Source organism: Platichthys flesus, chromosome 7, assembly GCF_949316205.1.
Source record: "Platichthys flesus chromosome 7, fPlaFle2.1, whole genome shotgun sequence".
NCBI classification, from domain to species: Eukaryota; Metazoa; Chordata; class Actinopteri; order Pleuronectiformes; family Pleuronectidae; genus Platichthys; species Platichthys flesus.
The window spans coordinates 22,015,077-22,157,911 of NC_084951.1; the positions used below are offsets into that span (position 1 = coordinate 22,015,077).

At 43.6% G+C, this 142,835-nt stretch overlaps 7 protein-coding genes across 15 annotated transcripts; 3 read left to right on the top strand and 4 right to left on the bottom strand.

The window, feature by feature from the left end:
* Positions 1-421: 421 nt before the first annotated feature.
* On the bottom strand, positions 422-7,253 carry LOC133956746 (uncharacterized). The gene is made up of 4 exons (XM_062392026.1): positions 7,096-7,253; positions 3,881-4,063; positions 2,554-2,716; positions 422-2,460 (listed from the first exon to the last, which is right to left on the bottom strand). The coding sequence occupies exons 2-4, from the start codon at positions 3,983-3,985 to the stop codon at positions 701-703; spliced, it is 2,028 nt and encodes a 675-aa protein (XP_062248010.1). The 5' UTR covers positions 3,986-4,063; positions 7,096-7,253; the 3' UTR covers positions 422-700.
* A 2,272-nt stretch (positions 7,254-9,525) lies between these two features.
* Positions 9,526-71,795, bottom strand: LOC133956319 (ankyrin repeat and SAM domain-containing protein 1A-like). Of its 6 annotated transcripts, XM_062391261.1 has the most exons (29): positions 71,212-71,795; positions 61,099-61,179; positions 60,720-60,876; positions 59,474-59,536; positions 49,250-49,546; positions 47,916-47,991; positions 47,719-47,820; positions 47,540-47,626; positions 47,206-47,375; positions 46,857-46,919; positions 46,254-46,383; positions 45,246-45,289; positions 44,086-44,179; positions 39,227-39,717; positions 29,704-29,760; positions 28,215-28,284; positions 24,720-24,832; positions 17,623-17,721; positions 17,118-17,264; positions 16,736-16,843; positions 16,414-16,584; positions 16,175-16,312; positions 16,004-16,075; positions 15,787-15,873; positions 15,318-15,455; positions 13,756-13,926; positions 13,299-13,397; positions 12,490-12,584; positions 9,526-12,070 (listed from the first exon to the last, which is right to left on the bottom strand). In XM_062391261.1, exons 1-29 carry the CDS (start codon positions 71,388-71,390, stop codon positions 12,055-12,057), a joined length of 3,615 nt encoding a protein of 1,204 aa, XP_062247245.1. In that variant the 5' UTR covers positions 71,391-71,795; the 3' UTR covers positions 9,526-12,054. The 6 variants fall into 6 exon arrangements, with proteins under 6 accessions (XP_062247245.1, XP_062247248.1, XP_062247244.1 ...); XM_062391264.1 differs by lacking the exon at positions 13,299-13,397 and having other exon boundaries at positions 9,530-11,249; positions 71,212-71,790; XM_062391260.1 differs by lacking the exon at positions 9,526-12,070 and having other exon boundaries at positions 12,079-12,584; positions 29,704-29,757.
* Positions 71,796-72,370: 575 nt separating this feature from the next.
* Positions 72,371-75,380, top strand: taf11 (TAF11 RNA polymerase II, TATA box binding protein (TBP)-associated factor). The gene is made up of 6 exons (XM_062391266.1): positions 72,371-72,665; positions 72,868-73,042; positions 73,733-73,863; positions 73,965-74,052; positions 74,292-74,388; positions 74,521-75,380. Exons 2-6 carry the CDS (start codon positions 72,884-72,886, stop codon positions 74,649-74,651), a joined length of 606 nt encoding a protein of 201 aa, XP_062247250.1. The 5' UTR covers positions 72,371-72,665; positions 72,868-72,883; the 3' UTR covers positions 74,652-75,380.
* A 101-nt stretch (positions 75,381-75,481) lies between these two features.
* Positions 75,482-91,528, bottom strand: bltp3a (bridge-like lipid transfer protein family member 3A). 2 transcript variants are annotated; one of them, XM_062391259.1, is made up of 21 exons: positions 91,331-91,528; positions 89,109-89,271; positions 87,256-87,294; positions 86,928-87,019; positions 86,652-86,841; positions 86,251-86,391; positions 85,969-86,139; positions 85,007-85,187; positions 84,744-84,827; positions 83,979-84,149; positions 83,346-83,464; positions 82,172-82,313; positions 81,775-81,968; positions 80,495-81,681; positions 80,199-80,377; positions 79,983-80,122; positions 79,687-79,837; positions 79,026-79,285; positions 78,644-78,752; positions 78,483-78,547; positions 75,482-78,014 (listed from the first exon to the last, which is right to left on the bottom strand). In XM_062391259.1, the coding sequence occupies exons 1-21, from the start codon at positions 91,372-91,374 to the stop codon at positions 77,898-77,900; spliced, it is 3,939 nt and encodes a 1,312-aa protein (XP_062247243.1). In that variant the 5' UTR covers positions 91,375-91,528; the 3' UTR covers positions 75,482-77,897. The 2 variants fall into 2 exon arrangements, with proteins under 2 accessions (XP_062247243.1, XP_062247242.1); XM_062391258.1 differs by having other exon boundaries at positions 83,967-84,149.
* Positions 91,529-92,568: 1,040 nt separating this feature from the next.
* LOC133956594 (protein ILRUN-like) lies at positions 92,569-99,578 on the top strand. Of its 2 annotated transcripts, none has more exons than XM_062391764.1 (5): positions 92,569-92,868; positions 95,102-95,256; positions 95,377-95,574; positions 96,404-96,729; positions 97,344-99,578. In XM_062391764.1, exons 1-5 carry the CDS (start codon positions 92,705-92,707, stop codon positions 97,377-97,379), a joined length of 879 nt encoding a protein of 292 aa, XP_062247748.1. In that variant the 5' UTR covers positions 92,569-92,704; the 3' UTR covers positions 97,380-99,578. The 2 variants fall into 2 exon arrangements, with proteins under 2 accessions (XP_062247748.1, XP_062247749.1); XM_062391765.1 differs by having other exon boundaries at positions 97,353-99,578.
* Positions 99,579-104,601: 5,023 nt separating this feature from the next.
* On the top strand, positions 104,602-108,219 carry LOC133957255 (SAM pointed domain-containing Ets transcription factor-like). The gene is made up of 5 exons (XM_062392744.1): positions 104,602-105,030; positions 105,713-105,910; positions 106,020-106,064; positions 106,153-106,287; positions 107,090-108,219. The coding sequence occupies exons 1-5, from the start codon at positions 104,613-104,615 to the stop codon at positions 107,266-107,268; spliced, it is 975 nt and encodes a 324-aa protein (XP_062248728.1). The 5' UTR covers positions 104,602-104,612; the 3' UTR covers positions 107,269-108,219.
* A 137-nt stretch (positions 108,220-108,356) lies between these two features.
* LOC133957254 (protein kinase C and casein kinase substrate in neurons protein 1-like) lies at positions 108,357-139,587 on the bottom strand. Of its 2 annotated transcripts, XM_062392742.1 has the most exons (11): positions 139,277-139,587; positions 132,826-132,896; positions 120,239-120,368; positions 116,670-116,826; positions 116,315-116,550; positions 115,310-115,465; positions 114,629-114,804; positions 113,162-113,282; positions 112,945-113,051; positions 112,377-112,591; positions 108,357-111,143 (listed from the first exon to the last, which is right to left on the bottom strand). In XM_062392742.1, the coding sequence occupies exons 3-11, from the start codon at positions 120,296-120,298 to the stop codon at positions 111,034-111,036; spliced, it is 1,338 nt and encodes a 445-aa protein (XP_062248726.1). In that variant the 5' UTR covers positions 120,299-120,368; positions 132,826-132,896; positions 139,277-139,587; the 3' UTR covers positions 108,357-111,033. The 2 variants fall into 2 exon arrangements, with proteins under 2 accessions (XP_062248726.1, XP_062248727.1); XM_062392743.1 differs by lacking the exons at positions 132,826-132,896; positions 139,277-139,587 and adding an exon at positions 124,603-124,796.
* Positions 139,588-142,835: the final 3,248 nt, after the last annotated feature.

The window sequence follows — 142,835 nt, forward strand, 5'->3', positions numbered from 1 at the left end:
GAACGACAGACGCACACTGACACTGCTGATCGCTGCTCTGGTGTGTTTTGAAATCCTCGTGTCTCAGATTCATATCACTGGCAGCCTGGGACTATTTGCATTGAGTCTCAGTGAACTATAACCTAGAACACCACAATGTCCTGTTTGCATTCGAATTCATTCAACATCAAAATCTCAATAAATAGATTTGATTAAATTCTAATTAAACTTGAAGATTAGCCCAGGACTCGTTGAAACAAAACCAGACTAAACCTTTCAGAGAAGTGTGGGTAGTAGGTATAAACCAAAGTGACCTTTTAAAAGTTTATGAAAAGCAGAAGTTCGACGGGAACCAGCCTCACACTGGTGCCAGTGAAGAGCCTGTTAAACCAGACAGTGATACCGGCAGAACACGAGACAAAATTAAAATGACAACTTATCATTGCCTCTTTGACAGTAACAGCATTTAATTTACAAAGAAACACCAGAGGGACAGTGAGAGACTCAGGAATATCCAAACAGTTCTTGCCAAATGAAGGAGAAATAAAAACACTGTACAATATCAGTAACAAGGGGACGTAAGAAGATGGAATGACAGTTTTCAGGTCAAGGTTCAAGCATAAATATGTAGTAGAGCTGCTTCCCGAGAGGTTTGCGACGCCTTCGTCACGCGTGTGAAAGAGAGTCTGCAGGGAGACGAGGAGACGACGTGTCCGAGGCTTCAGTCCCTGAGGAGCCCCAGCTTCCTCAGGGCCTGGCGGCGGCTCTCCTCACTTTCTGGATGGGGGCAGATCAGCACACTGATGCCTTGGGATCGAGGCAGCTTCTGAGAGTCTCTGGAGTGCTGATGGGTGGTGGGGGCCGGCAGGGACCTCCGAGGGACCTGCAGGGACCTCCGGTATCCGGGCTCCTGACGGGTGACCGCCTCTCCCAGAGTGCTTGAAAACTCCTTCCCGCTGCCCAGGGACGCTGGGCGGGGCCGATTGTTCCGCAGCTGACTGGGGCTCAGGTCGCCGTCCTCGCTGGAGCCTTCCTCTTTGAAAGAGTTGCTGAGACCCAGGCCGGAGCGCTCCAGGGTGGCCGATTTGACCCCTATGATCCTGGGTGGGGTTGATTTAAGTGGGGTTGGATGAGGCGTTTTCTCCTGTGTGTGAACATCAGCCTCGGAAACACCGACGGCAGCAGAAGGTTGATTACCTGACGTCAGAGGTTCGAGGGAGTCACAGAAAGCATCAGGTGCTGGCAGAACATCTGGAACCTGAACTGATGGTGGCACGAAAGTTGGAGGCAGTTGGGGGGCGGAGACTGGAGGTGGGCTGGTGACATGGGTGTTAGATGGTGTGAAGTGCTGTTTGTGTGGGGCTGCGGGGCTGAGTGGAGAAGGAGGCGCTCCCCAGGAGCTTCTAGATTTGGGAGACAGTCTGGGGCTCAGGGTAGGACCTGGATCCGCCTCGTCACCTTTTAGCAGGCCGAGCTTTCGGAGAGCCTCGTAGCGGACTGGGTCCAACACCCGGTCGCTGCTGGAGGCCACGTAATGTCCCGAGCCACCATCAGACGCTGACGCCTTGTGTGACTTCAGGATAATGTTGGCAGGAAGCTTTTTGGGCTTAGGGGCCACAGCAGGTGGACTTCTGGGCTCAGCAGCATCGGGACGAGGACTCAAGTAGGGACCAGTAGCATCATGAGGAGGACTCATGTGGGGACCAGCAACATCGGGAGGAGGACTCGTGTGGGGACCAGGAACATCAGGAGGAGGACTCATGTGGGGACCAGGAGCATCAGGAGGAGGACTCATGTGGGGACCAGGAGCATCAGTAGGAGGACTCATGTGGGGACCAGGAGCATCAGTAGGAGGACTCATGTGGGGACCAGGAGGATCGGGAGGAGGACTCATGGGGGGACCAGGAGGATCAGGAGGAGGACTAATGTGGGGACCAGGAGCATCCGGAAGAGGACTCATGTGGGGACCAGGAACATTGGGAGGAGGACTCATGTGGGGACCAGGAGCATCGGGAGGAGGACCTATCTGGGGACTAGAGGTGACGTCTGGTTGACTCAACCCCAACCCTTCAGGTTGGGGCATGTCTGGACTTTCCTTGGTCGTAGAGAAGCTTCCTGAAGTTCTCTTTGCAGTTGCCCTCTGACGCAGTTGTTCTAAGTCGATAGATCCTCGCGGCTTGTGAGCGGAAGTCCTTGCAGAAGGAGCAAGGTCCCTGGCTTTGTCCAGGTGCACAACAGGGCGTGGTCTGTCCATGAAGTCTGAGGGGGGTGGGATCAGAACCAGATCTTTGACATTGGCCTGAACTTCGTGAAGCTCTGAACTGGTAACAATCTTAGGATGACCATCTTCATCTGTGGTAACGCACAGAGCCTCAGGCTGTGGAGCCGATGGGGGGATTGGAGAACCAGTGGGTGGAGCCATGACATCCAGAGATGATGTCAGCGACGCTGGTTCATGATCCGGCTTGATACTGAGAATGTCTAAGAAAAAGAAAAACACAATCCCTGCAGTTAGCTCACAGGAAGGAGACTCGACGGAGATGATCCCCTGAGCAGAATGTGAGAGGCTCTCACCATTAACGTTGGTCTGACCCATTTTGTCTGCCTGAAACCCAGCGTCTGGTTCATCGTTGGAGAAGCCGCTGTCCTCCTGCACCTCCAGCGCCTCGATGGTTTGCTCCAGATACATGAGACACGCTCTCTCCTCTGCAGATAAGTGCTCCATGCTGTCTTCACTCTGCACATATAACAAGACCAGTTAGTTCAAAACCAGGGGGATTTAACACCAACATCAAGTACGACAGATTTGAATACATATCCGTATCCAAGAAATATTGCTATACTGATTTTTTAAATTATTTTGACTTTTATGACCCTGTATGTTAAAAAACAAAAGCATTTTCAGAGGTTTTCTCAATTCTTCTGTGACCTCTGTCCTCCATTTAACCCTGAGCACAGCCACGGGAGACGACCCAGCAGGAATAGGTCAAAGTTGTTTAGTGTTCAAACAGCTGCAGAGGAATGAGTAATTACAGCTCTGTCCTGGCCCCTGAGTTTCTTTCACTGCACATTGACTTGTCAGAGGAGTTTCAGGTGACTCCAGCTGCCTGGGAACCGAATGGAGATCTCTAAAAACCACACGACTCTCACTGGAACCAATCACGAGGATTCAAACAGATTCACTTTGTCTCCTCGTCTCTCTAGTGTCTGTCTCGTAATGACCGTCCAGGTGTTTGAGACGCTATTCAGACCCTGGTGCAGACAGGGGAGGGGAGTGTCATGTGAAGAGTTTGCATAAGTTGTGTTTGACAATAAACAGATAAGCTACAGAGCCACTGGGGGCAGATGACTGGAGCACGGCCGGTTGCGTTGGTTGGCTGACAGGAAAACTTATTTCATAACTTATTCTACAGGATATGCAACTTCATTTCAGGAAGAAGTTGTTTATTTACCGTAATTCAAGTTCTACAGGTTTGTGTTTTCCTTCTGCTTGTAGTTATGACCTCGAGCTAGGTGGTTATGTTTTCACCCCTGTGCGTTTGTTTGTTGTTTATTTGTAAGCAAGTTTCCTAATAATGACTGAATGGCTTACCAGGAAACTTAGTAGAAGGATGTGGTGAGAATCGAGGAAAACAAACATTTAAATGTTGGTGCAGATCCAGGATTTTGTTTTTCAACTTTCTTTTACTTTAACAAAAACATAAATCAGGCATATTAAGGAATCTGAAATCGATGAGTGAAACCAGGAGCAGCTTGATTGAATTTAAAGAAGGGGACTGTTGATGGAGGTTATGTGCTCTAGATTATATACAGGATACGTTTATGGTTGAACTGTCAAATATCAAGACCCCCCCCACACCCCCCATCCAATATCCAACAGGCGTTCTACAGCAGCACTCACATAGCCAGAGTTCATGCTGATTACACTCTCGCAGCTCCCAGCACTGTCCATATTGCTCAACGAATCCATGGCAACGCCGCCTGGCCACGTGTCATTCTTCGTCATTGCATGAGGAAGAGGACGAGGGCGGAAACTGGACTTCACAGTCCGATTTGAATTGCGTGACCGTCACCACGAGTCGCTCTGAGGAAGAAGAAAGAAGAACAGGTTTGAGACAGTTTCCCACTGGAGGCTGAGAGGAGAGGGAGCCACGGCGTGAGGTCTGTCACAGAATCAGTCAGCAAACCAAAACAGCCATTAATGTCCACTCGTCCCATTAGTGAGACAAATTAATGCCATAAATGAAAGCTCACAGTTAAATGATCCTCATAATGTAATCACTCTCCCATTAACGTAACAAGAGGCCGTTGAGATGCTGAATGGAGTCACTGGGATCTATTGGATACAAGCAGCTATGCTAATTGAGTCGTTAAACAAACTAATGGATGAGATGGTGAGACGTTTTATTTACAGACGAGACGTGGACGGCTTTAAAACGAATAGATTAAAAACCAAGAGGGATTTTTGAGAGATTGAAGATTGCAGTCCGCCTGTCATACGATGTGTTTATGTCACAGAGCTGAAACAACAAGTCAAACAGAAACGGACGAATCCTTTGTCGTGTCAGTCGCTGTGATTCACCGACGACGAGCAATGCTCATCTTTGTTTGTGAGCATGTGTCACATACTTCCTGTCGTGTTCAGTTTGTGTAACGACAGTTGATACGAGGGGATTGTGTTGCCGCACTACACTGCTCCCAGGCGCCTGCTGCCCGGTCTCCTGTGTCACGTCGGAGTGAGGGAGCGTGCCAGCCACGACCTCAGGGGATTACTACAGGCTCCTCGTCTGCTGAAGGGTCAATGAGGACCAGAGATTTCTTTATTTTTATTTTTAAATCCTCACTTAATAGACGGGGGAAACAAACAGGGTCGAGAAATCAATTCAAACGAGCTGGAATTAAAAAAAAAAGGTTCTTACCTCCTTACAGTGCCCGAAGCAAAGAGCAAAAACAACACTAAAGAGGAAATGCTGTTTGATCAAGTCAAGTTCAAACACTCCGGTGGATTAGAGTGAACTAGGACACACAACTGCAAAATCTGGCGTTGAAAAGACTTTTAAAACTCTTTGTGCATCACGTAGACGCACAATCACGTGCAGGTGTGTTTGAGAAGGCTGAGCTCAGTTCACATTATTGTTTGATTTTAATCTCAGAGAATGTTTGATTAAACCTGAATTAAAGTTTCTCTGTATGAGTCAGTGTCACCGAGTCTCTTACTGCATTAACACTGTGAATTTACATTTTATACTATAGTACTTTTCATGTGTTGTTTTCTGCTCAGGGGAAATTTACTTTCCACACTTGAAATGAGCACATGGTGGATATTTTAGAGGCAGAAAATAAAATATGTTCTGATTAAACTGAACCACCTTTCAGGGCCAAATGTGAATAAATTCATAATTGGTTCAGTGTTTTTCCACCACAGCTGCATTCCTGGCAGCGAAGGGAAGGAAAAGAGACGTTTGGAAATAAGTTCTATGAGTGAAGTAAGAAGGAAAATTCAATTCAACTTCAAGTGATTCATGCATTTAAGAGTTTTTGATCCTGGAGGTCTTATTATAATCTTCTGACTCACAGGCATCTTTTTAGATCATTTCATTTGAAAGATTCTTAGAACAACAAAGAAGGGGAAATTTGGGAAATGTTCCAACTTCAAATAGAGTGAGATGTTTGTCTTTCATATCACTTTGATTATCACAGTTTAAATATGTTCAGTCCACAGCCAAACCCTAAACAAACCCTGGTTTCCCTGAACCAAGGTACAGTGAGATCTTTCAAAGAGATAAGTGTTGAAAGAGTAAGAGGAGGAAGTTGTGGTCGGAGAAAAAAGAAAACCAGACTTTAAAAACACAAGAAACAAACTCAATACGAGTCTATTAATGGATTTAGAAAGATCAAATTCCGTGATGACTATTGCAGGTGTCCTCTGACTCCTTGGGATCTGACCTCTCGGTTGGTTGATCTAGACTCGGCCTGCTGGTAAAGGGCACTGACGTGTCGCCCTGTTGACATGAGGACAGCCGGGAAAAACCTGATCACCAACACCCACATTCCCACATGTTTTTTCTGGCAACACAAGCAGCTACGGGCCTCCCAGAGAAAGCTGCTGGTTAATGTAACCTCCCATTAGGCCTGTGCACATCAACAGATCCACCCGAGTCCAAACCCCCATCGGCCAACACCTCTCCGCGCTGAGCGAGGCACCAAACCTGTAGGGCAGCAGCAGCGGTGGGAGAGCTGGCTCACTGCACCCACAGCTGAGTCAGTGATTTAATACAGACAGGAATGTCACTTTGCTTGCTTCCATCGCGTTTGGAAAAGAACAAGTGTTTAAATTCAGCCCAGTGCTCCGATGGGACTGGGCGTTCCACCTTAGTCACATCTCGAGCTCCAGGTCTTTTGAGTGTGTTTCTTTTTTGCTGTGAGAGAACCAGACTCATTACAAACCCAGGAAGCATCATTTAGAGATGATGGATTACAGTGTGTTCCTGAATCCGGGGTCGCACACAGCTATGTGAAGTATGCGTTCAAGGGCAGCCAGTCAGGGAACTGGTTTAATGATTAACAGTCAACAAAAAAAGCTCATGTGTGAACAGCAGGTTTTGAAACTCTCAACAGAAATATTCCATTAATGTTTAGCTCGTGCCACTAAAACCAACGTTATTGTATTGACACATATGTGCAAATATTTGAACCTTTCCGGACTCATGAGACACTAAATATTAGGTGATAACACATTTCTCACATATTTTGAAAAGAGTAACAGGTTTTAATAGAATGGAAACTTATTATAATGCCAGAAAACCCTGGTGAGAGTCTTTAACTGAGGATTTCTCAAATTTGTTCTCAACTGCCCTCAACACAGACTGATGTTCGACCCAGGAGGATGCTGATATTATGTGCAAATGGAGAAAGTTGTCATTCACACCAATAAAATAAAATTAAAGTTTGGAAAAGTGTCACTTCAGAGCAAAGTTTGTGCAAATCACACACAGAGGCTGGTTCCAATTTCCAGAGAGTAGCAGAACAACTTTTTCCTCAGAGCTTCAAACGCCCTCAACAGGAAAAACCGCAGAAAAACAAACTCCGACTTCAGAACAACTTCCTCAGACTCACCGGAGATGTGACAGAGGTGAAGTCCCGGCTGATCTAGGAGCAGTTCTCAGGTCTCAGTCCATGTTGGAGGTGAATCTCTCTCTCTCTCCTCTAACTCTCTCTCTCTCTTTCTCTCTCTCCTTCCTCCTGCCGCTGCTGCGCTCAAGAGAAACTACAGAAAACCAGCAGAGACCGACAGGTAATAACACTGACAGGTGAACCAATTAGCTTTGGGACAGGTTCGTGTGTGGCCAATCAGCAAGCACCTTAGTCGACGTCATCAAGGACGAACCCAATGGCAGCAGGCTCGAATAAATCTCTATACATTCACGTGTGTGCATTACCAGAATATTTCATATAAACTATATGTACGTGTATTATTATTATATACTCTGTTAAGTAAATATTATTATAATAAATATGTTCAATAAATACATACAAAGTTCTGGTCTATATATGATGTATTTCCAGAATAATGTTCATATTCTTTTAGGCATGTTGTCTCATCTGTGTTGAAGAGTATAGAGCCTTGAGAAAAACATGAGAAGACGATGAGGTTGTTTTTTCATTTGCACAATCGAGAATAAAAAAAATGAAATATTGATAATAAGGTTGAACTTGATCAGAGTACTTGTTTTAATTTATTTTGAATATCGAGAATATGGTCGAATTGTTAGGATTAATTTGGAATTTCGAGATTCACATGTTTAATTTCATTTATTTGTTTCTTTGAAAGGGATGATATTTATTAATCAACAGCAAAATGACCTTAAATAACAAAACAACACAGGAGAGAAAGTATAAAGGAAAAACCAACAAAGGCAAACAGTCTATTCAAAACTCCCCGTGTAAATAAACAGTTTGGCATCAGTATCAGACAGAGCTCGATTGTTCAGGAGGAGAAATCATAAAATCATGAATCATAGTATTGCAAACTGAAATGGATGTTAAATGAGCAAATGCAAGGAAATCGATATTTACACCTTATATTGCAAGGATGTGAGGCTCAGGCAGTTTATTATTTACATTTTTATGTTATCTTTTTAATTGAACTCATCCTTTGGTGGTATTTGGTGGTATTTTCTCGACATCTGTACTTTATTCTGAAAATTACAACATAACAAACAAATCTACCTCCTCTCTTCTTTCTTGAAAACTCATGTCTGGCCCCAATACTCTTCTCTACGTGTGTGAGCCTGTTTTTGTTCAGTGGTGGTTTGAGTTAAATCCCGGTCCCATGCTCACAATGCAGACTTAAGCAGGTCCTTACAGAACACAGCCGGCGGACATGTTGTCATTAGTGTATTAAGTAATAAAAGAATGAACTAAATTAACTTTTGGTCTAATGAGGGTACACAATGTCCAAGGAACACAAGGTTTTGACATTTAACCTGTGGGAAGAAACACTTTAGAGCAACTCCAATTGTATTAATGGTATAATTCTTCTAAATGGTTTGTACCCTGAATAACAACTTATAAAGTATTATAAAGATGGCTAAATTATCTCATTAGGAGTAGGAACAATACTTTTGTGTTGTTTGTTATTGTGTTTCCTAAAAACCAATAGCACATTATTTCCATTGAATACAGGCTGGAGGCTGGGAGGCTTCAGTCAGTTAGTGAATGATGGAGTATTTGAATCTCGCAGTAAGTCCAGGAACAGCATCTTACATCTCTAATGTCTGTTGCACATCTATGAAAGTTTGCAGATTGGGAAATTCATGTTCAGAAAACATCATGTGATCTGATACCTAACTTTACCTGCATCATTTTCTGTGGCCTGAAGCAGGAAAATAACATTTTATGATATTAACTAACTATGATTGTATTAACGATCAAAACACTGAACAAATAATAGAAATCAGATGAAGAATACAACATATAATTATGGACTACTTTTCTTAACTATGTGCTTTAAATGTTTTTTTTTAAAGTTTACTAAAATTGATCAGAAGACAGAAAAATAGAATGTGTTGATATGAGCTGGTCATAAATAATAAACACGATTTTATCATCTCTTCATTTAAAAATCTAAACTGGAGAATTGTCTTGAAGTTAAACGAGTTCTTGTCTCTGTATGACACACATACACAACGACCTGTTGCAGGTGTCACCCGCCTCTCGCCCAGTGTTAACTGGGATTGGCCTGTGACAGATGGATGAGTCATTATTGTTGCCATACTTTAGAGAAGCTGGCATTTAAATTACAGCCGTGGTTATTCTCTCTTGTTGTTTTACTTCCCTTCCAGACAAGGAAGTAAATTACGGGCAATGAGGAGATGACGTCTGAAAGCTTTGCATAATTCCAGACATGAGGGTTTCAACAGTTTTTAAATTTAAAAGCATGAGAAATAAAAGTCTCACATGCAAACATTTGGTCAATTGTTTTTATTTAATTGTGCTTATTGCACTTGTAGCATGAACTTGAATGCAAAAAGTTGAAACTGCAGAAACAGGATTGCTCTGTGCCGTCACTGCAGCTTGTTCCTGCTGCAGTGTCTTGACGTTTGGACTGACAGGAGAAGCCATGGTGAGATTTGACAGTCGTCTTACGTGCATGTTAACACCTGCACTGGTCTCTGAGAAGCTGCTGTCCATCCTCCAGCAGAGAAATGCTTCAGAAAGTAAGGTGGAGGGTGGAGAGGTAATATTTCCTCCTGGCACCGACCTTGTTTACCCTCCGACGTTGGCTGCGATACCTGTAGTGCGACTGTAGCTCATCACAATCTGCTCCATTGTTGCAGTAAACAAGTAGAGTGACTAGACAGAGAGACAAAGAGACAACAGGGACAGGTTTTCTAATTGAGCCATTTATTAGTTGAACAATTATGAAAAATATTCATAAAAAAGACTGGAAGCCCAAGATTATGTACAATCTTTTTTTTTTCTGAAGTGAGGTCCCTCTTCTGAGTCATAGTTTATTCAACCTTTATTTTTTTGAATCACAAGGTATTTATTCACGATATGTTTAACTTTATAAGACATAGTCCTTTTCTCTCTTTTGACAAACGTCAAAAATTACATACATACATACATATACATATATATATATATATCTATAAAAGCAAAAATCATTCAAGTATCAAAATACAGACTGCTAGATTCATGAACAATATCACTCATCATTGTTGTCATCAGGCTAGTCCCAGAAATATCTCTATCTCCTGATCCTCAGCGATGTGCAAAGCAGAACGGGACCAGGCCGATGGCTGAAGGTGCCAACACCAGGGAACACAGCGTACCACAAAGTTAACAGACTGGCCTGACGAGGTACCACACACACAACAGTTAAACCAAAAAACAACCTGACTACCAACCCATATACACATGAGCCGACAAAAGAAGAGAAAGTACCATTAACAGTCAGCGCACTGGGGAGTTAGTTGGGAGCGACTTGCCCTATTGTTCTGTTCCGAGGCTACAAACTAAGAGACCAGCCTGCGTGGCAGGTTTGGTGAAAAATCTTGTCTAGATTAACAAAGACGCAGGGAGGGAGGGAGAGAGAGAGAGAGAGAGAGAACCACGCCTGATCCAGTTCCTGCATTAGGACACGTCACTGTCCTATAAAACAATTAAAACATACAAAAACAAGAAGAGAGACAACTTTCAAATCATAAAAAAAGCCCCCCCCCCCCCGTTACATCACTGTGAAACAGTGTTTGTAGTGTCGCTTCCTCGTCGGTTCGAGAGTTCCTCCCGTTTATCACAGTTAGCTTGTGGATGAGAAGCTCGTGGTCGTTAAGAGACGCTCCAGTGTTTGGATAAGGGACAGATAATCCGGGAGATGGGTGGGTTGGGGGGGGGGCGTACCGACAATGTGAGGTCTCTTACCGACAACTTGTACCTTTGTATCAGAACAACAACACAGAGAAATCAGCCGCTTCCATTTTAATGACAGGTTGAAATTGAAACCTGCAGGAACATCCCCTGACGAGCAGGAAGCTAAATGGTGGCGTGTGTGTGTGTATGTGTGTGTGTGTGTGTGTCTGTGTGTGTGAGGTGACGGGAGCGTGCAGTGTTGAGAGTCTCCGGGCCCGTGCGTTACTGTGGCGGGAACCTGCCGACTGGTGATGGGATCTGCTGCGTGGTTAGTGGGTCACGTTCCCAACGACAAAACAAACCCACCACGACAACAGGGCTCTTTCTTACTGGCTGGGATTGGCCACAGTGTTCAGCTATGGGGAAGGGACAGACACACACACACAGAGACACACACACAAAACAGGGAGGTTAAAACAAAGTAAAAGTAACAACTGAACAAATGGACACAAACAACAGGATGGTGAGGGATGGTCCCCAAGTTCTAATCATTTACTCCCTTCACCGTCGCCAGTGGAATATTCACACGGTGAAGACACAGAAGGCATTTGTTGTGAAAAGAAGAGAAAGAAACAAAACAGTCGAAAGGAAGATGCACTTATTCTCACACACTTTTTGGGGATTTGGTAAAAGTGCTTAGTTTAAAGTTAGTTCAGTCCAGAAGAAGCAGCAGGTTTGAATCCCGCTCCTCTGATAGAAAGAGAAAGGAGGGCATGCCGGTCCCATGACAGACGGGGCTGTCTGGTTTCTGGAGTATCATGGGCCTCATTACATGCGGGTCCCATATCAGCCTTGTACCCCACAAGGAAACCCCCCCACCCCCCAAACGATAACTGTATAAGCTCCTAAAGGACGTTATCACAGTGCTACGATCTCATCCTCCTTTGGCTTCGAGCAGGCCCTCTCCATCAACCTCTACATAACCACCACAACCTGCCCCCCCCCCCCCCCGATTCAGAAACAGTCTGCAAATTCAAACAGATGCGAAGAGCTACAGGAGCAGTTTCTCGGTTCCCTCTGGAAGACACGTCCATCCAGGTATGAGGATGTGTGCTGCCTGCGGGGGTGTGTGGGGGGGGGGGGGGCGCGGTCACTCTCAGGTGAAGTTAATCAAGGTATTCCCAGCACCGGTCAGGAGTTGAAAGATCAGAGTGACATGCCTCAGAGTGGCCGTCGCCTAGCAGAGCAGGAAAAGCACCAAGAAGAGATCATCACCGAGAGTTAGTACCAGGATGTGGACTGGGAAGGAGGGGGGGGCGGGTTCAGGAAGCAGGCAAACAGAAGGAGTGCAAGAGAGAAGGTGGAGTGGCAGAAACTGGAGAGTGAGACCAGCAAGAGGAGGTTTGATTAGGTGGAGGGGTTGCACTAGTAGCCAGTTGTTGTTGTTGTTGTTGTTGTAAAAGCAGGAAACGTGTGACGGCCGAGGGGAGACGGGGGAGGCCAGGGGTCCAGCCCAGAGAGAGAGAGGGGGAGAGGGAGAGTGGGAGAGTGAAAGGCACACAGAAGGAGGGGGTGGAAGGAAGAGGGGTGAGACCAGGCCCAGGTAGAGAGGTCGGGAGGAAGAGGGGGTCCACTCAGAATATGGTGGTCTCATACTTGGTGCTGATAGTGCGCTTGGATTCCTTGGGGTCCACGAGCCACGTGGCGCTGCCCTGGGACTGAGCCTCGCCCTCCTGGTCCACAATGTCCCCCTGTGAAGACAAGCAGCTCTTATCAGCTACACATAACCTTTCAAATAGTTAATACCCTGGAATAATGGAGTTATAAGCAGAAAGAAGGAACAACTTTAACTCCTCCTTGTGGATTAACTGATATACAATAAACATACAATAATATATGTCTGTCTGTCTGCCTGGTATACGTATCTGATCTCAATAAACACAATATGATGATAAAGTGGCCAACCAGCCCTTCCACTTCATTACATACATTTTATGATGTGAAATGCTTGTCATTTAAAACCTAGTTTGACCTTTGCCTTCTTTGTCTTTTCAACTATAATAAAACTGATATCCACATCCAAAGGTTTACTTCTATCACCTCATCAGCAGCTCTGTTCTTATGGAATTGCCAATGTTCAAATTAAGGACTGTTTCCTGTACTGATGCAAAAAACTCAGTTATGTAATAATAACAGCGTGACAGAGTAACACTCTCTCTACACAAGAAGTACTCCAAACTGTCACTAGAGGGCGCCCAAGTTAAACCTGACACACAACATTTATCACTTCACTTAATATAACTTGTTTATATATATATTTATATTAATACGAGGAAAATAAGTTCACAAAGAACAATTGGACATTATGCCGTGTGACATTTTCTGGGAAGTGAGCGTGAAGATGAAGAAATAAAAGCATAAAAAGCAGGAGAGGATGAAGATGTGACAGGATGAGGAGGCAGCACCTGAGCAGCGGGGATGGAAGAGTGCAGCAGTGGGCAGGAGGGACGGTGGGTGGTGCAGGTGTAACAGTAACAGCAACGCCTGATGACAGGAGGAGAGTGCTGGGAGAGATAAACACCGCCAGGAGGAGAGAGGAGAGTCAAGGGAGAGAGAGCGAGGGAGAGAGGAAGAGGAAGTAGAAGAAGAAGGGAAAGAGGAAGAATTAAAGAAATGGAAGTAGAGGAAGGGAAAATGACACAGATATGAGCAGAAAGCATGAGATAGGAGGAGTCTGGTTTGGGTGTGGTTGTACTGAGCAGCTCACACGTCTGTGTGTGTGTGTGTGTGTGTGTGTGTGTGTGTGTGTCAGTTCAGCATGATGGTTCTGGAAAGTGTGTTAATTCTGATTGATCTATTTGCAGATTGGTCCTCAATCAGAGTCGGTGTGTTGCGCTACAACATGTCCGACGTCCAACTCACCTTCCGCACGCTGCCTCGTGGTTTGGGAACCGGTCGGCTGGACATGATCTCTGTGATCTCAGGTCCCACCGGGATGCTCTGGTGCTGTTTGGTCCTCTGGGCCTGCAGAGCCAGCTGATAGGCCACCTCGAACGCCTGACCCAGGGTCAGTATGATCTCATAGGTCAAGTTCTATGCAGAAAAAGAAAAAAGAGAGAAAGAGGAAGAGTTTGAAAATATCCTGGATTTCAAGCCTCAAAGTCAGTTTTATTTTCCGCCAGGACAACGACAGTGTGCTCAGTTTGCAGCGAGGCAGCAAAGATCTGAGAGCAAAGTTTCACTTCAGAACTGAGACGGAGAAGTGGCAGTTCACCAAACAGCTTCTCTCAGCAGATTCAGCTGCTGCATCTTTGTGTTAAATCCGATGCTGTATTCTCCTGTTGTTTCCTGTCAGCTTCCAAATATGAACAAGTAATAAACACAGATGATTTAAACATCCCACCACACGGCTCAGGAATTGAAAAAAACAATTATACGGAGGGAACATTTCAACACTACTCTTCCAAGGTCCACAAGGAGGAAATGTGTCTTCTTCTTTAATCAAAAATGTGACACCGACATGTCGTCTGTCTCTGTGTCACACAGACGACTCAGACCTCAGACTGTATCCGCTCCATGTTCTCACTTTGTGAGGAGAGGATAATGTCTGGTGGTTAAAACAACTAATGTGCAACTAATGTGTGTGGTGGCTTTTTATTTCTGTTTTCTTTTTTTCCAAACCCACAGAAGAAATGTGAGAGCTCAGAGAACTGCAGTGACTGAGACAAAAAGTGTGTCACTGGGCTGTCTGGAGTGACCGCGGCTGCATCATGAGGCAGATTAGCAGGGTAATCATCAGATCTCTGGAGTGGGGGGGCAGAGTAGGTAATGGACGGCTAGTTATCATGGCCAAGAGTCGCACCGTGTCTACAAGGAGGCAATCAACCACTGGTGAGCGTGGCACCTTAGAGAGATAAGGCCGTCTGGAGATAAGGGTTTGATTGTGAAGCCCGTCACATCTGCTCCGAGTGAGGACAGGAAACGATGCTGGCGGAATTCAGATGTGCAAGCGGGGAAAGTTTTGGAGCACTTCCAAGAAGTTACTCTCATTTTTAATCTGGCTTCTGTCAGACATCTTCTGAGCTTCAGACATTTTCCAAAGGGGACGTATGTGAGAACACAAAGGTTTAAGACAGTTGCTTATCACCGGATTTCTGGGAAATTCACAGTGAGTTGATGATTTTTCTTACAAGTGATGGACAACAAGTAGAAAACACAGATGAGGATGTCAACTTGGAAAGAAGACGAGATTTGAGGATTTGAGAGTTTTGGGCGATAATGGCCGACCCCTGTTGTTTTTCCTGATGTTGTGCACATGTCTGACGCCGACAATTTCCTGCTGCATTCTTCATGTGTGAAAGGCAAACTCTGGAAAAAGTCTGGAAGCAATTTTCCAGGGCGATATCTGGACTTCGTGTCTGAAAACCACACAATGATTTTTCCAGCAGAACAAAAGGGGGCGGGGCAGCGAGCGCCATCCTTACCACGTCTACTGTGCTGAACACGTGGCAGTAGTGGTGGCTGGTCTGCAGGTCCTTGGTGATGTAAGCAAACGTGCACAGGTCCTCTGGGTCCTGGGCTGCACACGAAATATTCCGGATCTCGTGCTCTGCGATGATGTTCTGCACCGTGAAGAGAAGGTTTGAATCAGCAACGGACTGAAAATGACACTTTAATACAACACAAAAAGAAAATCAAGCTTTTTCACACACAAATCTAAGGACACGAGTCTGAAGGAAGGAAAGGAAGGAAAATGAAAGGACGGCTGAGCTTTCTTTTTTTTTATTAATGTCAAATAAATGTCAATATGAAGAGACTTTCATCAGTGAGGAAATGGCGTGATGTCCGAGTGTAAGACTTTCAGAAAATAATACAAAAGTACTGAGTTTAAAAGTATGTGGTGCACTGTGGAAATGGAGGGGTTTAAAGTTAACTTCAGTTCGAGCAGTAAACCTTATTGGCTGCATCGATGAACTTCACACCCTTGTAGGTGATGGAGAGGAGGATGGTCGGGACCTTCCCCATTTGTTCCGTCGACCTCTGGGGGACAACAACAACAGAGCAGATCAGAAAGGAGAACACTGGGATTTATCGTTCATTCATACGCACAACGTCATGTTTAAGTTCACCCAGAAACACGTGGGTTTATCAGAGGCAAATTGTAGCATACCCGCATTTTGGCGCAGGCATCCTGCGTGGACTCGGTACCTCGCAGCTCCTTGATGAGCATGGACCCCAGGTACTGAACAGGGGAAGAGCAGAGAAGAAAACTCAGTGATGCTGTGTGTGTGTGTAAAGTGGAAACTGGATCATTGAGGAAAAGAGAAAGGCGTAAATTTACACTGGATTCGTAAGTACAGGATTCGAAGATGAGCTTCTCCGGTGAGTGATGCCAGTTCTGGACGGGGGCGTAGGGCGCAGCCAGACTCGGAGGACGCAGCGTCAGACGAGGCTCTCGATGCCGCTCCTCGTACCGTTCCTGGAATGATCAATGAAAGGGTTGAGCAATCACTGGATCACATGCAGATCCTGGACGTTATGCACTGCTGAAGTGTGAGATGCAGATAAACCTCCACATACATGAGATCTGTGTCGTTCACTGTGATATCTTTGGGTCACGTCGTAGTCGTTATTTGGCACTTTTTTCCTCCCCGGCTCTACTACAGGCAGCAGAGGGTCCATGGATCGACCTGCGTAGGAATCCATCTGACTGAGGGGGGACGAGGTGTGGGATCCAGGCAGGTCTTGGCACTGGAAACAGTCAGACATAGTTAGTTAAATAAAACAGTGATTGTTCTTTAGCTTTTAGCAACAAGTATGCTTTGCAGGTTTAAATCGGAGAGTGAAACCAACATAGCTGAGTCAGACCTAAGGGAAAACCATCAAGTCTTTAGGTTCTCACCCTGATCTGAGACAAGCGAGGAGGTTTGACCGGAGGCTCCTCGTAGGGTCTCTCTGCTAAAGAAGCAATGATGCGTTTCCTGTGACCCAGGAGGGAGATCTTCAGCACCTGAGGGAAAAGAGGAATATATGGAGCCACACGTGAGGAGCTGGTGCTAGAAAGGTGGAGACATACCCAGGAAAAACAGAAACTCCTACAAACATATCCTATCAACAAGTATACAAGCTTTTAACATTAAGCTCGAAAAAATGTGACCAGCTGAAGCACTGAAATCCAACATCATAGTTTGAGCCTCCTCTGGTTTTACTCTCAAACTTTTCTTTATTCCATAAACTTATTTTCTCCTCTGATACTAATCCCAGTCCAGTTCACTGGGACTCACGTTGACGATCTCTAGCTCCCACAGGTTCTTCACACAGTCCAGAGTGCGGTAGCCGCTGGTCAGGAAGTTTTGCAAGTACTCTTGAAGTCCCAGATTGTCCAGCCAGGAGGACAGGGAGCTGCTGCCATCACAGCCCAGAGCTTTCACCTGCAGGAGAGAACGGTCAAGGAAACTTAAAAGGGTTCTTGACACCGGCCGTATATCTGTGTCTGCTGTAGTTTTACCGGTTTTTCCTGCCAAAAAATTACTTATAACCCTGGTAGGAGACAGATTATAGGTTTAAGTTAAACTAATACAGTAGAAGTACTAGAAATAGCAGAGTTTTTGTATTTGTTTTGAAACAGACAGAAGAAGTCCACTTGAGTTAAAGTACAAAGCTGTAGCCACATGAAGATACTTTCCTTAAAGTGAAAATTCTGACAGAAAAATGTTTCCATCGCTGATATTATATGTTATGGAGTTATTAGATTATTAATACTGGAGTAGTAATCAGTTGATTTGTCACCTTAGGTAATGAACGTGCTGCGTGCAGGATCTTCTTTCTGTGACTTGGGTCCTGGATCCCGATCTCTCTCAGGTCCTGGTCCTCCATGACATTACTGCCCTGCAGAACAACATACAGAGAACAACACAGTTTAAGGAAATGGGAATGAACTTGAAAACTGGTGCCTGTGAGAGACGTATGAAGCGAGTCCATGAGAGCAGATATCATTCAGGGCATTCTGGATAAAGTATGACACCACCTGCCAAACGATGAACAACACTGCAAAGGAAATCAAGTCACATTATATGATCGGGATTGTCTGAATGTGTGTTACCCTGACATGATGTGTGAAAATCTAAAACACACAAGGTTAGACGAGCCCACGCTGAAGGGGAAATATTGATCAAGAGCAAACGCTGTCATGGCAGAAAAAAGGTCAATTATTCCAGAGTGAGATGTTTAAACTCCTTCCTGGAGTCCAGCCCAGTGACTGAAGGGCCGGGGCCATGTCGATAAGCCCTTAAATGAGACGCAAGCGTTTGTGGTGGGGAGGGGGTCTGCATGGATGTGTGTGTGAATTAAAGCCAAACTCATCTTTGGTTACACAGAGTACCACCTCTGAGACCATGTGGCAGGCGATTGGATAATGGAGAATGTAGCGATAAATCAATGTCAGGGCTGCAGAGTGGTCAGCGATATGTGATGGATGGGTTAAAAAAAGAGTGCTTCAATATCGGACTGTATCTTCAGGCTGAAAGAAGACAAGTCCCCCCCCCTCCCCCCACCCGACATGTGAAGGGAGAGTATCCCTACAATTAAAGTAATGTAATAACAGATTCCTGTTAGCCGAGCTCACAGTTCGAGATAAAAATAAATGATTACAAAGCGTCCCGGCTCAGATAACGGGTGAATAAGGGGGTGGGGGGGTGGGGGGGGGGCTGAGGCGTCAGCAACCAAACCTCATCTGTCAAAGTATCATGACGCGACATGGGAGCTGCTGCCCTCAGGAACAAAATGTGACGGCCCCGTGCAGCTGACCCATCTATACGAATCTCAAGTGAATCACACACTAACACACACACACACACACACACACACACACACACACACATACACACACGCAGGGCAGTGACGGGACAGAAGCGTCTGTAGGTCAGAGCTGACGACCTGTTCTTCATGCAGGAGCAGTCAATATGAACGAGGGATGAGGAGAAGGGAGGAGTAACGCTAATTTTTTTGCTGAGTAATCCGCCGACATACAGTTTTACACTCATTCTGTATTGTGGTGTGTATGTGTGTAGTATGAGGCCGATTAGCAGCTTGCATTATAAAACCTGTGGGAATCTTGAGAGGGACAGAAAGACGGGATGAAGGAGAGAGCGTCTGCACCGTCTGGGCAAGTAGTCGTTCCTTACTATGACGTTAAGGCTTTGGAGCTCAGATTTGACATTGTGACGCAGCTCTCCCTCCCTCTCTCTCTATCTATCTATCTATCTCTCTCTCTCTCTCTCCTTCTTAAACCCTTCGCACAACTTAAAGCCTGTTATCTCCGAGCGGCGCCGCGCTGATCGCTGCCTCTCCACCTGAGGATTGAATCTATTTGGGGAGCTGGATGGATAATTGAGCTTTCACAGTGCACATGGATCGTTGCATTATTGTCCCCCTGGAGATTTACTGATAAATGGCTGTGTGTGTGTGTGTGTGTGTGTGTCTACTCATCCACTCTGTGGTTGAGTAGACGTGTTTCAATGCAAATATATCATCGGTAATATGTATATGTATTGTATGGATCAAGGGATTTGTTTATTTTTACTTCTTTTGTAATTTTCCCAGACTTCCAACAGAATAAGTGATGGATCTTGTGGATCTTCTTCTTCTTCTGGATCTGATACTGACTTTTGTGCAGCTGGATTGAATCTAAGGAGACTGTTGGGCCTTGGCGGAGGATTGAACTCTCCCGAGTGCCGTTCTACTTTATTTTGTTGCTCCTAAAGTTTCCTGTTTATTGAGATTTACTGTCAATTGAGACAGAAGATATCACAGCTTGTCAAAATGATTGTCGTGAAAATAGACACTTATGTTTTCAGAATCAAATGTCTGTGATAAACAAGGCTGTGTCGGATTGGATGTTTTATTAGTTTACTAAAAGTTGATTCTCTAACAAATCACTGACTAACTAATTAACTGCTTAAGCGTTTAACTACAATTTCTTCTTAAAGATCTTTTAACTATTAAATATTGGAACATTGGTCAGAGAAAAGATTTTAAAGAGATGGCTTTTTTAAGCAATTAATTGAATAATCAACAGAATGAATTAAATTGTCATATCGATTAAACAAATTGTGTAATAACTGATTTCAGACCCTTTAACGTGAGGATTTGCAGCTTGTCTGCATCTTATATAGATCCTGAGCTTCACCGAAAATTCACCTTGGACTTTGGGAAAGCACAATGAAAAATTCATTAAACAACTGAAAAGATAATGGGCAGATCCATTAATAATGGAATAATCCACGTTTCGGTGCCTGAACAAAAGTTGACAAAACACACAGACTTTAAATGTGACAGTCATTTGTCTTTGAAAGTTAAACAAAAAAATAAATATTTCATTGGCGAGAGACACGGACTCCACAGGTTGTAAAAGTGAGGATGCACAACCACTGACATCAGCACAACACGGGGGAACACAATACAGTAGGGTGGTGTAACCTCGGTGGTTCTATGCCTTTGCTTGTGTGCTCCATCCATCTCTGCTGTCCGCCTCGCCCTGTGCTCTCATTTAAACGAGGCTGCTCTCTTCTCGGTGTATCCAGAGGAAACAGCCCCGCTAGTCCCCCCTGGTTTGAAAAGCACTCTGAATCCAGGCCAGGGGCTCGGGGGCACGACTCCCTCACTCTGACCGTCTGAAGGACAGATAACAGCCGCACTAAAAGTCACAGTCTGTCGTCCTGAACAGGCTGTCATCAAAACACATGGGCCTGTAAAATATATACCTGTGACAGATGGCTAAAGACGATAAAAGCAAAAAAAACTACGTATTTGATCCATACCCTGCAAAACTGTTTTTTTAAGTAGTTAAAATGATGAAAAGTATATCACCACCACCAGCACAACAGAAACAAACCTATTAATCATCCCAAATGTTTGGGCTTCTAATGCACGAGGCCATTACCGAGTTTCCCATTTGTCTGCAGGCTTCATTGGCGTCGACTCGTTCCAGCAGAGTTGAGGCAGAGAACAGGAGGTGGAGAACTCTGCTGGATGGAGATATCACGTGTTCTAATGTTTCTCTAACCTTTGTGTAACTTCCCCGATTCAAATCTTTGAGTTACCTTCACCAAGGAGGTTGTGTTTTCATCTGCTGTTTGTTAGTTGGCAGGATTCACTAAAACTACTGGAGGGATTTCCATGAAACTTAGTGGACGGGTGGTTTCAGTCAGGAAAGTGAATTTTAAAGAAATAACACAGATCTTGATTTGAGTGACATTGAGGGGGCTGATATCTTTGAGACATTTGGTGCAGCCTGATTGAATTTAAGGGGACTGTTGGGCCTTGGCAGAGTTATACGCTCTACTTAGTGCGATTCTACTTCTATGCGCCAAATCACCTCCATCAATTCAGCACTTGAAGTAAATGTGTTCCTCTCCGGATCGCTCCATGATTGAACACCACGTCGAAGTGTTGGAGAAACAGTTTCCTCTTGGACTAACTGACTCGGCGCTCCGATGGCCGACCCCGTCACAGCTGAACGACACATTCAAGCATTACTCAAGGACGGCGCGGCTGCACGGGAGCTTGGTTCATCGGGACATTTGCTCTAAGAGTCGATAAAAAGCATCTAATTGGTTTCAGAAGACGCTCGTCTGCTTGGTGCTTGAACACAATACAATCACTGCATCTATCGATCCAGTCCTGGAGCGAGCCTGCTGGGCAGACAGAGGCGGCAGCAGTCCGACCGGCTGAGTAAACACTGTTTAATTAGTGATCTCACTGCAAAGGGGCCTACAGCAGACATGCCATTTCTCAACCCATGTTTTTCAGCAGGGGTTTTTTTTTATACCCATGGGAAGATTAAACGGAGCCTGACGCTGAATCTTTACATTTGATGATGAGGAATAATTTACTATTTAAATGAATTTAGACTCTTTCCGTGTTTGTAAATGATCTGTATTTATAAAAGGTCCTTTACTCAAACCTCTTTTACAGATCAGTTTTTTGCCATTAACCCATTCACAGACACATTCATACAGAGCATCTATGTGCAACACTTTCTCTTTGAAAAGGGGCAGTTTGGGGTTTCGATATCTTGCCTGGGGAATAGGGATGACTGGGATCGAACCGCTTTCACCCCTGAGCCACAGCCATCGTTTTTTTGGACTTTAGCAGCTACAGAGGAGAGGACATGGAATTATTAAAGTCTTAATTAGGATCCAGTCATCCAGGACGCTCCAGGAATTGTGTATACTTGCAATATCGATTTAGATTGTTTAGAGTTGATACCCTAGAGATTATGTGTGAGGCTAAATTGTGATTTTTTTTTTTTTTTTGAAAGGTCAACATTTGCTGTGGAGAAGGACGCGCTGTTTAAAGGTTACGGCTCTTTTCTAAATCCTCAAGCGGTCTCGGGGAGCCAGGTGGTTTTGTAAGCTGTGTTTAAAGATAGAAATATTGCCAGCTCTCCGCTCAGACGAGTCAGGGCTGAGGAGGGAGGGAATGAAAGGCTAAGAAAGACAGAAAGAAGATTAAAAACCCGGGAAGCAACTTCAGAGGCTTCGACGCAGACTTAAACATGGCTGTCGTTGAGGCTGGGAGAGAGAGGGAGAGAGAGATAGGGAGGACTGTGCTAAACGGAGGTTATGTAAAGTAGATTAAAGGTTATTTGTGTCACTGTAGAGTCAGAAATTAGTCAGACATCGCGGGCACGTAGGCCCACAAGAGTGTGAAAGCTTCTCATGTATCTTAATATTCATGGGTTTGAAGTTTCTGGCTTTGTAAGGCTTGTTCACCAACAGCAGCTGAGAGACATGGACATTGTGGTTTACTGCAAAACAACTAAAGCTCAGTGAGACAGTTCTGCTCTCTGGAGGTCAGTTAGTCCCAATTTACAATATCAATACGTCTAAGTTACAACATGTGAATAACACAAACCCAAAGACAGCTCTGATTTTCATTTGAACCAATCACACACTGTACAAGGTGTGTGTGACACTTTACTTTGACTCAACTTCATCATTATGTTAACTACTGAGAGAACGGAGACTCAGATTATTAAGCATGGAGATTAGTGTCGTTTCTCAGCCACTCATCTGCATATACAGCACACTGGGCTCATTTCATTTCACTGTACGTTGGGTTTAGTTTATGGCTGACGTTGTCAGACTTTTTCCAAGTGGCTAATTTTGAATTTTTTATAATTTCACGGCCGGTAAAGTCTGTAGAAAGACTGTGGTTAATCTCACAGCATATCAACTAGATCACAAAAATGTGTTTGTGCTTCAATAATTGAATTAAACTTAATAATAATTTGCAGTTATCTGCAGTTGAACACACTGATTTTTTTTAAAAGATATGTGAAGAGGACAAGCGGGTGATGTGTGACCTCCAGCAGCCCTGGTCATAAAAAATTAAATATAATGACTTTATGATTAAAACGGTCACAATTCAGTGAGATAGAGTGATCAAACTACTCTAGTATTATGTAAAATACAAGGATTGCTGTGTATATCACGTCCAATGTCTGGAATGGGAAAAGAGCTGCAGTGGCCAATGAACACACACTTTTTAAGATCTTAAGCCAATAGCGATTGGTCACGCTATTTTAGATTAGTAATGCACGAATTATGATGATTTAAAGGCTCAACAAAAACCTAATTTATTCTTATTTAAAGATAAGATGATTGCTGGATTTTTAAGTTGTTCTTAGATTTGTCAGTATTACATAGTAAATACATTGACGGTGATGTGATGTATTTTTTTGTATAAGTCATTCAAGTTTGTTTCCTTTAGTTAAGGGGATTTTTACAATTTGTTGTAAAGTGTATCTGCAGATCTGGATCTGTGGTCTATTGTAATCCAATGTGCGGGAACTAGTTGTGAACATAATAGATCATAAAATCTTTAATTCATGTAATTATTAACTCTACTGCACATATGAGGACAGATGGGAAAGGTGTTGGCAGTTGTGTTTTGCCTGCATGTGACCGTTTATTTCTCACCAAACACAAACAGTGAAATCAAATGTGGCTTTTGAAATGAGACGAGGAGCTGATCACATATGTCTCTTCATGAAAAGACGAGGCGCGTGATGCGCCCGATGGAGGAGGAGACCGATTTCTCCCCGACACATAAGGTGGCTGTCTCACTTCCAACGTTCCCGCTGGGTCAGCCCAACCAGCTGGGTCCCTCATCCTCTCCTCCATCAGTCCTCATTAGTGACACAAGCACCAGCGCCAACTCACAGTGGCGTCGCTCTATAAACTTGTCGGCTCCGCAAGGGCATCCCATTGCTCACTGAGACGCTCCTCCATCCGGGGCGGGCAGCAGCCGCCTCTCAGTGACTGTAAGTGAGAGGACGTGACAGCGGCCTCCTGAGCTGAGACAAGGCGCCTGAGAGCCTGACAGGCCAAACCTGACTCACACAGACCAGGCGATAGGATATTCAACCTGATGTAAACAAGACAGCTGACAGATCAGGCTGTGTGATGTGTAGTTGAATGGGCTTGAAAACTTCTAAAAAAAACTTTCAAAAGACTAAGAAAGGTTCTGCTGGGAATCAAATAATGATTATTGAGAAGTGTATAAATGTGATTTTGTTCAATCCCCCCCCAGAAAACAACTGTTCCTATAATTAGGTATCACAGTTACTGAAACACAAGCCCGACTCACGGTGGGAGAGGTTGAGTTTCAACTAATTCAATGTCGGGTGCAGCTCAGGGGATCATCTATCAAGTAATGGAGAGTGATATCGGTTGGATTAATGCACAAAGATGCAAACTGGAGTTAAGTAGCAGGAAGTGGTGCCAAGTAGGAAAAAACATTACAGAAGTGAGACGTCGAAGATGAAGGTCAAAAGAGTTGAGGACAATTTGGACATTGTATAAAAGAAGTGAGCAACTCACCATATAGTGCAGGTCGTCGAAGCCGTTGAGGAGCAGCTTGCTCTCGTACTGCGGGAGCCCCACGTGCTCCAGCCAGTCTCCCACAGGCTGGTCCAGCAGCCGGCCCGCAGCACCTGCCGACAGGGGAAAGCGCTTCAGGAGGGAGAAACCTTTCAGCCGGTAGCAGCGGCACTCTGAGGAGGAGACGTGGCATTGCCACATCATTCTCGGCCAGCAGAGCCGAGCGCACCAGCAGCAGGAAGGCGGAGGAGACAGTGTCCTCTGTGGACAGGGCGTCGGCTCCCGCAGGGCAGCGGGGGCCGACTCAAAGTCACCCAAGATGGATTATAGCACCCCTGATCTCAGGGGCGAGGGGGGTGATAAACGGTTATGAGCTGGTTGACCACCAGCTAACAACAACAACAAAGCGCTGCCTCACCTAAATAAGGAAAATGAGCATAAAACAGTTCATATCCAGCCATCAGAAAAATTCTAAATGTCCCTTGTCAGGAGGTGGAACTTCAGCCTGCAGCTGATTTAAATGAGCTCCAGTTCTGTCATGAGGAGAAACTCAGACGAGTCCGAGGAGAGCCGCTGCTCTTAACCGCTCTTTTCAGGGGCAGTGATTGGTTTCGGCTGAGTGGGAAGTTGTTGGGAAACGTTCGGACAGAAGCGGGAGACAGTTAATTATCGAACTGGCTCATCCCTGAATCACAGACGCAGCTCACTCAGCACATAATCCACGGGACAGGAACTCTGCACACATGAGCGGCAGCAGGACGGGCAGAAAATGCGGAGCGGCTGCAATCAGCAAAGACTGATCACAAGCAAAAGCTGTGGTGACGGCTGTCAGGAGCCTGACCTACAGGAGGAGACATGATCGCCTCTTCTCCTTTTACCATGTTACTGGTTTAACTCACATGGAAAACACAGGAATCAATTATTACTCAATTTGGTGAAGTTGTCTTTAACTACAGATTCAATCACTAAGTTGTGTGTGCATGGCTACATAAGGAAAATCTATCAACTTACATATAACAAACAGACATGAAATAAAACTACAGTAGAATGAATGTGTAAAATGCACATTTTAAAGCTTTGCATTCCCTTGTCGCCGCCCTGATCCTGCTCCAGAGAAGTCACTCCACAAAGTCAGAAATGTGTCAAGGTAAAGAAAATCCACTCAGGGATCCACTCAGCTACTTCAAGGAGCACTTCAGTAATTGCCGGCCCCCGAGACTGAACTCCTCTGCAGACGAAGAGAGTGTGAGAACTGTCTCGCCTCCGTCTGGCACAGTTTGTGAGATGCAGTCAAGTCCAGTAAAAAAAAAAAAAGAAGAAGCTTGTATCTATGTCTCCGGGATGAAGAATGGACAGATTCCGAGGTGGCGTCCTCCTATTGTCCTGACGCTGCTGCCTGCTCTCTCCTCCCTCACTCTCTCTCTCCCCCCTCCTTGTTGCATGCCCTTCCCCACTCCTCCCTCTCTCCCTCACCACCACCACCTCTCTGAAACACTGCAGGTGGCTGCTCTTTGTCAGCGCGAGCTACAGACCCCCCCCCCCCCCCCCCCCCCCACCCCTCATTACCAGCATTGGCTCCAGCTTCCTTCCTTTCATCGCACCACACTCGATGTGTTTTCCCTTCACACCCTCCTCCACTGCATCTTTCACTCTGAAGTCGATCAGCAGAGGGGAGAAAAGTCAAACAGTGGCTGCAGGCACGGAGCCACTCAGCCAGACACATCCCAGCTCTCTAGTCAACGCTGGACTGAATCGGAGAGGGGAGGGTGGGGGGGGGACTGATGGGGATGCAGCTTCTCGCTTGGGCATCAAACAGAGAGCTGCCTCTCCGGAGAGTGCCTCACTGGCCTCGGCGGCCTCCGTCATTGAGATGGAGCGGTGAGCATGGCGGCTGAGGGGCTGAGTGGATGCAAATTCAGAGCAGACAGATGCAGCCCGTGGAGGGAGGCTCACTACGCTGCAGCAGTGGTCTCAGCTTTCCTTAAGTCTACAAAGCAAAATGAGCTCATCCCCCTGACATACAGTACCTAGTGGTTAATATTTAAACAGCTCGCTCCGGCTGGGAATATGGAGACGGCAAAGTTTCAGCTAAGCATCAACGACTCTGCTGCATTACTTAGAGATATTATAACGTGTCTCAAGCAAAGAGTTCGGTGCTGAAGAGAGGGGGTCGATTGTTTGGGATACAGCTACAGTCCCCGGGCTCCATCCATCAACCCTGACGGTGAATAAGAGGTGAACAGGTACAGAATCCTTAACACAAAGACCTGGCCCGGCCCCCTTTGGTTTGAAAGCTTGAAAGCACCACTTGAGAAAATCCTGGACACACACCCTGTGGTTTTTCCTGTCCACTCTCTAACCACAGGGCAAGACAGGCTGCTCAGGAGCATCGATCGGTCGAACGTTTGAGACGACCCCCCATTTCTTGGTCATGTATAGAATGGCCAAAGGTCCAAGTGATTTCAGGGATGGGAATAAGGCTAAAATAAGGCAACAGCTTTCTGCAGCAAAGGAGGCAAATCAACCCCTTTAAGCAAAAACAAAGCCCCCGTCTGTCTGTACAATATTGAGCTGCAGGAAGTTGCACTGTATACTGTTATCAGGAGGGGAAGGCAAGGGAAAGGCAGACCGGTTGTTCATGACTTCATCCTTCAATAAGATAATGAGCCGGACTTAAATCCCACAGCACAGATCAGTGCAACACATTTGTGGGAACTTGTGCAAGAGGATGATCTTTAACGAACAACATAAAAAAGCATAATAAAGGGATCAAAGTGGTCTTTTATCTTCAGTTCATGAGGATTTCTTAATATCTTTGTCTTCAAGGCTTAAACAGATGGGAAAGTTCTTCAAATAGAACTTCTTACAGCAGCGTAACTTTCTCTACAGCCGCAAATACCAATTCCCTTCCTCGCCTGCTCTATAAGAACAGACCAACTGTCTCGGTGCATTATACTTTAGCAACCGATTCTCTGTTGTTAACTGAATCTCAAATTGTTTCCAGGTGCATCCTTCATTGACCTGGTCTCTCTGTTTGATTTCCCCTGAGGGCCCCGATAAGGATAGAATAACTTTGGGAAGGATAAATAAAATTCAGGAAGGTACGGGTAAAGAAAATGTGAGTTATAGGTCCAGAGGACGGTAAGTAAGGGCAGACTTTGTCCTCTGGTAATACAAACGTATATGTCACAAACATAGAAAGGCTGATAAGAGGTTTATAGGAGATGCAGGCGAAGAAATCAAGTCTTAATCTGTAAAATCCCTGCCTACAGCCAAATGGGCAATATGTCGAAACCTAGGGAGTTCTCATGAGATTAATAACACAACAGAGGTGAGATTTATAACAGAGGTCAGTAAAAACAGATCCAATCTGCACAAAGAGCTGGAAACTGGAGCAGCTCATCATTGGAACCAAATTTTTTAACTGTTTCTAGGTGTTGAATACTAATTATTGAACAACTTTAAAAAAAAAGGGGAACAATGATTTTACTTTACCTGGCGTTGCATATTGCTGATCTCTGGAGAAATCGATGCCGGCACCAATCAGCGTCATGATCTTCTCGATCTGAGGACAAGAGTAAAAGAGAGAAAGAAATAAGGAGCCGCAGAAGCCGTCACAGTTTAACCTCCACCTCTCACCAATACAAATGCAGAGAAACATCCCCATGCCTTAAACGATAAACCCCCAAATACAGGCACTCTGCAAAAGCAGTGTTAAACTACCAGCAGGAGAAGAGTCAGTAGTTTTATGAAGACACACAAAGTGTCTTTTGAAGGGCATCCTGAGCAGCTGCACTGTTGCTGCATGGCTGCATTTGTGCCTCGTTTATTGCAAAAGCATTCCAGTGACTTCTACAGTCTCATGTTGGAGGAGTTACTGACACTGGGCTGCAGGTATAAAAGCTGCTCAACCGCTGCCTGGAGCCAAAGCAATGATGATTTACACAGACACTTGCTGGTCTCACCATCTGGCCTCAAAAGTTTTGACAGGGCAATAAAAAAAAAAAGAAGTGGTGTAATAAAATGAAATCAAGTCTTAATCTGTTCAGTAAATAATCAATAATCTAGACACTAGTCACGTTAAACTACTAGTGTTAAGATCATTGCTCAAATCATAATATCTACTGTTTCAAGGTAACTGAGGCTTTTGATAATACAAAGCACAAAAAGAGTTGAATTCATAGAAACTGGAGAGAAAAAGGAGCAATAACTAAAACTGAAAAGACCCAGAGTGCCGTGGTTCCTTGCAAAGGGTTCATGCATTTCCACAGAATGCATGAGAGCATCACTAAGGTGGTGTTGTCTCCCAGCTCAACCCCTGATATCAACATGCCATACACATGCACAATGGAACATAACAGAATATTGTGTTATATATGTGTTCATACGGGCCCTGCAGCAGCATTGGGTCATCGAGCTGTAATATTACACGCGTCAGAGCAGTGAAACATGTCTCACGCTCTTTCAACCGGTCCAGGGGTTGAGTTTTCAGAAAATGAAAAGGTAGAAATTGACAGCGCTGCTATCACACCTGTCAGCTACTGTCACTCAGTTTTTTATATACCTTTTTGGAAATGTTTTCACAGAAAGTAATGTCTGATGACTGAGTTTAAGTCCTGTCTGCTCCTCTTACAGCCCCAGACGGGTTATTGGCCTGAATTAGAGTAGTTATATAAGACAACATGGTGCCATCAGGGCTCCTCTCGTCATCAATCAGTTCTGTCGTGAAATAGAAGAGAAATGTCTGTCAGATTGATGCAGCTTTTTAAAAGTTCTGCTCTCAGACTGGATAGTTAATAGAACATTAAAGCTCCTCGACCTGGATAGAAGAAGAAATGAATAATCACTGAGATTATCTCATTCCACCGGGGTTCATCAAGCCCGAAAGAATCCCATCTACCTCTACCAAGAGCGCCCCAGAAGAGGACAGATCCAAACCCCCAAAAAGGACCAGGAAATTATTTTATGAAGACGGACTTCTTACGCTGTCAACGGAATTAGATCTTCGTTGTTTTGTGGTGGGAGAGGTCGTCGGTGTCTGCTGAGAGAGAATTCAGGGTTTTGTTTTTGTGTGCTTCTGTGTTACTACTGTAAACTGTGCCAGAAATCCACCAGCAGGGTTAGTTCAACCTTCCTGTTTGATATAAAGATGCTTTACACAGTTGATCCTGAAAGACTTTTCTAAAAAAGAAAACCATGTGGTGCATAAGCAATTTGTTTAGTTAAGATTGAATCATTGAGAAATTAGGAGGTTGAAGAACATTTTAACAAAAGAGTAAAGAAATAAACATCAACATCAAGGAACCAGAGGACCACACGCTCTTATTTTAAAAGTTAGTTTCTTTTAAAGATATATTATTTGGGCATTTCGCCTTTATTAATAGGACAGTGCAAGTGTGAAAGGGGTTTTGCTGTGTGTGTGTGTGTGTGTGTGTGTGTGTGTGCGCGCGCTGGCTCAGTCGAAATGTACAAAGATCCATCAGCACTTTTAAAGCTACATTTATCACCATGTTATGTATTTAACCTGCATACTAAGTAAACACAAATAATGATAAAAACACCCTGGTTGAACTGAGGCTAATTAGCTCCATTCTTTCTTGGCTGTGCTGTGAGACAGCGAGAGTCAGCACAAGGAAGTCACTGCCACTGGCCACGGAATCATCAGTCACACACCCCCCTGCGGTTTTTCTAGACATGAGATAAAAATCTGTTAATTAGAGCTTCGCCCCTGAAATAATCCACCGAGGTGTCATATTTACCATTTACCGTTTGAGGGAGGTATTGACCTTCTCGTGTAACTCTCGGCACACAAGTAAATAAGCGATTCCCCAAACTATTGGGTAAACAATATTCCTTCTCAGTATGAACAGCTGAAACAATAGAAATAGCATGAACCCAGTGCGCTATCCCTCGCTGCAGTGAGGGAAATGAGTTGTAAATGAGGCGTAAAAGATAAAGAAACTCCTGCGTGGTCATGGGCTATCGCTGCTTTGCAGCTGGGGAACAATATCGATTTTGCAATAAATACAAATTGGAGAAATCTTAATGTGATGTGTTCATTTTCCGACTGCATTCGAGATTAGCAACATTTTTAGGCCGTCAGCAGAGCCAATTATAAAGCTGCTGATGAACAGAGCTCCGTGAATTCCCACTCACTCATTCACAGCTATTGTAAGTCATGTGATAATAATAATAATAATACATTTTATTTCACAGCGCCTTTCATGTCACTCAAGGACGCTTTACAATTTAAAACAGGAGCAAACAAATAACAAAACAATTAAAATTAAAAGTGCAAGTAAAAACAGCATGGCAACTACAGTGAGAATGCAATCCTGAAAAGGTGGGTTTTGAGAGAGGATTTGAACTGAGGGAAGGAGTCAATGTTTCGGATGTCAGGTGGGAGTTGATACGGAAGTGAATTGGAAGCCAGTGGAGTTGCTGTAGGATGGGGGTGATGTGGTGGAAAGAGGGGGTGAGGGAGATGATACGAGCAGCTGAGTTCTGGACCAGTTGGAGCTTATGGAGGGATTTCTGGGGGAGACCAAAGAGGAGAGAATTACAGTAGTCGATACGGGAGGTGACAAGGCTATGTACAAGAATAGAGGTGGTATGGGGGGTGAGGGAGGGACGGAGGCGATTTATGTTACGGAGATGGAAGTAGGCGGTGCGGGTGGTGATGTTGATATGAGATTTGAAGGAGAGTGAGCCGTCGACGATGACACCCAGACTCTTTACCTGGGGGGAGGGGGAAACTATGGAGCTGTCAATTGAGAGGGAAAAACTGTCAACTTTGAGTAGAGTGGATTTAGTACCGACTAAAAGGATTTCGGTTTTATCACTGTTAAGTTTGAGGAAGTTTGAGGTGAACCAGGTATGAAGTGCAGAAAGGCAATCTGTCAAGGATGAGGGAGGAAGAAGGGAGTTGGGCTTGGTGGAGAGGTAGAGCTGGGTGTCATCCGCGTAGCAATGAAAAAGAATATTGAATTTACGGAAAATAAGGCCAAGGGGAAGGAGGTAAGTAATGAAAAGGAGGGGACCCAGGACAGAGCCCTGGGGGACACCAGAGGAGACAGGGGACGGTTGGGAACGGAAGGATTTGAGTTGGATGAACTGAGTGTGGTCTGAGAGATAGTAGTGGAACCAGTCAAGGGGGATGCCAGTGATGCCGATGGAGGATAATCTTTTGAGGAGGATGGTGTGGGAGATTGTGTCGAAGGCCGCACTCAGGTCAAGGAGGATGAGGATGGATAGTAAACCGGAATCAGCTCTGGGTAATACTGGTGTCTCGTAAAGTGGTGGAGGTCTGTGCTGAAGGGAGGATAGTGCTGCTGTCAGGGACATCACTCCTCTACAATGAGCAGAGTGGCACCAACGGGGGGGGGGGGGGGGGGGGGGGGTCTCGCTCTCCTTTTGCTCCCAGGAGATAAAACAAGTCTGTGTACTTTAAAATAATGAAGCTGGGGTTTGTAATAATCTGTTCTCCGGAATGTCGAGTCGACCTCAGGGGGCCTCGCTGAACGCCTCAAGCTGCCGTGCAGAAGAACAACGAGGTGACTGGTTGCATTTTAAACACGCTCACACTGCAGGTAAGGTCAGTGTATCGAGTTTTGCCATTTAAAACACAATGCAAATGTGTGTGTGTGTGTGTGTGTGTGTGTGTGTGTGTGTGTGTGTGTGTGTGTGTGTGTGTGTGGATCTTAGACTCTTTATAAAGATGGATGATGTGAAAGCTCCAAAAAAAGTGACGCCACTATTGTCCTTCATTGTAGGGGCGGTAGTTTAGGTAATTGAACCCACCTCCTCCATGTTAGTGGATGGGACATCCAACTCAACATTTCTTGTAACTTTGGTTTTAATTATATATTTGATGCCACAAAGAGGTCGTGAAATATCCAAAATCACCCAGTCATTCACTATCCCCTTTACTATATAAGGTCTTCTATGTACAGCACTAGTACATAGTAAACTTATACTAGTACACTCCTACAGACTAGTAGTAGCGTACCGTATCCGAGAAAATGGTAACTTTTGTACGATGCAATTCGAAAAAAAAAACGAGCTTCACTCAGTCTTGGTGTTCGCTTGTCCACTTTAATGAAAAAAGGGAATTTCAGCTGGGCCAGTGAGATTCAGAAGCAGCTACCGTGACAGGCAGGTGTGATCCACAGTCGTGTTGGAGCTGGGTAAACATATCCTATCAGGGGACACAGCCCGGTGATTTCCTCAAGGTAAAACACATCCACAACAAGAGAAAAGCCTCCGAGTGTCATGGCCGAGGAGCAAGAAGCCGTGAGAATGAATAGAGGAGCGAGGGAGAGGAATGTGTTTTTGTGCTGCAGGATGGAATCAATGCAGAGAAGTGAAATGGAGAGGCGTCCATTGTGAGAGGGGCTCACTAGAACAAGGAGACACAATGAGGAGGGTGAGGAGTCAGCAGCAGGGTGGAGGTCAGCAGCTGAAGAGCGAGCCGTGATGAAAGTTGGTCAGGCTGAGATTAAAGACACGCAGACTCATTTATCATGCTTCTCCCAGCGGGCCTTCTGCACTGGGATGACACCGGAGGATAACTCCACTGCTATTTTACTGGTATTTGAAAGCATAGTTGTTTTTTCATTAACAGCCTTGACAATCTGGAACAATACTGAACTGAGGCGCAGACAGGAGGACAGTGGGGGAGCTCAGCTGAAGGACGCCTTGTTAGAGCCTGTGAAGGGAAAAACAAAAGGCGGCTGCAGAGAAAGTGTGCCTGCACCACCGGCCTCAAACTGGCCAGCTGGCACCAAAAGAAGCGTTGGAATTGAAACTGTTGACCAGTGAATGGCATCAAGGGCAACACAAACACGCCATCGACCAAAAAGGAGGTGCCAACAGCTCAGTGCCACATTGGGACAAAGCACCGTCAGCAGTGCCATCAACATTACCTGAAATAGCGCAATGTCACGCTTGTGCTTTTAGGAGCAATGTCCCTGACAAACAACTCCACAATGTTGTCGCCTCATCCTCAAAGGATGACAGGATACAGTTCTTTAGTAAGTGGAAATTCTTCCTTCAACCTAGAGCAGAGAAGGCGTCACTTCTCTCCAGAGACTCGAGGTCTGAGTCTCCCTGTGGCTGTCCTGCGTTGGCAGAACCAGGCCATGACCCACACCCACAGTTAGGCAAGTCAACTGTAGGAGAGTTCCGCACAAAAACAAACTGCAAGACCATGTCTCACCTCACACAGAGTAAAATCTAGCACAATTCCACCACCAGGTTCTGCACATTGCAATACAAAACAAAACAAACAAAGAAATGTTGCATGAACTGTTGCAGAAAAGGTCGGGAGGAGTAACTTTTTAAAGGAAAGACTCAGAAGTAGGATCACAAAGACTTCAATTAGCACATAATCTAACCGTCTTTACGAGAAATATAATATCCACAGAAAGGCTAGAAAGCGTCTCTTCTCATTCAATTGATTCAGTGCAGGTAGACAAGATTAATGAGCCGCCGGTGGAGCTGCTACCTTCAAGGGGATCAATACTCACAAAAGCTGGTTTCATAGTGACTACTGGATCTGTGGAGTGCGATTCGCAAATGAAGTTAGTGGAGCAGCGGGGCTGCGGATGGAGGTCGGCCCTCTCCTTCTGTGTCCGTCTACAGCCGTCTGTTTCCCTTTCTCTCCTCCCATTCGTGGAGCTCAGTTGGCTGGCCCACACAATGTGCCCCCTGGATTGTCATCTCCAGTCTGATTCCAAGGACCAAGACCAACCCACATTAGCATGCGCTTTACACACCAGCACACACCCACATGCACGCGCACACACACACACACACTAACAACCCCCTTAAATGGAGAGATGCATAAGGCCAAGACCTCATGCAAGTCAAATCTCCTTGTCTTGAAACCAAAGGCAGAGTATCCGAGGGTGTAGCTCAAGCGGATAAAATGAGGAGGGGAGGGCGATGGAGTGAGACGGATGTAGAAGAAAAAGAGGAGAAGGAGTGACAAGTGGAATATTTGGAAATCCAGATTAAGAGATGAAAAATATGTTTTTTAAAGCCATGTGTGCCTGCGTCATGGGGGTGGGTGGGTTCGGTAAAGTTCTGGGACTCCCTGGGCCGAATGCTGTCATACAGCCCAGTAGAGTGTTGCAGAGCAGTCAGTCATGACAGGCAAGATGGCTGCCACACAGAAAGCACGGCTGCAGATGGAGTGATATGGGCCGGGGAGAAGTCGGAGGGAGCGAACAGAAGAAGGGAGTTTTCCATTTCCAGTGGACAACCCTCCCAACATCATTAAATTTTACTACTTTGCCCACACACTCCGCTCATTTGCTATGCACTTTGTGTCGCCAGTGTGAATATTTCCATTTCAAGCGAATTCAGGCTTATTCCCTGAAAGGAGAGGAAGACGGATCCGGGGCTCTCGCCTCTCTTGCATTCAGGCATCTGATTCACTATTCAAGTGAGAAGAAATAAGCATCCGAGTTCATTAATATTAACTTCATCCCCTAAATTGCACAAAAGAACGTCAAATCTCATTTGGGGAAATAGGTGTCGCCACGCAGCCAATCATGGAATCATTAGAAAAGGTGGAGTAAACCAAAGCAAACTGCTTCTTCTTAACTTCCTCCCTCAGGCAGCAGCTTAGGTCTGGTACTTTTTAAATTCAGTCGAGCTTTCTTGCATAAGATGTGAGACGTGTTGTTCTGGCTGACGGGCTGGTTCACACACAAATACATTCTGTACCCAGTGTGACAGGGAACATGACAAGGTGCCTGCACAAACTGTTACTGATATCCATCAGAGAACCGGTTCCTGTTTCACATCTTATTCTGCAGATCGTTTCTTTAGACATCAACTATCTGCACTGAGTCGTTTGTTATCATGATCTTAAAGAAGTCTTATTTTGTGGCCAACAGACTGGAGAGTAAATAAGATGCACTCCCAGGGGATGAATTAATAATTAAGGGTGAATTGTGCTGCTCGATGCCAGCAGCCTACTTTAAGATTTCAAACACGCCTTTAAGCATTGTGGTGAACTTCAAGCTGGTCAGTTCACTGGGTAACATACGCTAGGATGGTGCATACAGCAAATGAGGCCACCGCCTGACATGAATCTCCTTTTCCCTGATGAGAGCTTCCTCAGTAAGTAGCCAATAAAACAGCTTGTTCTCAGAGAGGACAGAGACACCTGCTGTTCGGCCTCTTCCTCTTCAGACAATCTGTTAAACAACCAGATCAATTCTCATGCTCATCTGTGCCCAAGCACCAGGGAGAAGAGGTTTTTTTTTTTTTTTACTGGCGGCTGAGGGCAAGAGGGAAGAGCAGCAATCTCCAATAACAAGCAAATGCTGCATTGCTACCGTCACGCCCACCGAGCCCACGTCCCTCGGTCTGAGGAGGTGAGGTGTTTGTTAAGCTGGGTCACTCGACTGCACGGCGCCCTGCCGGTGACCACAGAGTGTGAGAGGGGAAATGAAAGATTCAGACTCTCAAGATGTTCCCTTCACTTGACCTTCTTACTCCACTGGACCAGAATGTTCTGCAGAGGGAGGACGACGTCTGGGATAAAGTCTCTATATCTTCAAACTTCACATCAAGTGAATGAAATAATCAATAACTTATAAATAATCTTAAACTATTCATAATTTTTGATTGAAATATGTCAGTACTCTTGATAGAGCTGGAACGACATAATAAATCAGGAAGATATTAACTCAACGAAGGGAATAGTCAATCGATAAATGATAAGAAATTTGTTTTTTGTCATTCAGATACACACATGCATTATTCTACCACTTGTCCAGTAAAGCACTGACCTGCTGATTTTATTCAATTGTAAAATGTTCTGCTTGATAATTATGTATATTCATTATTTATGTGTATTATGTTATTGCTAAAAAATTGCAAATACTTTTTATGAAAATCTCAAAAATAACACGAACAGTTCTACGTCAAGAATCCAGAAATAGTCAGGCTTTCATTTGTGACATGTGCTGTATAAATAATTAATCACATTATTGAGGATTCATTGATGGATCTGTAAAAACCAACCCTGTTCCTCTAGTTTCCGTTGTAAGAAGAAAAAACTAACAAGGCAGAGAAGCACATTGCAGCAGTATGCAGAAGTCACGATGAGGCTTCTATTGGCTAAAAATGAAAGGCTTAAGAAATCTAGTCAAACTTGGGTAATTCTTAGTGTTTCACAAAACAATGGAGCTGAGGCGTTTACGATGAAAGTCAAATATTCTAAATTCCAGGTTCTCTGAGGGTCTACTTGCCAGACTTTGAGTTAAAGTTATGCTGCTGATGTTTGCAGATGTGCAGCAGGGCTGAGGTAAATCAAAAAGTTCTAAAATCTCAGACAACAACTTTGCACTGACTGAACACAGGAATGGATGAGTCATGCTGTCAAGGTGCTGCGTTCTGCCCTCGGGCCAGAAAAGTGTTCTGAACTTTTGAACTCTTCTGCCTGGCGTCTGAAAGAGGGTTTGTTTATTCGCTCCTCTCCCGTCTCAGCGTTGACGGGCCGATTTCCAAACAGATCAAATATCCGGCTTCAATTTGCTGTTGTGCGTAAATGTGCTTCAAAGAAACTCGTCCAATTACAGCATCCTTGTTGTGGGCTGGGATAGTGCATCACTAAAAAACAGCTGCAGCAGCAACATCCACATCTGGCTCGGTTTATGACACATGCCAACGATAGACATGAGTAAATGAGCAAATCTACGAAGTGCACGTCTACAGTGGAGGCCAGTATTGCAAAAACACTGCAATAATAGTAAGTGCATAATTCAGGTGTGGTTGTGTGGTGTGTCGACCCAAACACAATTTAGAGTGGACGAAAAAACACGTCTTAAAAGCTTGAAGATCCCACATATTACCTCATGTTTGCACAATCGACAGACGCTTAAGTAAAAGCTAGAGTTTCAGTGAAGTAGAACAAAAACACATCGCAATCTAATATTTGGATTAGTGGTACAAGTCAACAACATGAGGTTTCGAAGATCTCTTTCTTAGTTTCATGTCATTCTGATCCACAGACTCCCCCCCCCCAACAGTAAGAGGATTGTTGAAGGAAAATGATGAAAGAGAATGAAGAGGAAACTATAAGTACGCTTATATGACTGTATATACCTCTGCTCACTAGTTGTATATATATATATATGTTCTATTATTCACAGCCCATACAAATTGTTACTACCTCCGCCGAGCAGGTTGTGTTTTCAAACTACTTGCTGGATTTCCATGAGACTCGGGGGAAGGATAGGAGGATTTATTAAATCTAATTTTTTGATTTTATTTTAGATACAGTTTTTTGACTTTTTCATTAATGGACCTTGGTGAAAGCTATCAGGCGTATTAAGGGTGTGTCTATGAGTCTGTGGAGTTTGGTGCAGCTTGATTGAATTTGAGGAAACTGCTGGGCCTCCGCAGAGGTATGCACTCTACTGAGAGCTTCTATTTTAAATCATTAAACTGAGAAGCTAGCAGGCCTTTTTACACTTATAGATATTTCTAAATGATCCCACTTCTGTTTGGCGATGTGGTTTGTGTGATGTTTGAATGGTCGTCCATCTGTACAGAGACTTGAGGTGGAGTCTGAAGCCTGAAGGGAGACGGATCAGCAGCCTGCGCTCTCTCTGAATCTCAATTTCTAAATCTCCGTCTCTCGTCTCAGTCTGTGGTTTTATCTCCATCCCCTCTCACTGCATGTGGCTCTACTGAGCTCTTTATCTGTGTCCCAGACTTCATGGGTAAATGGAAGGGTGGCGCATGCTAAACAAGAAAATATTCAGAACAAAAATACACCATTTTACAGACAAAATATAGAGAGTTATGAAAGGGATTTTTGTGCAAAATTAGCAGCAAATATATTCTTTAAGAAACAAACTCCACCAACTTAAAGCATTTCCTGTGCTAACACATTTTCCAACACAGTCACTGGGCTCGCTGATGGTTTGTGTTCAAGGCGGAGCTCACATTGCACAGCGTCCCCCTCTGGACAACAGGTGGGCTTTGTGTTGACAGAGCGACAACAGTGTGCGATGAAGTTCACTTCAGTCAGCGGAGTTCTCGTTTTCATTCACGCGCGTTTCCGTTGTGAACCAGCGTCAACACAAGCTGAGTCACGACTAACAATTGAGGCTTTGTATGAAAAAAAAAAAATGTACAGGAGGAATCCTCCACAATATTTTGTTTGGACTCTAAACCTACTGTTGAAATGAGAGATTTAACATTGGCCCTTCTGTATAGTCTGTTTATGTAGGCTGTAAGTCTCTTATTGTATCAGGTGAACAATGATGTGGTTTTACACACTTATTATATCTTAGGCTCATTTCTTTGTTTGGTTATTCAAATGGTTTTCTAATTTCAATAGAAAATGTTGTGATTACTGGAGAAACTTGCATTAAAATATGTTTAACTTTCATATTATTGATCTGTAGAGCTGCTTTAAGACCGCAGCATTAAAAAGTACACAAGCACAAAGTCCCTAATAAGGTTAAAGAGCGAACACTTACCTCGTCCCATTCTGAAGTGAAAGACGGAGATTTCTCAAGCCTCTTCTTTCCAGTGCTACAGTTAGAAACAGACTCGCTACGGTTCCCCAGTCCGCCGTCCTCCTCGCTGGGAGGCGACACCAGTAGGTCTGAGTCTGACTTGGAGAGGCTGCGTGCCAGTTTCAGGTCCCCAGGCGGGCGCATCCTTCCGGGAGACACAGCCCCGGCCCCAGAGTCCCTGTGTTCCTTGATCACAGTTGCATAAATCGCTTTTGGGTCACAGTCCGTGAGGATGGCCGCCATACTGGGACGGCTAGGTGGCGGCGTGGCTGCTGCTACTACTTCCTCTTTTACTTTGGCAGTTTTCCGTGATTCTTTCTGGCCCTTGGCGGGGAGCGGAACACCTGGGAGCCTGAAGGGCTCCTCGCCGGAGTCGAAGACAGGTGAGGATCCGTGCAGGAGGCCAGTGAACACCTCCGGGACACCTGGCTCCTGGCTGGCCTGGGAGTTATCTAGAAAGAGTGAGAGACAGGGAATGAACAAAGTTAAGGACGACAGAGAGCAGTTTGTAAAGGCTCGGAGAGTGGACTTCCAACTGAGGGGCAGATCCTTAGAGCAGAGCTAATACAAAACCGCCCACACAAGACCCGAAACAGATCTGTAATTGTTTCCTACGGGGAGTGACGGAGAGAAACAAGGGAGAGAGGAGAGATGGAGCAAAGGGAAGGCGTATGTTGGCTGAAGAAATAACAGAATTCCAAACCCAGCTTGCAGCCGTCTGACGGCGATGTGCTGGTGCCTGACTGCCTGTGTTGTGTAACAGGGAGATGAGGTTAGTCATCTCTGTGACTTGCTTCACCTCACAGGACCACATGTCTTCTAATTCCTGTCCCACAAAATGACACAACACTAAGAATCCCCCCACGAAGCAAACCAGAACAAATGATATAAACACAGCGTACAACAAACAACGAAAATGACTAAAGGCTGTCGGAGATATCAACAAGCAGAGTGAAACTTACATGAGCAGGCTTCTCCAACGAAAACAACTCCTTAACGGGGCCGAGTCGCAAGTGCAATTAAAAAACAATTAGATTCTTCTCCTCCCTCTCCCAGAGGAATTACTGCCTCCTAAGCCTCTTTCCCAAATGCAAACCGACCACGGCTTGACGTAGCCCAGTAGAGGCGACGCTTCACCAACAACACCAGCCCATACCCGGCTCAGCGCTCATCTCCCTCGGCACTGCCGCGCTGCCGGTTGTTGTCTGCCGTGTGACCAGCAGCCTGTGTGATTCCTGGCTTCTAATTCTAGACCCTAATGGTGGTTGAGGAATGGAAATTTGAATCACCCCATCCTCCTGCAGCCAGACTCCTGATAATTAGCCCTGTGACACATGGTGAAGGAGGCTGAGCATGTGTGTGTGTGTGTGTGTGTGTGTGCGGACTGTCTTCGTCAGGGTGGCAGGGTCATGGTGTTTGGTGACAGGGAATCTGGGGCAGTCGCAGCACAAGAAAAGCATCGACCTGTTGCAACACTTTGTTTGTCCTTCACAAAAAACGCTCTGCAGTCTCTCGACCTGCTGTTCATGGAAAGATCGGGCTGTGTACGAGTTAAATCTGCAGTCCATGGGCAGGGCGGGGGGGGGCCATCTTACATCTCAACTGTTTGACACACAAAGTCCCTCTTCACCAAAAATGCCTCATTAGTGTTTCAGGGGCCATTTACGTTGAGGGAGCGTGCCGACGCCCTGAACTCCCTTTTCACAAGTCGCTATAGGCTTGAACATGGAGAAAAAATAAAAAAAGAGTGTGTGGGTGTTTGTTATAAGCAGCAAGTGAGTGAACTGTGCACACATGTCAGGATCACAGCCAAACACCCACCCTCTCCTTGGCAGCGGGGGAGTGTGAACGCCCTATGAGCACATCTCTGTGGCTCCAACAATCTCACACCGAGTTAACCCTTGCCAAGACTGCGGCACCCCCCCTCGCTGAGGCGTTTCTGTTGTGGAGCATACGTCCAGGCAGTCACAATGCATGAGGTCACCGCAGCGGCTGGGACGTGGATTTGATTTGGCTCCGTGAACTCCATATCTCAGTTATGATGTCATGTTGGTTTTACAGACACTGCAGTGCCGGTGCTGGCTGTCGCTCCAGCATCTGCATGGTCCAAAGTCAACTCAAGCTCAGCCTGGGGAGAAGTAAACCTGTTCTTATAGGGAATGAACAGATATTCTTGACTCCAGGTCGCACACTGCAGAAAGTCAATGAGGAACCAAAAACAATCTCGTTGATGTGTAGACAAGTAAACAAACACCTCTATTGACAGGAGCAGTCATTTCAGAACAATAGTTCCTGTCCTGACGACCACTATTCAACTGTACATAAAGGACAAGGACTGGGCAATTAATCCATGTCAAAGTTTGAAATTATCCTGATGATGATTAGAAGTCATACCACCCAGCCCTATATGCACACAACCATGTGCAAAATTATGAAGAAGGAAATCAGATACATGACTAAAACTAGACGATGATCTGTGAGCACAGACCTCCACCGAGGCTGATTGGCCAATTTATCACAACACTGCAGATATATGTATTTCATCAGATATAAAGAGTGTTCTGCAAACTGCCTACATTCAATTGCAAGCAAGATATCTATTCTGTGATATGGTTGAAGGGATATTAGTTACTGTACTGTAAATTAATAAAGATCACCACTCAAAAATACTATTAAATAATAAAATCTGGATCATCTGTACATAATTCCCCTCTATTCATACTGTAGATATTACTACTGTACAGATGTCATATTCTTTTCATCAAGATGTCTGCGCTATTTCTTGAGAATTTCACACAAACCTTAAGCAATGCAATGTTAAAGAAAGTAAAAATTGATTGAGTAGCTTTTGAGTAATCCTGTTTATTTGGCTCTGCACCAAATTGCATCCTATCATAAATATCATTCCCCTCAAACTGCCAGAGTTTTTCATGGGTTCCTCGTCAAATGAGCTCTTCCCTCATCTGCCACATCCACATTCCATCCCTCTGTAGCAATCACTTACTTGAAATGGCATCATGGTGAAAGGAAGGGTTGAGTGTATTTTGATGCTCACTGCTCATCCTGTGTCTAACCTGGTGTTTTCTGTCTTTACATCCATCTGTTGCTGTTTCTCTGATGCACCACATCATCATTACAGCAACACAAACAAATGTCTACCTCAGGAACAACCATTCAAAGCTTAGGTTGGACTTCCGAGTGCCAATCCTAAACTGTAAAAGCTCTCCAGCCAGTAAATGAAACCTAACCCTGGCTATGTAGTGAATGAGCAGCATGCATAAAATAACTACACCCTATGTTTACCCGTTTTATATTACTGCCTTTGGAGAACCATAGGATACTACAACCCGTGAGAAATATCCCCTGGAAACCCAATAAAACATCTACACAGAGATGGAAATCTGCTGGGAGGCAATATGCTCCTGCTGAGAACAGCAATTTGTTTGTGACAGATGATACAACGCCCTGATATCGCTGACCGTGCACGTACAGTATCCTCCACCTGCTGCAGAGCGAGCTGAGGTCTGGGCCCCCGACTTTCCACAAGGGGGAGGAAATCAGACCTGAGATCATCAGGAGAACAGCATTCACACGAGCAGAACTCAGCCTGCATGTCCCCGTTTAATGTAAAACACTAAAGTAGGAAGCCTCAATTCAACTTAGCTGATTCTGCAAAAACAGAATATATATTCACACATCAAGGAAGCTTGGGGCTTTTGTGGTTTTAGAAAAAACGGGAAAGGAGAACTGCTTGAGAGTCACTCAGGCCAATATGCAAGGAAAAGGGACATAGAGGGTTTCACATCTCCCTCCATTGACTCAACACAACTTAACATTCAAACTGACCCTTTAACATTTTCCACAATTACATGAAATGTTCTAAATGGTTTTTAGAAACTCATTAGGGTTAATAATCTGAAAGTCATTCTCACAAACACACAAGTTATATCAAGATGCTTGGGTGTATTTTCCCAAAATCGTATATATCATGTCAGCTCCCGCCTCTAAAACAACTGAAACATTAAAAATTTTAAATCAATCAAAAAAGGCTTTTAATCAACATTAAATGTGCAAGCTGAATCTAAGCTGAAACTGTGTCTGCCTAGTTTTAACCATCATGCTTAGATATTTCCACGAAGCAATGAGGCACGGGTTCAGGGACTTAATGTGCATCACATGTTCGATAGATTTGTAAAGTTAGACTTGACGTAGCTGCAAATTCTTTTGGATCTAAAACTGTCTTTTGACCACAGTAAGAAAATAATTAAACAAGCTTATGAAAAAAGAAGGCCGTTTCTCCTGTGAACAGCACCAACAACTCTTCTTTCTTCACTTCTTTTTGCAAACATGCTCCACAACAATTATTCAATACTAACATATTTGTATGTGTTGGAAAAACAGAGGCCGTCATCCTCACCTCCGCTGCACGCTCGACTGGACAATGTGATATTTCCAGCTTTAAGTGTGGATATGGATACAAATCGGAGTTTCACCGTCTAATCAAGAACTCCGTTTCATATTGGCTCTGAAATGAGCCTTGTCCACTTGTCTGGGAACGTCAATCAGCCGGCTCCTGACAAGCCAAATCCACCCTGTGGCCTGCGGATGCCAATCATGCATTCCCTGGCACGGCTAATCCAAGCCAGGCCCATCTCAGTGTGCACACTCAAACGCATTTCTCCCATTTCACTGACATGCTTCGCCTGTGACTTTCAAGTGTAACGTGTCCACTCTGTCATTTCGTGAACTCACAGCTTTGCCAGCCGCAGTTGTTGTTCTTCATTGCGTTGCTAAAATCTGAGTGCGGTGGTGACACTCACCTCCCGGTAGCCGTGGGCCCAACTGTCCAGGAAGGTGCAGGGAGTCTTTCGTCTTGCTTGGGGCTCTGAGGTCATTTGGGGCAGTGGGTTTACGCTAAAAAGAGGAGAAAGAGTTTACTCAGGCCTGCCAATGAAAACACAACTTCATGCAGAGGCAAACAATCGTATTAGCATCATCCGCTTGGCTAATTAATAATCCAGGATAATGGTGTAGCTGGCCTGACATGAAATAAAGACACTATCCAACTGGTTTCCTGCATTGACCTCATGGTGGCGGGTTTGTCTTTATGAGCCGTGACGTGGCTCTGCTCAGGAGGCTGCACATTAGAGCGCAGAGGACACAGACCTGCTCATTTATTATGATTAGGCGGGTGAGGAGCACAGCTAATCCAATAGGGGCTGGAAATAAAACAGGTGAGAAGATATTGTGGGCAGCAGGTGTGGTTGCAGATGGGTGGCAGCAATAATAAAACCCACTTACCGTGTGATAAATATGAAAAGGCAATAAAATAAGATGTGATGGGCCAATAAAAAGAGAGGGCCGGTTCACGAAAGGACGTTCGGTTATGAGGGGCCAGTTTAAGACGACTTCTGCCAACTGCCTGACATATGACTCAATCTCTGACTGAGAAGAGGCATCCGTCTCTATTATGTAACTCGCTGTGGTCACACGGTCACGCTCCAGATACGAATTTCTAAATTGCAGCTGGGATACTGTTCACTGGCTGTCAAAACTCAATCCATAGGTTTTTTTGTGAAACTCGTGCCCATGGAATTCACAGAAAAGCAGACGGAAAAAATATTAGAGAGACATTTGAGGGTGAGAAAGTAATCGATACCTTTCATCTGATCCAATTTTAAATCTAATCAGTTCAAGTTTGAGTCCAACTGAACAATTCTAGCTGATCTGAGGAAATTGACAACCAGAAAACATTATGTCCCTCCTGTAATACATTTTTTCAATAAAAAAAGTATATAAAAACTAACTAAAGATTAACTTGTAAATGATAAATTCTCAAATAATACTTAGTGTCCAGGATGAGACATGTCCCTCTTTAGCACCATGAATCCAAACCACTGAAAGTCCCACGCTCACAACATAGAGAAACACATAAAAAAATGAAATGCAAACAATATAACACGACATAATAAATAGATACCTGAGGTAGGACACTGTTGGAAGACTGTGCAGTGGTATTCTCATCTGCAGAGACAGAGATTTGAGACAATGACAGATTATCTCCACAGTTCAATTACTCAACAGCACTTCAGACAGTTTGTGATTGTCAGGAGAGAAAACGTGAAAATGATGTAGAATGATATCTTGTATTATTCATGGAGACGTTATCAGGCCACAACTCAGACAGACTTCAGATTCATCTTCCTGCCATTTAAACTTAACTGGGTATGCCGACATGAATAAGCAGTTTAAAGAGAAACGGGCAGAAAACGAGTCGTTCATCTCTTCTATCAAACTCAAAAGGAGACGACGCCTTTTTCCCCCCTAATGGCCTCGTTTATCCACACAGGGGAGGCGTGATGACATCAGCCCATCAAACTCCCCAGGCCTTCAGCTCGGTGACGTTTTCCTACTGGTGCCAGTGAAGCTCAGTAAGTTGGAGGCCCCGAGGGGACGGTATTAAAACAACTACATCAACAGCTAGGGATCAAAATGGCCTCCTAATTTAATCCCATTTAATCCAATTACATGCGGTGCCATTCACCAGCCACGACTGAGGAGGGTCTGCTCTTGTACCGCACACGCAGCCGTGGTGGGGTTGACTGTGTGTTTGGGCTCTGCTGATGCTGGAAAAGAATTCGGGCTCAGGAAGAATCGGTGGAGCTTTAAAATATATTATGGAAAATGGAGCACAGGTATATCACTCTTAAACTTTGAGATGTCTTGCACACACAAATGACCCAATTTTAAGAACTTGAGCCATTTAGTAGTTAATATTGTTAATGGTCTATTTAAAAAAATATGTTTATTTCCCTGAGTGAAGCTCCAGATATTCGTTTGTAATTGTGTTTTCTTTTTATTTACCATCAAATGAATGGTTAAACTGTAAAATATCAAGCCTCATTAGATTTCTTTTTGTTTTGTTCACGCGCTAGACTTTTAATACAAGTCCTCCCTTCTTTTGGATGATATTAAAGCCCACTTTTACCTTTGTGGGAGTGGGACTCCTTGCTTGGCAGCGGGACTTTGGTCTGTGCAGACAACAACAACTCGTACGTGTGATCCTCCTCCTTCACCGGCTTGCCTCTCTCATCAATGATGCTGTTAGTATACAGCGCCTGCAGAAATATAAAACAGAAAGAGAGAAGAGGAAAGGATGATGTTCAGGGAAAGAAGGTGAAAGGACTTCCTCATTCAAGTGTCAGTCAGAGCCGGTTATATTCAAGATCCAAATGTGTCCTTCAGTGAGGAAAAAAAAGACTGGGAAAGTTTTGGTATGAAATCACTTCCTTAAAGTTACTTCCACAATGAATCCTCTGTGATCGGCCACAGTTCAGACCAGACAGATTCTCTCATTCTGTCCTCGCTCCTTTCCACCTCACTTCTCCTTTTACGCCCCGCTTCCATTAATATTTACTGAGAGGATTCCAGAGGTGACAGTCAACAGTCCCTCTGTCATTGTACAAATCCACCACGTCCAATATAATGACTACAAAAGCTAGTGATACTATCGTGACCATTCATGCACTGCTAGAAATTGTACATATGAATATCTGTTGTGTTATAAGTGGCAACACTCTTGACTCCTCACCTCTGAGCTCGCCTCCTCTTCATGACCAGGACCAGGATGTGATGTGTGGACCAGACGATCTTTCTACAAATGATAAGGAATATAATTTCTACTAAATTTATGGTTGCAATTTATTTTACTATTACTTTGATGTATCAAAGCTAAGAAATGCACTGCACAGTCCCTGTGTACCACAGGGCAGAGTGTAATGCTGGAGGGGTTTAGCAGCCCAGCTGTGCCGCCAGAGGATCACTATCACCCTCTAGTGGGAGATCAGTATTCTATCTCCTATAAACCCCTGAGATGAGGACACTGTTCTACTGAGTGGGGATGTGTGTGTGTATGTGTATGTAGTTAAACCTCTGCTGACCTTGCCAGCTTCACTATCCGGCCGTCCAGAGTCTCTGTCAGAGGACTTGCCGCTGGTGAGGCTGTCCAGAGAGTGACAGGAGGTGGCTTCATACAGAGCCTCATATGGGCTCTCCTCCTCGGGCCCCGGGGCCAGCCCCGAGATCAACTCGCTCATCTTCTCCATTTCACCTTTGGTCAAAAAACACACAGACACACACAGTCTTTAGCTGAAAAATGAAAGAGAACTCTCTTTTGTAGTTCGCCTGTCCAGTGTTTCCTGTTTTATTTGCTGACTGAATGGTTGCTCTACAGCCAAACCACATTTCTAGTTTGGGACATTTTCCCAGTCTTACCCTTTCTGCGTGGGCTGGGACTCTCCTGAGGCGGTGGTATTGGCGGAGGGGGGAGGTCGATGTCAGGGGGTTTCCCAGCCATGTGACCTGCAAAAAGCCAAACAGGAGATTGTATCACAACAGGAAGATGTGAAATCAAGAGGACACTTCCTGCCACAACTCTGTGTTTTCACATTTACCTAAAACGAGAGCAACTATTTCTCTGCTCTTCTGGGAGGGCATGTCCTTGACCGTGTCCAGCGCTGGGAGGCCCTTCTGGTCGGTGATGTTCACGTCGATACCTGGAGAATGACGACAGGAATAGATGATAGACACACAAGCCAAGTGATGTAAGGGGGTTTTAGCTGATTACATCACTATGGCACTGAGGTCTGACCTGCACTGAGAAGTCTCTGCACCACATCCGCCTTCCCAAACAAGGCCGCTTCGTGGAGGGCGCTGCCTTTCTCCGTCTGAGCAGAAAAAGAAACCAGGAACATTCAGAGCCAGAGGCAGAGAGAGAGAAGCAGGACAAAGTGAGGACACTGATGTGGATACGATAACTTGTCTCTAAAACACTGGCGCCCCGTCCAGGGTGTAAACCTGTCACCCGCCCAATATCAGCAGGGAGTGATCAGCCTCCCATGTGACCCTCAAGGGATAAGTGGTACCTGTAACAATCTTGTTTAAGTGACGTCCTTTCACTCCGACGGACAGTGTAGGGCAACTACTGAGTTTATGCCCACAAGCTGGTCCACTTCTCTACTGAAGATGATGTGGCTGAGCAATGAAAGTGGATCATTTTCCAGTTCACAGGGCCATGCTAATTGAAACCTGTGGGGTGCAGGGCCTGGAGGACACTGGATAGATACCCCATCCTTGATTCTGAGGAAAGTAGGGCGAAGTAAAAGGGGAAAGTATCTCCAGACAGATGGATGGCACAGTTAGATGCAGTGTCAGAGCCACAGGGTCAAACCAGTGGGAGCCAGGCTGGCTATGCTTAGATACCACATCAGTTCCTTTGCAGACTGAGAGCTCAAGAGTCTTAAATTTAACCTCGTAGGAATTAGTGAGAGGAAGTAATGCAAGACCAGATTAAGTAACCTAACATGATTTGTGCCATTACAGAACATTAAGAAACAAATGCACGCCGTAGATTTTAGCTTCACACACACACACATCCTCCATACACACATAATAAATCAACACTGGGTAGTTTTTACACCTGAAACAGCTTCAAAAATAACATTGAGATACACAAACTTGTAAGAGGGAGAATAGTCTGTCTCTCATTGCCACAGTGCTCCCTGGAGGCCTGGAGCTGCACTAGTGTACCGTGCTGGAACATAACGACCTGCTTTACAGCACACGTCACAGACCAAACTGAATATCAGAGCATATTTCACTCATGGGCGAGAGCTATAAGAGGCCAAAGGATTTCTGGACTTGTAGTTGTTGTTGTTATTCCTCAAGTAATAAACCTTTTGCTTTGTTTGCTTTGTGTTGTTCTGCTCGCTCGACGTTGGGCTGTGTGCGTGAAGTTGTTGACCCGCTAGTTTATCATCAGATGCCAGGTAAAACACCTTTCGAGAGAGATTTAGCTGGAAAGTTAGCTTGTCAACAAACGCTTCTGTGTACAACTTTGTGCAAAGAGACGAGATTTATGAACAGTGAGCAATACATCCCACCTCTAGGGGGAGCTCTAGTGTAGCCAAGAGCTTAAAAACCTACCTCATAGTTGATGTCCATGCCGGCATCCAGCAGCACCTCCACCACAGACAGGTGTCCATTCCGAGAGGCCAGGTGCAGCGGCGTGTGTTTCTTGGTGTTACAGCTGAGCAGGTTGGGGTGGGCACAGAGCAGCAGCTTGACCACCTCCAAGCGGCCGTAGAGCGCCGCCAGGTCCAGTGGGGTCTCGAACTTGTTGTTCCTCATGGTGGGGTCCGTCAACTCCTCCAGGAGCAGCCGCACCACCTGGAAGTGGCCGTACTGGGCAGCACAGTGCAGCGGCGTCTCGTTGTCATTGTTCTGTTCGAGGGAGGGGGGTGGGGGGCAGATTGATGGGTGAGAGGCGGCACAGGAAAGAGACGCAGCAAACAAAGCAATAAATAGATGTAAGTAATGAAGAGAAGGAAGGGACGTGGTTTGATGACGGAGTAAGAGTAAGTGCCTCAGAGGAGTCGTTGGGAGGGTAAACCAATCAGTGCATACATAGAGCCCACCACATTAGCAGATTAAAAGGTCATAAAAAGCACCAACCACAGTGAAACACATAGCGAGGCCTGAGGGGGGGGGGAGTATCTGGCAGAGGGGGACTCTGGCTGGGCCTGAGTGGAAGACTGGCAGACAAGCAGGGACTAATGAGGACAGGTGTTGGGGGGGGGGGGGGGGCTAGCGCCACAGGGCAAAGGGGCGCTAGCAGAGGGGCAGAGGCACCGAGGCCGGCGGAGAATCAGCAGACATGGGTCACTTGGACGAGAGGAACTAGCAGCAGCGGTGTTTTGTAGTTACACAAAGAGTGAGACGGGCCCATTATTCTCCTCCTGTCACGTTGTGGGCGTCACATCCATGAAGCACAACTGTGGTTCATCGCTCGCCCCTGTACACCAACAACAACAACCATGGGAGACTTCATGTGTGTTGATTATTGATGAGGCCTGAATTGTTGACCTAAGATTTGTCATTACGACATCAATACGGCTACAAAAAATGTCTTTCTATTATTCCATGAGTTATTTTCTTCATTAATTATTCCAAATGCAATTTTCAAATGCCCAGAAGTTTGGTGATTTGGTTGATCAACAATTGGAAACACAATTTACTAAATGTAAAAAAATAGCATATCATCATATTGAAGAAGCTGGAACCTGAAGAAGCTGGAGAATATTCAGCTTTTTTCTCAATGAGTGAAGTATAGTACTGTCATTAAACAAATCTATGAATAAACCAACAGTTCCAGCAATGACAACACACACCATTGGTCTGGATAACTGCCTGACAGTAATGGAAACTCAATGTTCCAATATTCTGAGCAATTCCAACCCCAGAGAACTCTGAAAGGATTAGAGAAAAGTTTATCAACAGCCAGTAAACAACTGGTGTCCTTCATATTCAAAGCGACAATTCATCCAGAGCAAAGAATGATCTCGTCTCTGCAGCGTGACAGTTGCCGATGTTTTAAAACATCTGCAGGAAAACAAGTGAACACATGAGCCGATGTAGCAGCAATTAAAAAGCAGTAATTACAGCGTGAACTCTGTAAGTGCTGCTTATTGGATCTAATGACTCTCGTGCAACAATGAGATCAACGTCTAAACAGACCTGAGATCCTCCAGCGGTGTTGATGATCCCTACCATGAAGAGCCAGCAGGGGGCAGACCCTGCAGCCCTGGAGCTACAGTGAGGCGATGGCATTGGGAATACTCATAACAACAACATGGATGTAGGCTTCAGGGAAAAAGCGATAAAAACATGATGCTACCTTTAGTAGAAAGTCTCAGGGTTGCGTATGTAGCTGCTCTCAATCTCCGAAGGGGACAACATTGCAAACAGGATGTAAACAAAGCCTGAATAACCCCAAAGCGCTGCAGCTCCTTTAAAAAACACTATGTGAAAAATGGGTGTGACAGCAAACGTCAGCCATTGTGGAACCACATGCTCCGCGAGTCAGTCATTCCAGACGCGTAGAGGCACCTACAAAGGGCCGACAGCTGGCACGGGAGGCCTCCACACCCCCTTCTGACACGGACGTGCACGATGCCAGGTCGGGCGACTCCCACAGGAACCTGCCAGCTGTGCCCCAGAGGACAGGGGATCATGGTTGCGACGGGGGGGGGGGGGGGGGGCAACGGTGCAGATTTAGACAGGTGTCAGTCGGCCCTTTTCACAAAGATCTGGCACCAGATGGGATCAGCAGGTAGCTCCTCCATTGTTACAGGGAGAGAGAGGAGAGAGAGAGTATTGGGCTCATACTGGCAGAGCAGGCTGCAGCTTGAGCCGTGAGATGAGGTGGAGCTTAGGGAAACAACAACAGGACACCTGCCTGTCAAAGGAGGAGGCACAGAGGCTGGGAGGAAAATAAAAACAGCAACTCGTCTTGGGGGAACTCGACTGAGCTTAACAAGTGGGAAAGGGGTTTTAAAACTGCTTTTCATCTGAGGAGTCTTCAGATTTGGATGCCGGGGAAATACGGTTGGCTGACTCAGAAAATTCTCCTCTTAAGTCCCTTCTCAAGATAATTTGATCTGAGAGCTTTACCTGACTTTAACTCAAATCTAATTATTGTTTTCACTCGTCTCTTTGTGTGTGTGGACAAAATAACTGAACAATGCATGGATGCATTTTCAGTCACCAGACATTTTATGCCTCAAGTGTTGTCATGGATCCAGAAACTGAATTCGTCCTGCTTATAGTTAAAACATCTCTGCATCTTATAGGACTATAGACCTGAAAGCAAATATAGAAAGAAAATAATTTTTCAGATTTTGTGGTATCATACATCATCTTGATGTCGTTTTGAAAAGCCTTAACCTTTTGCAACATTACAGATTATTTAGATTAATCAATCATGAGTGTTTAGATGATGTAGACCACATCATGATGAAATGGCATCATGACAATATAACATGGTAATATAATACAGTGCAGGGTGACAAGTTATAAATAAAGAGTACTATTATTATTTTTAGTAGAAGCGGTAGTAGAGGTAATAGTAGTAGTAATGTGTTTGATATGTATCAGCTACTTGTTCCTCTTCTCTACTGTCCTTGGGTCAAAGCAACTTCCATGTACACACACACACTTATCAACACTTACGTGTGTGTACGCCATCTCTCATTTGTGACGCACCATCATGCATTTATCACAACAGAGCTCTAATCAGGATGTTTGGATGACTTCATCAAACAAACTCACACGCGCTGTGATGACATCAGCATGACTCACGTCCTCAGATGCGCAGGTCGGCTGCTTCGGGAGTTAATCTAGCATCCGATGATTTACACAAATTATCCAAAACAACTAACTCTGGATTGACTGAAAGTTTTTGAATGGATGTATGAGTTTAAACGGCCTGATACCTTGAACAGAGCTTATGATCATGTTAACAGTACGTGTTGCTCTCGCCAGTGTGGTGGTCAGTGCTGTGTTGGACGTGTCAGCCAGCATCTGATCTTATTAAACATGGTTGACCAGCCATTTGACCCACAGACAGTGAACAAGCAGCCGTGTGACACCCGGCCTGGCCCCGCCTCTTCTTTAGCAAGGTATGCGAGGCATGTTACTCACAGACAGGCGCCTCTCACTTTCCAAACACCTCCACGACCTGTGTGTCACTTCATTCCACAGTAAAACAGCCTCTTTAGTGTAACCGTACTGTGGGAGAGATGTGATACAGCGTTTCTAAATATTATGCCAATACCTATGCATAAGTACTTGTTTAGTCCACACAAAGTTATTCTCATCTGCATTTGTGAGATCTGTGCATGTTTTGCACCGATTCATTTAAAAAATAGCAAAAGGAAAACCATGTCTATTAATAAAGACGTAAAACAACTATTAAAAAATATATTTTCTGTTCATATTCTGCAGACACAGTAGATGCATTATTTGATATTCAGTCATTTAAGTGAAAGCCCAGCTGGATCATAAAAATACCAAACATAGTATTAAATGTTATACTTAAAGAATCTGTGATTTTTATTGCATCATTCTTGCATAAGAAAGGCACAGTGAGGAGTTTCAGCATGAAATCCCGACACATAAAGACCAGGATCAGCCTCGTCTCCACCATAACACCACGTGCCGCATGAGCAGTCAAACAATCATGTACCGACAAGACAGAGCTCTGAGGGCTTTTAAACAAAATGGCACCAATGACTCGAGGCCCTGCTGAGAAAAAAGATTAGAATTCATATAATTCAGCCAAGACTTCCTGGACAGTCCATGTTTTCTATTGAAATCCTGTCGTTACTGCTGTGCCGCATACGCGTTAAACCTCATCCTGATTGAGACCTCAGTGCATGTCAAACGAGAGCAGATTAAGATCTGCACTGGTGCCTGCTGATGATTGATAAACGCTGCCTTAACCAGCAACATCTGGAGATTACACTGCATTGTGCTGTCAAGCCGCACGATATTCTGACAGGAGCAAAGAGGTAAAACAGAGAGAGAGAGGGAGAGAGGGAGAGAAAACAGAGGTCGGAGGATGTTACAATTCTCACAACCTGAAGCTGGGAGACGGTAACACGCTTTGACTGGCGACCTCTGTCACGTGATACGCTGGCTGGCAGCAGCGCGAGGCAGCGGTTACGTCATGCTCGCCCCGGGTAGTGGTTGTAGTAGCAGCGGTGGGTGGTAGTGGTGGTGAAGGGGTGGGCACAGCAGCTGTTGCAGCCAGTGTGCCAGAGGGCTGGCTGTGAGCCCGCCTCCACCTCATCTGTAATCCCACCAGTTTGTGTGCATTCATATAAATTATGGATCTCACACACGCAAAGAGGGTTTACTGTAATATCCATTTGTGAGATTGATATACAAATATTTGAATTATATTTGTATTCATCATCCAGTTAATGTGAATGACTTTATCTCAATTTTGAAACTAAACCTGGTTGATATTATTATTATACACATTTGTTTGTTTTAATATGCAGTATGTGTCAACAAATTCTATCTTCTGCCATAAATACATTTTTGAAATTGCTACAAAATTAATACTACAAAATTATCTGTTCAAGCCTCCAACTAAGGGTGCTATCAGGAGGCGTTACAGCTTTTTATAACATCAATCATCAAATATATGTACTTATATCTACATGTAACTTTGTTATAAACACTTGAATGCTGCCAGTGGATGTTATATTGGGGGCTCACACTATTTTATACATTTTATACTCAACCTCAAAGCTAATTTTCCCTCCAGGGAAGGGATCTCCCACCCATGACCTTACTATAGCCATCAACAAGCCGTCCCCACCCAGACCACAAGGATCCTGGGTGTGACCCTCGACAGTCAACTCTCCCTTACCCCAACATTGCTGCAACAATCCGATCGTGTAGATACATGCTGAACAACATCAGGAGAATACGTCCCCTTCTCACTCAGGAGGCGGCACAGGGTCTGGTCCAGACTCTTGTCATCTCAAGCCGAGATTACTGCAACTCCCCCTCCATGTTTTTAGTTTATTTGCATGTGCTAAAGGCCATGAAATATTCAATTAAGTGAAAATATATCAACACAAGGTTTTTATACCAAATGTTTCTTGGCTTTGAGCTTTCCAGTGCAAAGTTAAACTGCTTTTCTCTCTTTTGTATTTTTTGTTAAAAATCTTTTTGTTCAGACAGTTGGTCGGACAAATAAGCAAAGGCCCCTTGTTCTTCAGAGAAGTGAGTGGATGTTTATGTTAATGTTTGTTTCTCAAAATTTGTCGTCCAAGTCGACCCAAATTCCAGCTGGATTTTGAACCCAAAAAAAAGCAGAGGAACCGTAACGTAAATGCTGACTCTAATTATAGACTTTTTAGCTTGGACACCGTCACGCATTCCACAGTAACCAGACCTTGCAGCCCTGTAATGAAATAACTGTCTGACTGGCTTCCGGCCGTAGATTGTGATTCTCTGTACAGCCAACTCTCTCCCTCTCTTTTACAGTAAAGATAAATTTCCCCTCTTCATACTCCACTTGGACCTGTGACAGGCTGGCGACCTGTCCAGCGTGGACCCCGCCTCTCAGCCAATGACAGCTCCAGCCCCATGGCGACCCTCAGAGGACGAGGGGCACCGTTAATTGATGGATACACCACTTGATTAGATCGGACACACTTTCCCCAACATAATTCAAAAGGCCTTGAAGTAGACGATTTACTGCAGACCGGCTCTGCTCTGAATCTCTTCTCGTCCAGGAACAATCAGCTGTCACCGCATTAAAGGACTCATCCTAAAATGTGCACAGATGAAAGACAATGAGAATAAACTTGGATCCCTCTGCTAAATAGCAACATGTCCCCCTGAGCGCCCCTCAGACAAGCTCCATCCATTTCTTGGCACGACATTTGTGGAGGCAAGAAGAGAGCAGAAGGTAAAGGGAGTGTGGGGGGGGGGGGGGTCTCTGATGTTGTGTTGCAGAGGGAAGAGCTGGACACTGAGGTGACACAGATAAATGAGCGCGCTGGCAGACTGCGTGCAATGCGCCTGCAGGAAGGAGAGGAAACTCTGCTCCACTTCATAATGAGGCGACCGAAAGAAACGACTTCTGCTGCCGCCGTCAGAAACTTTTACCGACATGTCAGAGATGCAGCACTGAGAGAGAGGCTCATCCATCTTTAACAATTCACCTCTAGTTCTAGTTTGACTTTCCTTGAGCCTCAGTTTGATTTCGTTTGGATTTGTTCCGGGGTCGTCTGCAGTGCATGACGCCGTCTGGGTTCACGTTGATGGCAGAGAGCCTGAACATCTGAGCCTGGGTAAGAGGATCTCATCTAAACACATATTGTATTAGACATGTGACCTATATAGGAAGATGAAGCCTGGGTGAAAGGTAGCGTGATACGAGTCAGGGCAAACCAAGGTCTACAGCTCTTGTGAAGTAATAAACAGAAATTAGATCAATAAAAACATTAATAACCAGCAGTTGCTTCTGGAAATTGGATTTGGACTAAATGGCTTTATAACAGTTTATTTTTCTCATATTAACATAATTTGACATGTTGGTTAAGATATGAATCAATCAATGAAATTGTATGTAGCCCATATTCAAACATCACAATTTGTCTCATAGGGCTTTAACAAGGTCTTACATCCTGTGCCCTCAACAAGCTGCTAACAATTTTTTTTAACAGGGTGAAAAGAAGGTAGAAAGTGCAATAGATGTCATATGTAAAGGAGAACATCATCAAGATAAAAGGTATTTGCAGCATTGAAACATTTTGTTGCATAACTGAAGGTCAATGAATTGATGGATTATTGTCAGTAATGCTCGAGTATCGAGTATCACTCTTGTTGTAATCAGAGTCCAAGGTCAGCAGCCACTACGATCATGATCCACCATCAAGATCGGATGCCACCATAGTCAACAGTCATTGTTCACTGCCGCCATCAGCTGCCACCTCGATCGTGGTCCAGCAGCATTACCAACACAATACAGGATCCGCCATTATTATCACGATCAGCCAGCACAGTACAGAATCCGCCATACTGGTCCAGCCACTATGATCACGACCTCTGAAACGTGATCCACCATCACCATTAACATCCTCCAGTTGAAGTTATTCAAATGTGATGATATTATATTTTTCTTTGCTTTGTGACAGAACATTTTTTAATTTCTGGGTTTTGTACTGAAAAATAAGAAAACAATCTAACTAATAACATCAAATTGGGCTTGTAAGAAATTTCCAAAAATTATTTAACCCAGGATACGATCCTCAGATTAATCCACAATGAAAAATAATTCGCTACAGTCTGAATGAAATAATCAAAAAAGGTGCAGATCACTTATTCAGCTCCAGAGTCTACTGCTTGTTTTTTAAGTGAAATCCTGGCGGAGTGTTTCCTGAGTTCTCAGAGGCCGTGGTCAGTGGAGGTCAGATCATGTGGTCGGTGGTTAAATCTCCTTTAATGAGGGATGTGAAGCAGCATCAAAGTTACCAGCTCACTCTGGACACAATCAGGGAGAGACATCACTGAGGTGAAGTGAATAAACATGAGTCTGACTGGCTTCCTGGACCGGGATGAGAGAGAACTGGATCCAGTCCGGACTGATTCCTTGAGTCTCCCTGACAGGGACCACTGAAGCCTCATCTCACACCTTTCATGTCTGACATGCTCCCTCCACTCAAACACCACGTCTCTCCACGGGGACGACTCACCACCACTGTACGACCAATAAGCCGTGACACTGTTACTATGACAACGTCTCCACCTCCTCTCTGGAGCGAGGCAGGCTCAGAAGCACAAACTGGGAGGAGGGAGAGGAGGAGGAGGAGGAGCAAATTCACCCATTTACACACTCAAAGCATGGACATCTCTCTTTGATGCTGATGCAAAGAGACCGGTGCGGCAAAAAAAAACTCCCATCCTCCTTGTGAGATGAGGCTCTCTGGTCCTGGAGTGGGATGAGAGGGAAGGCAGTGTGCACCCCGCCCACACAGTCACATGATGCCATCAACCATGACCACAACCAGGGCCAGAGGCTCCACGCCCGCATCCACGATTTTGATTTATTCATAACAGGGCATCAATTATTCAGGCCCAAGACCAGGTAGTGGCTCCCGAACTATCCTGAAAGGGTTTGCATTAAGATATCATTCATAACGAACCGCAAGAGTCAATATGAAAACCCTCAACGGACTAAATGAGAAGAGAGCGAGACAAACGCAGCCACGGCAGGAAAACCCACACTCTAATGTGTATGCATGTGTTAAAGAAGCCAGCCTTTCCAACCAATCACACAGCTCTGCCGCCAGAAAGTGCAATCACAGAGTGAAGAAACGAACGTGTTCACATTGTTCGCTGCTCTGACTCCATCAGACGCCGTCGGCTCTGCAGCCTCCAACAAACTGACATCTCTCTGTCATGTAGACGAGACAGGGGCTTCCCCCGAGTAGCTGCAATGCAATGAGGGTGGTGTTGAGACTGAGCTATCAAGTGGCTGGATGTAATAAACTGTGTACTACAGAGGAGTCACATAACTGAGAGATAGAGTAAACCCAAGGTTCAACCTTGGTTTCCCCTCTGCTGGTGAGCAGCTTATGGGAAAGACATTTACTTTATTTCTTCACAATTTTCCCTCTTCAATCTTATTCTTCTTAAATATCAGGTCTTATCTTCTCTTTTAAATGTTGTTGCTCCAGCTGGTGGTAGGTTTTATAAAAGACTTTCTGTGAAGCTGCTTTTAAACCTGCTCTGAACTCTGGCAGACAACAAGAATCATCAACAAGAGATTTCGCTCTTGGTGATAAGGGCCGATGCTGGTGTTGAAGAGCTGTTTGCAAAAAAAATTGATTTCCAGAACATAATTTATAAGTCATGTCCGTCCTGCTGCGCCCCCCCCCCCCCCCCCCCCCCCCCCCCCACGCACCAGCCCTCATCTGAATGAAGTGAACATTTTCCTGTTGTTGTGGATGCTTCCTGACCCGGACAATCTCCTGCTGTGAAAGACAAACTCTAACCTCAGCTACTTATTCAGATTTTTATGACCACCTACTTCGACATTGGAATAAAAATGTACTAATCATCAACCATGTTTTTGCGCTTCGACCTAAACTTAATTTATTCTTTGAATTCAATTAATAAGATCATTTATATTAATTGCAGTATCCTGCAGCCAGCAATCAGGTTTTATAGAAGACTTCCTGTAAACTATACTCCATCGTTCAACCTTCCACTGTTGATTTTCTAATACTGTAATGGGTGTCGGAGCTTTAATTAATAGAGCGGTTTGAATCATTCAATACTTTCTCCTACTGCAGCCAACAACTTTGCTGACTGAGGCTGTAAATTACACCAGTTTTCACTTAGTCTTCACCCCGAAGAGAAAAGCTCCCACACAGAAACTCACAAATCACCTCCCGGGACACGGAGGGGACACGGAGGCATTAACCAAAAGTTTAAAAGGCATTTCCATCCAAAGCCCAGTTTATTCCTGACCCTGCTCAAAAAAAAAGGCTGCAACAAGAATATTGTAACATGTGAGGGGAGGATTAACATCGGTGGAGGGCATGCTGTAAATGCAGTGTCACTTATGTCAAACACAACAGTTTGGAGATCACAAGCGAACATGAGTAGAGAGCCAGAGGACAGAGATGTACTGATAGCCAGGGAAATTAAAAGCCTCCCCCAGATCTCCAGAGCAGCAGCAAGCAGCAACAGACCAAACCCAAGCACATCAAGCCAACACAGCAGTAAAGAGAAGGAGCACTTCAAGGAGGAAATGTTGTTTCGGCAGCACTGTGTACACACCTTGGCATTAATATAGGGGTCAAAGGGCCCACAGCGTTTGAACTCTTTATGGTCTACAGAGCTCTGGGAGGGAGAAAGAGAAGATAGGCTGATGGCTTCTTTTCAGACAAGCGATGAACAAACGTATGATGATCACAAATGAGTGCAACTAAAAATCAGATTTGAGTTAATGAACAGTCAGATGTCATGAACAGGCAGTGAGAGATGACACAAAATGAGACAGACTACTTTTTTGTTAAATATCAGATTGGCCTGTAATGGTTCAGATTAAACTTCTGATGCTCATCATGGGTCATTTCTCCGGCTGGAGAGTTTGGAAGCAACCAAACTAAAAATCAAACATATGAGTTAAAACAGTTGGAGCAAACAAGCACTCAACACAGCTGTAAAAGTCACAATGCACTCTTCCTGTTTCTAATATAAAGCATGCCATGCTGAGGGAGAATTTAACATCGAAAATTGTTTACTTTGCATTTCGGTGCTAATCCTTCCTCGTTACCGAAAAACTAAAATCCACCTCCTTCAGTTCCTGACTGAACCCTCAGAACTGTCATAATGAAACTTCAAGAGGCCGACAAATCTGCTGAGAAGCTGAATTTAAAACGTCTGTGACTCGAAAAGAAGAAGTCCTAATGTGTCAGACACACAGGCTCTGTTCAGACCGGGTGTTCACATCCGTCCTGAGAGATGCGATCGCAAGTGGACAGCAGCAGGTTCACCCCCGACATTAACACGGGTCCTGAAAGTGTCTCCTGTGACCACTTGTGATCAGATCTCACTTCCCCGCTCTATATGGGAATAAACACGCACATTTCTGTTTGCTGTTTGGTTTGAGTTTACAGATGTGTCACTGTGTTTGTGTGTTAGCGTGTGAGTGATGTTGCCAGGGAGAGGTGTGAGGAGAAGGGGTGCATCTGAAAGAAAGATGTTTATCGATTGGAGAAGTTGTGGCCATGTGCATCTAAAACCACCTCCGCATGTGGTCTGAGTGATCGGACCTCGACGTCTGAACCAGACACCCCTTGTGATCGGATCCCTCAGGACGGATGTGAACACCCGGTCTGAACTGGATCTCTGGCTTTAAACAAGCCGAGGAACAAATCACTGACTTCATTTCACAACTGGTGATATTATCAGCAAAGTAAATGTGTTTGAAAATCCAAAACTAGACCTGCATTAGTCAAATCAGAAAACACAAGACAACACCAACAAAACAAAAAGCAGAAGAGAAACCGCTGAGGCTGACCTGCTCGTTGAGTCGGGGGTGCGACGGCCCCTGGTGGACGAGCAGCTTGACGATGTGCTCGTCCCCCTTCCACGCCGCCAGGTGGAGCGGGTAGCAGCCCTTGTTGTCGGCGATGTTGGTCAAGGCCTCGTTTCGTAGCAGCGCCTCCACCACCTCGCTGCGGATCAATGGAGGGACAGCGTGGGTCAGAGAACGGCCAGAGTTTAAACCACACTAATAAATACACACACGGCCTTAAGAGACAGTCAAATCAATAGCTTTAATGTCCCCATGGGACAAGTGTGTGTGAGGGCAGCGCTCATTTAATGTACATACATAAAGAGACGCCGCAACTCAGGCATTCCTCCCAATTCCCAACAGTAATTTATCCCCCATCTACCTGTGTCCGTTCAGGGCAGCGTGGTGGAGGGGGGTGTATCCAGTGCTGTCCACACAATTCACATTGGGGCCTCTCCAGATACTGTGGAGGAGAGGAGAGGATTGTTATTTAGCTTCTATAAACACAGACAAAAACACACGCACAGACCAAACACACACTGCCTAGCCCTGTGTAAAGTGTCAACCTGTGGGTGTGACTGATCACTATCTCTGCGGCTCGCTCACATCTCACAGCCCAACCCCCTGCCAGACGACTAGGAATAAGAAAACACTGGGCCGGGGGCCAGCAGCCGCATCGACTGAGACAACCAGGAAGGAAAAGAGACAGCCCAGAGCAGCAGCTAGGGTGAGCGAATGTCATCTGGTTAACAGATATGCATCCCGAGCCTGATCGTTCTGAGCCCAGCACCGAATTAGAATGGGCTTTTTGTCATGCAGCGTAAGAAACAACAAACAAAGCTCTGAGGCCGAGGCCAAAAACAAGCAGCGCAGGGGTAAAGTGTAAAACTGGCCCAGCATCAGCCCGGCACTCTCATCCACTTGAACTGAACTCAAGCTGTCGGCTCAGATTGGCTCGTTTCTTTTAATTCACAAACAGCATTGTGGCGAGGACGGAAAAGAGTGAGAGGATAGGGGCGGGGGGCGGGGGGCGGGGGTGGGGGGGGGGGTTAAGAGAGATGGAATGAGTAATTTAAGAAGCTGAAGGATGTCTGGTGAGACTGAGTGCCAGGCCGGGGATGTGAGGCTCTCTGAAAGAACTTAACACATCCTAAATAAATCATGTGACGTGGAAATCCCAACACTAGTGAACCGAATATCTAAGACCAGGGTCTGGAAAGCAGTCGGGCCTCACACAGAATCAAACATCAACAGATTTTTTTTCTTCTATTTTTAAAAAACTATTTACTTAGCTTTTGATACATTATAGAAAAACGAAGGCGACAGATTTGGCAGCGGGAAGAACTTCATTAATTATTACTGGCTTGAATTTTAATGCAAGTAGGAAAAAACTTCTTATGAATGAAGTGTTTGGAGAGAGGGCCCGTTGAGGGGAGGAACATCATCACAGGGTGTTAGCTGGGGGGGTGGGGGGGGGGACAACAGGAGAACACGCTCACAGACACAGTAGGAATTGATCCGTGATGTAATCGGTGTGGAAGGTGTGGCAGCGGCATGCTCGGCCTCCTCGCGCCAGCTTCAGTGCTTCAACTCCTGTGACTCTGCCCCACACGCGCGGCTCGGTTTTGTCGCAGTAATGGCCATTTTGCCTCCCCTCCCCTAAAATACATCTCCCATAATAGCTCTCAGAGCAGCCTGCAATTACACAGTCAGAGCTGTCTCATCAAATAAGTATCTCGGAGGGCTCCACAGCCTGCGGAACAATGGGCCTGACGGAGCGCAGACACACAGGGATGCACCGCTCTCCTCGTCATAACCTAAGCTGTTTAGTCCTTACAGCCAACCCCTCTGGCTCACGTCTGAACCCAAACTCAGGGAGCCGTGAAGACGTGAGACATCAAACGCAGGGTGTGCTCAAAGGAACCACTACAGCGGGGAGAAGGTGGTGGACGGACATGATGGGGATTGATGCGCTTCGGTTAAAAGATGCGTGAGCTCGGATCAATGTCGGCTTTGAAGGAGTCGTACACGCACACTTCCACTCTCGTCCCTTCCCCTGCACCAGAAATCCAATTCGTAGTAAAGAGTGCAGCCGCCCTGGCTTGCATGTGCATGGCCGCCGAACACATCAAAGTGGAGAACGGAGACAGAAACAGACCTTTCGTTTGCTGTCCCAGATAAAGGAGTTATGTAACGGCTTACAGCAGAAAACCCCCCCACATTCACAAATTAACATAAACACGAACAGCAGCAACTTCGACTTTAGGATTCAACAAAATCAGGCATGGGGCAGTAATGATTATCCGAGTGATGCAAGGAGGCATGCCATGGGGTCGGGCGCATAATTAACATGGCTGTGAATTTATTGCCGTGATTGTCATATCATGCAAGTGGGAAATCGCGGTGGAAATGTTAGGTTCTCGTCTTTGGTTGTTTTTGAGCATCAATGGCTATGTCATGCAAGATGAACCTGCAGATGTATCACAAGATAAATGCCCAAGATCAGAAAGATCTGGAATAAAGGGTCAAATCGACTCTGCGTTTGACACTGGACCCTCTCAGCAGTTATGACACGGATGTGACATTGCCAGAAGTTCCACAAATGTCACTCAGAAACACAAACATTCACTGTCACATCAGTCCAGTGACCAAGGAAACCTCAACGGGGTCAAACACATCACAAACCCCAATAACAGGCAACTCTGTGGTTTTCCCGGAATATTAGGGCTCTAATCAGGGACCCGGGTACTAATTAATCCTATCAAAATTATCTCTGTGTAGAGGAAATGAAGCTGTCTGCCTCTCTACTGTCATACTATTTAAATTTGCTTTAAGGCCCTGAAGCAACAGCTTTGAGTGCAGTCAAAAAGTGTGACGTCCTCTCTGCATTTTGGCTGCACGGCACTCAAGGGCATGAGTCAGAGTGGTGCTCGACAATCCACTTCATCCTCTTACTACGGCTCACAACCAACCTATCTGGGGGCCGGGGCTTAGGCCCGCAGCGGCGCAATGGGCAAAACAGAGTTGATTTAGTTTGGGAGGGGGCAACATTCATGGGAACTGACTGAGGAATTCCTGTTTGAAAAGCTGCGCTAATCCTTAATTTCCCTGAGGGAATATCAACGGGATGAGGCTGAAGTTTGAAAGAGATTCTGGGAGGCTGTAATTGTGCGTTGTGCTGTGTGTAGCCAGTATGAGAGCAGGAGAGATAATAACATTCTCCCTCCTTTATGCATTATCTGCATTAGTTTGCTAATGTCAGTCACACATTGTGAATACTGCTATTTTAAACAGACGGTCATTTGCAAAATATGTAGGCTTAAACATTAATCTCCACTGGGTTTCTCTTTCCTGATGTTCAAATGTCATGGAGCTCAAGCACAAAACAAAAAACACTGCAGTTGTTTTTAGCACTGACTCAAAGAACAACTCACTGTGGACTCCATTAGATGATGCATCGGTCATTTCCATCACATTTGTGTTGATAATTTGATTCTCGCTCTGTCAGAGTGATGAGCCGTTCTGAAACATTTGTGTATTTACTTCGGCCAAGGAGGTTGTGTTTATATATGCTTTTGTTTGTGTGTCTGTCTGTTAGTTAGCAGCGTTACACAAACATTTCCAGACAGACACATTACCACTTTGTGGATTGATCCGATACGGGCCAAGGAAATACCCCTCCAAAATTTGGTGCAGATCCAGGATTTGTTTTTCACTTTCTTTGACACTGTCTGAAAAATACCTACTGTATCAAATAGGAAACAAGAAATACTGTGTGCAAATGTTTTATTTTTTATATATAACTGTCAAAGTTCTAAAGTTGTCTTCAAATTAAAAAATTGAGAATTGACGTGTCAGGCTGCAGACAGGGTTAAAATGTTTACTTACTTTTCTTGATATTATCTAAAGGATTAAAGAGAACTAACCTCTGCTTTCCAGAGCAGCTATTGTTGTGCCTTATCTCCATCAGGCTTCAACATGTTGAATATTTTAGCAACAGCAGGTAGTCAGAGTAAATGTTTCTTTTTAATCCATATGCCACCAAACCCAAGATAATTCCAGTGGAATCTAAAGTCCGGATAAACGATAACTTGTTTACTTGAGGAGCCACAGGGAGAATCCAAGGCTAAATCCAGCAGTGAGTTTCAGCAAATGAAAACCCAGGTGAGTGTGAATCCGGTGTCAAATAAACAGATTTGTCCTGCAGCCTATTAGCAGTGTGACCACACTGCCAGGGGATTACTCCCGCCCAGGGCGCTGAGCCCAGCAGTGACTGGCGCATGTCAGCCACCATGAGGGGAAATTGGGCTTAATTATGCATACGGCTGGCGGGTGCCGAAACCAGATGCCCTGCTGCCAAACCGCCAACCTGAGCATCTGCTCCTCAGCGGGAAAGAGTGAAGTACCTGCCAGAGGCCTCCAGGCCTCCTGAAGACTACACTCAATGACTTAATGAGCTACATCTCCCTCAAGATGCCATGTTACAACTACAACTGGAGTGGAGCAGTACACATGCTCATCACGGAGGATGTGACAGAACAGATTAAAAGGATGACACCTCTACAGTCGTGAAGCAGTATTACGAGTTAGGCAGAAACACCTCCTGCAACAAATCTGAAATCTAAGACACAAGGCCCCAAATAAACGTCTTCAAACTGCTTTTATTTAAAAGTTCCAGTTTGTATAGTGATTATTTGAAAGCTTTGGTTTATTTTCTTTAGGGTGGTACGAGAGAACAGTGCTTTGAGCGGGATGCTAACCTCTGAGTGCTAACAAATTCACAATGATAATGCTAACATGCATGTGCTTAGTGAGAATAACGTGTAAAATGTTCAGTATCTTAAATTAAGCATGTTAAGAAGCTACTTAGCACTTAACACAAAGTACAATTGAGTTTAATGTGAAAGTCATTGTTCATACAATGACATTTTGATCTGATCATCCATAGTTACAACCATCCATCCATCAGCTTTAGTATATATATTATTCTTCTGAGAGTTGGAGGTGAGCTGGAGCTGAGAAGTGGGTACGTAGCTTGGACATGTCGTTGATGTTACTAAAAGGAAGAATGTTATAAACCTTTCAAGATGGCTACGCAAACATCTGAACATTTAGGAGGTTCAGAAACGGCTCCAAGTACATCTTGAAACAAAACTGAATGAAATGAAGCCAAAGACACGGGAGCTCATTTGCCAATTCAGTCTTTACAGAACCTGATGGAGCTGTGGCGGAGTGGAAACGCACCGTAATGAGCATCTGTGCTGCAGCAGGAGGTGTGAAGAAACTGCACCCCCCCCCCCCCCCCCCCCACAGTCTATGATGAGAGCAGTCCAATGAGCGCAAGCACAATCAAATTGATGGGCATGGAAAAAAAAACTAATGGCAGGATGAAAAGGTGGAATTAATGTAGAAGAAAAGAAGAAAAGAGATAAGGAAGAATGAGATGGGATGAAAAGAGAACGAGGAAAACCCTTTATATCTCACCCTGTCGCAGAGAAGCTGCCATCTCCCATGAATTCACAGCAGGAGACACTACACAGATCTCATTGTCACACAGGCATCCACGAAGCATTTTTGCTTTAAGGATAAAGTGATTTTCAGTAAGTATGACAAACAACTACTGAAAGCTTCACATTTCTCTGTTTGCTCAAAAATGTACTTTTTAACTTTTAATGTTGTAGTATTTTTCTGACTATGAAACCAGAAAAAAAAGGTATGTATGTGTTAATATAAGAAAAGAGCCATTTCCTGGTCACAGTCTGTCGCCAGTCTGCTTAGTCATGCTCAGGCTAATTCAGCCCAGAGCCTGCTTCTTTTATATGGTTTGCAGAAACAGCAGAGCAAAGGGGAAATTTAAAGTAAAAGATCCTGGGCTGGGTAGTTTCCTTAGCACACAGGCCGAGGGCAGTGCCATTATTCTGGCTCCAAGCACAATGTGTTTGAAGTCTGGAGGTGCAGTGGAGGTGGGCTCGGGCCCAGCAGGTGGGCAACCAGGCTGCTGGGAGAGGCAGAGTGGGAGAGCAGGGAGACGACGCCAGCCGGGAGGCCGGACACACTGAAGTGTCTAGTTCTGCAAACACATGTGGGCCTGCACAGGACAGGGAGGTCTGATGTCTCGGGTCAATGTGGTACTTTCTTCCCATTAGTTGGTTAAAAAAAAACAGAAACCACACACGTAGATAAACCACAAGCTCAGCAGCCTTATCTTTTTGTCCATTTGTTATTATAAAGGATTTCAGTAACTGGGGTGAAATAGAGTTCACATACACAAGCCCACAGAAGAGTCTGTACGTCTGTGTGCTTCTGTCCTGCTCCTACATGAGCAACTTTCTGTTTCATCTTAATACAGGAAGCCAGATGGGAACTTTAAAAAGAATAACCTTTCTGTGAAACAAGAAAACTATAGTAACTGGGGGAGCCCTAATTGTTAAGCACTATTAATGGGCTGTTAAAATAATTTAATAGTATAGTTAAAATTGGAAACATTGCTTGGTTTCCTTACAAGATACATATTCTACTTCAGACAACTCAAGGGCAACCAATACCTCTGCAAACTAATCAAGAATCTCCTGACCCACTTGGATGAAAACTATCTTTAGCACTACACCATTAGGTTAAAATAAAGATGGACACTACATGTGTCGGTTTATGCTCCCTCCACACAGACACGTGTGTGGAATGCATCACTGCTACTAAGTGCTTGCGTTCACAGACTACACAAACACGGGGCCCGTAAACATAACGCGCCGAGCAGAGCATCCCAAACTCAGATGCTCCAGGAATGCTAACAGACTGGTGTTAGATTTCCCAGCTTCCACCGCTCCCTGCTCCGTTGAACCGGCTACAGTTTCTCTCAGTTCAGAGGTCAAGAACTGATGAAATGTGAATGCCAGGCCTGCTGTGGGCTAGCTTTGAGTTACCTAGTGGGGATCTGAGGATTGGGCCATTGCTGTAAAAGTGAGAGAGACACTGCCTTGTTAACACTGTGGCTGCACTTACAACAGGCTCGGACTCTGATAGCTGCTAGGAAACCCAGCAAAGGGCCGAGGGGGTGACAGATTTCTGCTGTGAACCTGTCGTCAGCAAACGCAGCATCACAAGTCCCACTCTGCACCTTCACACTGACATGCACATAGATCCTATTAGAAAAGAAGCTTCAAGGAGTTACTGTTATCTTTTTTATAGGGACAGTATGTGCTCATTATCATGCAGCAGATATTCCCTCGGCTGACACCGGTCTGAGAGCATGGGTTTGCCTGGGACGAGCCAGAAATGGTGGATGTAATGGGACGGAAAGATCTGGAGTTGTGCCCGAGCCTCTTAAAATGCAAACCGAGCCATTACACTGATAGAAACTCTTCCCTCCCTAGGATTCAGAAAAAGAAGAAACCATAATACAGAAACCTCGATTCAAAAGGAAATCTTCATCGCAGCAATTTTGAGAAAGCCCATCTTGATTCAGCCGATAGTGATGGCAAACATTAGCCTGAATGAGGCTCCTCTTAATAGGTGGTCCGAATGACAGCTCAATTTTCTTTGTAAAACTAAAAAAAAATATATAATAGTCTTTAGGGACGCAAATGAATATGAAAAGCCGCCATTCTACGCTTTGTCAGCTGGACAAAGGACACGGCTGTGAATCTGGGAGACGAGCCCTCATCTGGCTAAACTCTCAGAGCCTCTGTCCAGAACCCCGTGCATTCCTCTGTTAAGTTCCCCTCAGTGGGCAGGCACTCTCCCTGCCAGGGACTTGTCTTACCTCCGGTCTGACTGCAGCAGCTGCCTGCGTTTGGACGACCTGGACCAGGAAGTGTTGCTTAAGAGCACTTCCTGTACACCCCTGGGATCAAAGCAGGTCATGGGGCCGACGTATTGAGGTAAACAACACCTCAAGTTAGCCCTGTAACAGGCCTCAATATGGACTAACCAATACCGCCACGCACTATTGTTACAAGCTATTGTATCCACCACTGCACGGTGGCACTATAAAAGCAGGACCATGACCTTCCTGCTTGAAAGAGAAGCCCTGCCCGGCTCATTTTGGTGTTAATGGAGCACCAGAGAACAAATGTTTGGGGCGGCGACAGTGTTAAACATGCAGGGGTCAGTGCCGATCCCATGGCAGCCGCCGGGATGCAGCCTCCTGGGAAAGCAGACATTCCGCAGAGCAGAGCTGTACAACTGCCTGGTTACAAAAACACAACAAGTCTTGACATGCGGGCCATTCCAGAGCAAGAACACTAACAAACTAGTGGAAACACACACAACATGCCTTCAAAGCCTGGTTATTACGGCCATTAGGTCTGATTATTCATCTGTATGACCTGTGGTGCACACATGAGGCCAAACTTCCTGCTCTCACACCAACGCAACAGAGAAAGTCGGATTCACTGATGAATGTCTCTGGCTTCCGAACAAAATAATGAAATAGCACAGAATCGTTCCTACATGATGATCAACACAGGCTGAAAATCTGCTGAGGAAAGCTGTCGTCCCTACAGATCAAATCTCCTTTGACAGGATTACAAGGCTACACTTCCCAACTATGGATGATTAATAAGTTACAAAGACATTCTGGTAAAGAGGGTAAAAACACACACACACACACACACACACACATAAACGCCAACCAACAGCCACTGTAGTCATTCACTGGGAAGCCCTTTAAATGTGTATTGACATTTTCATTATGCAAACTAAATCAAATGCACACAATAGCAACAAGTCCCCCGGGCTTTCCTCTGGTCAATAATCTCAGAGCTTTTTTTATTCAGAGTCTTTCCTCTCAACTCAGGTGTCCGGAAGCACCGTGGTCTGTTAGGTACAACCGCCATCAGTCAACTCATTTCCAACCGAGACTGGCCAATAATTTTCCCCCGAGCCAACATTGCCCCACATTGATTGCACAATACCGAGACAGATGACACAACGGTCTCTTCAGCACGCCCACAGATCTGAGAGCAGAAGACGGAGCCGGCATCGACTGCACAACATCACTGAAGTGGATCCTGGATATTTACAACAGGTTTAATGTAATGACCTCGGATTGAATGATCTGAGCTGAGTAACGCGGTGATGCGTCACCTCGGCCAACGCCGTCACACCGTCCCTCAGGTGAAGGCGGCTCCCACAGCAACAATACTTTGTTTTGATTGATGCCGGATGTTCACCTACATGTGCTTGTTACTAAAATGAGGAAGTTTTAGACACACAGCTCTCCCTGACCATAAGTTTAAAAGCTTTAGTCCAATTGTACGTGTAAGGCAGAGGAGAGTGGGCTCAGTCTAAACAATAACACTGTTCCTTTCTTTTTTTAAATGGGTGTCAACATTGCATATCGCACACTGGCTATCTCAGTAAAGGCTGTATTGTAAAACTGGATCAAATGCTCTCTCTCTCTCTACAGCCCAGGGAATTTCAGCAATTAGGTTGTGGTAAGCCAATAACTCTGATAACATCAGCAGGACAAAATGAAACTCGTAACTTATCAGATCGATTATAGTCGATACTACTGTTTAATATAACCCAGAGGTAGAAGGACTGTGTATTCGGAGGGAGGTCTGGCCAAGCTGCAGGTTATCAATGCAGGGAAGAATTTGATGCAATCTTAGATTAACACAAACAGCACAGGACCACGGACTAGTGACTCAGGCAATTTGACAAATTACTCTTTCGATGACTTAACTGTATCTTTTAAGTGTATTAATCTTTACGGGCAGAGAATAACAATATCAAACCATTTTACAAATCTGAGGTACAGCAGATCAAGTATGTTTTGTACTTCCTCACTGTGGTACAACACATATTAATCTTAGTATCTGTATACTGTGGTATATGCGGAGGCGACAGATACTGTGTGTTGACTGTACTTTGCTTTATTCTATGGAGATTAGTAATTATAGGGAGATATTAGAAGGACAAATAAGCCTTTGGGTGACAAGGGAAAACCTCATGAGAGCAGCTAAACCTCTGTAACCTTCATGGTGGGTCTTCTGCAGGATGTTAAACCCACATCAAATGCTAACCTCACCAAGGCATTTGCTCTTTGAGGTAAATAGATGTTTTTTTGTTTTAAGTGGGTACAGTAAGGTTCCTAACAACTGGATCTCTGCTCCTCCTTCCCCACTGAGAGCTCTCAGGTCTAGACTGTGTGTAAGCTATTAATAATACATGTGCACCCGTTCTTTTTTAAAGGGAAGAAACCCTGAGCTGCTTTATTGCACGTTTCTCTAGTTAAATTGCACAATTGCCTTCTGAGGTGTCGGTGCACATTTCAGTGAAAGCTGGCAGGGACTCAGCTGCCTGCGAGCTAACAAAGAAGCATGCCCCTGCTCCGGTGCTGCACTGGTTTGGTTTGTTTGTTTGTTTGGCAAATGCAAAAAAACATGACTGTAACTAACACTGATATTGAAGATTGGGATGAGCTCTGAACGATCAGGTCATTTTAGACTGGGAAGACACTGGCTCCCAGTCAGGTATACCCGCCTCTGCCTACCTGAGCAGACTGGAGAGCGGGTGAGAGGAGGCTCCGTGGCCGCCACTGCTGCCACCTCCGCCGATGCCCGACGACCCACCGCCGGTGCCCGCTGACTGTCGCTTCCCGGATAAAAGCTTCTCCACGGCGGCCAGGTTGCCCGTGCGCGCCGCCTCGAGCAGCTCCTGCTCCTTCCCCATCGCGGATCCCGGAGAGAAGAAGAAAAACCCCGGAGGAGGCGCGGGGAAGAGAAGGAGAAGGGAAAGGGGAGAAGGGGGGGGGGGGAGTCGGTTGCGGGAGTGAAATTCCTCTGCGATCCCCGATGTCAAGTTATTCCTCCCGGATGCTTCTGGAGCTGGAGCTGGAGCTGCCGCCGCTGGATCCCTGAGTCCCGGTCCACGGTGCCGCCTCCGCCGCCTCTGGAGCTGGAGCCGAAGGGGGGGTAAAAGTTTGGCTCAGCCGCACGGAACCAGCATCGAGTAAACTTCCTCTGACCGGTCCGCTGCGCCTCGTCCGTCACTTCCTCGAAACTGCCCTTTCTTCTTTCTGCTGCTCAAGCCCCAGACCCTGCACGCGCACGAGCCCGAGCGGCTGCACACACCAGCTGGATGGGTGAAAGCAAAATGGTGCCTGTGCCACTCAGAGGCAACTACACCCATCCAGTTGGTTAAAGATCTATTTTAACACCACTCCTAGTATCCACATTTCCAAAACCTATTCTTTTTTTTTATAGTTTTATTCTAATTTTCACTTATCTACATTATTATTATTATTAAACAAGAAGCTTGAATATATTCTTTTTTTAATCCAGAAATACAATCACTTAATTAACAAGTGTGCACAGTTTGTAAACAATGACGGAAAGTACATGCATTCATTTAGTTCTGCTGATAAAACTGTGTCAGATTCCCACATGTGTGTAAACTGGGACATTTCATCACATGTTATCAGCTGACCACTCACAGTTTGAGTAAAATGAAAGGGAAAACAGTGGGTATGACTGTTTAAAACTTTAAAAGTTCAATATGTAGTGGGAGATAAATGTAGTTAAACCATTATTTTATTAGGTGATAGCATAAATAAACTGTAAATGTCTTGTTAAGTGTGTGTATTTTACGTGTTTGGCACATAGACTGTAGGTTGGGCACAAGTTGTCCTTGTTGTTGCTGCTTAGTGTTAATAAAGTTCTTACAAAGCGGAAGCGGAAGTGAAGGATGCATGCTAATGAAAGTTAGCATTGTCGATGCAACCGTGGCTCCCAGACTTGGTGACTTGCTTATAGTGAATTAACCGTGTTCGTATAATAGTCACGTGTATTTGTGTGACTGTTTTAATGCGCTAAAGCAGGTAAAGTGAATGTGTTTCGTTAACCAGCGTCAATTACGGAGCTAGCATTAGCTTAGCTTCATCGTTAGCTTAGCTTTACCTTAGTTTAGTTGTCGCTACTGCTTTGTTGACGCCTGGCTACAGAAAAGGTAAGTTCATCTGTTAGACCCACCTCCATTCAGATGTTTTTCTATAAATGACAGAATTAACACAAGCTCACAAACTATTTGTTAGTAGTTTGTAAACATGTCATGTCCCGTTTGCTCAGTCTTGAGCTGGGAACTGAAGTTTAACTTAACTCTTTTCCAGTCAAACCAGTGACTTATCATCTATATCTTTGTCATTGCACAGGTGGTGAAGCTGCATCATGGCGGACCCTGCACGAATCAAAACCGAGGACAAGTCCGCGAGGAAAGCCTCAGAGGATCATCCCAAATCAGAAGAATCCGAAGATGCAAAAGCCAAATCATCCCATGAAAGCAAGGAGTCGTCCTCGCAGGATCCGTCCAATCAGGAAGTGAAAGCTGTGAGTTGTGAAGCTTCGTTTCTCTCAACACCAGAGGAAGTGATGGAGTTCACATTAAACAACCTATGGACCTTTCCTCTTATTACTAAATAGCTTTACACCACCTCCCTGCTAAGAGACATGTGTTCACACAAGTGTTGTTGAGATGCCTGAATGGTTCAGATAACAAAACACTACTACTTCATGGTAATTGTAAGTATAGAAATGACAACATTCTTTCTATCCTGATTTAGATCAACAATAATCTTCTAATATCCCATTCAACACAATAAGATAAACACAATGAAAACATCTTACATTTTAGATGTGGCTTTAGTACAAGCAGCCATAAGAAAAAATGGTTTCAATGAACGACTATCTGATCTGAGTTTGGGTTGAAAAACAAACAAAGAACATCAAACTCACATTGTGCATTTGATATCAAATAATGATTGCAAGGAAATGTAAACTTCTAAGAAGCTAGATACTGCAGATTTATACTGACTTTACTTATTTGAAACAACAACAGACTTAAAAAGGATAATTGGACACAATGTTTAAAAATACTATATCCAAAAGGAAATCTCTATAAAATAGTACAAACTGAAACCATATACCTTACCAATTACCATGGCTGTGTGTATATGGTGGTTTTACAAACATCATCCCCTTTTAGTAGCTATACAAATCATTTCATCTTCCTCTGTAAAGGAAACAGCAGCTGGAGAAGATGAGGAGGAAGGAACCTCCGGTGAGTCTGCGGCCAAAAGACTGAAGGTGGAACCAGAGAAGAAGAAGGAGAAACGTCTCAAGGTTGATGAAGACGAAATACAGAAGATGCAGTAAGATAAATCTTTTTTTTTTTTTAATTCTTGTAATTTGCACAAGCTTCTTTTTTTGCTTAACTTCACCATCATCTTCTGCTCTCCCTGTTTTGTTTAAGGGTTCTGGTGTCGTCCTTTTCTGAGGAGCAGCTGAATCGCTATGAGATGTACAGACGTTCGGCCTTCCCCAAGGCCGCTATTAAGAGGGTATGCCGTTAAAGACACTGGCCTTGTTTTTGAAATTAAAAATTAGTGTCTGCGGTTGTGAGCTCAAACCCTGGTTGATAACTCTGCTCATATCTATTCAAGCAAAAATGCATCAGGAAAAGCTCCCTTTCCTCTTCCTCCATTTCCATAATCTTCCCCCTATTCTTCCTCTAAATGACCGGTACCCAACACATTGTTGCTCATGGCAGCTAAATATGTTCTTCCTTTTTTACCCCCAGCTGATCCAGTCAATAACAGGATCCTCAGTGTCTCAGAACGTAGTGATCGCCATGTCTGGTATTTCAAAGGTTTTCGCCGGGGAAATTGTTGAGGAAGGTGAGTGGCAGACTAACAAAGAATGTTCAGACAAAATCCTTCAAATTTGTTTAAATATAAGCTGGCTTTATCTGACCCATTTCCCAGCGTATAAGAGTCTTAATGTCATGTTGGTTCTCTTTGTCCCTGCAGCGTTGGATGTTTGTGAGAAGTGGGGAGAAACACCACCTCTACAGCCCAAACATATGAGGGAAGCTGTGAGGAGGTTGAAGAGCAGAGATCAGATTCCCAACACCAAGTTTAAGAACATTGTCTTTCACTGAGGCACCAGAGTTTTACATCGTTTGGGGATCATGGAGACGGAAATCGGCTGTGATTAAAACGTTGGACCGTCACATGTCAAAGTCCTGTCCTGGAACATTTCAATGATCCTGGAGCCGACCAGAGGCTGATCATTCTCCAGCTCAGTGTTGACTGCAGCACTGAACAATAAGCAGAAGAGTTAACCTGCCATTCACCTCTTGTTGTCAAAGCTTAATGTTACATTTAGATTTGATAAAATTCTAATCATGTATTATGGTTGTAAATACAGTTTTATACTTGAAAACCAGTAATGTTTTGTTTTGGTGCCGTAGTTATTTTTATGATTCAGTGAACTTTGGACACATGACTTCTCATTAGTGGTGAACCTTGTCCCTCCTGTTCTTTTCCAACCTGTGAGAGCCAGGAGGCGACTCAAACATTTGCTTTCTGTGGTGAGGCAAGTTGCAGTGTGGTTTTCAACCTGTGATATTTGCATAACATTGCTTATGTCTGCTCTTATTGAGAGGAAGTGGTTTGGATGGGAGACAATGGAATATTTTTTCCAGATTTAAAGGAAAAGTATTTCTCATCTTGGTTTGTTATTGGTTGCCAAATAAATCAGATGTTCAGGTTTTATTTGGAAATATGTGACACAAACTTATCACTAGTAAAATTACTAATGACACTTGGAACAGACCATGTTTTGTACATCGATTAAATCAGACACAACTGAGAAGTGTTCAGCAATTCATTTATTCTGTCACCTTTTTCAAATATGTTCCACATACTTTGGTTCACAGAACCAGTTTTAGATTAGTCTTAATGAACTGTTAAAGACAATACAAAATTCAATGTAATTCTACAGAAATGGAAAAAAAAATACTGTCGACAGGGTCTGCGACTTCTGCTGCCACGTAGGAAGATATCACAAGGAGTCCTCTGAAGTGATTTACATTAAAACAAGTGCAATTTCCAGTGAAGTTACTACACAAGTGCAAGTAATTCACAAGGCATATACAACAAACATCACTTCAGCACATGCACCGAGAGAGAGAGAAACCCCCTGAAGTGAGTCCTGCTTCGCTCTCTCCATCCATCTCATCTTTTTTCATGGCACACTGGGTAAGGGTCCAGTTGTCATGGAAACCCTGGCCTGCTCTGGAGTGCAAAAAGGAAGTCAGCAGGTATCAGCACCAGTTAGTCTGCAGCTCGGGGGGGCTACGTGTCACTGAGGCCTGACAGAGGAGTGAGCCACTCTACAGCTACATACGTCCTATCCAGACTGGGACGTTTAGTTTCGTACCAACACAGCCTTGTTTACTGAGGTCATGCAAAATCATATAACACCTAGAGCTGAGGAGAAGATTCACATCTACAAGTGACACTGAGGTTAAAGGGCAGAGCTGCTGCCTGGTTACACAGACGGAGGAGATGTGCAGTCCACATGCAGTTGAGGGGGAGACACCCTCAAACCTGACAGACGAGTAAATTGATTTTCTTTGATATAAGTAATGTTAAGAACGCAACATCAACCATATAGTGTTACTGTTCGTTGTTGTGATTTTGGTTCAAACTTTCTTTCTATTGCTTCAATATTTACATTCCTCTTTAAGAATGGGAACATATCATTCAGAGCGTGCAAGGCAACCACAGATTGAAAAAAGGGAAAAAGATAAATACTGATGAATTCTGAATGAGCAGTGCTGTGGCGAGACACAGCCACTAGAGGTCTCTAGGGTGCAGAATGAGACACTGACATGAGTGAGCTGTGGATGTAACAAGGAATCAGAAACAAATTCTAGAGAGAATTCATGAAATGAATGTTACACAGATGAACAAATATATCATTGTTTGAATCCAAGCATGTAACAGATGTATGCAGGATTAAAGGAAAGTGACAAATTTGAACTTTTAACCGGCCTCAAAAACTGAAATATCAGTTTTTGTTGGGGGCTTGATAACATACATAAAACACAATGTGAGTTTAAGCAGTACCGTAGCTTGTTTAAATGTCACTTTCTTTGATTGATATGGCTTCAACACAACGTTGTCAATCTGGTCGTACAAAAACTCAGGTGTTGACAAAACTAAAATACACACATGTAAAACAACAAACACAGCGAGCGCTTAGTTCATCATGTCTGATAACTAAACATGATCAATGTGTACAGAGGTAACAACACAAGCGGTCTGACTTGTTTCCTGGCAAGCTACAAAACATGTGTCAAGTATTCTATCTCTGGTTTTGCTGGTAAAATGAAAAACACCAAACCAGTTACAATACTGAAGGTACCGTGCAACCGGGGGGGGGGGGGGGGTATCGTTTCACAGTACAAAAGAAAAACGATGAACCTTTCACAGCTCGGAGAATAACACAACACTTGGGAGTCGACCTGCTTTCTGAAAACACAGAACTTGTTAAATTTGTGTGACCACTGGTGATAAAACAACACAACACTCTGACACATCCCTCCCTCTCTCTCTATGAAAGCAGTGTTGTTATGCTTCTTCCTTCTTTTCTTTTTCTTTATTAAATTAAAAAGTGCATTGATGTCCCTACCTATTGAATCACATCTCCAACAACAGGTGATATCTTATTATAATACTTGTAAAAGTAAATGAAAACATGGATCTATTGTATTTAACACTTAAACGAAGGAACTCTACGTCACTTAGCCTAACGTTATGATATCTGTAAATGTGCCATGTGTAAAATAGCACTGATCACAAAGCATGCTTGACAGTAACTTGTGTATTGTTTTGCAGAAGGAGCCACTGATGCCTGTCTGGCAGTGTCAGTGCATGTGAAGAGGAGGTTTTGGCTCGTGCCTGACTCAACAGTTTCGTAACACTAATATTAAAGTGGAGAGGAGTACAGCTTGATGATGTTTACTCTTGCATGCTTTGTGACAATCACTGAAACTACACACTGAGTTCACTGTCCACACCAATGTGAATGAAACAACCACAATATCTTGGGTTTAGTGACGTAGTGAGGAATATCGACACTGCCAAGTTCAAATATAGTACCAATAATGTACCTATAAGTTAGTCCACTCGCTTCCCCTTTAAGTGGTTGTTATAAGGGCTCTTTTCGAATATCATGAGTAGCATGATAATAGAATGGGAAGTGATCCAAAGCCTCAACTTTCATTTTCAGCTCAAACATGACTAATGCCCTGACATGTCTTTACGTGAGTCTTCAAGTTTCCTGAACTTCATCCTGATATGTCCGATCTCAGTCAGTCAGCACTGAGGATCGGGGGTCAGAGAGTGAACGCGGGGTCATACTTCCTGACCTCCAGAAGGAGGCGCTCTCTGTCACTGAGGGCCTGGGTGAGGACAGCCTGGGCATCAGAGAGCTGTGACTCCACAGTCTGTCTCTGTAAGCACAGGATGAGTGAATCGGTTAGTTTCAGCTGCAGGAAATGGAGGCGCTGGCTACATGCTCCACGCCAAGAGGGCGGATATCAGATTCTGACAGACAGCAACAGGTGTCATCACGATACCATTACACAAGCTTGTATACAGAGACATTCAACACCTCTGCTGTGTGTATCTTAGAGCTGACCAGTGATCAGTTTAACAGCTGTAATTAAGACTGAAGATATCTGAAACATGAGCGGAAACTAATCTGATGAGTCAAACTCTGCTGCAGTTTGACAGGACTCTAAAGATCTGATGAGGAAATTACATAATATTTTTTGTATGTGGCTGAAAAAGAGTCATAAATGGGAAATTTGATCAATAAAAAAGTTTATCAACTAAATTGTTTTGAGTTCCACTTTCCATATTTCATTTTTTAGATCAATCTAGTACAGCTGTACTTTGTTAGTTTAGTTTTCCCTTACCTCTTTCTTCTGTGGAACAGCACAGGAAGTGTCTGTGTTGTCTGGACCAGCCACAGGAGCACCTGCTAAGGATTCAACCAAAAAAGAAACTGTGACTATCACTTCCTGTTCATCGTTCTGTGACTATGATAAAAAATAATACTGGGTCTTCTCTTGCCCACCTTTGAGCCTCATGATGCCATCGTCACTGCGCTCCAGGAGAAGCTGATCCACGATGAAAGTGGCTGGGACAGGTTGAGGGGCTGTGGGATAGTTTCTAGGGCCGTCATCCTAAAAAAAAGAAAAGAGGAAGGGATCCTGTTAATTCACCAATGTACAGATTCAATTCCATTTACTTCTAAATACCAGGACTGGCCACTTAGCGAGGTCATTCTGTTTACAACAAACAACAACGCAATTTGTTGAGGTCGCTCAGTTCAGTTCAGTGGAGAAAAACATGTTGACATCCAATTGTGTCAAATATTTAAAAGAAAATGTAAAATGCAATTTCAACCAACATCTGACTTTGCCTGACCACAAATCCAACCAGGACCAATAACCAACCTTCATGGTGATGGTGATGTTGCTCATGTGTAACTTCATCGGTTGGCCATCGACACTGAATTCGTCTTCCAGGAAAGGCCCGAGGTTAGCCACTGTGGAGGCTAACAACTCGGCGTGGCAGTCCTGCACTCTCACATCCAGGAACCCCAGAGACTCAGCCAGGGACGAGTGTCGGGCCGCAGACGGACCCATCTCTGCTCGCATGCGCACCACTGGAGACCCACCTCGCCCGTCCTGGTTCTGGACTGGTCCACCTGGAGCTGCGGAAATGAAAAGGAGAAGATACATTTATGTGAACACTTTACACTGCAACCAGGCTATACAATATATAGCTATGTAGAAACCATGTTTTGATTTGAGGGCATTTATACAGAAGAAAAAGAGTGCTTATAGGTTTTGTGATTATACTATTCAGCTCAGCAGTGGTGCCAATCGTTAAACCGGTCATGACTTGTTTGTTTGAAATTGCAGAACATTTAAATTAAACTTAAAATAAACTTCTGGAAGTTGATTGATCATATTTCTTAATCCCTTGTCTTACTAAATATATCCAAAACCCTGATCTACATAAACGCTTTGTAGAATGTGATTAGCACCTGTAAAATAAGGACTCATAGCAAATACAAACAGAAAATGTCTGTGTCCACAATAACCAGTTTACCTTGTACGAGCCCAGTCAGCAAGTCGGACACCTTGATGGTGCCCATCTGCACAGGGCTCAGATTTTGAGCTTCCACAGCCACAACTTGGTTTTCCCCCTTTACTTCCATGGTACAGGCTGCTCCACTCATGATCAGTAGCAACACCGAAGACTGAAACCACAGCACAATGAAGTCACACTTCAATTGATTTCAATTATTCTTTGAGATATTTGCTCAGGAACATAACAGAACTCCAATGTTAAACAATTAACCAGCTTTAATTTGTATAGAACTTTATATCAGAATGGTAACCCACCATGTCCTCGGACACGTCCTCAGTACTTTGGGAAAGGGAGCTGCTGAGGTCAGCTGATGAACCCCCCTCTGTCCCCAGGGCGGGGCTTCCCCGGCTGCCTAGAGGAGTGTTGTAGGGACGCATGGACTCCACACCTGACTCTGGAAACAAAATATAAAGCTGCAGTAGGTGCCGCCTGAGGTATTCAGAGAATTTGTTATGGAAACTTTCAAATACCGGAGTCCATGAGAATAACAAAATTGTCGCTGTCACTATCCACATGATTCTCATCAGGTAGGCTGCCCTCCAATATAGCACTATCGAAGGAATGCTGGGAGGGAGACTGCTTCATCTGTTGATGACGCAGGCCGGCAGCCAACGAGGGGGAGGACTCATCTGAACGCTGGACCTGTTCCCTATGAAAACACAGGCATTAACACAGGAAAGCAGGTAGTGCACAGCAGGGGTCCAGGCACACAAACACAATCGTATTGTTGTCACCAACAACCCAGCAGGAGATCACTGGCACTTACTTTTGACTGAACAGTTTGCTCATCCCGGAGCCGCGACTCAGGAGGCTAAATGCATCTTTTGTTATTGAAAACGCTCCTTTGGTCATGTCCAGTGAGGCACTGATGGCATCTTTAGTCGCGTCCTTGGTGACGTTAATGGCGCTTGACAGCTCTCCCTCCAGACTAAAGCTGGACGGCACACGGGACAGGGCAGGGGAGTGTCCAGGTGACAGGGGGTGTGAGAGGACAGCATTGTCCACTTGTGTTGACAAACCGTCCTGCTCCGGCCCCTCCTCCACAGCCTCACACGCCTCCTCCACGTGTTCATCCTGATCGAACGCAGAGGAGACGCCGTTTTCCAACCCACCGTCCTCCGGGACCAGCTCTGCCGAGTGATGAATCGGTGACATATCAGAGTCTGTCATGCTGTCTGTCTCTGGAGTGTGGGGGACCTCTTCCTCTGGCTCTGAGCTGACCGGTGGCAGCAGGAGACCGATTTCTGCCGAGTCCACCAGCAGGGCGACGCAAACAGAAGCAGGGTTGTTTGTCTTCTGGCCACGAGCCTGTTTAACATCTCGCAGATCCCGGCCCAGCTCGGCCCCCAACCGAGCCATGGAATCCTTCATTCTCAGCAGTGCTACATACTGGTAGTGGTTGAGCCACAATTTCACTGGAGTGGTGGTGTGAACCAGGAAGTGGATAGAGGCAAGCGAAGCCTCTTCCTGTTCTGGAGGAGGCTGGTGGGCTCTGCTGGGAGTGGAGGAGGAAGACGGTGAAGAGCTTTTCAAGGCAGCAGGCTGACACATCCACACGGACACGGCAAAGGGCTCGACAAAGGGCTGGGTCCGGCCTTTGGGGAATCGCCGAGCTCCATCGAAGCCCAGGGTTACACGGGACAGACCGAGGGACCAGACGTCCTGGGATCGTAACTGCTTTCCATCCAGAGGTTGAGGCTCCGTCTCCTGGGAGTGATGGAGGAGGGAGGAGGGGATGGGTTGGAAGGCACTAAGGTCTCTGGGGTAAGAGCAGGCTGACGTGGCCTGGAAGAAAGAGCAGCTGGAAAACTTGTCATAGATGGTGTGGAGGTCAGCTCTGGAGCCATGGGGGCAGAGGCGAGTGTTGCTGAGAGCCATCTGGGGAACGGTAATGCATAGAGACTGTGGACGCTCTGGATGGTCCAGTATGGAGGAATCCAAGGGAATGATCAACTATAAAAAAACATCAAACAAAAACAATTACATTACTTTTAAAGATGAACAATTAATCGAAAACCAAATCACTGCAAACCATTGTGTAATCACCTTAAGCTGAGCTGCATCCATGCGGACGTCTACATGCTCCTCAGCCTTGCTACTGTCTTGCAAATGGTAGAAAGCCTTGACCTGGTCCAGCGTGTGCAGCAGACCCCTGGAAAACAGATTGATCCACAGCACGCTGGCTGGGTCCACACACAGCTGCAGGCCGTTTAACTGGGCATACAGGTTGGAGGTGGGCACTGGGAGAAAGGAAGGTGGCAGGAGATGTTGATGGGGGGGGGGGAATTTTTATATCATCACTTATAAGTAACACAAAGTAAACAATAAACATGCTTTAACATATCGAAGAGAAATATGGTGGGGGTGACTAAATATGTTGGGGGTGACTAAACACAGCAAAGCAGAAGCACACAGTAACAATAAAAAAAAGACAAGTTGGTACCTGAGAGACTTGGGTTGTCAGGAAAGTAGTACTCAGTGAACTGCAGATGAATTGCTGGTGCGCTGTCTGGCAAATGCAGAGCTTTACGGTTGCAGGACAATAAAGACTGAGTCTTCTTGTTCTGACGGCCCCTTGTAGACACCTGCAGGTTGAGGATAGAGGACAGTGGGGGAAATATCACTACATGTGGGATTTGAAACACAATCAATCAATTCCTCAACAAAAGTAAACATATGCTGGACAGAACAGAGCTAAAACAGCTGAGTCTGCATATCAGGGACTTCCTGTCTTAAGGTGCGGGTGGTGTCCACACATAATTAATTTACATACAGAAAGTGTCTCTCGTTCTAACAAATGAGGAACTACAAGTGTTTTTAGCTGAAAATAACCCAGAAAACTTTCTCATTCTTTTGTGGTTAAACAAAAGTGTGAAATGCAAAACGTCCCGAGAGTGTGATTTGAATAGAAGCTGGGTTTCTCCATCTCGGGTGAAGATGAAACAGCAGCCAGCTGAAGTGACATTTATGGTGTTATTGTGTTCTCACTGTGAATATAGTAGTAATTTTGCCTAAAACCTCATGAATTTCATATTGAAATCTGTGGTCTTTAGTAAAGCAACACCAAGAAGCAGCCTTTACTTACAAAGGTAATTTGATGCCAAATATTTACACATCATCACATTAATATGTCAGTCAGCTCCTGTTCAAACAAACTGAATGGCTGCTCCGCAAAGTCTGTCATGCAGATGCCTCCGAGGCTGATGATCACACTGCAGCACATGATAATCTTAGCTGGCTAGGAAGAGCAGACTGTCCCTGTCTTTCCATCTTTAAAATGTCCAAGGTGAAGGGACTTTGTGAAGGGATTTTAACATTTTTTAAAGGAGACTCATATCTGCAGTATGTTTAGTGTTAAAAGTTGAGATACACTATTGTCACAGAACTATCCACTCGTGTATCTATTCTGTCGTTAATGTAATCCACCTTGAGGACCTGGTGGTCACATCTGGGGATATCATTTTATGAGTTAATTCTTTAAGATATGATTCTACAGGAGTATCTGCTCTGTGCTCTGTGCTTGGTGCTATGATCCACAGCAGATAACCACCTTCTAATTGGAGAGTAAAGCTTCTGTCAGAGCAGGTAAATCAAATCAGCGGATGATAAAAGCTTGCCTGGTGAATGTCCACGTCATCCACCCTGACCACCACGCAGCTCGACCGCAGCCTCTTCAGTGACGACCCGGTCGGAGCAGTGCTCCTGGGGGTCGGCTGTTCTTTGTCAGACTGTCCATCTAACGCGTTTACACAGGAGAGGAAACACTTCAAGTAACTCGCTTCCGCACAAGCAAAACAGAAAACACAGATTTTTATACAGATAAGGATTTTTGCCTCATCATAAAAATGTTATTCCTATTGAACCATATGTAGGTTTGTATGTCATAGTTTTATTATCACCACTGTGCACCAGTTCTCATTGATAATCTGATGTTGACAGCATCTCAGTTGTTTTTTCTGGCATTGACTGCTGCTACAAAGATTCTAAATAATCACGATTTGAAGTCACATCACTCAGTCTCCATCTGCAGATGGAGTTTGCTCAGTTGCCATGGAAATGTATTTGTTGATATATGGGGTGTCATATCAATTTTCAATTAGTGTTTCAGTGCTTCACCATGGCAACAGATCAATCTCCAGCCAAACTTTTAGAAAGTGGATGTAGAGATAAAACTGTTGTCACACCATTATTTCTTATGTCATTGTATCTGTTTTCCTATGAAAAAATCAAACCTGTACATTCATTCCTACTTTGGCCTGGCTTTGCAGGACCGTCCTTGGTTGGCCGGGGCCTCTCGGTGTGTGGCCCTGGGAGCCCGGAGGCCTCGACTCTCTTGTGGTACTCCTGCAGCAGTTTCCCAGCCCACTGGGCCTGAGCCTCCATGGCTCCACTGTGACGCTCCCAGTGTCGACATCCATCAGCTGGATTAGAGAAATATCAAATAACAGCTATGATTTTAAGTAATCAGTTATTATGACTGGATCAAGTCTGCAAATTATTGAAGAATGTGTTGGAACAAAAGAAAAGAAAAATACACAAATCAAAACGACAATTAAGGGCTCATACGTGGAAAGTCATGCTTTACCTAAATGAGGTCTTTAACTACTTAAAACTTAAACAGATCACTTGATGCAAGTCTACAACCCATGTGGAAAGCAAAGGAGTCGTAATAGTTTTCAAACCCAATATCCAAACATCAGCAGATACAGAATATGAACCGTGTTGTTTGATACAGTTTCCTATTTTCATATTCCAAAGCCTGTTATATAAAATAAAAGCTTTTTTAAAACTTTGTTTAATTGACCTTAAGAGCTTGGAGGCTGCTCTACATTCTACACTTCAGGAATTCCACAAAGACTAATGGCACTGGGCACACACTCTCAGGCCATTAGTCTGCTTGAATAGTAATCCTCCTAACAGCCACTCTTAACTGGACGCTGTGGTTTTTCGGTCGGACAAGTGCAAAGCCTCGGGGTGAGCGGCAGTTGGATTATGGTCGCAGTCATTACACTCACCAGGTCTGTGGATGGGATAGTAATCAAAACCCAGCTTCCTGAAGGTCAGCTGCATCGCACCCTGCACACCCGGAGGAGGCTCATCTGTGCAAAATCACATTACAGCCACATTAAATACTTAGCAATTTCCTCAAATTTAAGGGTTATTTTGAGAGTACTATCTTGGCTTTACACCCATACAGAGCAGCAGAAATATACTGGAGTTACAAGAGAATTTAAGCATTCTGATACTTTTAGCTTTAGTTGAGTCCTTCCCAACAAACCTTCATCCATTGAAGAACTATCGTTGCATATGTGTAAGTCCAATCGGGATATGAATGTGTGGTACGAAGACTCCTTTACATCGTAGAGATAAAAGTATTGACTCATGTTGTTGGGGGTGCCGGTCGGAGCAGGCGGGGACTCCGTCCACAAACTGTGGAGGCCAGGAGATGGAGGAGATGTCTGAACCACAGAGGGAAGGAAAACATCTCACAATGATCAACCAACAAAATTAGGGAAAAGTTTCTCACAACACAAATTCTCTTCTACAGAAAGTTCAGTGTCAGAGTCTTTCTCAGTGTCCCTGTAAGAGGAAACTGAATGAATAAATAACTGCAAACCAATCTGGAGTCTGACGTTGTATTGGTGGATGCACTGAGTTTGTTTTATTTATAGTAACAACTTTATTTTTATATTATGCATAAACAAGATTCAAATCAGCTGAAAGTGCTGATGTGAGGCTTTAACACAGTAGTTTTATTCATGTGTGGAGAGTAATATATTTTTTTAAAAAACATCAAAAATGAGATATAATGCTTTAAATAAATGTTTTTGTTTTGTTTACTGTATTAAAATTCTATTTCTGTAACATTTCTAAAATCATAATAGTTGAACTTCTTTTATATTAATAAACCTCAAACTGTCACTGTAATATTTTGAGTATCTATAACTAGATTTGCAAATACATTTTTGTGTTTGTTGTTGTTGTTGTTGTTGTTATCACTTTTCTTGCATTCGTGTTCCTGGCAGCTTTAAACTTAATGATAAATTGATGTTTGTCTGAAAACATTCATTTCACTGTCAAACATCAAATCAATAGAAATGTATGACTGCATCAAGCATAGATGTTTTAATCCTGACATTGGCCAAGATTATCCTTTACAACACATGAAGTATATGGTTTAAACTTCTTAACGTATATTGTCTTTTAACCAATCATCAGTGAGCAGGAAGGAGGCGGTACCTGCAGGGATTCGGCGGTCATGCTCTTCCTCTGCTGGGCCGACTTCTCCATGGCCTCACTCAGAGATTTGGCGTAATGAATGATCGCTTTGAGTTGAGAGTCAGTCAGCACCCAGAGCAGCTCGTCCAAAATGAAGAGCAGCTTGGACGCCAACACGTTACAGTCCTTTATCTGGATAGAACAATGAAGAATTCATTAGTTGGGCCAAATCACTTGTTATTGAGATGACTTTACACACGTGATATCTAACCAGTCCCATGAACAGTAGAAACCCAGTCGTACTTTGCGTTTGAGGGCGATGCGGATGCGTCCCTGGTTGGTGATGAGACGTAGCGGGGTGCTGCCCAGGTCCTGGTCATCGCTCTCAATGGCGTCCGCTTCGATTCTTAGACTCTGCCAGTTGATTTCTTTGAATGTCAAAACCTAATGGAAACAAATCAAATCAAAAATTTAAAACGATCAAAACAAAAAAAAAGCACAAGTTTCCAACATTTATATGAAATGATTGGAACTGGTGTGGTAAGGGGTAAGATCTGTTTTTAGACAAACAATAAAAAGCAATTCCCTCTAAGTGGATCATAAGATCTCATCTAAACATCGTCCCTCCAGCTAATAAGGACCAAGCAGGGCTCATGGGTTTCCTGTGGTAGAAGATTGCATGTAGTGGGTTAATGAAAGTTTACCTCTCCTCTCTTTGGGTCGGTGACGCGGGTGTAGCGGAGGTCACTGTGCTGCCATTTGGGGTTGAGGCTGTTGCCTTGAAGCTGCCAGAGCTCAAAGGAGGCGTGGAAGGCCTGAGCCTGCACCTTGATGGTGATGGAGTTGATTCTAACCGACATGCCCTCCACCACTTTCTCAGCGAAGCCGTACTCGCTGTGAAAGCACAACATAGAGATGAGCGGGGGCACATTTCACCCTGTCACCTGACATGTGATGTGGTTCAGGATTCATCGGCTGACCTCTGTCCTGCTGTAATAGCGATAGGAGACGGGCCGTTGGGTGGACGAGGCTCTTCACACGTCCTCATCTCCACCTCGACCTTATCCAAGAACTGCACAAGAGAGGAAACCAAAACACAGCATACCACTGAGAGTACGTAGAGATGGCCCTAAAATCTACCGATTATAAGCAGCCTAGGGAGCAGTATAAAAGTAAAATATCTGTAAAGGGCACTGCTGGAGTCATGCCAGTGTTTTCTTATTTTGGATTTTAAACACAGGGGAAGCTTCCTGTTGAAGAAATGTGGAGGAATTCTGCAGAGGGACAAAAATAGAATTTGTTCTTTACCAGGCAGATAGGGCTTGTTTTCAACTTGGTCCATTGTATCTGAAAAGAAAGGACAGCAGGGTCAAGAGCGTCAGTCACGAACACTTGCCACAGCACTCTGCACTGTTTGCCATTCACCGAGCACAAGAGCACAGGGACACTCAAGCTCCCACAACATGAAGCATACAACAACAATAACCTTCATTTCTGTCAAACTGAACCCAACACAGGAAATTAGAGACATAATGTCTGATTTCTTGATTCGAAAAAAAAAGGAAAAAGGATAATAATGTTCATAATGTTTGGCATCAAACAAGGTTAACAAAAATTTGTTTTTAGGACATGTTTAAATAGGTAAATTGACCCGCCCATTCACTGGAATTACCACATGGCAGTCGTATGCCTCAGTTCACCATATACAGTAACTACCCCTCCTACTACTGAGTTATGCTGCTGAATAATGGGCGATCAAGTGTCTGTGCAGAACATTATGATCTCATAGTGAATGTGACCTGTGACCTTTTGGATATAATATATCATTTTAAGGTCCTTTTACACATTAGTTTGAGTTTTTTTTCCAAATAAGTGCATTCAATCCTGAGTTATGGTCCCAAAAATAAAGGAGGATCAACCAACACAAAAACATAATGCGTTGTGCCACGGCTGTTGCCAGCAAAGAGGCATTGCAATCCACTAAACAGTCTTTATCTCTGGGAGCCTCACAACAAAAGAGTGTTTGTATAAACTAATATTACAGTTCAAGTTTCAAATTAAAGCTGAGTAAGCCTGAGGCATTTCAAAAAATAGTAAAAGAAAAACATGAATTTGTGAAGGAGATGCTTTTAAACAGGAGTCACTCTGTTGACTGGTGGTAACACAACAAACCTCAGTATTGGGTTGAACTGAAATGACTGCATCATGGTTGTATATCTCCACCAACCAATCAAGTTACACTTCTGATTCAGGTCAATCCAGACTCCTAAAATGGATGTGGCGACTTTTAGTGTCTGAGGTCGCAGCGACCTTGACTTTTCACCACCAATTTCTATTATCATTCACAAAACATAGAGTTGAACCTTTGAGCTCAATTTGAAGAAATTCCCTCAACGCCGGGTCACGTTCAAAACGCCAGAAGGTGTTTTAGGAAACCCCAGAGACCCTCATCGTTGCGTCCAATGCGATTTCTTGAGATATTTTGTTTTCAAGAGTGAGTGGGACGGACAGATGGATATAAAACCTCCAGCTAAAACTGTCACTGGTTTGGGGACAGATAAAATGAATGCTATAAAAGAAAGCTATAAAAATACCTCTGGGTTTATTTAGTCAATAAAATACAGTACAGCTGCAAACATAAAACCAACAAAGATACAGAAATACAAACACACATACATGTGCAATACCTCTATGTTATAATATTGGACGGACTCTTTAAAAGCTACTTTTAAATGTCATGTATTGAGGATCACAGAGCAGCTCCTTACAGCTCAATGTACAGCAGCAGCCAGTATATCTCAGGATCACTTTAGCCTCTGGCCTGTTGTGTCCCTCTGAATCACGACATGTCTCTCCATTATCAACAAGCAGCGCTGGTCTGGGAGATCACAGCGTCCTCTCTCCAGTGCCTCCAGCCATTGTGGCACTGCCACTGCTTATTTGCTCAGTGACTCTACACGCTTTCGAAAGCACCTCTTTGGCGTTAATAAACAGGAAACCTTTGATTAGTGTGAGAATCACCAAGGAGACAAGAGTCAAATTTACATAATTGGTGCAGCATTTCTGCAGCAGCCCTTGTGTTTCAATAGAAAGGGGAGAAAGCTGTGTTGCTGGTCACTCAGACCAGCAACACAATCAGGTTTGACTGGTCAGGAACGTACCCTGATAGCGGCTTTGTTGCAGTAGACCCGTGTGACAGCCAGCCAGGTCGGCAGGTCAAGCATGTTCTGCAGAACCTCCTCATCGAGTTCAAGGTTGGACAGCTGCCCCTCCCCCTTCAACGTGCTCAGGTTGATCTTGTCCGGGGACAGATTCTTGGTGAACCTGAGGAAAGGAACCAGATAAATACGTTAAGGCTAATTGTGTTAGAGGTGAGGACACACAGGCTGGATCTGGAGTGGTTCAGTGTAACTTCAATCAGGGAAACACCAGCAGATGTCACTGATGACCTAGAAGATACAAATTAATTATGCAGCTTGACTAAGATGAAGCAGTGCATCTGAATGAGTCATCCTGAGAAACCGAAGCAGCCTCCTTTATTTGAGTAAAGCCCATGCAGCTGCACTCCTCAACTGGGTTAAGAAGGCTAACATCCGGAGCTCCACCACCCTACAGCCCAACACAGGGTGATTATAGGTGCAATTAGAGCAAATCGATTAAGCACTTATTTTTAATTTAGCATTCATAATGTGATCGAACATTTTTCTGACAAGTCCATGAGACATTTTGGAAATCCACCAAGAAATTGTGCTGAAAAAAAAGCCACAGAATAAGTGTCTCAGCTTGAAGACGTGGAAATAGAGTGAACTTTGTCACAGCTGTTAACGCTGTTGGTGCCAACTCCTCGCTGCACCTGATAAACCTGACAAGCCGGTCAGAAGCTACTCAGTACAAGAATAACGGCTCAACAAGACCTGATCCACTGCTTTCCTAAAACTAACGTTTCATATCAACTCCCACACTCGAGGTAAAGATGCACGTTGACATGTCTGGACATACAAAACAGGTTTGACTCAACCGTACGACTTGTTCCTTTTTCTAACAAGTGCCAGATCGGCAGATAAGAGTGTAAAGAAGTGATTTGTGTGGCCTGCATGATTAAGAACTACACATAACAACAAAGACTAGTGTTTCTATTATTTCCTAAATAGGCTAATTGCTGAGATTAACATGGTTTAAGAGAGGATGAAATTCCACAGCTTCTTTAGGTAAGAAAAGAAACCATTGTGATAGTATCCTGCCAAAGCACAAATGTTTATTGCAATATAAAACAGTTAACACAAATAGATCAGCCTTTAAATGCCGACTCAATTTAAACCCAACAACCCTCAGTAGTTCACTGTGTGTAAATAAAACGCTCCACCTGTATGTTTAGGGCCAAACATACAGTGGCTGTGAACTTTATGATCACCCATTAACGGAGATGCTGTGTCCTATCTGGTGCAAATAATTGTTTCAATCACTCGGTGACAGCGACGACTAGAAGGAAAATAACCCCTCAGGCGAATGGAAAACCTCTGATTCAACACATACTGTTCACACTCGAGATCGACTTTAGCCTTTACCCCATCCAGCCGGGCTACGAGGGGCCTTTTTAACACTTTTCACCCAAATTACATTAGTTCACTGTGAGCTGGGCTAAACTGAGAGTGACAGAAAACAAAAACTAATTCTGCCTAAATAAAAACTAAAAGAGAGGATATCAGACGACATTTACGCTGAAAACAGGGTGTAAATTACCTAATTTGATTAATATATGTATGTCGGGGCTTACAGACACTTGGATGATACCACAGGAGCAGAATGGAGGCATTTTATATATATTTATTGTTGTCTTTTTACATTTGAAGAACTGCTCACCATTTGGCTGCAACTCTGTTTACCCATGAACCTCCAAAAGTATTTTTGTAGATGAGAGAATTTTCATTTTGGGGGTGAACTATCCCTTTCATGTGTCCACAGACAGACATGGGGTGTGGGAATGATGCTATTCAGGTGTAGATATTGAATAATCATAATGTAAGATATATAAGTAGACAGTTGGGTAAAGGCAGAGGAATGATTGGGCTCATTTAATCCAATATAGCAGCTTTCTAAAGCACATTAGAACGCAGAATACAGACGCTTTATTCTTCTTCTTCTTATTATATTATTGTTAACCAGACACACACAGACAGACAGTTGGTAAAGTGATGATGTGCTGAGATGATTTCCTGTCTTCACTGTCTCTGTCCAGTCTCCTCCGGTTCCCCTCGTGTGCAGCTTCACAGTTTGTGAATCGGTGCAAATGACAAAACACAGTTATCTGAGTTCCAGTCACTGACGTTGGACCCGTCCTGCAGCCGAGCTAACAGGCTAACGCGCAGACGAACCGGACACTTACCGGGACAAATGTTTCAGGATCTGCTTCTTGATGATCCCGGCCATCTCTCCTCGGGTCCGTGTCGCACGGAGCGGCGGTTCTCCCGGTTAAATAAACATGTACCGGCCGGTGGCAGCCTCCATACTGAGCAGGGAGCTAACTGTGAGCATCTTCTGCTAACTGCTGCTGCTGCTGCTGCTGCACAGCTACACTGCTAAACACCGGACACACACATGCACATATGCACACAAAACACACACACACATTCTATCTCTCTCTCTTTCTGTCTCTCGCACACACACAATAAACTATAGCAACCTAATGCTGCCATCTGCTGGATGTTCAGGGAATGAATGTGTGGGTAATAAAAATAATAGCAATAATATAAAGTCTATACTATGTACAAACATTTATAGCAATATGATTTATTTATTGTATAATATACACAGTTACTTCTACTTGTTTTTAACAAAACACAACGTTGCATTTGAAATCAAATGAAGTGTGCTGTGGGCATTGGGCAGATACAGTTATGGATACAGTTATTAGCCTGGGTGGCCATGTTTATTGTTTTACAGTAGCCCAGACAGGACAAACTAAACACCTTTTGAGTGGCAGTGGGGCTCACAAACAAGCCCCCTGCATCTCTGTATTACTGGCACTATCATCAATCTCTGCACCTTAAAACCGCACGTAACTCTTTAACTGTATATATTGTTTTTTTTTATATTGTTATATTGCTCGCTATTGTTGTTTTTAATTTGTTGTTTGTAAAGTGCACCAACCACACCAAGGCAATTTCCTGTATGTGCAAATATACATGGCAATAAAAAGAATTCTGATTCTGATTATTAATAACAACTGTAGGCGACGACAGGTTCTCCTTCAGCTGCAACATGCACCTTCACCACTAGATGTCACTACATTCTACACACTGAACCTTTAAGGAAAGGAAAAGCTATGTTATGTATCAAGCACCTTTTCCTACACGGACATTAAAAAAACTAAAACACAGACAAAACAGAACGATTTAAAATACGACCGCACAGATTACAATAATTTTCAAGTAAAATGAAGGAATTAAATAACACAAATAAAATACAAAGAGCTGTGATGTAATACAAAAAATAGAATAAAATAGCTCGGTTGGGTTAATAATAACATTTTAACCCAGTTGTGCTGTGGTTAGGTGACATTACAACACCACCACAGACTGTATATAAAGATACAGCAGCGGCGCAGAGGTCAGTGTTCCCCGGGCCGCAGGTGGAGGATGAAGTCATGTGACATGCGCACTCGGCCCTGTTGTTTGAGTTTTGTTATGACAAGTCGAGGCCTCGGACTAAATTTGTAGCGTCGCCCCCCACGCTCCGTGTCTGTCCGGGCGAATCCGCGATGGAGAGCATGGAACTGGACCTGGATCTGGACCAGGAGCTCATGCAGAAATTCAGCTGCATGGGAACCACGGACAAAGACATCCTGATATCGGAATTCCAGAGGCTGCTCGGGTTCCAGCTCAACCCCGCCGGATGCGCCTTCTTCCTGGACATGACCAACTGGTGAGCCCGGGGACTCGTTGTGGCCTGCCGGGCGATGCTCGGTGCAGAGTAGCAGTGCGCTAGCTAGCTTCTTGTCTTTTATTTTTACCCCCCGTTGCTCGTTATCGTACGGGGAGAAATCGTGACTAAGACCGCGATTACAATTATTGTTATTAGTGTGTTCCTTCGCTGTGACACGCTGATTTACGTTAGCTGCGTAAACGTAGGGGGCTGACAGCTGAATACGTTGTAGTAACGTAACCAGCTGAGTCAGTGTGGAGCTCCGACTTCCAGGCTCCGGACACGGTGCTAGCCTGTTAGCTTAGCAGGGTTTTTTAATTCACATTCATCCAGTCAACACACAAGCTCAAATTAAAATGGCTGCGTTTATTTGGAATGAATATAAACGAAAGTACATTTCACGTGAGTGTCGTTCGTGGTTAGCTCGCTTGGCTCAACGCTTCTTAGCATCAAGCTAGCTCCGGGGTCTACACGTCACTGGACTGACACCGTGATTTAAATTGTGTTTACTCGAAAGCTTTGTTTTTTTTATATAGATCAGATTCAGGAGGCCCCGATCGCTTCTGTTGTCGATAAGCACATCGATCACACGTTTGTCTGTGACGACGGAGGATCAGTGCTGGTTGCGTAATGTCGGAGACGCTCGGTAGTAATGTCCTCCCGCAGAGGAGGAGTGTGAGCCTGGTTTAATGTTTTACATGCAGATCGTGTGTTAAAGGGCCTTTTTCACCTTCTTAGACTAAATCTGGACATAGTTCATACATGTGCAGTGTGCCAGTGTGTAAACAAACACGTCAGGTCATTCTGAAATGCTCCCTGCATGTTAAGATCTTGTCAAGTGTGTGTATGTAGAAGAACAGGCAAGTTTCATTTTGTATTTTTCCACCCAACTCAAGTATCGACAGTCAACTTACAGTATCGAAACAAAAAGATAGGATGGTCATTGATCGCCACGTATACATTGTATAACCAGAATAAGTAATGAATGAAAACAACAACAAAGGATTAATTAAACAAAACAATTTAGAGGAAGACGTGACAGTTTTTATTCATCGACCAAACAAAGCAATTTAAACGCAGAATCTCATGACTTGAAGGAAAAGGAGCAGAAAGGGGAATGATCATATATAATCTGCCTCCTCTTCCCAAGAAATTAACAAAGCAAATACTTCAATAAAAATGTAAAGTTAAAATATCTGCAGGTCAACACATTACTCTATTAGTGCCTACTTTACAATTCATTTTCAGAGAAGCTCAAAAAACGAGTTCCCTGTCAACCTGTTCTTTAAAAGTGTTGCAAACATAAATTGTTTTGATGGCTTCTTTTGTTTTTTCGCAGAGGGAAGTTGTTTACATGTACTGTTCCATTTCTTTCATAAATACAAAGAATTGGGTGTTTTTTTTGTTAGTGAACTTACAGGAGAACATGCGAGTGGCTGTGGGCAGGGCTGTAGACCGTGTGTAGTAGAATCACGTGAGGTTGTGTAATGGCTCCACTGCAACGGGCTGGCAGGCTAAAAATAAAACCCACCGGTTTATGGAGGAGCAGCACCTCAGGGAAGCTCCTCGTCTGCATCGCTTTGCGTCTGCAGACATCTTAGCTGTAGTTGCCCTCAGTATTCTGCATTGGGATCAGTCAGGAAAACAACACGACATGCTGCCATGAATGACTGTAGTGTGATAATTGTACTGAGTATTCTACAAATCATTGTAGTACTAATAGTAACAATGCTGTTACTAGAAGAATGTTTATATTTTTTCCAGAGATCTGGGTGCACAAAGGCCATATGTAACCTCCAGGCTGCTTTACAGTAGCTGAGATTTATGCTGCATTGAAATGTATGCATGACATTAATGTTTGTCTTGAGGTTGGTAAAAAAAAAATGTTTTGAGCTCTAGACTGTTAGTTTCACACAACAAGTCGTTTGAAGATATCGGTTCGATCATAATCGGCTATAAGAGTCCTTTTGTTATTTCTAACACTTTATAGATCAAACGATCAAATAAAACGGAAAATGTATTGATAATACAAATTATCCTTAGCTGCAACCTATATAATGTTATAAAATAATTCTAAAATGGAGTTGTTTCTGTATTTCTTAGTTGAAATTATGAGATAAATGTCTGCATGGAGATTTTGGCTCTGTGAGGATCCCATATTTGTTACTGTGCAGTTATACTTTTGTTTAGATGTTGACTGATCACCTGGATTTTCTGCTTCCTGTTGTCTCAGGAATTTACAAGCAGCCATCGGAGCCTACTACGACTTTGAGAGTCCCAACATCAGCGCGCCGTGCATGTCCTTGGTGAAGGATGTGACGATCGGTGAGGGTGAATCAGTTCCACCTGACACGGCTTTCACAAAGACCTGGAGGGTACAGAACACTGGTAAGTCTGCTGGATTGATGATGTGATACAACACTGAGCTAATTCTACACTTTGTAAATGTAAGACAAGTTCACCTGCATGTTATGTTCGAGTTCAGCATAGTTGTGTGTTTGTTTTCAGGTGCAGAGTCGTGGCCTCCGGGGGTTTGCCTGAAGTTTGTGGGAGGAGATCAGTTCGGTCACGTGAACATGGTGATGGTGAAGTCTCTGGACCCCCAGGAAATGACAGACGTTAGTGTACAGATGCAGAGCCCTGTGTCTCCTGGCATGTTTCAGGGTCAGTGGAGAATGTGCTCGGCTACAGGACTATACTTCGGAGGTGAGGACTGCAGCCATCACACCACAGATGTCAATTAGTCGATCAATATATAAAAGAAAATTTAAGTGTTGTAACTTTTCTAGCAACGTCAATATGTGAGGTTTGGCTCCTTTTTGCGGTTTTACTCCTTTTGTCAATGGAAGATTTTCGTTTTTTTAGACTTATGGGAGGACAAATATGCAATTTAATAATCAACCGTTACAACCCTTAAACTACGGAACAGAATCTTAATTGATTTGCATCTTTCCCTAATGCTTGTTAGTGGTGAGATGCAGCTCCCATCAGCATGAAAGGTTGTCATCCTGACTGTGGAGCTGCCAGGCATATTGAGCCAACTTTTTATTATGCTACTGATTCTAACATGCAGATGTATGCAGCCTGAGGGAGCTGTCATTATTTAAGATTAACTGCCAGATAATACCCTGTGCAAACTATAGTATGATGGGCCACTATTAAGACTCTCACATTAAATGAAGAGCCATTAATTCACCGGTTCATGTCGTCCTACAAATTCAACACATATGATGGATCCTAACAGGAAGGCCATCTGGAGTTGCCCCCCTTACAAAGTAAGCAGTGGAAGGATAAATTATACTTATCCTTAATATTTCATGGAGGTGTTCATAGCCATAATTCATCATCTTACACCGTCAGTGTCTTAGTGGCTTTAAGGGAGAGAAAAGAACCAGAGACCTGGAGCACTTATAATCTGTAAGGAGATCTGAGAAGTGTGGTCCACTTACATGATACATGTGTTGTTTCCATGAATCCTAGTTTTTGGTCCATCTGCTGGTTAATGTAACTGTTGGGGTTTTGTTTCTCCTGACAGATGTGATCTGGGTGATCCTGAGTGTGGAGGTGGGAGGCCTCCTCGGCGTCACACAGCAGCTCTCCTCCTTCCAAGCCGAGTTCAACACCCAGCCTCACCGCAGCCTGGAAGGAGACTACAACCCCTTCGCCTCGCCAGAGAAAAGCAAGTGCCCCAACAGCAACAACAACAGCCTCCATGATGACAGCGGTCACCGGGTCGCGGAGGAACATTGGCAGGGAAACCCAAACCAGCTACAGCAAGATCAGAACGGACTTTCACAAAACTCTGTGGATCTAGTAGCAAACAGTCTACAAAGCAATCTATCAGTAGTCTCTTATAACCAGGTAAGATATGATTTCAGGGGAGGACATATTATTTCCCTTTCTTCTTTCCTTATGTTCTTTTTTATTTCTATAAAATAAAGTGACAGATTCAATTCAAAACCTGAATTTAATGGAAAAAAAGTCATATAATCTATTAAAAATTATGTTGTAAGGTAGTAATGCTAACTCATCACTCAGCATAATATTATCTAATTATATTTTCCATTGGGGTAAGCTATGTGGTATTAAAGTTGTATGTAATATGAAAAGATACATTTATTATACAACTAATCGTACAACAAAAAACACATTTTCATAATTGATTCATCTATTGATTATTTACCTAATAGATTATTGTGGTCTATAAACAACAGAATAAAGTAGAAAAAATGTTTCTACTTGATAAACAACTTAAGTAATCAATCAATAATAAAAAAAATAGTTGCTCATTAACTTTTTTTTCTACGGACTAATCATTACAGCTCTACAGCCAAGACTTTTGGAAAACAAAGATTTGAATCTGCATGAATATATGTACAAATCTGAGCCCCTGTGAAAGTTTATATATTTTTTTTTCTGTCTTGTTTAGTCGATGTCGTTACTCTCTGTGCTTTAACCGTTTCCCTTTGTTCCAGGGTATACAGGAGTCCTTCCCTTTTGGGCACTCCTAAGCCACGGGACTAGTAACGGTGCAGTGGCACTAAACCGTACCTCCGGAGTTTGTCACATCCATGAGAGAAAGAAGAGGCTTTATCAGAAGCTGCTGGAGATTCAAAAACACTTTATGCAAAGTCCAGCTCCGCTTTGAGGAACCAGAGGCTGACGATCCTGACATGCAGCTCAACTAACATCCCACACCCACTGTATGCACGTGTGAATGCTAAGTTAAAAATGAGTGCTGAGTCTTTTTGAGTGATTTTTGTTTTTTCTTTCCCTTTTTTTTTAGTTGTCAGAGTGCAAATGAAATGACGATGACAGGATATATTTGTGAAGTTTAGTGTGTAAGTAGTGTGTGTGTGCGTGTGTGCATTGTGCAACCTGAAAGAAATACTTTGGAGGAAAAGCCATTTATTTTTTTGCCAACTGATTCTCCAGTTTCTGCTCTGACTCTTTAAAATGTTCATTTCTGAATCAGTTCCCTTTAACTTAATCTAATAATATAAGTTTCTCTTAACTAACCATTGGATATCATCATTTACTTTTCAGCTTACTCATTTAGTATAAACTTATTTTTTTTTGGAGAAGGTTAACGGCAACATCCTCCAGAAATATATCTAAGGCTCATTTAAAAGCCAGTCAGTTTTTATCAGTGTTTTTCAACATGACTTGTTCATTTATGGGAATTCAATTCTATGCTGTTATTGTACCTGCAATGAAATTTCCCTCCAGTTGAGGGAGTCGGCAACTACTCTAACACGAAGGCGCCGACATCTGAGAAACAGAATATATTTTATATTTACATCATGGCTCCTATGATTTGGTGAAGCTTAACCTCAATTATTTTACAGAAACATTATTTTCTAAACCAGACTGTACTGCAAAGTTATCTGATTCGGTATGAAAGGTTTCAAAAACATTAACTAGACTCATTGCTGACACGTGGATGATACATATCTATATAACATTAGAGGAATAGTATTCATTATTGCAGTATTAGAGAGCCCCCCCCCCCCGTCATTGTGTAGATGAAAGATATAGTTAAATTTGACATGCTTGAAGTCAATAAAACCACAAAAATAAGAAGACTAATGTACCTGATGCCATAAGCTATGAATATAAATGGTGGTAAATACTCACAGTAACATCACATTATTATTATTAATGTTTTGTTTTTCGTTGTCCCGCCTTGAATTTTGATTTGAAATCTTTCCTGGACTTTTGTCACGTTAAGTTGAATGTATCCGATGAATGTAGTCAGTTTTTTTGGAGACATTCATTTTCCCAAAGATTTTACATTGTAAATTTTTAATGAACTGGCAGTTTTATGAGTGTAATTATTATTCTGCATTTTCCCCGTCTCTTGTTACAATTATTCTTGGGATTCTTTGAAGACGCATTGGAAACAATTTACCCTGTTATCTTTTTCTTTTTCTTATGACATAAACGTAACATCATCAGTCAAATTAAAAACTTACAATATCATGTTTTGGAATTGTTACGGCTTTACTTACTTGCACTATCCAGCTGATCTATGCACTGAGTAAGGTGACCTCCGCTGGGAGGATCTTTGCGTGTTGTCCACCTCCTCGAGGACAGTTAGGTCCTGAAGGGTTTCTCAACTCTGTGATTTGTATCTGTCGTCCGGAGCCCCAGTGTTAGACCAGCCTTCTATGAAGGAGCTAACTGTCGGGGCCCCAGGGTTCCCCCGCTCTCTCCGTGTTTGGCGATAACGGCCCCAGACCTCACGTGTCAGGAACCTCTGGGCTCTTTGTCGTTTCACAGAATGTTTCATGTCCCCTGTCCGTTTGAGAGACGACTCTTCTCTCCGCTGTTCGGTGTCACTTCCATCGAGTGCTGAGCGCATTTTGTTTTCCGAGTGTGATGTCTCGTGTGAAGTTTCTACTTGCCAGCTTGCAGAATGGATCAGTTGGCATTAGACTATTACAACAGCACATTTGTGAGAGTGAGGAAGTGCAAACAGATGAACAAATGAAAGCTTGTTTCCTGTATGGATGTCTGGTGAATGTTTGTATGATTAAATTATCACTGAAGAACTGAAATGATGGGATTTTGTGTCATATTTGTGCAACAGCTTTAGTTTACACCTAACCGGGCGGATATGAGTTAACATGATATTAAACCGATTTTCACACCTAAACTTAATATTTCCAACACAGTTTCCTCTCTATATAAAAGCAGTTATGATTTGACTTGTCTCTGATTTGATATCTTTCAGTGTCTGCCTCAGTTTCTTGGACTAATGTAATTTACTCTAATTAAAACAAAAAGTCTTATTATTTGAGGTTTGTAATTTGTGTTATTGCATTTGAACCAAAATGACCTCATGTTACTGGTTTCACCAAATCTACCTGTGCACCGTGATGAATTTGATTTTCTACTTGATTGTAATGGGGACTGTTGTTTTTAAGCAAATTACACAATTACACAATTATATATACAATATATGATTAAACTGGGGATTGATCCAGTTTCTATGCACTTGCTTGTCCTTTTTGGGGATAAACAAACTTTCAAATAAATGTGAAAAGCATGATAGGAGACACCGCTCTATAAATATATATTCTGTTTTATGGACCACATTAATGTGCTGTGCTGCACTCGAGGGCTCAGTTGACATTTACTGCCTGTTCCTTCTCATCACCTTTTACATGCAATGAAAACAAATATGACAGGAGCTTTTTTAATAAGTGTTAATGCAGTGAAAATGATTTGTCTGCTAAAGAAAGTTAAAGCTCAAAGACACTTCCCATGACAGTGGAGGCACAGAGAGCTCATCCCATGTGGTTTTACCTCTTTTTTTTTGCATCAGATAACCTGTTAGCCTGGAGGGCTACTGGTCAAATGCAGCCCCTCAAAGGAGCCCCACCATTTTTAGGGGCTGTTGGAGCCTGTCAACGTCTCACTCCAGCAGCAGCAGCAGGCTGCAGATCGGCCGGAGGCGGCAACACATTCATCATTTGCTCTGGCTGAGTTTTACAAAAACTAAAACAAAGGCAGCACAGTAAGAGCAAGATTATTTTACGAGTGACTCACTGCAAATATCCAACCGACCGAAAAACCTGTAGTTGATGTGGCTCAGGCAGAAGTGTGACCCCCCCCCCCCCCCCCCCCCCCCAGCTCATTTTGAACATTCTCAATCAAGGCTAAAAAAAACTCAATGATCCGCTTTTTCAAATTGCAATTGTACAATAATCAGGAAAGGCCTTGAAAGAGGATTTATGTGGGTGGATACTCTGGATGCAGCTCTTTGGAATATTTAAACATAACCGCATAAACATTACTGTTTAGTTTTAGCAAATATTGACTCACTCTCACTCTCACTCGCTCTGTGGACCAGTTATTCAACTTATCCAATAGTTTTACACCTTTGAAAACAGACATTCCCCCAAATCTATAACATGCAAATGCTGAGCTAATCCTCAGTGACTCGTTTGAGTATAAAAACCTGCCTGATAAAGTTTGATTAAACATTTTCTGCAGGGTTTCCCAGTTGCTTCAAGTGTAGAAGTTAAACAAAATTTGCATGAATTACTCCCAACCTCATGGTGAACCTTGACTCGAATTCCAGGAGAGCAGATTAGATCAACTAAAAGTTCACTGATATATAGCTTTAGTGTTTTTTATTTAAGTTCCCCCACAAAATGGAATAATCACTCTTAAAAATGGCCTCTCTTGAAAAAGAACAGTGAACACTTTAGGTGCCCTCACAGCTTCTCCCCCAGGCTGTTCAGGCCCCGTCTGTCAAGACTCACCAAGTTTGTTTACTTAAGGAACAAGTGAATATTGCCCCAAGTCATTATTAAATAGGCGCTTACAGCAAACTCCCTGACAGACATAGAGACACACCCTTTCTTTCAGAATTGATATGTCACGAAGGCTCTGTGTCCAAAGTGAGTGCTACTGCTGTGAGTCAAACAAGGTGTCCCAGAGGCTGCAGAGGACTGAAGAGACCCAGCTCCGAGGTGCTGCTGGGAGACCAAACGTACGGTGCATCCTCACCTGAGGACCAGAGTCCCAGTCTCCTGAGGACCTGGAGATAAGTCCACACTTCAGCTAGGACACAAGGAGCAGAGCTGAGAAGACGCTTCAGCCACTGAAGCAACTCTATTGAAACACTAACAAGGTAAGACTACATTTCATGATGAGGCCAGTAACGCTCCAAAGATCTACTTTTACTACATGATGTAAACCACCTGATAGGGTAAGCTTCTGTTTCCAGGAGTAGGAGATGGATGCAGTTTCTATAACAGAGCAAAAGTAGAAATATTCTGAGGACCTGTAAATCTTCATTTGGAGCCAGAACTTTAAAATGGATCTTTCTTTGGATCATATTACACTCAAACAAAACAATAATGGTTGCCTGAATCAAATTCATAGTCCTTGTCATTGAGGTTTATGATAATTGTTTTGTACAAGTTTGTGACCCCCCCCCCCCCCCCCCGCCCACCCATCCATCCCTGTTGACCAGTTATTTAACTTTTCCGACTTTGAAAACAACAAGAACGATATTATTCCCTCGGTTTATTGATGTTTCATAAATGTTTTGCTCCATGTTGTTGCTTCCGTGTATCCAAGCAGCGTTTCTTGAGACTTATGATTTCTAGCTGAAATCAGGCCTATCAAGTTCTGTTTGCAAGTCAGTTGCTAGAAATTCTCACTGTCCATATTTCATAGATGAAGTCTCCTAAACACCCGACGGGGCTGATTAGTCAAGTAGTTTGAGACTATTGACATAAAAGGGAAATTCACTTATTACCTTTCTCAACTATGCACTAATCCTCTGATGATGCAACAACGTGTTTCTTCTGAGAGAGAACAATCATATCGTGGTGACGCATCGGGAGCTGATCATTTCATTGTGGTTCCGGGAAAAAAGTAATTAGTAACGGGTGCAAATACTGTGAGATATGACATTTCGATAAAATAATTATCATATACGACCTTTTTAGTGACAATATTTTGTTTGTGACACATGTTTTGTTCCTGTTGTCAAAAAGACAGATTTAAAAAATACATAATAACAAGTTCAGTTCAGTGTATTACAATCAAACAACAATGAAAAATCTAATGCACGGTTTCCCTTTTTAATTTTTTTTTAATTTTATTTTTAAAGCTGCAGTTTGATGTTTTAGTTTGACTTTAAATATTTTGGACTTTAGACTATTTTGAAGGGTTGTTTGTTAAATATTTAGTTGCATAGAGATCCTACAATTTGTAAATAACTACTCCTTTAATTGCATGTACTTATACTCAACAACTTTTCGCCCCTTATTACTTTTTCTGTATTGCACTGAATTCATTATAATACAGCAAACAACACCTTTCTGTGATCAACAATGATTGTGTTATGAGATTGCTTCTTAGTAAAGATATTTTCAACGACCCAAATCTTCAAATATTTTTCAAAGTCATGTATTTGAAGTATAACTGACCGTAGATGAACATGGGTGATTCATTCGGATGCTCTCTCTTCTTTCTCACTCTTTAACATTGTGATACAGCTGTGATATTCAGCCCCGGTTCTTCATATTTTAAGGTCTCACCCTCATTGTGTAAAGAACCTTGTGATAATGGGTGTTATGACTTGGCGCTACACAAATAAAGTTGTATTGATGTGAATTACTTTGTCAGAGGAACAGTGGAACGAGTGGAACGCAAAGGAGCAGTGAACAAACCTTTCATATCAACTAAATACCTCTGATATCAGTTCGACTGCAATCTAACAAGGTGTTAAACACTGCAACAAAAGTCTACAAATAATGGGCTTGATTTCATGAGCAGGGTGCTTTCATTTGAGCAGCGCGCACACAGACACACACACACACACACACACATTCACGCACAAACACGCACACACACACACACATACAGAACAAGCGTTTGTTCTCGAAAAAAACTGTAACCTGGACGAGCAAGTTTCTCTCAAAGCTAAACATTTAAACAGCTCATGCCTGTGGGGGATAAAAAACTAGTTAGAGACTTGGAGGTGTGTTGTTAGCAGCGTACTCTCGTCACATATTCACAACAGTGTCTTCTTTTAGAATGAAATTATAATTGGTGTTGTCAATAGATTCTATAAAAAGAACATCTGTGATGAGGTTTTGATTATAAGTGGTAATCTTCATTAGTCCTAAAACTCTATAAGATCAAAAAAAAGGGGGGGGGGCAATAAATAACAGCTATGATGTCATTATTTTCATCTTCTTTTCTGTTGCATCTCTTTTAGGTGTGTAGTAAAAATAACAAATATGTTACCTTTTGTTCTTAAAAAAAAAATGTGATACACAGCAACCTTTCACTCTTTAAGTCAGAATCAAAATAATTAAAAAAAACTTGCAAAGCAATGGAAATCCCCCCCCCCCCCCCGACACGCTTCACAATAAAAGCACACATTAAGCTGAAATGTGCATGCATCATTAAAAGAAGCATCATTAAAATATGTGTTTTTTCTCACTTTTACACTCTTTTTTTGTTCATTTGATTTTGAAATATTCTCTTCCATCACTGGAAACTCGAACGTGCTGTATTTAGTTTGAGTGCAGTTGCTTAAAACTAACATTTAATAAACCGGCATGTCGACCACTCCCTAACCGGGGATCTGTTCCCTTACTCACTCTTCTATGCACAGGTTTCAGCTACTTATCACAGAACATGTGTCCCACCCTTTCAGCCGTATCACGCTCCCCTCTGTCATTAACTTGAGATCCATCTCAATGACCTGATGATGTTTTCTTTCAAAGGCACAGGGTGTTATAACGTCACACGTTTCTAGTTCCCGAACAAGACTTCGATCTTCTTCTTTATCTGTATTTATGATCTGAAAGGTGGAGCAGATTGGATTCTGATATCGATGAGTCACGATAATTCTGTCCCAGCTGAATCCGTTTGACCTGAATGTTTTAACGTATAGATTCATGAGAGAACTAGTTGTTTGTAAAACAGACCAGTGGTTTATTAAAACACTTGGAGAGACAAACAATGGCCTCAATGGATTTAACTGTCACAAAGATTCCAGTTGGCTTACCTGGGATAAGTGATCCCTTGTTTCAAAGTTAGTTCAAGCTAAGTAAATAGTACAGAACAAATGTCAGGTTTACTTTGGGATTACTCCTGTATGGATATGTGTCGGCATCATTGCCACTTTGTCTCACAAGTGAATGTCACTGTTCACAACTCTTCTGAAAACCGCTGCTTTCCTGTTTCAGCGTCAAAGGAGCCTGAGCATGGGGAGTCCAGGTCCTGAGCACCCGTGCTGCACCCCTCGCCCGTCCCTCTACATCAGTCACCCCCACGTTAACCCCAGGGTGGCCTGGCTGGACGAGGCCGAGGACATCAAGCCCCCACGCAGTTTGCTGGGGCTCCCTGAGCTCAGCTGGCCGGGCGTCTACCTCCCCTGCCCTGACCGATTAGTCATTGAGGAGAACCCCTGGGTGCTGGGGATGACAGAGGCCCCCGCTCCCGCCGCTCCCTCCTGCAGGACTCTGGAGCCGGGCCCACCGGCCCCTAGCCAAGCCCACGCTTCCTCCCCTGAGGCAGAAGGTCAGGTGGAGGAGCGCTACCTGGAGCAAGTCCAGTCCATGGTGCTGGGAGAGGTGCTGAAGGATGTGGACACGGCCTGCAAGCTGCTCAACATCGCACCAGGTAGAACACGATGCACCAGGTACAACAGAACCCTGCAGGTAAAACAGAACCCTGCAGGTAGAACAGAATCCTGCAGGTAGAACAGAACACACCAGGTACAACAGAACCCTGCAGGTAGAACACAATGCACCAGGTACAACAGAACCCTGCAGGTAGAACAGAATCCTGCAGGTAGAGCAGAACACACCAGGTACAACAGAACCCTGCAGGTAGAACAGAATCCTGCAGGTAGAACAGAACACACCAGGTACAACAGAACACACCAGGTACAACACAATGCAGCAGGTAGAACAGAACACAGAAGGTAGAACACTGCAGATTTTTGGCAGAAGTTTTATTCAAATTAAATTATCTATTTATTTATTTGTTTCGACATTGACAATGAACTGACACCTGGTGAGCTGATGAGGCCCCGCCCGCATTGTGCAAACTCTCATGTTGACACAAGATCATCCTCATTTCAGACAGGGGAGTCATCTAGAGCCTAAGATCACAGACTGTACGCCTGAATGTTTGCTTTTGCTTCTGCAGTTTTTCTTTACTTACGTATTCATAATGCAACCATATTTGACTTGAATAGACCCTACTGGCTGTTAAATCCCAACATACTCCCAGCTCTGACTTGTTTTCAGCATCAGGAATCAAAGTTGAACATGTCTTCTCTCCGTGTTTTCCTCGACAGACCCTTTGGACTGGAGCTGCATGCACGTCCAGAAGTGGCTGCTCTGGACCGAGCACCTGTACAGGCTGCCGCAGGTCGGCACGATGTTTCAGGAGCTGACTGGGAGGGATCTGTGCTCCATGGCTGAGACAGACTTCAGACAACGCTCTCTGCAGTTTGGAGACGTGCTGTACGCTCATCTGGACATCTGGAGATCCGGTGAGAGCAAATGGGACACCTAGAAATGGAAATGCATGAACTCTACTGTGATGATGGCAAACTGTTTGATAATCTGAGGCTGAATTGTTTTTTATTTTCATTTCTTTAGCGGCTGCTCTGAAGGAGCGCTGCCCTCCAGAAGAGAGCAAATCTGGTGAGTCATGGACGCAGGTTTCGACAAGCTGCAATGATAAAACAGCGTTCAGTCAGTAACGTGTGATTTGGTTTCTGGATGCCAACAGCGGATGAGGATTCCTGGTCGGAGGGGATGTGCACCTACCCCAGTCAGCCCATCCACTTGTGGCAGTTCCTTCACGAGCTGCTCCTCAAACCACACAGCTACAGCGGCTGCATCCGCTGGATCAACAAGGAGAAAGGTAACAGATCCAGAGCCAGGCACAGAGTCAGTGGCAGTTTTACTGGAAATTAATTAGAGGTGTTCATGTTAGTGTAATCCCGTGGGCTTTTCATTTAATTTATATTTGATTCATGTTTACATAGCATTCAATGCCATTAAAATGTATATTTAAAGGGATGGTCCACGCCAAAATGAGAATTCCCTCATTATCTACTCACCACTATGCTGTTGGCGGTTGTGGGTGAACACCTTTTGAGTTTCAGGGGTAAACAGTGTTGCAGCCAAATCCAATACAATTGAAGTCAATGGTGACCACTTCTTCAAACATATAAAAAACATAAAATGCCTCCATGCTGATCCTGAGGTGTCATCCAAGTTTCCATTTGCCCCGAAATTCAATTTCGACATGAAACGGCTTTTACACCATGTTTTAGCCTAAATGTCTGCTGGGGCCACGGCTCTGGAGGAAAGGTGTGATCGAATAATTTACTGACAGGAATAGGAGTTGTAGTTTTCCCGAAAAAGGTTTTTTAAAGGGTTCAGTGTGTAGAATTTAGTGACATATAGTGGTGAAGTTTCGTGTTGCAACACCTCTCACCTCACCCTCCCCTTCCAAACATGAAAGATAACCTGTAGCAGCCTTCAGTTGTCAGGAAAACCCAAAAGGTGTTTAGTTTGTCCAGTGTGGGCTACTGTAAACAGCATGGCAGCCTCCATGGAGAGGACCCGCTCCTGATGTAAATATTAAGTGTTTAATATAAAGGGCTCTGTCATTCACTCCATAGTCCAAACTAAATGAGTTTTTTTTCCTCTGTCCACAGGGATATTTAAAATCGAGGACTCGGCTCACGTGGCCAGGCTTTGGGGCATCAGGAAGAACCGCCCGGCAATGAACTATGACAAACTGAGTCGCTCCATACGCCAGTACTACAAGAAGGGAATCATCCGGAAGCCCGACGTCTCCCGCAGACTGGTCTACCAGTTCGTCAACCCAGTATGATGGACGAGGATCAGCCGCTCAGACCGAGCTCATGGCCATCCAAAGATATGCTGGACATACGGTCGAATGACATGACCTCTGGCGCTCTGTTTGTATGTGACGTTTGGTGTCACTTGTAAAGACTGCCTACAGACACACGCACTCCTGCCTATGATAGTTTTACTCGACTTTATAGTTCTTATTTAGTTTGTCTCTTTGTTGTCTTCAGCCCTCTGGTTTAAAAAGAGTCTTCAGTGTGATGTCTGGTTTCACAAAGGACATTTTTTTCCAGACCGTGAAAAGGAGTTTTTTCTCTTCTCCTGCAGAGAGTTAGATGAAAAGATAACACACACGTGTTTGTGCTCTAAATACTGGAGGGAGCAGCCACTCACCTTTACTCAACGTCGAGACTGGAAACAAATCTGCAGCTAAGCCCCATCCAGGGGTAACCAGAAAGGCCCTGGTGGAGCACAGACCTCTGCCAAGGCCCAACAGTCCACATTATACCACATTAAAATGAACTAGAGCTAGATTTTTATTTTGATCTGCAACAAACTGTGCAAATATTAGTCCCCAAATCATCATCTGGTTTTCTTTTTTTTAACAAGAACCATGAATTATTCTCAGACAAACTACAGAAAGTGTTGCAAAATGTACACAAAAAAAGAATCCTGGATCCGCCCTGAACCAGAGCTGCACAAATGTTTACACATTTCCGTCACTCATGCTAAGCTAAGCTAAGCTGCTGGCTCCAGATATATATCTATTTATTCATACTGACAAATAATAGTTTTTTTTCACATGTAACCTTTTATGGAAAAAAGTCTAATTCCAAAAATGTCAAACTTTTCCTTTAAAATGTTTGTTTTTTAAACACTGACATTTTCCAATTACTCCGATTATTATTGCAGAGCAATGACGTACTTGGATAGTTTTTATCAAACCCTGCAGTGATATATATTCCTCTGCATTTCCTCCTTAGGGTTTATGTTTTCCGATCTACAATAAAGAATTACATTATTACCCGGTGTTTTCCTTTTAGAAGAACAGCCTGATGAAACACTGAGGATCACACGTGCAGTCCAATCAAAAAACACACGGACACTAACTATTTCAACAAACTTGTTTCCCTTTCAAACCAATATCGCAATATTGACACCACCACAACAAATTTGATTTCGGGTTTTTCATCACTATCATCGATATTATCTGTGATCATAATAATTTTTTATGCATATTTAAATGAACTTCTTGTTACATCAAGATGAACAGGCACTACACCAGTTAGGAGATAAAAGTACATCACTAACTATGAACAAACATCTTCTAGACCGCTAATATAGGGGATTCCACAACGTGAGCTGCTGTCCCCTGTGTGCATAAGGAAGAGATCATCAACATAAAAAAGCATTTACATGTACACCTTTTTACTGCCTCAACATGGTTAGGTCTCATTTTCAACTCAACACAGTTGTACAGTTACAATAGAATATAATCTTTAAATTACATCATCATATACAAATCTGACAGCGTGGGATAACGTCACGCTTTTTTATGATACACTGACAATTCCATTGCAATGAAATTCATACGATATGGTTCCTATTACTTTTATATGTTTTCCGTTGCTGTTATTTAAATGAAACACATTTACATGTATTAACACTACATTTTGTCTTAATAGTCAATCACTTGCATTTTTTTTTCTTTAAACTTTTTTTTTTTTTTCTGTTACATTTACACAACTCATACACACTGGATGATGAAGATGTCTTCCCCCCAAATATTAACCTGGTCAAGTGGATTATGTGTTGTAACTTGCATGTATTGTGTGTATTGTGTATATTGTGTGTGTTTGTGTGTCTGTGTGCATTTCGAGGATGTGGGACAGTTGGATGGTAGAAGTCCTTTTTGCTATGCTGGACAGCTGTTACTCTAAGACACAACTTGTGAGCTGGTGACGTGTTTCTCCTCTCGTGTGTGTGTGTGTGTGTGTGTGTGTGTGTGTGTGTGTGTGTGTGTGTGTGTGTGTGTGTGACCCAAACCGGTCGAATCAGAGCGAAACACATCTGCCGTCGGCTTTTTCGCTGAAATTGAAAAACTCCAGGACAACTCAGTTAAAAAAGCGCCTCTCTTGTCTAATCTGAGATTTGGGTGCAACTTGTAGCAAGACGACGAACTAATCAGCATCTGATGAAAAACCAATTCCTGTGATAAATCTTATTATCTATGGAGCACGTTGAAGATTTGAGAAGAATGGAATGCGCCGTGTGAGCGTCGAGTTACGTGCACTGCAGAACTGGTGACGAGCCTTTTCACTGTGTGTCGCTGCGTTGTGTTTTGCAGACATATGAAGTTTGGGGTGGACCGGGAGGCAGCTCCAAGTTGATCCTCACTGAAGCTGTCTACGTGAGATGTGAAGTTATTGCATGGAGAGAAAAACAGAGAGTTGATGGTACTGGGTCGTTCTTTGGCTCAGCAGGGTAACGGGCCACATCACTAGTGCTTTTTGCAAGTCGGGGCTTTAACTGACAGCGGAGAGGCATGTTTAGATAACATGACCTCTTCCCAGCCCAAACACTAGTACATTCATGTCCTGTTGAAGAAGCTTCAATCTTCAGACAACAGTCTGTAGCACAGTAACACATTGACACTCCTCCATCGCCCCCCTCACTCTGGAAGGAAAGGTCATTGGTCAAGACCCTCCTCTCATACAACGGTGGCCCCCTTAAAGGAGATGCTGTGATCCGGCTTGGCTCAGAGGGAACGTAGCGCTCCTCTCTCCTGTCGGCAGTAACGATGATTAAAGTGACTCCTGAATTACTGAACCAAAAATGAGAGCTGCTGCAGAGACGGTATCATTTCCATGGAGTGCATGAAGATGATATTGTCGAATGACTTGTGATGCTCAGAACAAAACAAAACCAATGTCAAAAACCAAACATAAAAATCAGTTCATCAACACGCTTCCTCACATGAAAACGGAAGCATGTGCATGTCCAGAAGCATGTGATGCTTAAAAAGTGACTCTCTGCATTTGGAGTTGAAGTGTTGCATCAGGTGGCAGCCCACACAAGGCTGCAGGACTCAGGGAATGCAAGTTGTTGCATAGCACATGCTGCTATGCAAGCTTAGAAACAGTTAAAAACACATAGCACTGCACACACCGGAAAAGAGGTCGGACCAAATCACAAAGAAAAACAAAAAACAGAAAAGGAAAAACAAAAAGGAAAAACAGAGGATACTGTCTGTGGTACTTTTTAACACTACACAGCATTCCCGATGGAAGAATGACGACTGACCACACAGCATTAGAAATGCTACACAAAAAATGGCATCACACTGTATATACACAATGCAGGTGAGAGAAGCTCGTCTTTGTCGAATGGGTGTAACTGATTATATTATCTTCCCATTCCCACGAGAGAACAGACCGCAGTCTACTGCAAGTTTAAATAAGCTGCATCATATGTTACCTGCAGCTTTACAGAGAAGCAATGTGTTCCCGCACTGACTTGATGTTACAGCTGAGTGTGTCTATACTGGAATGACGGCTGCTCCTGTCTTTTAAATGTGTGAGTCCACCCACCTTCAAACGCTGGATAAAATATATAATACTGATATATAGTCTTTTTTTTACGTTACTAAGTTTTTATTTAGGCAAGACTGCTTGGCGCATCTGTTGGGCAAGGGATGTGTTGCTCTTAAGTCTCTGGCTATGTGCGGTGCGATTGGACGGGACAGTTCAAGCTGCCTCCAATGGCTTGTCCTTGTCCAGTCACGGGACTAGATTGGCTCGACGTAATTGGCCGGGTACAGTCCCTCTCGGCCGTTGTCCAGACGACCTCTACACCAGCCCTGCTCGTCCTCGTCCTCGGTCTTGTTCAGCTCGTCACCTGCGGAGGAGGAGGAGACGCCACTCTTCAATTAACATGGGTCCAATGTTCAGTGTGACCATAAAAACACTCAACATTATTGATCTCTACATTCTCATATCGAAACAGGACCGACCCAGTACAATGTGACAGTAAAACAAACATTTATTTTGATTATTTGGAGCTTTTCATGTTTGATCTTTTCAGTTAAAGAAGATGATTAAATTACTTTTGTGATTGTACGTTAAATAATAATAAAATATGAATAAAAACCAGCGGCTGGTTTATCGTAGCATAAAAAATACTCTTCAGAATCACGTATAGAGTAAAACGGACTAATTAACACGCTCCTGGAAATAGTCTGGCGCCTAAACTCCTGGGAAAACACGGCTTGTTATGTGTCTTACTTTCGGTTGAATTTGGGCTAAGCTAACAAACCACCTGCTGGCTCTAGACACACATTTAACTAAGTATAAAATGTAGTATTGATCTTTCTCTTCTGACTCTTGGCAAGAAAGCAAATGAGCTGAACTTTTTAAATAAACACTGTTTTCAAATTGTTGTTGATGGAGTAAAAGTGATCATCCTCATGCACATGGACTCACACACAAGCTCCGGGGTGACAACACAGTTATGAAGATTATTCCACTGATCTACAGTTCGTAGTACAAGTGTCAGGTGACAGGGATATGTAGTCAACACGTCTATTCAGCCCCAGGGACTCACATAGTCGATTCAGGTGAGTAACACAAAATGCAAAAATATCTTTTTGTTTGTTTGCGTGCAAACTCGAGAGGAAACATTTTGTATTTGTTTTTCAAGAAGAAGTAAAAGAAAAGAGTCTTTAAATAATCCCTTCAGTCTTCGCCATTCATCCCTGACACCTTATCTCTAACTGTGAGGTTACAAAGCAGCATGTGGAGAACAGGATGCACAGCTGTGGCTTCTTCAGAAACTGTTTTTCACTTTAATTCTTGTCTTTAATCCGTTGGTCACGTCTCTGAAGCTCTTTTTTCAGGACCATTTGGTGTTAATTGGTGGCAAGTGCCTGTAATCTGTTTTCCATGTGGCCATTATTAACTAATCACTGCTATCGTCTGAGGAGGAAGGAAGCTTCAGAACAGAAACCAGGACAAGGGTCGGAGTTATTTCAGCTTTACGTCTCATCCCTGACCCTGTGCCACGTGCACGCTGACCCTGTGCCACGTGCACGCTGACCCTGTGCCACGTGCACGCTGACCCTGTGATAACTACCTGCTTTGAAGGTGAGCTCGTCCTGCTCCTGGCCGTCGTAGTCGTAGAGGGCGCGTACACGGACGCCTTTCCCGATGCTGGTGTCTTCTTCGAACGAATTCCCGTTCCCACCGTTCCCACTGTTCCCACCGTTCTCGTTGCCGGAGTAGCCGGCGGGCTGCTCGTCGTCGGACCACTCAGTCGAGACAGCTTGATTCCTTTCATAGCTGCTCACACTGAAGGGGGGGGGGAGAAAACATCAGACCTAACATCAGTCGATCCCACAAGATTCAGGATGAAGGTGATATTCTCTATCGCTCGTTTCCTCTAACTGCTCTCACTCTCATGAGAAGCTCAAAACCAAGAATTCACAGATTTCACTGGTTAGTATAGGTGTACAGCTTAGTATTCCATAAAGCTTACAGGCCACAGATCTTCATTGTTGTCCAACACAATTAAATAAATAACAATGAGACGCAGGATGACATGTTCCTTTAATCGCTCTGATTCAAAATATCACTCCATGGTTAAATTGATGGTGTTGAAATGCGATGGATGGGATTGTAAAGCGTAGATTCCTTGAACTTACCTGCTGCGATCACCAGGTGGAGCCACATGGTCAGTGCTAGGAGTGGGTGGGGCTCCGTCTGGTTTCTTCTTCTTTGGAGGAGCACTGGCCTGGTCTGGGTTGTATTCCTGGTGAAAGAGAGAGAGAGGAAACAAACGACAGCAGAATAACGATTAGTCTCAAATACATATAGAAAGATATTATATTAATGTTCTGGTCGGAGGGTTTGGGTTCATACCTCGAACACAGGCCAGGCCATATGCATCTCAGGGCCGTGGTTGTTGCTGAACCACTTCAGGTCCTCTTGTGTGTTTGCACCCAGGATGGTGCGCTCCAGTTCTCTGTATATATTGCCATAGCTGAGGAGAGAGAAGTGGAACACATGGTGAGTACGAAAGTGCCAGAAGGGGCCTGGGGGCGGGGGGGGTCTGTTTGGCAACAATGAAGTTCAAACTCTGGGTTGAGAGAGTTCCAACACGGGGGTTTGACCAAAATGAAGTGTCTCCCTGAGTTTTCTATTGGAGCCGAGGCCCTGGAGTCACATTGTAGTTGTGTCATCACAAAGTTATATAAGTCCTGACTGCTCAGTTTAACACAGTTTCTGAATCTGGGCATTGCTCTGTGGGCTTTATAATAGAAAACAAGAGCATCTCACTTTCTACAATACAGCAGCTTTAAGCAAATAGAAGATACTACACTTCAAAATCTCAGTCAAGTAGATAAATATATATATATATATATACATAAGTATATTAAAACTAAAGGGAAATATTTCACTGTGGTCATGATCAGATAGCTCAGATTGGCTTTTGTCACACATACATTATTTCATGAATCTAAGCACATCAGGTTCTTCTGAGTGCTAATCTACGCCTTTTCATTTTCAGTATGCGTCCACATATAATGCATCATAGTTGTGGGAACTCATTTACAGCAAATCTAATGTTGTGTTGTAAATGAAATCTGGAAAACATAATTGTTTTTAAGGATAAGAGCTTCCCCTGTTGTCTACTTTTAAGAAGGATAAATATACCTAATCAAAGCTTATGTTGTTATCGAGGAGGAAAGAGAATAAATCAAATAGAAACTGTATTAAAATGCTGAATAAAGATGAATGATGAGTCAGGATGAGTGTTGTGTCTCTACTCTCCGAGCCGCTCGACAACACAACAAAAGACGGCAGGTTTGGTTAAATAGTCTGATAATCACTTTGTCACGGGGGCCATTTTTGTTGTAGCACGCAGGTTAAAACCCGCCTGGAATATGACAAGCACTCACTCTGAGTAAGAATCAGTTTGGCAGAAACCTCAGTGACCGAATCATCAATTAATTAAGCACCGCGAGTCTGAAAACCTCATTAGAAACGTGTGGCTGCTTATGAAACGTGTTGAAATGAATCAATTTGAGGAGAAATGTGCTGAACGTGACACAACAAATCAAACTCATCTATTAGAGATAAGAAATGTGATCCGTGTTGCATGTAAACAGGGTACATAGAAATACACTGTATATATTAAATGAATGTAATGGTCTGAAATTAAATAGAAATGTAGTGAAGCGATAGAGATGGTGGTAAAAAAAAACAAAATTGTGTCTCTTTCTTATATATTTATCATGATGAAAATCTGAGTTTTTCCCATGTAGTCAGCATCATATGTCAATGTAAACACAGTCCAGTGAGTCTTTATTGATAAACCTCACAAACCTTTGGTTCTCCGTGAGGTTGAGGTGGCGTTTGATGTCCAGCAGCGCCTCCTTCAGGAAGGTCAGCCTCTTGACTTCATGCTGCTGGCACTGGTCAAACACCTGCTCCATGCACTCCATGTACTGAGGGGTGCACTTGTTCAGCTCCTCCAGAGACTTCTCATACTTTTCTTTAGCCTTTGATGGGAAAAAGGAAAACGCAGACCACGTGATTTAACAATAATGACTGTTTTAATAATAAGCTTTTTCTTATTATGAACTTGAAATACTTTGAGTAAACTGAACTCAAACGTATTCTGTGAAACCTGTTTTAACGTGGTTTCCATTCCAGCTCATTTCACAGGGTTTTAAAATATGTTGCTGTGGTTTATTACTATAAGCAAATACATCATTTCCAAATAAAATTAAAACGTATTGCCTTCTCACAGCAAATATCAATCTGATAGAAAGGTTTGATTAACCAGCTCAATATACAACCAGTAAGAAAAAACAATATGATACTTGACCTGTATACATAGAAACTTGACATGTACTTGTGTATTTGCGTGTACTGATATTCTCCGTGAGCAGAGAACATTATCCTCCGTGAGCCAAATGTGTTCTTAACATGTTTTACCTTAAAAGAGATTTAAATTAAAAGACTGAAAAGCTGTTTACTTGCTTCCCTGCTCTGTTTTCTCACCTTCAGCATATCCTGGTGGCATTTGTCTACTTTCTCGTGGAGCTTCTTCTGCTGGTCCGGCGTGACAGACGCCTCCAGCTTGCCGTTGGCCTCTCGGGTGGCGGCCAGCTTCTCCTCCTTGCAGGCCATGTGGTATCCTTTCTTAGCCGTCTCCAACTGTACGTCCAAACACACATGTTGTCATTGCAAATTGTCACATCTCCTCATCTCAGAGCAGCAGAGACCTTGTCCAGACAGCATACTCCATTTTATTGTGATCACTAAACTGTGTATGGCTACATAAATAATGTACTATTCTGTCATTTTATCTGGGACCGGGACATATTTGCTTTTTAGGCTTAAAGACAAAAGCAAGGAGTCGCAGCACAGGAAGGAAAGTCATGTTTATCATGTAGAGTCAATAAAACACAATTATTTCTGTATCTACTGAGGTCTAACCCTCGTCAGTGCTCTATCATATCACACAGAGCAACCTGGAGGTAGTTCGACTCAAATAAAGTGGAAATTCAATCTTGAACATTGAGCTAATCCGATGGATTTAAGCAGCTAAGTAGCAGAGGAAATGGTTTGACATTTTGAGGAATTTCAGGGTTTGAGTTAATCGATCCACTGTATTGATACGACCAATACGACCAGTGCATTTGTTTTAATTCATTATTTGATGCTTAATTAGATGTCATGATTGGCAGCAGAGACTGCAGCTGAACCTCAACACTGCAGTTAAACTCCACTTTCTCTACTGTGAAGACTCTAACCCAAATGACCTCGAATGCACAAGATGGCCGAACCTGTATCCAGGATTTTTTGGGCTTCTTTTTTGTACATGTGTGTCTTTATTTACTGATCTCAAATAGTGACCGTGTGAGGAGAGATTACCTTGTTTATGTGACAACAAAACAACATTTGTTACATTCTTACTTATATCCCTTCAAAACCCTTTTACACCAGGCACCACGCTGATAACTGATAAGAACTGATGATGAATGTTAATTCCGTCCTCCTCACCTCCTTGAGCTTTTTGGCCCACGGTTTCTGAGCCTTCTTGAATCCCTCCTCCGCTTCCTTGGCCTCCTTGAATCCTCCGATGATTTGCTTGTGGTACGCCTCCTTCTGCCAGTTCTTCACTCTCTCCACATCGTCGTTCACCAGGTTGTTCTTCACGTCTTGGTGCATCTCACTCACCTTCTCTGCCTCGGTCATCACGCCCAGCCAGGCTCTCTCCACCGAGCCGTACTGGGGACCTGGGGATCGGCGCAAATATAAGCCTGTGTAACTGGAGCTTTGGCGAATCGACAGACACGATTGAGGTGAGTTCAGTTGCCAAGTTATTTATTTGATTGACCCTCCGCCACACGCTCACCTTTCTCAATGAGCTGTCTCCATCTCTTGGACCAGGCCGTCAGCTGATCACCGTAGGCTTTCTCTATCTTGGCCCGCTCCTGCAGGCAGCCCATGAGGTCATTGCAGAGGCGATGGCCGTCGTCAAATCTCTTGACAGCACGTTTGTAGTTCCCCACCTGAGACCGACCGACAGATGCACACAAACATGTCAGTACAAATATATAAATACTCACAAAACTGACCCAAGGCACATTAAGGACAGGAAGACAAACCAGGGTACACCCTGTGCTTTTTACTGACAAAATACAAGAGTGTATAAGGATTGGGTAGAATATGAAAATCAGTTGCCGACGGTCATAATGACGGTTTTAGACTGAACAGCTCCCGGAGGTTTGTAGGATCTACTGCAGCAGTGCAACATTAAACTGCACACACTTCTAGTTGTGTTCTCTAAACCTTCAACTGAGTATATTCAATATTGCAATAATAAGACTGATCGTCGACTAGAATACAAAACATTGATTTAAACGTGACTTCAAAATGGAGCTGGTGTTATTTCTATTGATTTAATTCATGCTTCCTGTATTTGCTTTAATATATTTTTTTCATTTAAAGAAATTGTTCAATATGTACCAGTGCAATAACTATTATGCTACTCTGTCACATCTATTCAAGCACATTTATAATCGAGGCAGGAATCAGCTTTATCTATTTTTATCTTCTGACCAAAGGTCAAAAAAAGCTACGTACATTTTATGTATTAAAGGTTAAACCCATCAAAGAAAATAACTGTAGTTTTTCTGCAGTAATATTCTGATTTAAATGCAATAATTGCAGTTGATGCAATACAGACAATTCATATTCCACTTGTTTTTTTTATAATAATGAAACCTGCATCAATATGTCTGTTATTCTTCCTTCATATTTACATGTATTTATAATTGTACTGTGTGCACACTACATCTATATTTTCTATTCTATCATTTCTTATCCATTTTTCCATTTTGGATCCTGCCACCTTAAGCGAGGCTGCCTTAACGAAAACAATACCAGAGACCGTGTGGCTCCTCCTCCTCAGTGCCTGCAGGGGGCGTGAGCTCATGGTGCATGATGGAGGGAGGGTAGTAAGGGGGGGAGGGGGCTCGTGCCTGTGCATGTGTAGTTATGCAATGACATGGGCCTGCGTTTGCGCATGTATGCCAGTGTGTGTGTAAATGCTGGTGTGTGTGTGTGTGTGTGTGTGTGTGTGTGTGTGTGTGTGTGTGTGTGTTCACAAACTGTGACTGCTCTAATCCTCTTGAGTGGTGTAACGCAGGCAGAGAGACACACACAGGAACCACAGACATTGTGGAGCACACGGCGTGAATAAAAAACGTCTTATTCATCTTCACGCAGACATGAAGTCATGAGGAGCATGTCTGATGCAGAGCTGCACCCTGATTGGTCCTGACGTGAGGATGCACGTGTGTGTGTGTGTGTGTGTATCCTGGTGGAGCTGCAGGGAGGCATGTGAGACAGGTGTGTGTGGGGGTGTGAGCTTTGGCCTGTGTGACCGAGCGCCAAGTCACACCAGCAACAACAACACACAGGTGGACTGGTCGTGCACGTGAACACACACACACATGATCCCCCTTGTTTTCCAACAGCCTGGTGATTATCTCACGGCTGTAATAAGGTCGATCGTGTGTCTCGGCTCAGCTCAGTCAAATGTTTCTGATGACAACATCTGAGAAGACAGCATTTTTCTAAGAGCCATGATCTGACCCGAGCTGTGTTGCTGGTGCAGAGATGCTACAGGCAGGTGCACGTAGTGAAAGGACGTCTCAGAGCAGCCGAGGACTGAAGCTCTTTGTCTGAGTCTCTGTGTACGAGCCATGACACAAAGAAGACTCTGTACCCAGGGAATTCATTAACGCTAATTTGGCGGGTTTGAAAAGCAAGCAAGCGCACACGTACACGAGTACACACACATCAACACACACACACACATATGCTGCCTTTTCATTACAAGTGAAGATGCTGTCATTTATATGAAGTTAATATCTTTTGTGATATGATCTATGATTTACAATCATTACAGGAGAACAAACCTTCTCTCACTTAACCTGCCACCTTTGATGAAACAAAGTAAAAATACTTGTCAACAAATAAAGAATTCAAATTACTATCTGAAATTACATTCACATTGTTTATCCATTTATTCATCCTATTTAGATTGATGGAAGAAAGATGGATACAAATTAGGAGATACTTAAAAAGAAAATTAAACTAAATCCAGAAGAAAGTCTAATTTAAAAGGTGAGCATAGCTGTTGTTGTAGCATTATAATATATCTTCATAGTAAGGAGAAGAAGTATCATCACTGGGGAGGTTCCTCCATCATAAACAAGCTCTCCGCTCTCTCTCTGACTGGTTCTGGCGACCGTGGTGAACAGTGAACTGCAGATGGTTCACACTCACCTGCCAAGTACATTTGCTCTTATTCCAAACTGTTTCTAAACCATCTGGTGCATCAGAATCCATGTTTGTTTTTGCCACAGTGACCAAAATCACAGACAAACGCAGCTTCACATCCACACGACAACATGTTTGTTAGCTCGGCTCAATGAGATGGAGAAATCACTAATCAGGTCACTTTTGAAAAGCTCCTTATTTAAAGCAGTGGTTTGACACTTCTTTGTTTCCCTGTAAAGACTCGGAGGAGTTTAATTCCACTTTATATGTGAAGCTATGACCAACAGCTGCTTCATCTTAGTTTAAACTTACAAAGTATAACTTCGGCTGCTGGGGGTCTCTCAGTCAAAACAACAACAAATGACCCAGATTGATGACGTCATGAAACAGAGTGGGATGATGGGAGTTGTTGTCTTCACCACCACGCATTTAAATCATGTTCACCGAGAGGTTGTGTGTTAAATCTTTATTCATGTTACGCATCAAGCTGCGATGAATAGTCACGGTCCATCACAAGTGACCGATACAAACAGTGAGATGGGAAAATAACCGACTGGCAAACTGGCTAGCAGTGTTTTGATCCATGAGTAGTTTGCACCAGATGTCACAGACGAGACGGACAGAGGTGAAGTGGATATGACGTAATTAAAAGACAACAAAATTAAATGTCCTGTTATGAATGAAAGTTTGGACGTTGTTTGGAGTATTTTGGAAAATGTAAATAATATAAATAACATAGGTCTAGATGTTTTAAGACATTTTAACAAAGAATTGTTACATATTATATCTTTAACATGAAAAATGAAAGCAGGGAAATGTAATTACCATAATACCAACAAACAGATATAAGAGCAGGATGGATTTTCTTGCCTACACGTTTGTAAGACACTTAACTTCTTTTAACGTGTGTCTGTCAGTCACCCTCAAAACTCAACGGGTATCAAACAACATCACTGGGCCTTAACGAATTTCCTTCTAAAAGCTTAAGGACTAGTAATCTAATTTTCATGGTTTCATGGAGGACTGATTTCAGCTGCCAGATCAATATAAGCCGGGTGGGGTGGGGGTGTGTGTGAGGAGTTGTGTTGCAGGTTGCCACCAGACATCAGAACAGACGCCACGTGTCCTCCTTACCTCCCAGAAGCTGTCCATGGTGTCGTCAACACCTGCACATTCATCGTAGGAGCCAGACATTTTGTTGGATGTGGGTGAGCACTCTAATGACTAAACCTGTCCTCTGCAGCCGAGCTGGGTTCCTCATGCACTGAAAGAGACGGAGAGAGAAACACTGTGAGACAGGAGCTTCACACAAAGCACGGAGAAGTGAGTCCGAACACACGTTGGAAGGAAAACACACTTGCTTCTGTGTTACGCCACACACAAGCAGTGGGGCGATTTTCCCCGGGCGACTGCAGGGGAATCTTTCCAAGTGAGGGTTTCAGTGTGAGACGTTTATAATAATGGAATAAAAATAGGTCTCCTCTGCCGTGCATGCATATAGCTCCCTGCCCTGAGGGATGAGAGGGAGCATCTTCTATGTGTGGTGTCCTAGAAACGACACCGGAGAGAGTGGAGCCTCACACAGCGCTGACCCGGAATCCTTCCACTGTGCAAACCTGCGTCACTTTGAGACCTAACATCTGAGAGAGGGAAAACTCAACAACAACACACACACACACACACTGACACACACATGCTACACTACACACGCATCTTCATGAACTCCAGCAGCCCAGAGACACACTTTACGTGTAAACAGAAAGGAAACAGAGATCTACGCGGCTATTTCTACACCCGCACGTGTCCTCTAATGAAGCGGTTTAATCAGCTGCTCCTCTGCGGAGCTGCAGAATACAGGTCCGGCAGGATTCCCTCCAGCTTTTAGGGTGATTTATATTTATTTGTGTGACGTCTGGTCGATATCTTACCACCGAGGTTTAAAGAGAAGAGACTGCTCCGACGCTCTATTGGTATCGAACCCTTTTGAAGCCAAATCCATTTTGCTCCCATGACTAATGCTCTTCCCCCGACAGAGATCTCTCCATTTGCTCTGCAACATCCAAATATGACCACGCATTGAAGTGTAGGTACCTAATAATGAGAATAACGAGGCTGTGACGATGACATTTGTGCTCTCATGTGGTTTCTCAGTTGTTATAATTGATTACAGTTGATTGTGCGCTCATTATCTAATCCTGCACACTGTCTCCCAGTCGTTCTTCATATGCTCGCTCCGAATGAAATGTCGGTTTCGCACGCTACTCAGAGGTCAAGGCAGAAGAACGATGATTCACGGCCGTTTTAGATTCAATTCTGACTCAGCACCCTTCTGTCTGCAGCAGCAGCCACGAATGTTTGGATTCAAATATTAACGGTGTCCTCGATGATTCCTCCGTCAACCTCCCTCTGCAGTCAAGTGCAAATTAACTCCTGCAACATCCTCGGTCCCCGGGAGTGAGTCACGAAGGACGACTCGCCGAGTTAGGCTCAATTGGAACGCGCCTGGCCTCGCTCTCCTCGTGCACAACACAACAGAGAAATTGTCCTTGTGAGATAAATAAAATGAAACTAGAAGGTCAACCTGTGAGTGGAAAGCAGTTTTAGTAGCAGCTCCCTAAAAAAACGCACTCCAGTCAAAATGTTGTCTGAGGAACGGAAAACACAAAATGTGACTGGTTCTGGTTTCAGCTCAGTCTGTGTTTTCTTAGCTGTGGTGTATTTGAACCATTACTGTCAGCAACCATCACACTGGTCATAATACTTACACTCTGTGCTGGATGTGAGACTGAAGCAGGAGTTCATAACTTAACAATTTTCACAGTCAGTGTCTGAAGGGGAGACAATTTGTGTCTTTCAGCTGCACTCAGATCAGCAGCTCAGTGTTTTTCTGGTGAATCATCTGAAAACAAGGCTCTGACACTGACATCTGCTTAGACTCCTCGCAGGAAAAACAACATTTCACCGGCCACAGGGGGAGACTGGGTTCTCTTCCTACTCCAAATACTGACAGTATCTTAATTCAGACCTGTAGATCATAACCAGTCGTGTACTGGAACACCAATATAAAGTGAATGTGATGAAAAGCACCTTATCCAACATTTTCTGTCCCTCTTCACTTCATTATCAACTCCGAAAGCTTGTTAGATAGTTTCTAGTCGATCTTTTTCATATATTTGAACTTGTGTGAGTTTCCACTGGGCCTTCCATGAAATGTGTGACTCCTCATCAGATGGGTCAAACCCTCAGTAATCCCCTTCTTCAAAAGAGGGACATGACCCCCTTCCTGTAAATCCAACACGGAGGAGAGATGGCAGCCACCACAACCGCCGGCTGTACAGATTAAAGAGCTGGATATGTAATCCATACCTGGCTCCACTGAATACAACTCATGACAATAAAGAAACTCCAGTTACATCACTGCTCTGCATTACAAGGACAGGAACCTCTCTTCCTGATGACAAACATTATAAGTTTATATATATGAGCTTCTATAAGGAAGAGTAAGTAGAGTCATACCATTCTAATGTCTATAGATTAAATATGAAGCTTCAACTGACACAGTTAATTTACGATGGAGATGAGAAGCAGCTATTCTGTCCAAAAGGTTTCAAATCTGCTCAATCAAGCTTTCACATATTAACATGTTAGATGTTTGTTTTATTAAAACCAACAGAGGACTAAACCTGGTTTTCTGGTCTTTTAAAGATGACTGGTCAAACTATCCCTTTAAAAATGAACCTGGTGACAAAGTGTCCAGTAGGACGAACCATTGAGGTTGATATTTGTCAAGCAGTTGGACGCAGTAAACATGATGTTTATTGTCTCTGGTACAGAACACTTGAGTAACTATAGGGCCACTCAGAGCACAGAGCTGTGCCACTTAATCACCACTTCCCATATATATACAAATATATGGAAATCATATACATCCAGATCATAATCCAGACCTGCAGTAAGTCTCCCCTGTTAGATATTAGCGCTCTACACATGCCTTAATTTTTTACAAATAGCATTGTAACTTGAGAAATTCACAAACGTTGAAAAACGCCGGATCTCAAGTTCTAACCATCTAAAAGTCTGTTCCAATCTAAAGGTTCTTCCTGAACGACGCCACATCCTTCCACCGTGTTTTAACCCATCCATTACTTTTTGTGTAACCCTGCTAACTAACACAAAAGCAAACGCAGATGAAAACACAACCTCCTTGGCGGAGTTAACAAAGTAGTTCATACTTGTCTTACTCTTCCTTTAATTAGTCATTTTCAGTATATTCATCTAAACTAATTCAAATATGAGACTTTCCAGTTTGCCACTATGGCTGATGATGAAAATGCTCCCATCTGGGGGATTATTGTGAGGCCCCCTCCCAGCAGAACTTTCATGCACCACAGACCAAAGAATAAAAAAACACCTAGAGCTTCGACAACACATGAAGACTCATCTATCTGATACGTGTGTCATGCAGCTGTAAGGTTAAACCGCAATAAAGTAATAACCTTAATCTCGGCAACAAATAAAGACCCATTGATCAAGCTACTGACCCATTATCCTGGTCATCCAATAAGCTTCCGCCTCCGTGACTGCAACACCTTGTGACATCAAAGCCTGTTAAGCTGCGGCACCGTGCCAGAATCCTATCTCACAACAAAACCAGTGTTCCCAGCAGCCAGGTTAAACAAACTCCCACCTAAACCAACACCAGATGACATATGGAGAGCATCTGGAACAAAGTAAAACATTTCCAACAGCCAGGTCCATATATTTAATGAAAAACTCATGTAGCATGGATAATTACACGTGCATGTTCATGTCAGATAAAAGCTGAGAACTGAAGAAGCTTTCAATTTCTAAAATGAATGAAAATACCACAAAATGAATAGAATCTGACGTCTTGGTTAGTCTGTTCATTCCTCAGGCAGTTTGGACGGACACCTCATCCACCCTAGTTGACTCCAGGTGAGACAGTGGAAGGAGGACTCGTCACAGAAATGTCCCAGTTTGGCTTCACGGTGGGAGAGTGGAGTGTGTCCCATTAGAATGATAAGCATTAGGGGGTGGGAGTGGTAAGTGTCCTGAAAAGGGGCTTATGCTGCAGTAAGTGAGGTCAATCCACATCACTTTGCATTCCCCTGGTGTAATAACCGGTGAAGAAGACACAGGGAAGACAGAGTGGAGTGTTTTCTAACATTGTGCTCAGGCTATATAGAATAATGAAATTGATCCGTATATAAATGCAAAGAAACGTCTAAATATTGCACACAGGTAAATAATCGTTACTCGAAGAAGCATGAATCCACTTTCAGTTCAAAACCACCAGCAACCCTCTCACTGACCCAAACACCTGCTGCTGTCTGATCATTTGCGTTTGTAGTTGAAAGTCTTACGGGAATCTGTCGTGACAGCAGAGGCTGTTCTCTGTTCTCTGCAGTTGACAAAGTGCAATTCAAACTTTTGCGCAAACTTTAAATCACCAAACATTCTTCAGGAGGATCACTTACCAATGTTGGCTCCATAATTGCAAAGAAAAAAAAAAAACTCAGAGAAATGTCCGACTCCTCCTGGACGCACGGTTTTATAGTCCCAATATTTATATATATGTCCTCTACGGACCGTTCTATGAAAGGTTTTGGATGTGCTGCAAATGTTAGTTTTGCAGCTTTGACCTCTGTGGCCAGAGCGAACCTAGAGAGGACGATAAGTCTGACCACACCAGCATGTCTCAGAGGCTGAGGGATAATCCTGCAGTGTGCCACTTGAATAGCTTTAGAGGGGGAGGGAAGAGGAGAAGTGGATCGGATGAAGAGAGACAGAGAGATACAAAAAGTGGGACGAGGGATATGATATTGACATCAAACTGTAATTAGCTATTTACCGACAAGGAAGCATAACCGTGAGAAACTGATAAAGGAGCTTTAGGTTGTGTTTCCTAATCTTTATTTATATTTGTACACACATTATGAGTTCATGGTTTGGCTGCAGGAGTTCACAGCAACACGACCCGACCCGATTCTGCAGGGACTTTGTGAAGATGAATGTTTTTGAGAGAATCAAAGAGAACTCCTGACACACAAATGTCCTTTACACAGTCAGCTGCTTTTAAAGCACTGAATGGGAACCACAACAAACACGTAAGCTTGTTAGAGTAAGAAGATTTTAGAGAGATGAACTAACTTTACTCCAGCAGATTGTTAAGCTCACTGTCTCCTGACAGCAGCAGTGTGAAGACCAAGCTGCTGGCCGGACGCTCTCGAGTAATGTACAGTGATTGAAAAACAATACGTCTGATGAGCCTCGTCAAACCCGATCAGATGTTTTGATACAGTCGGTTTACGATGGCGTCTGGTTGGGATTCTGTCAGATGAGAACAGCGTGTCCTCGAAACACGAGCACGGAGAGAGACGGAGGCTTTTCATTAACATATGGCGAGAAGAGAGAGAGAGAGAGACAACGAGGCAATGGGGGAAGGGAGGATGAGACGGAGGTAAAGGACGGAGGTGAAGGGGATAAGAAGTTCGTGAAGAAGCTGCAGAAGGTGCAAGACGCTGCGGTCAGACATCCGGAGAGATCCTGAGTGGAACAGAGGAAGAGCCGAGGGGCCGGGACGGCAGCTGAACACATCAGCACAGAGACGTGATTCATCTCACGGTGCAGCACAATATGAGCGGGCTGGTTGGATGTTGCCAGGAGACAGAGCTGCCTTGTGCAGGCTTCACACAGACACACACACACACACACACACACACACCATTACAGCCCAGGCCGTCATTAAGATGGCCGTGTGACCATCGCTTTGGTGCAATAAAGGCTGCTTGAGTGACGCAGTGTCAGCTGTCAATCACACTCGTGGGACGTCCTCAAGTGAGCACCAACACTCAGGAGAGAGAGAAACTGGTGGAGAGTCAATGAGTGCTGAGGCAAAAAAGAAAGACGGAGATCGGGGAAGTAGAACGATGCAGCAATCAGAGTTAGATAAAGGAGAATAGTGGAATACGGGTCCTGTGCGAGTGGAGGAGGGTGGTGGTGTTTATCAGCTGAACGAATTATGCTGTGAACCCTCCTCAGTGCTCGCTGGGGCAAAGAGGAGGAGAGTCAGATCTGAACTGACGTGTTGATTCAGACGGGGAATCTGCAACCGAATTTAGAAAAACAACCCCTCATTCCGTCTCACATCTTCATCAGCTGCGTGTGAGCCTGTAGCCTCCAGAGCAGAGTCCCTGAAACGTCGGTATATACGAAGACATAATTCATTTGTTTAGAAACATCCTGGCAGAGAAGCAGAGACAGCCGATATAATCTGATGTACCCGAGAGAAATGTGCTACCCGGGATTTCAATATCAGGAAATGCATTTTCTGTGAATCATCCTGCAACGAAGCTGCTAGCTGAGAGGCTCTATGCTGACGACAACATGCTGATAATAAGCACGTCTCATGTTCAGCATGCTAACATATGCTGTAAGTGTTAGTCATGTTTCGTCTTGTAAAAGAATCACAATTTGACAATAAAGTGAAATCAAATCAAATGTTTTGCACCAGATGAAAACACTGAGGCTGATAGAGATGTGTTTAGCTGCTGTTTGGTCAAACGCCCCAAAGTTTACAATGGTATAGGCTTCAACTTCAAGGGGGCAGGAATGTCTCAATAAAATTTCATAGCAAGATCAGGATTCGTCAAACAAATGATGAAAGTGGACGAACTTCCACGTCCACTCGCCGTCGGTGAGGTGTAAGTATATATCAATTTGAGCCAAAATGGAGGATATGCATCAGCGCCATATTGCTAGTGTGGGAACAGTCTGAACCCCCACTATCACATGTCATACACAACCTGACGAGTGTGAGTCTGTAGCTTGTCCATAAGCTGAGATCCATTCTGTACACCCTGTAGCTCTCGAACGTCACTTTCATTCTGTCTCCACCATCAAACGCACAAGACATTCTGTGAATAACTAAACTCATCACAACAGAGCAGCTACTGTTCCAACACACATTTCATTATCACATCTTGAAACGGGTTTATTGCAACAGCCAGATGCAGCAGCCAGTCAATGGCAGACAAGCTGTGTGTGTGTGTGTGTGTGTGTCATGATTTCAAACACACAAGTGCAGGGTGACTCAGCTATCTGATCACAAACACCTCCAGAGGTTCTGGGTTGGGTCACTGAACCAGGGTGGGCGGGGGGGGGGGGGGGGGGGGGGGTAGTTTTTAATCAATATTAATTTTGTGTAGCTGTGTGAGTGTGCCAGGTGTGTTATTGCTCAACTCAAAACTGATTAGACCATAATTCATTATCACTGGGATTAGAATGACAGAAAAGACACCGGTATTACTATTAAATAATATTTTATATCATTGAATTCTGTAGGAAAATATTCTCTTTATATTCCCCCCCCATCCCCACAGGGAGGTCAGAGGTCACAATCAGCCAAGGGTCATAGGAAGCTGGTGGAGAGAGAGCAGAGCGAATCCTGTCTGTCATGTGACTGCCCTTAAAACTGTTCCTACGCAGGTTCGAATCCCTAAAGTTTGTTTTGATAAAAGCATGATTCAGATTCTACAGAGATGTGATGTAATAGCACCGTGAAAAAAATGAGTTTATACCAGCAAATACAAATAAGAATAAAAGAGCAAAATCCAATTAAAGAAATAAAAGATTTAATTAAAAAAGGTTGTTTCTAAAGAACATTATCACAAACATATCTTATAGTGGAACTAACGAGCCACTAAATGATCCTTAAAACAAAATGATGCAAGAAAATACAAACGAATGAAACAGGGTACTGATGTGGTTGAGGTCATGTTACTGCAAACTTTCCAGTTAAAACTTTGTCAATTATAATCTAATAAACTTTATTCTAAAGCCATAAGAGGAATATATATCTGTAATATGTTGACCCTCCGAAAAGTCAGTGAAAAAAAAAAAATCTTTCTTTTGAAGAACAGATCCCAGGAACAAAAAACACAATCAATCATGAATAAAATGGACACTAATACAAATTAGAAATTAAAATAAGACGTAAAGAGCCATAACACTGACTAAAGCACATGTATGAATCAGAACAGATACAAATCCAAGGGCTCTAATCTCTTTAAATTCAAACCCTTGACTGCAGCCTTGTGTTAGATGGGGGAAAAAAACTCACTATCAAATCAAATCAAATGTTCTTTATTGTCCCATAGGGAAATTTGTCACAGGCCAAAGTGCTACAGCAGCTGCAGAAGAGTACATTCAAAAAACAACAACAACAAAAAAACAAGGACAAATCACGCCAGACCCAGAATACTGCACCTGCCCCAAAGCATTTCAAATGATCACTATGTGAGCCCAATAGTCAATTCATTAACAATACAATATCAACAGAAACAGCCAATCTGTGCACGACATTCAGGCAAAACTATTCTTACTGTTCTTATAAAGATGTTACTCTTATTGAATGTAGCCTCAGGGGCCTGATGTCACGGTTGTTCTTCTCCTAAAGCTCAACACTGCAGCACCTCTCCGAGTATCTTCTTTATGACTTCATGACTCGCCATCTCTCAGACCTTGTGTGCAGTACTACTACAAAGCTGGAACAGTGCAGGCCCAATGTGGAGCATTTCAATGACAGAGAGGCATTGAGCATTCATCATCTGTAATACAGCTTATTCAGAGTTGTGCAGTGCGATGTATTCAAGGATCCGGGAGAAAAAGTTGTATTCATTCAGTCTACCCACAAATTTCACCTCTTGATCATCTCTCCAAGATTAATTAAAGAAGCAGTACAAGCTACTATCAGCTAAGGCATACGTAGAAGATTGAGTACATAAACTGGTTTGACAAAATAGGCAATAAGAAAAAGCAGGTGAAGCTTCCAAAGAGGGGATAACATTTTAGGTTGAGAATAATAGAAATCGTTTAATAACTTGTCTTTTCCTCCAGCACCATCCTCAAGTTAAAAATATCAATTTGATCTTTAATGTGTAAGATGAAACCTGCAAAACTAGCTTTATTATTGTGGGAACTATTTCAACATTTGAATTGTTGGGACAAATATTCCGGTTCCCCCCAGGAAGAACTTTGGTTTATGATCAAATAACTGTTGATGGACCTGTGAATGTATATTACAATTGGTATACAAATACTATGTAATTGAATTAACTAATGCTATATAGGTATACAGCTGTTTACCATGTATATATATATACACCAATCAGCCTTAATTGGTTTTAATTATGTGGCTAACAAGTGTACATTACTGTGTTCTTAGCAGTTTAGCAGGTGTTTGATCATATTAAGGTTTTAGGTAAATTTATATATTTTCATTATATGCATTTAGAGGAAAACAGATTTTCCAAATTTCATGTCAATCCAGCCATTAATTATCTATTTGAGAAAATATTTAATTCCACTGTTAAACGATACAAGACATTTCTATGTTTCTGGGATTCATGTGGATTCACAATAAGGAAGCTAATATTGCTAAAGGCTAATCATGTGTTCAGAGACTTTGGTGAAGATCGTTTCTGAAGAGCAGATAAACAGTGAGAGATCCCAGAGAGCTGGAAACAACCAGGGAGACGCTGGGAGACAGGAAGAGCCTATTGAATAGTTGTGTCTGTGATTCATCCCTAAACTCGACTGTTAAGCAGAAACATACATTTCACAATAGGCAGCATTTTTAAGATAAACAAACACATACACACACACACACTCACAACGGAACAGAGTTGGTGTCCCGAGCGCTGCTGCAGTGGTTATGTAACTATCAAGCCTCATGCCACAAGCCTCCTGGTGACAGTGTGGTGGAGACGGGGGGAAACTGCAGGGGGAGGGCGGAGAGAGATGGCCAGGAGAGGCAGAGCCGAGCGGAGGAGGCAGTGATGGGGAGGTGATGAAGGAATGAACTGCAGGAATGCAGCAGTGGCTGTGAGATGGAGCAGAGAGGATGGAGGTCCTGGTTCCAGTCCAGCTTTTCCTGACGTCCAGGCGGAGAGAGGAGCCGAGGAAGAAGGGAGGGAGCACACGAGCAGAGCAGTAGTCAACATAGGAGAATGTTGCTCTTCACACACAACAGCGTTCCGCCTTCTCTCCGCTGAGCGGGGTGATTCTGCACTGAATACTGATGGGCTGCTTCCAAATGCATCGTGTGTGTGGATTGTCGAGAAGCAGGGAGAGTGGGAGGTGGAGTCACAGAGAGGGTGACTATGCTACAAATGATTTTCTTTGCTTAGCATATAGCAAAAACATACAGAAGACTAAATCACAATCCTTTATTATATAAATAATAGATGGGAGGTTTTAACGAGGTAATTCCCATCAACAGCAGAACAGGTTTGTTCATAACCTGCTGGTTGTTTTTAAATGAAAGGTTTCAGCTAAAGGCAATGATTGAATCAACAAACCATTTGGAATTTTGATAGAAAATACACCTTTCCTTTTATTAGTACATGAGATGGAAGACAGGAGGGAAAGAAAATCAAATTACAATCAGCTGAATTCACTTTGTATTTTGAAGATGAAAGAAATCTGAATCAAATTTTTGCAGAATTTCATGGCGAACCAGCCATTGAATGTCAAATATTAATATTTTGGGGACTCAGGAGATCACTATGATCTTTATGGTTCATTCTCTGGGGACCATGAAAGTCAAAGATGACAAAATGACTGACCAAGTACTTCTGTGAATCAGAATTTTCACATTCCTAAATACTGACCGGCAGCATTTGAACAATGTCCCTTTCTATGCTGCCAACAAGCCAATTTATAAGAAAAATAAATTTGTGCTGAATATTGTGTAGCAATGAAAATCGGACTGTACCATCACAATGACAGGAAACTGACCGGAGAACACAAGCAACAGCACCAGTTGCCCAGAGAAGCGTCAACAACGTCCAGACCATAATCACCTTACGTCCCTATTTATACCCTCCTCTAATACCCGGAGGCCATTCAGGACGAGTGAGAGCCTGATTCCACCGTGTGATAAGAGACGGAGCGGGGGATCAAAGACCTGACGCTCCAATCTGAGAAAAGTCGGAGAAAATCAAGTTGATGAACTCGCTTGTCAACTAAAAAGCAAACAAGAATTCTGACTTGAATTCAAAATCTCACCAAGCGATAGATCTTTTTTGAAACTTTTATTTGGATCCATATCATGTTCTCAGAATTGGCACAAACGCGAAGTGTCTATTTGAAGCAGCCTTAACCAACGTGGCCAATTTGGCGTGCGGAGTGATGGATGGATGCTAACCACGAGCCAAACGACTGCTGTTAGTTGTCAAATAAAGAAGCAGATAAAATAAATAAGTATGGTGTGAACGCTTCTGTGCGAGCGTTGGCAAATCATCCCGGAGGCATAAACAAGCAGGGAAGCTTGGGCCACCTCCTCGGCTGGCCCCAGGAGGACTCCCTCTAAGTCTGACTTTAACAAATTTGATTAAATTCAACATTTAAACGATTAAATTAGATCCCGATCCTACACATACGAGTGTGGCTGAGCACACGTAGAGAGATGGTTATGATATTATTTATTCCTGCAGCAGAAACCTATTTCTAAATCACAATTGTTCCTTTTTATTTGCAAATACAGCAGAATGAAACAGATGTTCGAAGCCAAAGAGCGTTTCCAATAATGCTGACGGGGATGTGGTTTTCTTTGAAGCTGTGTTTCCCCTCGGTTTCTTTCAAACAAGCGAGCACACTTTGTTTATACTCAGTCTATATTTTTCTGACCCAGCTTCCCCTCCCAGTCTGAGCCTCCCAGAATCCCCGGGGAGGCCTTTCTGAACTGGGCCACTGTGTTCTGATGAGCCTCCTTCAGACAGTTACTTAACCTCCCTGCTGCATCGAGGTTCTGTCATGATTCACACAAAATGAAGCGATCAAACCGGGGAATCAATAACTAGCCCTGTGCTATCATTCTTCTCTGTGAGACGGCAGCAAATTCTCTTACAGACTCCTGAGATAATCTCCTCTAAAAAAACAATAGATATGTGAGAGAGAGTTCATCATGCACCTCCACCACGGAGCCAGTGCCTCATCTCAAACCAGTTCCATGTGTTTCGACAGCCAAAGAACTGGGACTCAGACTGAAGTACTGGTCCGTCTCTTTGCTGATGTAGAAGAAAGTGCTGCTTAGGGGCAGGGGCAGAGATTAGGTGAGTAACTAGAGCAATAAGACCAAGGTTGAATATAATCTATTGCACTCCGGCTTCCTGCCACCGTCCGAAGGTGGAGATTGGAGACTCTGAATTGACCATAGGTGCAAATCTGAGTGTGAATGATTGTGTAATATCAACTGGGATCGGCTCCAGCTCAAGCTCCGAATGATAAGATGTACAAGTCGAGTCAAGTCTTAAGCAGCACCTTGGTCCAAAAGGGGCGTCAGAGTGAAAAGCTAGAAACCTGAAATGCAGCCGTCCAACATCTCTGCAATCCGATATGTAATGTTCCACCTGCTCATGCACTAAGCAGAGAACACAAAGAGGAATCTGAAATACACGTCTCCAATAAGCACCAAGCTTGACCCCTGCTAGTTAGCTCACAGACAGACTGGAACCCTCTCATTAAATATTAACAGTATTGGCAAACAGCTACTAATTACCTTAAGTGGTGTGTGTGAAGCATAATACGGGAAACAAAAGTACTCGGGCCTGTTCTAAAGCCTGATTTGTTTTACCTGTGCAGCTTCAGGCTAATTGAAGTTGAGGGAAACGTGCAGAGAGAGGGAAAAATCAACTCACCTTCTCCACCAATGGGAGGTCAGGTTTCCATAAACCTGAGGGAGAGCTGTTGGTCCCCTGCAGGAGATCACCTGCAGAGAGAAACACAAGAGGGAGCTGTCAGTGCGTCCGGCTCCGAGGAAGAGTGGAGTGCTGCTGAACCACTCTTTAATGCCAAGCAACCCGACAGTGTCAAAACACCAACTATATTTACAGAGACTACAACGTGAAGAGATTAGGAGAATTTTATTTTGAACTCTCACGATCGATGGGAGCGTGAGAGGCAGAATATTTAATAATATTAGCATGTTGTGCTTCTTCAGAGCAGAACAATAATATAACAAGTGTAGTGCGGAACTAACTTTGACAGAATTATTAACAAGAATCAACTTATGACCTCGAATAAATGTGTTGATTTTCTTTAAATACAGTAAATAATGATTATGCATTGTAGCAGGAAAATAATTTTGCTGTGTTTTTTGTTATTTTTTTGTATTTTTGAGCAACGACAGCTGAAAATACATTACTCAGATATAACAGGAGAAGTCTGGAAGCTGCTTGTTGCAAAAGAAAATGTAAATGTTCAGTATTTGTTTTAAAAAGTGCAACCTCTCTGCTGTCACTAACACACCCCACATTTTAACGGTGTGCAGCCCACACAGAATGCAACACAAACAGCTCACCCACACCGCCAAACAATGTTAAACAGAACCATATAACTGGAATTAGTGGGTGGGGGGGTATGAGCTAATGTAATGTTCTAAAAAGCAGCCGCACCATGAGCATTCACTCTGTCTCCATCTCACCGGAGTTATGGATGATAAACCTCGGAAAGGTAGTTACTCGTTTACAGGAGGGTTTCATTTAAGTGTCTTTTTTCAAGGTATAAATTTCCTTTGACAATATGTGAAGGTCAATTAACCCACGTCACTTCAGGCTTAAAGCTTAATTTCAATGTGAGAATGCAACTCTGTGGTTTTCTTGAAAAGCTAATAATTTTGTTTAAAAAAGTTAAGCACCATGTGATTGAGGCAAATGGGTTTGAGTCCATTGCGTTACCTCCTGATGCCACGATTGTTTTTGTAGATTTATTGATTCTAGTTTCATCTACAACGAAAAACAATAAGTCAGTTAAATGATCATTTAATGTTGTTTAAGCAAAATAACAAGTTCAACCATCAGATATTTGAGGTTTTGTTGTTTTTATTGGTTAAGAAAAGTATAAACTATATTTTGGGGTTTTAGGTGGTGAAAATAATTGACAATGTCTCTTTGGTAAAACCAGGCAAAACTGAATAACAAGAATAAAAAGATGAATCCACGATGAAAACAATCATCAGTAGCAGCTCTAGCTTCAAGATCATTCATTATATCATCAAGCGGCCATTTTGTTTTGTCTTCGATGACAGTGTAGACGTTATTATTCTGTTCACATAACATATTTAGTAACTTTAAAGAGAACAGCTGAATCTTTCCCCTCACACGGCATCATGATGCGTGGACCTGTGGACTGAAGCAGCCTGAGATGTGGGCAGCTTCTGATGAGAAGCCTGATAACGGCCCCATCCGGCTGAATCAGGAGCAAGTTCGTGGTAAACCGCTGAGTCATGGTCAGCTTGCGTTTGTCGTTTTGTTTTTTCCACATATGAGTCACCGAGGATTGTTCTGACGGATGCAGAGTCTCTGAATGAAGGAATCACTCAGAGAGCGGCTGATCATTGAACAGCGGTTCAACCCATTTGAAAATAAACAGGAGATGAATCAGCGTTTGACAAATGAGATCTTTTTTTTAGTGTCCAAAACTATATGTTTCATTAAGTCTTGCTCTGGGAACCTGGGATGATGATTTTTCGTGATTTGTCTCACGTGAATAATCTAACAAACGCAGCACACAGGCATATTGATGGTGAAAGTAACGGTAACTTGCAGCCCAGGCAACACACGGTCAAACACGTCAGCCGGTCAAGTGGCCGCCACATCATCATTTGGTTCCTCTCTGTCTCTTTGGATAATGTCCATGAGGAACATTCCCTCTAGTGTTCAGAGCATTGACCTGAAACGGCTGCATTCACCAAAGACAGCCCCACTGATGATGATGATGAGGATGATTATGTTTCACCATTCAATCCAGTATCGATCCACGTGCACGACACGCCACCGGGACTCCATTTTGAATTCCCCAGGAGATCATGACACAAACAGGGGAGCGTGCACGGCCTCAGGTTGAGCCCCGGCTGCACGGTGATGATTCAGAACCGACACTGACATGTGGTGACGCTGCCTGAACCCAACACGGCTCCACAGAGAGAAACTAACACTGTTTGCTGCGTAAAGTCACATCCACAGCTGAAGCCTTTTTCATATTCATGGTAAATATTGATGCTCTATTTGTCCACATTACATCTGGTAAATTGCTTATTCCATAAATATTACATTAACGTCATCTTTGTTTATTTCTGCGAATTCACGGCGACGGATCGAGAGAGGGAACATTTGATTATTTCTGTTGGGGAAACAAGAGCAGTGGATGTTTTTAGTCATTTCCAACATCATAAATCTCTCCGGCGAGGATGTGGAGTCTTCCCCTGCGTGTGTTCTCCTCTGCAGCCACAGCCACTCGACACTCCGGCTGCCCTTCAGACTCCCGGTTCCTCCACGGCCTCTTCTTTCACACCTTGTCAGACACCACCATCTCATATTTTCAAGGAGGGACGGCCGCTTTTAACCCTTTCATCAACAGGCACATTTAAGAAGGTTTCAGAAATAAGACAAAACAACAACCTCACTATTTCACACGTTGTCCTCCCTCCCTCACACATGATGTCTCGAGGAACATCCTCAGACAGCTGACAACAACATGCAGGTCACCAACCACACACCACAATCCCTCCATGTGGAATCTATTGAGAGTGTGAGATCATAACCAAACCCTGTTATTTGGACTGTTTGCAGATGGTTTTCAAAGTCCAAAATACAAATTCAGATTTACCTCATTGTAGTTGATACTGATATATATATTTATTAATCTAAAAAGGCTATTATCTTCATCTGCCTTCAATTAAAACATCTCATGGTCAGTTTTTTACAGACGGAAACACACATTTATAGGATTCTCCGTCATTGTCCACTTGAATATTTAATTAACAACGAAAAAGAGCTGATTTATAGAACACTATAAACACACACTATTCTATTATTATTCTTATCTTTATATATTTTGAAAAGCATCTCAAATGTGTGACCAAGATAATGAAAATCAGGAACACAAATAAATGATCCTTTGGGCTCTGAAACTATGGTAAATAAAATGAAGAACACATGCAAATGGCATTGAATTATTTCAGCTCACTAGGCTGAAGTACGGCACCTATTTAAAACAGGATGAAGGATCACGCTCCCATTAGTCCTTCATCGGGTATTATGTCCATGTCCAAAAGGAAACCAAATTGAGGCTGATTAAACATCTACAATCACTTAGAAAAGAAGCCTCACTATATGACAATTATTTTTACTGGAAATCTAATATCACTACATTCCCTGTGGTAGATAAACACTCACCACACAGCTATTCTATTAAAGGCCGAAGATAACAGCGAGTCAAAGCAGTGGTTACACCAGTGAAAATCATAATAAACAAACCTCCTGAGCAGGAAGACGCTGCCCCGTGCACCGCAAATGGAAAAAAAACAAAGCGAGTCAAGCGTGGAGACACGAGATGAGCGGACGCACTGCGGGCGCTACAGGAAGTCCGGGTGGACATACTCGTGGCTTCAGAAATGAAACAGCAGTCTCAAAGGAGAAGGGATGAATAGTTAGTGACTTAATTAATAATTATTTGTCTCTCAAGGATTCAGACAAGCAAACACAGACTGACAGAGACAGGAAGTCGGAACAGGAAGTGATGCTGTTAAATCAATGTTCTTATGGTTTTGATATTAGAATATTTCAGCCAATATTTGAATTCAAGAATTTGAGCCAATAAGCTACAGAATGTACAAGACTCTCCAAAAAACTAAATTAGGAAAAAGTTAGATGCTGCATAAACACACGGAGCTTTACTAGATTTTATATTTCATACTAGACTTTTAATGGTCTTCACTGGCAAACGTGTGATTTATTTATCAGTAAGAAAGATTTGTTTAGACGATTTTCCATTCATTCATCCATTCTTATTATTTTGATCCACATATTCTTGTGTATGCCATAAAAAATGCGGCACACAACAATAAAGTAGTGTAATATATAATAAATAGAGCAATATATATATATATATATATATATATATATGTAGACAGAAAGGTGTAGACTGAAGCAATATCTTACTACACCTACCTACCCTGTATACACAACCAATGGAAGCTTTCAGGTGCCTCTTGGTTTTCATTGTTGGCCATAGACACATTTCAGATGGTACCAAACTATCAATATTCTTACTTATAGGTCATGAAATCTAGGCCCTGTTAAACTGATCTGATCTGTTTCCCAGTTTTGGGGGTAAATCTGAAGATTAATGGTTTGGACAGAACATGAATTACCATTACTGCAACACAACATGATGTGTACTCTTTAGTTCTTTCCTGCCAAATACAGTAAACTATCGCTTCTTACTTCTCGTAAAATCCTTCAAATGAAGTGAGAGGGGACAAACACTGCTCCCGAGGCCACAACTTGAGGGAAGAGATCACAACCACTCCTTTCTCTGAAGACACTTAAAAGCATTTTCAGACACACAAGCAATAAAACGTTTGGGCTTCGGGTGATTGCACGGATGAACTATGCAAAATAATGGAATTCTGAACAATGCATCGAATGGACAGATTCTGCCTCCAGGTCGAAACGTGAAGGAGATCCCGGCGAGACCCTTTTGACTTGGCTGCACGGTGAGGAGTGAGGAGGCTGCTAATAAATAGGAGGTGCTCTTTAACTCTCGTCTCTCCGCAACCCAATTGGATTACCCCCACCTCCCGCCCCTGTCCCCGAGGACGTATCATCGTCTCCTCTCTGCAGCCCTGCATGTGTCAGGCTCTCGTGGGGGGCACCTTGGCTGCTGACAGACGTGCTCTTCAGTGGATTCATTGTCACGGAGGGAGCTCAAAACAAACCAGCACAGGGAACTGGGACCTGTCACCTGCTGTACGCCACCTTCATCCCACAGAGCAACAGGGTTTCAGAGCAGATAAACACAAACAGGGCTGTGGAGAGAGGGGCTGCGTGTTTACAGGCTGGTTCTTAGAGGACAGGAGCTGGATGGTTTGGAGGAGTGATGCTCCAGCCTCCATCACAACCATCCTCCTCCTCCTCCTCCTCCTCCTCCTCCTCCTCCTCCTCCTCCTCCTCCTCCTCCTCCTCTTCACCATCATCACCATCATCACCCACCAGCCACCACAACACTTCTGCTCTCAAATGTGGCTCAGTGTGAATCCTTCTGTCAGCTGAAAGCCTGGATGTATTTCAGCTCAGGGAGCAGATTTGATGAATGATTAAACGGGCCACATGCACCTAATCCCATGAAGGAGACCCGGATGCTCCTCCTCTGTTCGTGGAAACAGAAGAAAAAAAACTAAACAACACACAATGACGCCGGAGATGGCTCATCGCTCTGCTGTGACAACCAATTACATAACGTCAGAGCTGAGTGCTCTCATTTGCATTCGCGTCCATTGCACCGAGTTAACGCTCAAGCACACACACACATACACACACACACACACACACACACACACACACACACAACAACAAGGCGACGACTGACTCCCGCATTGTGCGCTTATATCGACGAAAAGCGTAGAAAGTGAACACGTTTGCTCGACGTGTCGTTCACATTCCCAGTGTTGTTTACTGGTTTGACGTATGGCAGTGGACATTAAATGGCAGTCCTCCATGTCAGCCTTTGCCTCCACCACCGTCCACTGTAGTGCACTTTACCTGGCAACAGCCTCCTGTCATTTCTGTGCTGAGAGAGGGGGGGGGGGGGGGGGTCCTGCAAATAATATACTGTGCAGATAAACAAGCTGCATAGGATTTGGATGCTGAGGTCAAATGTGTTCATCGAAGGATGCACAAGGGGGTGTGGGGGGGAAACAACACCCTGCATCCTCCGGAGGAAGTAAAACCCATTAGTGCAGAACCGAACTAAACGACCCATTCATATAGTTTACAAGTATCAAAGCCTCTCGTATCAATCGTCGGGATGATGCAAGATGGTCCTCTTCACCCTTGGCGCATACGCAAACAGCGGCACACCGGATCAAAATGACGCATGCATGATGAGAGGAGCCGAGCTGGTGAATCTGTAGTGATGTGTGGTACTCGGTGGGGATTCGCATGCAGCAGAGACATTCGTCAAACGATGGGGAATGATAGCGAGGTTTCTCCATTCCTGCGTCGCCCTTTTGCTAAAAGGATGCTCAGCTCCTCTTCATCCACAACACACTCACACACACAGACACACACACACACAGACAGGACTCACCAGAGATGCTGCTGCCGCTGCCGCCGAGGTTCACTACAACCCGAGAGGAGTTCGCCGCAAATAATTCAGTACTTCCCCTTGCAGCGACAGAAGGTGACCCTGCGAGTCTGTGCACGTCTCTGCATCCACCAGATCACGATGCGCGCAGCGAGGGGGAGCTCCACGGCACAGGCGCGCGTCGGGGGGATGGCCCAGCGATTTCCTTTCAATGGACGACAGAGCAGGGCTGCAGGGTGAGAGGGCGGTTGAGCCAAATGCTGCTGGGAAGCTGCTTCTAAATCCCCGTCTCACAACAGTAACCACATGAGCTTAGGGGGGGCTTTGCCAGATGTGTCCACATGTGCAGGTGCGAGTGGGTGGTTTGGATTTTTTAGGTTCTCATCCGCTTGATAAATGAGAGTGAATGCGTTTGACACATTTGGTTCTGTGGAGAATAGCACAGCACAGCAGATATTGGAAGATGTTTATATATGTGATAATATTTGAAACATTATGGGAGTTTCTGTAACGGGGGTGGGGGGGGGGGGAGTCCCAAATGTGACTTCCACTTTCCAACCAATGAGGAGAGAGGGTGGTAAAGGTGGGCGGCCCTTCTTTTCTTGTCAATCACGTCCACATTGCACTACACTGCAGGGGAGGTGGTGTTTTTGTCCTCTGGCTGCCCAGCAAGTCATGTTATATATACGCTCTGTTCCAGGTTTATCTGAGGAAACGATTCAGCTCATAATTCTTATGTTTGGATCAACGTTTTCCATAAATGACGAAATATGACAGTAGCTAGAAAGGCACTTAGCAGAGCATATATCTCTAGCAAGGCCCAATAGTCGCCTTAAATTCAATTAACCTGCATAAACCTATAGAAATCAGTTTGCTGAATATACCTGATTCTTAAGAAATCACGGACATGACCCAGATGTATAGACACACTGATTTGGATCCACAACAACATTTTCCCTGACCCATACTGCATCCTTTCAACAAGTTATGTGATCATCCATTCGGTAGTGTTTTGCGAAATCTTTCACAAAAACAAACAAAACCACCCACATAGAAATGGACCGGGATGAAAACATAACCATGCAACCAAGAGGTGAGGATGAAAAAGCCGGACACTGTTTGGGAAACATGTTCTGGGTTTATAGTCAGGTACTGAAATCCTCTGAACTCTGGGTTTCTGTTGTGACTGATGTATGAAAACCCTGAGTCAAATTTGTTGAGTTCTATTAAAACACACAATCTCAATAATGTGCTGATAATATCCAGAAACACCAAATACTAAATACCTATTTTGGCTCCTACTCTGTCAATTAAGCAAATAAGATTCCATTTAGAGCTCCTCATCATTTCATAATATACTATTAACATCTTGTCTTTATTAGCCAATGAACAGATGGCAAAGAAATGACATGTCTTCTGTTTTGTGCACAAACACAATCGCCAGCCAGGGCACGCTCACAGTGCAGCCTCTTTCCATTAGCCCGCCCTTTCGAGTGCACTTTGTATTAAATGCACAAACAACACCATCTGCCTTTGTGCTTCATGGACCGGTGCAATCGCAGCCCTTTTAAAATGTGGACAAACTGAGAAAATGATCTAATCCACCAGCAACACTGAAGTTAAGAATCACCAAACATCTCTGTGTCACTACTGGTCCCTTCATACCTCAGTGGAGCCAGTGACAAATCCACTGGACGTCAATCACAGGGGAGGAGATGAGGTGTTTGGTTCTGTGGAGGCGAGATCGTGGAGGAGAAAATGTCTTGGTAATTTGGTCAGATTCAATACATGTTGTGCCAATGATTTAATGAAAGCAGCTTCAAAATATAGACATTTTATTTTATCACTCTAAATCACACTACAACACATATATTCAATATCTTAGGATTAAACACACACACACACACACACAGACACACACACACACACACACACACACACACACACACACTATTTAATACTCACCAACATTCATTTGTCTATATTAAAAGTTTTTGACAATCTGAAATCATAATCATTTAGCTTTTACTTAATGCAATGCCCCATATATTGTGATCCTATTTTTTTAAATGATTAGACAAAATGTGCATGGTAATTGGAAATGACACATTTTACCCTCACTGATGTTTTCATCTTGTTTAAATCAATGCTGACGACAGGGCCTTTTAATAAATCAAATAATTACTACATTCTTTCACTACACAGTCACTTTCGCTCTTTTATTTATTTATTAATTACCTTATGCTTTTATTCTCTACGTAAAACTTTTCAATTTATTTTTTTTACTTCTGTTGCTTTTACAGTTTGTAATTTACATTGTATATGAAAGCACTCAGATTTATCTCGTTGCTCCACAGTCTAACTTTCCTCGTGGACACACAGGAGTTTAGCGACATCTTGTGGCGACGGAGCGACAGCACAAAACCTAAAACTGGAGTAAACACAGTGTCAGGATGACATGCATTTCTCTTCTCTTCTTGGAAAAATATTCTGTTTCTATGAAATGCGTTATGTCATTTTAGTGTTTTATTGTTTTAAGCTGTTTTAGGGCAGGTGCAATATTCAGCTCACTTTCAATCTGCTTTATTGTTCTGGGTCTTACGTGATATGTCCCTGAGTATTGTTGTTTTGTTGTTGTTACACAATGTTCCTTTCTGCAGCTGCTGTGGCACTTTGGCCCAAGAATAATTCCCCCATTGGGACAATAAAGTATATAGTTTAATATGATCTGACCTCCTGCATGTGTAAAGATTTTAACAATTTAACCATTCATATTAAACACAATATCGTCATAACTGCAATAAACAAGAACTATTGTTATGTTTTTAAACTCATAATTGGAATTTTGGTTAAAATATTGTGCAACACATGAGTTGCTGTGAGAGAGGATATTTGTTATGATGACACTAAGGTACAAAACTGAAAATTTGTCGCTAACAACCGCTGTTTGACAGTAAGATCTGATAGCATTATCTGCTGGTAGGCATTGATTAGCTCAATGGATTATACAAGGGATATTCTCCATCTTGCCCTATTATTTCAAATGGAACAGTGTTTAGTTTAAAAAGGCAAAGAGGTAATGATGTCTGATCGACTGAGCGGCCACATGGCTTTCATAGTGCTACAATACAAGCCAGTAACCTGCAGTTAGATTAACCTTTAACCTCAGTGTACCCTCAAGTTCGGGCCTGTGTCATTGATAACAAAACCAAAACACTCGATGACGCTAAGGTGCACAACTGATATTATGTTGGTGGCCACTAACACCGGCCAACTTCTGAGGGTAGCTGGTAACTTAAATTGTGCAAAGATCTTAAAACGTACAAGGGCTATTCACCATCATGTCCTATATTCTCAAATCAGATCACGTGGAATTCAGAAAAGAAGGAAAGGCTGGACAGGCTAGACTGATTGATTGATCAAGTATTTGTAGTATTTCATGATAGTATTTCTAGTATACTATCTAGATAGTTTTGTTGTACTACTTTCATGACACTCCAATACATGGGTGTGTTATTTTGTCATGTTGTAAAAAGAATAAAAAAACAGGAGCAGCTGATCC

Excerpts from the sequence above, each read along its gene's own strand:
- LOC133957255 (XM_062392744.1), top strand. The coding sequence starts at position 104,613 with ATGGGGAGTCCAGGTCCTGAGCACCCGTGCTGCACCCCTCGCCCGTCC. Across the intron at positions 105,031-105,712 it reads GCTGCTCAACATCGCACCAG|ACCCTTTGGACTGGAGCTGC; the intron begins GTAGAACACGAT and ends TTTCCTCGACAG. Across the intron at positions 106,065-106,152 it reads TCCAGAAGAGAGCAAATCTG|CGGATGAGGATTCCTGGTCG; the intron begins GTGAGTCATGGA and ends GGATGCCAACAG.
- LOC133956594 (XM_062391764.1), top strand. The coding sequence starts at position 92,705 with ATGGAGAGCATGGAACTGGACCTGGATCTGGACCAGGAGCTCATGCAG. Across the intron at positions 92,869-95,101 it reads TTCCTGGACATGACCAACTG|GAATTTACAAGCAGCCATCG; the intron begins GTGAGCCCGGGG and ends CTGTTGTCTCAG. Across the intron at positions 95,257-95,376 it reads CTGGAGGGTACAGAACACTG|GTGCAGAGTCGTGGCCTCCG; the intron begins GTAAGTCTGCTG and ends GTTTGTTTTCAG.
- bltp3a (XM_062391258.1), bottom strand. The coding sequence starts at position 91,374 with ATGGCCGGGATCATCAAGAAGCAGATCCTGAAACATTTGTCCCG. Across the intron at positions 86,842-86,927 it reads GCTATTACAGCAGGACAGAG|CGAGTACGGCTTCGCTGAGA; the intron begins GTCAGCCGATGA and ends GTGCTTTCACAG. Across the intron at positions 85,188-85,968 it reads TGACCGCCGAATCCCTGCAG|ACATCTCCTCCATCTCCTGG; the intron begins GTACCGCCTCCT and ends TCTGTGGTTCAG.
- LOC133957254 (XM_062392742.1), bottom strand. The coding sequence starts at position 120,298 with ATGTCTGGCTCCTACGATGAATGTGCAGGTGTTGACGACACCATGGAC. Across the intron at positions 115,466-116,314 it reads GGGCCAAAAAGCTCAAGGAG|TTGGAGACGGCTAAGAAAGG; the intron begins GTGAGGAGGACG and ends TTGGACGTACAG. Across the intron at positions 113,283-114,628 it reads AACCTCACGGAGAACCAAAG|CTATGGCAATATATACAGAG; the intron begins GTTTGTGAGGTT and ends CTCTCTCCTCAG.
- LOC133956319 (XM_062391260.1), bottom strand. The coding sequence starts at position 71,390 with ATGGGGAAGGAGCAGGAGCTGCTCGAGGCGGCGCGCACGGGCAACCTG. Across the intron at positions 45,290-46,253 it reads GGAGTCCCACTCCCACAAAG|ATGAGAATACCACTGCACAG; the intron begins GTAAAAGTGGGC and ends CTGTCTCTGCAG. Across the intron at positions 15,874-16,003 it reads ATGCCTGCGCCAAAATGCGG|AGGTCGACGGAACAAATGGG; the intron begins GTATGCTACAAT and ends GTTGTCCCCCAG.
- LOC133956746 (XM_062392026.1), bottom strand. The coding sequence starts at position 3,985 with ATGACGAAGAATGACACGTGGCCAGGCGGCGTTGCCATGGATTCGTTG. Across the intron at positions 2,717-3,880 it reads TCAGCATGAACTCTGGCTAT|AGTGAAGACAGCATGGAGCA; the intron begins GTGAGTGCTGCT and ends TTATATGTGCAG. Across the intron at positions 2,461-2,553 it reads GGGTCAGACCAACGTTAATG|ACATTCTCAGTATCAAGCCG; the intron begins GTGAGAGCCTCT and ends TCTTTTTCTTAG.
- taf11 (XM_062391266.1), top strand. The coding sequence starts at position 72,884 with ATGGCGGACCCTGCACGAATCAAAACCGAGGACAAGTCCGCGAGGAAA. Across the intron at positions 73,043-73,732 it reads CCAATCAGGAAGTGAAAGCT|GAAACAGCAGCTGGAGAAGA; the intron begins GTGAGTTGTGAA and ends TCCTCTGTAAAG. Across the intron at positions 74,389-74,520 it reads CGGGGAAATTGTTGAGGAAG|CGTTGGATGTTTGTGAGAAG; the intron begins GTGAGTGGCAGA and ends TTGTCCCTGCAG.